At 45.3% G+C, this 144,179-nt stretch overlaps 2 protein-coding genes across 3 annotated transcripts; both read left to right on the top strand.

Moving 5' to 3' along the window:
- Positions 1–40,386: 40,386 nt before the first annotated feature.
- On the top strand, positions 40,387–49,669 carry mmp9 (matrix metallopeptidase 9). The gene is made up of 13 exons (XM_084333017.1): positions 40,387–40,708; positions 40,906–41,144; positions 43,080–43,228; positions 43,455–43,583; positions 43,755–43,928; positions 44,407–44,580; positions 44,688–44,861; positions 44,966–45,121; positions 45,274–45,511; positions 45,625–45,761; positions 45,869–46,019; positions 48,495–48,598; positions 48,905–49,669. The coding sequence occupies exons 1-13, from the start codon at positions 40,571–40,573 to the stop codon at positions 49,021–49,023; spliced, it is 2,082 nt and encodes a 693-aa protein (XP_084189143.1). The 5' UTR covers positions 40,387–40,570; the 3' UTR covers positions 49,024–49,669.
- A 492-nt stretch (positions 49,670–50,161) lies between these two features.
- Positions 50,162–131,321, top strand: LOC311244600 (zinc finger protein 335-like). 2 transcript variants are annotated; one of them, XM_084334197.1, is made up of 28 exons: positions 50,162–50,265; positions 53,167–53,363; positions 53,598–53,874; positions 55,027–55,104; positions 56,053–57,210; positions 61,426–61,623; positions 74,200–74,364; positions 74,901–75,162; positions 75,495–75,672; positions 75,833–75,945; positions 76,030–76,048; positions 76,212–76,328; positions 76,695–76,771; positions 76,998–77,158; positions 77,631–77,854; positions 81,490–81,589; positions 81,681–81,769; positions 82,593–82,843; positions 83,399–83,507; positions 85,383–85,574; positions 86,200–86,342; positions 86,896–87,035; positions 107,514–107,611; positions 108,147–108,224; positions 109,712–109,795; positions 109,898–109,957; positions 122,529–122,613; positions 130,687–131,321. In XM_084334197.1, exons 2-28 carry the CDS (start codon positions 53,169–53,171, stop codon positions 130,791–130,793), a joined length of 4,758 nt encoding a protein of 1,585 aa, XP_084190323.1. In that variant the 5' UTR covers positions 50,162–50,265; positions 53,167–53,168; the 3' UTR covers positions 130,794–131,321. The 2 variants fall into 2 exon arrangements, with proteins under 2 accessions (XP_084190323.1, XP_084190322.1); XM_084334196.1 differs by having other exon boundaries at positions 76,191–76,328.
- Positions 131,322–144,179: the final 12,858 nt, after the last annotated feature.

The following is a 144,179-nucleotide window of genomic DNA, read 5'->3' as shown; positions in this document are numbered from 1 at the left end:
ATCTTCCACACCACAAGCCAATTATCAATTACACATGTCCACACCCTACACAAGACTAATTTGGCCAATAGCGACCAAACCTATTGAGCTTCATTAATGTACAGAGAATCATGCTTCCCAACACTTTTACCAATCACGACACACCCCCAGCCCCTAAAACTGGGTATTCAATGGGCGGAGAACAAAAATCCATAACTAGCTCATGTTCCTTCACTTTGTTCCCAGTCCATTTTACAGACATATACTACCCCGTCCTGATGTGTCGAGATCACTCCCAGCTTGCCAGGTACCCTAAGAAAAAACACACAGAAAGAAAGAAAACAGAAAACAAAACACAAAGAAAACGCTGCCAAACCAATAAATGAAAAAATAAACCAAACTTGTGAGCTTTTTCTTTTTTCTTCTGAGCTCATTTTCAACTAAGAAACAAAAAGGGAAATCAAATGAATAAACAAAATGTACGCTCCCGGCCTAAGTCAGGAATTGCTCGTAACACACTAGAAAAGAGAAGTAAAAATAAAAGTAAATAAACACCTATCCTATTGCTCATAACTGTTAATACGCTTCTATCAATACTATAAAATACTAGCTTTTTAATTTATTAATCATGCAGTCCACCCTTTGATCAATCTGAATGTTGACCAAGCATGGATAATTTACTGATCACTAGCTGCCGCAGTGTCACATCATCACACTGTCTAATATTGATTAACTGTTTAACATAATTTGATCCTCTTGTTAGTCTGATTAGTCCATGCATTTGTCAGTCACCCATACATCCGTTTTTAGTAACTTTCATTCATAATCTAATCACCTAACACCTCTATCTATTTTTATTTTTTATTTCAATCTAATTAGGAGCATATTTTATCATTCAATATATCCCACCTCTACCCTAGTCAGTTGCATATATTTTATTCTGCCGGTGGCCTCTGCAGACATGACCTTTGAAAATGACCCTTCACTCCACAGCTCCAACAACACTGGCGGTCTCCCCCGGGTTGTGAGACCCGGTGGGTCAGTTGCCTGTGACCGGATGACCCTGGGGTCATCGGGCCCAGAACATGTCCTGGTGGTATGCCATCATCGCCATGGTTCCCTGGAGCCTGTTCGGAGGAGAAAGCCACGTACCTATTTGGTCCAGTCACAGTTCCTTGAGAGGGGCCCGTGGTTGGGAGGGGCCCGCCACCTGTTTCTGTACAAACACGCCCTGTTGTGGATAGATGGTCCCGCTCTACACAGTCCCGAGAAATGTGTCCGAGGGTCCCACACGTCCAACAGTGCACCTGCCGCACACGGTAGCCATTCGGATTCCTGCCTCTGCCTCCACCTTTTCCTCGTGGTTGCCACCTCGTGGGTGGTCTTATTGGGGTTGGTTGTTGTTCCGGCACGGGACCCCCTTGTGGCCCCAACTGGGCCCGTCTCTGGCCATCTGGTTCTCCAGAGGGAGAGGGAGAGAGGCGATTGGAACCTGTCTCCCCTCCGGGCTGTGTGGACTGGATTAGGCCTTGGAGATAGTCCACTACCCGTCTAGCCTCGGCTAGCTGTTGTTCAAGAGGGAGGCACGTCTGTAACTGGCAGTCATCTGCAACGGACACTTCAGCGTGGATTGACTCGGGTAATACAGCTGTCTCTGGGTCGCTTGCTGCAACGACTCCCTGTGGCGGAGTAAAAGACATTATTTCCAGTCCCTCCATCTCACTGGACACTAGAGGGGAGTCCATCACATTCCAGTCAATCAAGTCAACGTCCAATTTGGTCAATGTAATGTCTGCAGAGGTTATCGGCATTATCTTGATTTGGGCACGCTTTCTATACCGGCCTCCTTTAACTACAAGGTTCTGTAATGGCCTGAATATCTTTGGCCATCTTTTCGTCACTTCTATTGTGACATCTCCAGTCGTTGAAATAGACAGATTGTCTACCCTTTCTATGGTCAGTGCATCTAACCCTCCGGTTGCTCCTATCTGTGTATTTTCCATTCTCACCTTTCTCCAAATACTCGTAACGTCACCGTTTGGAAAGCAAGTTTCTCTGTATTCAAACTATTTTTACCAAACTTGAGTTAATTTCACTCACACTTCTATATTGGTGTAAACAGGAATTGATAATCTCGGTCTTGTGATACTATACCCCCTGACTGTCAACAGTCTCTTTGATTTCCCTGTTGGGGTTCGGAATTGTCAGCGCTGGCCATCCGTCCTGGAGCAGCTGTGAAGAGAGAAGCAAAAAATACACTTAATTATCAGTGACATTTGCCATTCACAATCCATCATTTGTCTTTAAGCATGGAATGTCGGGCATCTCCTAGACTATGATCACTTGAGAGCATTTGTGCAATTTTCGTTTTTGATTTATCAATGACACAGCCTTAATCTTTTTCCAGTTGTCTCCATTGGAAACTCAGACTCTCAATCCTGTTGTCCTGATCCTCCTTAACACAACTCCGGGGAACTTATTTCGCATCAGCTGTTTCCTTCTGTTGGTCAACCAGAAATTTGTTATTTACAGCCTATCATTTCTAAACATCTGTATCGGACATGGTAATTTAGGTGAATAATCTCACTTTTACTCTGATCGTTATTTGCAAATGACTATGTGTATGTGTAACTATATCTATTTCTGTCCGTGAAAGCCTAGTATGTATTTCGCTCATATTACATTATACATATCAGTAACATACATATTTTCCATTCATAATCTCTCACACAGTTACTATATTCCCCCCGTAACACCTAACCCTTTAGGTGTTAAAATAACGCGCTTCTCACGGGAACAGAAATCAACTTTCAGTGCCTTATGTCACCGAAGTCCCCGTGCATTTAGAACAGTGTCACACAACCCGTTCATAACCACAGGCGGCGACACCATCCCCACATTGAAAATCCTGCCGACCAATGACACTCCACTGGCCAACTCGTCCTGTGGCCCACGGCATCACCCCCAGTTTCGAACCTGGAACGCGAAACCCCGGGCCCCCTACTCAAGGATAATCAAAGATCATTCCACTCACAACCACTGCCACACACATACAGCACCCCTGATACCACTGTAACCAGTCACCCAAATACCCACACACAATATAATCCGACGCGCGTAGTGTGGCAGCGAGCCTCTGACGAGTGCACGCATAGCGCACCCCCGTTAATGCGCGGTGGCAGACAGCGAGCCCACCCTCGCCACGACGTTTAGCAGTCCCCGTACCCCTGGTAAAATGAAAAATGTGCGCAGTGTGACAACGAGCACCGACGAGTCGCACACAGCGCACAAAGCGTGGAGGCAGACAGTGAGCCACGACGAACTGTCTACCCACACCCCCATCGCAGGCGCAGCCGAGTAGAGTAATTATGCTCCGACTTACGGCCCACCAACATGAACCGACATGGAGCCCGTCCAAATGTAAGGAAAGAAGTACGAGCGCCTTGTCGAACAAAGCGTAGCGCCAACGCCAGCCAATACCACTGCCAGCACTAGAAATTCCCTAAAAATAACAATAAAACTGAATATGGAACAACAACATACGCATAATAAGTCCCAAACTCAACCTATCGCCTTTGAAACCCTACAGTAAACAGCAATAAACAGATGGCCAGCACTACACCGCGTTTGAAACCCATAATAAAAACCTCCATATACAGGCCCTAAACTAGGAGAGAAAGAGAAAGCGTTTCGGGGGGGCCGAGGGGGGGGGGGGGAAACATATGGAAGAGAGGCGGTGTTGGAATGAGGGGAGTGAGCGAGAAGGGGGGGGTAAGAGAGAGAGAGAGAGGGAGGGAGAGGGAAAGAGGGGGGGGAGGGTGAGAGAAGGAAAGAAAGAGAGGGGGGGGGTGAAAGGGAGAGGGAGGGTGGGAGAAGGAAAGAAAGAGAGGGGGGATGAAAGAGAAAGAGAGAGAGAGGAGGCTAGAGGGAAAGAGGCGGAAAAGGAGAGGGAGGGAGGAGAGGTGAGAGGGAAAGAAAGAGAGGGGGGGTGAAAGAGAAAGAGAAAGAGAGAGAGGGAGGGGAGGTGAGAGGGAGAGAGAGGGAGAGAGAGAGAAAGAGAGAGAGAAAGAGAGAGAGAGAGGGGGAGAGAGAGAGGGGGAGAAAGAGAAGAGAGGGGGAGAAAGAGAAGAGAGGGGGAGAGAGAGTGTACAATGAAAACGTTCTGTGAGCAGAATCCAAACATATTCATCCTGTCCTCTTCTGCCCCCTACAGTATTCCTAAATAAACTCCACCTTCCCCTTAACAATGGACGCTTGGTGCCCTCCCAAGATGGACGCCGGCGCCCCTCCCAAGATGGACGTCCCATCGCGAGACATCCCGAGAGCCCCGTCATGCCATGACGTCAGCTTAGCATATTAGCTTCGTTAGCTTCAACCCAGCGCGCGTAGGCCGTCAGACCGCGCACCCTTATGACGTCACTACCGGCGACCGCTTTAGCCGTTAGCGCGGCTAGGTAGCATTAGCTTAGCTTCTCCCATGATCCCATAAAAACGCTCCCCAACGACCCGTTCCGCCGCGCGGGCCGTCTCCTCGCAATGTTAATACAACCCCACATTCCCCACAACAGAATCCTATTTCCCTCAAAACGCCAGTGTAGTGATCTAAATAGAAATATAAAAACATAATAGCAAAACACTAGTTTGACCCCTCTGTCGTCATTTCCGGCGAGCTTAGAACGACTTCCGGGTCCCCGTCTAGATAACCCCAACCACCCTAAACATTACACATCTAATTTATCCGCCACGAATATGAAAACTTTTAAGTGCCTTACACATCCCCGTAATCCCAAGACACTATCGATCGACCTTATACATTTGAATTACGTCTACTTTTCCCTCCGTATCCTCCGGTGCCTCAGAGGCTAATACAACAGCTAACCGCTGCTGCATTCGACGGGCCTCGGAAAACCGGCGTTACCATTAAACTTCCCCACGGCCAACCGGTGACTTAAATTACATAATAACATAACTATACTCTCACACGTCCCACCAATCACTCCTAACCATAAACATTCGCCAACTATACATTCATACACGCTTCCTAACACAATTAAAAAGTACAAAATCAGCATTCACGCACATTACCGTCTCTCGAACGCCGCACAGCGGCGCGTAAGTACTATTTTTTGTTATAGCCTAACGCCGTCTAAATTCAACACGCCCGCCCGTGCCCAAGGCTAAACCAGACCTACTTGTGCTAAATCTCTACTTTAGAAAATACGACGCACGCCGTGCTTTAGCCTCTACTTCTAAGACATACAACGCACGGTGTTTACCTTGGTTTAACCCTGAGCACGAATCTATACATGTTCCTACTCCCTTACTTGTTCCGACTGGCAGCGGCGCTCCGTTCATTGTGCTAAACCTCTACTTTAGAAAATACAACGCACGGTGTTTACAGAGCCGCCCTCCCCAGCCAGAACATTAATTCAATTTACCCTTACATCATGCTTACATGAGGTTAAATTCTTAGCAACCCCCTCCGTGGTTCGAATAGAGCACCCATACATCATCACACTCACCTCTTTAGTAACTTCTCCTAGTTACTTGAAGACGATCGATCGATCAGTTGTTCTCCTCGTCGACCGGCGTGTAGAGAAAAAAAATTTCTTTTGTTGTGGTGATAACACGAGCGCTCTGATTCACTGAAGTCCGGCACCAAAATGAAGTGGATTTCCCAAGCTATTTCGGTTCTGCTCTGCCAGAACCGGGTTGCTGGTACTCTGCGTTGTGATTCAATACCTTTAAAGCTCTGGGAATCACTTCTGTTCAAACTGAGCGGTGCAGGCAGAAGGAATTTAGGAGGAAAGTAGTATAACAGTTGTTTAATCAAAGTTTAAGAGTGTATACAAATTACAATAAGAAAATGCTATAGTTGTGATCACAAACACTATGCCGTAAGTGATACAACCAGACTAATATTACAGTATAAAGAATGATAGTTGATAAGTTGTTGATGGTCTTTGTTTGTCTGGCTGACAAAACAAAGCAGTCTGTTTTCCCTCCAAAAAGTCCTTTGTTCTTCTGCTGCCTTGGTTGAGATGGGTGGAGAGGTCTTGTCCTTGTGGGTTGTTGTTTCAGAGTCCTTCTTTCCCCCCATCACCCCCATCTTATAGCCAAGGCCCAGTGTCTCGGAGTTGATGACATCATCACATTACTTCCTCCAATCACAGGACTGCTAAGCTGGTATTTGAAAAATAGGGGTTTGGCTTAATAGCCCAACCCCCTTCACATAATACTAACAGAGGCTGTCCTTACAGTCAACAATATACTGTCCTTAAACATTGCATCATTTTCATTTCCATTTATCTATATTTGAATTACAATTGCCCACATAAACACAGATATATTTCTTTATCACTAAGTCTACTGACTTTCAGAAAATATCTAACAAATCTAATCATTTAGCTTAATAGAATACAAATCAATACCATAACAATCAATTAATCAAATTGAACATAAATGAAAACAGAACAGGCACATTAACTAATTGTAGACATTTAAGTATGACCAAACCTAATTATATTTTAACTTACTTCAATGACTTAATTCAAGATTCAAATTACTATTTTAACAATATACCAGGAAATAGTTAGCTTGTTTGGAGATCAAATTAAGGTTTTCAATAGTGATCTTTTCTGTGTGTGTGTGTGTATGTGAAAATGTGTGTGTGTGAGTGTGTGTGTATGTGTGTGTGTGACTGTGTGTGTGTGAATGTGTATGTGTGTGTGTGTGACTATGTGTGTGTGTGTGTGTGTGTGTGTGTGTGTGAGTCTATGTGTGTGTGTGTGTAATCAGACCTTTGATGGTCACATGTAGCCATCAATATGTGACCTAATCATTGTCTTTTGGCAGACCAGTTGGGCCTTTGATGTCTCCTAAAAGGAGACACATGTTCCTGCCCTTTGTTCTTACCCACCCCCTAAAGGGAAGTAAGTATTACCCCAGCTGCCACTATATGCAAATGCCCTCCTGGAGAGACCACAAGGTCTTAGTGACACAATATGAACTATAATTAAGGGCCAAGTATTTCTACACATTAGTTAATCATGAGATCTATGTTGGGAATTTACCACACACATGCATTTATTATGCCAAATGGTGACTTACAGTCTAGTATCTCTGATGCAAAAGGCTGTTTTGATAAAGGATTAAATGGTGCAGAAATACCCACCCCTGTCTGTTGTCCTAGGGAGAGATGAGTCAATGCATCGTTCCCCAATAGTCCCACTGAAATGACTGTATTTCTTGGCTACTGTCTAAATTTGTAAATGGAATTATTTCTGGCTTAAATGGCTTTTCCTACTTTACTTGTGACTTACTAGACAGATGCTACTCATTGGCCGAGTGTGACTCACAGGACTGTCTTGGGGGGGGGGGAGTAATTGCGTCTTTGTTTTGAGTTGATTCTCTATCACGGTGGCCGGCAGGGTAGATCAAAGTGACAGATCATGCTCTAAGATCTGCCTTGTTAAATTAATGAATGGAAAAATTGCTCCCGATGAGCAGGTTGGCACCTTGCATGGTTTCCTCTGCCGTCGGTGTGTGAATGTGTGAATGAATGTGTGAGTGAATGGGTAAATGTGAGTAGCAAATTGTAAAGCGCTATGGATAAAAGCGCTATATAAAAAAGCAGCCATTTACATATGTGAGCACTGCTGCTTTGATTTCAGCCATACTTTGAGTCCTCTGTTGAAGATGTTGGCATTGGACTCCAGTTTTAAGCCCGTAGGCAGAGAGTTCCATACATTTGCCCCTTTAACAGAGAAGGCAGACTGTCCAAACGAACTCTTGCACATGGGAATGGTACAGTCACCATTATTGGAAGCTTGTGTGTTTGCTCTGCTAGAGCTCTAACGTCTAACCCTTAAGATCTACCCTGCCGGCCATCGTGATAGAGCATTGAAGGTCTGCGCAATCATCAACGAGCATAGCAATAGATCTTTAGCTCGAGTTCTTCCATGCCTTCAATGGCCAAGGTCCCATGTCTCCATATTCTCTCCGGATCTGCTCAGGACTAACAGAGATCATGGGGAGAAGAGCCTTGGGCTACCAAATTGAATCTGTGGATGGAAAAGTCAGTCTTCCTCTACCAAGTCTCTTGGAATGCGATCACTAACAACAGATCAGAGATTCCAACACCCAATGCCGCATCTAACCACCAACACCTGAAGTCTGTGACTCACCTCATTCTAGAGCTGGAATCAAATGCTCCCATCATGTTACTCTGAGGACGAGACATTATTAGTTCATAAAGTGCGCAAACAGGTGAATGGCCCTCATGATGCCCCCTACGCCAGTGGCGGACTGGGACACAAATTCAGCCCGGGACATTCAGACGCACCGGCCCACGCACCGGCCCCGAAACCGGCCCACACAACGGCCGTTATGAAACACTTGTCCAGTATTAAACAACCCAAGGCTGTGGCTAAGGAGTCAACATCAGGGAGACCAAATCTACACCCCGCCCCTAGATGTGCACTCGTGCACAGTGCACACACACACACACACACACATACATATACCGTTACTTTGGCTTTTTACTTTTTACTAACATCTTAGTGCCTCATTAGCCTAGGGATTAAGGATACATGAAGTATTAACTACACCATAATAATATTGAGGTTTTGATCCATAGAAAGGTCTGTGCTACACAATTTCAGTTAGATTGGATTTATTGTCCTTTAATTTGGCACTCATGACATTAGTTGCTTGCCGTTTAATCAACATCGAAAGACCCCCCACTTCCTCCCAGACACCCATTCCAAGAGTCTCAGTCTCTCTCTATCTGTCTCTCTCTCTCTCTCTCTCTCAGTCTCTCTGTCTCTCTCAGTCTCTCTCAGTCTCTCTCAGTCTCTCTCAGTCTCTCAGTCTCTCTCAGTCTCTCTCAGTCTCTCTCTCTCTCTCTCTCTCTCTCTCTCTCTCTCTCTCTCTCTCTCAATAGTGACTCAGTATTAGCAGAGTTGATAGGAAAAGGGAAGTTTTGTCTGGGCTCTGCTGAGAAGTCATGGGTCAAATAGAAGGTGTGGGGGTGACTAGAGAAGATGGGGAAGTTGGTGAGTGGTGACTACTCCCATTTTCAGAATTTGAGGGTTAATTGGAATCTGATTATTCAGAATTCAATGAGGCAGAGAATGCTCTGATTCAGACTGACATCACATCTATATTCTGTATGCTGTTCCAACTCTTTGTTGAGGCTTTATTGAATAAAATGTTTGAATACAATGTTTTTATCGCTGCACCATTTCATCCAATAGAGAAAAACATGTTATCTTCACTAGAATTGAAAATAAAGTTGAAATCTGTGCTAGTAGTGATGGACCCAGTAGTGGGGGCAGTAAGGAAGAAGATACAAATATACTAGGGATGTTCGATATTGGCTTTTTTACCGATATCCGATATAGTCCAACACTTAAATTTCCCATACCGATATCAACCGATACCAATATATGCAGGGTTTCCCCCCCAAAAAACGAATAATTTCAGGTAATTAACATTACATATCTCTTGTTGTGGAATTAACACAACATTATGCATACTTTTGACAATAAATAAAATCAGAATTTGTTCTTACTTGCTTGCCTGGGTAAATAAAGGTTAAATAAATATAAAAAATAAAAATATAAAAAATTTCTTTTTTTGAAAACCGATACCGATAATTTCCGATATCACATTTTAATGCCAATATCGGTAGGCCGATAATATCGGACATCACTAAAATATACACATTATAATACACAATTTGAAAAGTAATGTCATGATCTAGGTGTCTTTTATAAACGTTTTCATTCTACTGGATGAAGCTCAACTTCATCATGGCTGCTTGCCATCTCTCTCTCTCTCTCTCTCTCTCTCTCTCTCTCTCTCTCTCTCTCTCTCTCTCTCTCTCTCTCTCTCTCTCTCTCTCTCTCTCTCTCTCTCTCTCTCTCTCTCTCTCTCTCTCTCTCTCTCTCTCTCTCTCTGCATTCACACTCACACACGCTACTGGTGGTCATGAGCAGCATCAGCAAACACAGCTGCCCTGTGGCAGACTGACGGAATCATGTCTGCTATTCAGCGCCAACCACCATCAACAACCTTCATAAATACATTCAACATTAATGGAATAGGCTAACTACCAACTTAGCTGTAGCAGTTAGCTGTTATATGCAATCACATTTGTTTAACTACGGGGTAGTAGTTGACCGAGTTGTTAGCTTAAGCTAGTTAGCTGTGGTTATTTACAAACATGTAGATGAGACTAATCATATCGAGAACATGGCTAACAGTTGGGAATTCTAAGGTACATCTTATTTAAGCATGTAAAATGGCAACTAATCAATTCAATCAATTAGATTACCAATATTATATCAACATGAAAATTTGGAAGGGAACATAATAGTATTTTATTTTAGTATTTACTATTATAATATTAGTAGCCGATTAATTTGCAGCCCGTCCTAGGTTCTGATTGGCTCTCTAGGTTAGCACTTTAGCTTCTGATGCTGTGGTGGGCACTAGTCCTAACATTGCTAACTAAACTTTTAGTCAGAGAAAAAACTTCACGAGTCACGACTATTTATGTCCACGTGCTGTAAGGAATCAGGAATACGGAAAGCACATTGTCTTGTAATAGAATGACTGAAATCACTGCAAGAGCTAGTATAGGCTAGCTAGCCCTCATGAACCGGCAGACACCAACAGTAGAATATGCACTAGGCTACTGCACACACCTGTCATGTTACTGTTGGTTCCTTCCACTTGAACTTCATCATTATTAGCAGCAGCAGCTACTCTAACGAGAGCCCTTCCTCTACTAAACATGTCTGTAATTTTAGAACATTGTTCTGCGTCTTTTACTAGCAATTTTTGTTTTTTTATTCTAGCTTTTTCAGCTCCACTTTTTTTTTTTTTGCGTTCTCCATTTCTGCGTTTCTAGGCCTACTCGCGGTTGGGAGGAAACGTGAATCTCATTCACTGATGTCTCATGTCTCATTCAAGACAAAAACAAAAGCATGTCTTTCACTTAACACCAAGAAAACAGTGTCTATGATGTTCACAAAGTCACCAGTAGAGGTCACTCACTCTAATGTGTTTCTGGGAGAGGCGGAGCTGGACATTGTACATTAATTCGGGAGCATGTCTATGTTCCCCGGGTCCTATGTTCCCCGGGTCCTATGTTCCCCGGGTTCTATGTTCCCCGCTTTGATTGATTGAAATTTTTAGACCACCAGCCCTGATTCCAAACTCTAACCGTAACCAGTTCGAAAGAGGGCCTAAGCTTAACCAGTTCGAAACAAGGCGGACATTCATAATTAATAAAATAATAAAAATTTATAAAAATGTCAATCTATTAATCAATCAAGCGGGGAACATAGGACCCGGGGAACATAGGACCCGGGGAACATAAGGATGATCCCATTAATTCAAGTATCTTGGGGTCACATTGGACTCTACATTGACCTTCAAAAAGTCATGTGAAGAAAGTGACAAACAGTCAAGTTTAACATCGAAAACTTCAGGCAGATCAGGCCCTGCCTGCCAGTTAATGCTGCAAGGATGTTTCTGCATTCAATGATTTTATCACACATCGAGTACTGTTTTATCAACTGGTCTCTTTCATATGTCACTACTCTTACACCAATAGAATTACTCTACAAAAAAGCCATAAAAGTATTTGATAGGAAACCAATTTCATTTCATCACTGTAATGTTTTAGAAAAACATAACATGCAACAAGGTTCTGCATGGACTTGCCCCTCCCCCATTGAATGAGTTCATCCAACAGAAAGCAGACACTGGCATTACCACCAGGGCCATCAGTAGAGGGGACTGTAAGGTGCCTTTTCGGTATACTACCTTTGCAAAAACTGTGTTCTCTGTTAAAGGTGGTAACTACTGGAATAGCCTACCAGTTGTGATTAGAGAGTGCCCTACATACTCCATGTTCAAGACCCATCTTAAACTGCATCTTAAGGCAAACCAGAACTGTGATCATTTTTAATCTGATTTAGTTTATGCAACTTGTTTATTGTTTTATTGCCGGCCCACACAATGGCCCACATACTGGCCCACACACCGGCCCACACACCGGCCCACATACTGGCCCACACACCGGCCCACACACTGGCCCACATTAGTGGCCCACACACCGACTCACACACTGGCCCACACACCGGCCCACACACTGGCCCACATACTGGCCCACACACCGGCCCACACACCGGCCCACATACTGGCCCACACACTGGCCCACACACTGGCCCACACACTGGCCCACATTAGTGGCCCACACACCGACTCACACACCGGCCCACACACTGGCCCACATTAGTGGCCCACACACTGGCCCACACACTGGCCCACATACTGGCCCACACACCGGCCCACACACTGGCCCACACACTGGCCCACACACTGGCCCACACACTGGCCCACATTAGTGGCCCACACACCGACTCACACACCGGCCCACACACTGGCCCACATTAGTGGCCCACACACTGGCCCACACACTGGCCCACACACCGGCCCACATTAGTGGCCCACACACCGGCCCACATTAGTGGCCCACACACTGCCCCCCAAAAAAAAAAAAAAAAAAAATTATATATATATATATTTTTTTGGACCAGCCCACTTTGGTTCCGGCCCATCGGGATTCGTCCCGAACGTCCCGATGGCCAGTCCGCCACTGCCCTACGCCCAGAAACTCGACCTGGGAGGTGATCACAAGCCCACCACAGTGAATACATTCTATACCAGCACAACAGAATGAGAAAGCCCCTCCATCTTTTAGCCCCGGCCAAATGTCTTCCATGTGAAGGAGAGATACAGCCAATTCCAGAGTCCTAAACAGCCTAGGATGTTCTCTACAGATAAACCTACCTGCAAAGGAAACGTTGAACAATTAGGCTCCATAGTGTTTCAGCAGACAGAGGATGACAACAAAGTGGCTCCATCCATCGACGACATCCATCCTCATTCCTGCAAATAATGGAACGAGGCTTGAAGAAGGATGAAGGCAACAGTCGGGTAGCTCCAAGGACACCAAGGCGTTGTCTCTCTGACAACAAGGCCCAGGCCTCGAATTGACTCTCATCATTGAGACAATCTTGAGAAGAAGGCAGTAATGTCAAGCAGTTGTGAACCGTGACTTCTATGTGGATGATGGCCTGAAGTCTTTCCTTACAGTGAGACCACAGTGGATCTGCTCAAGAGGACCCAAGACATTGTCTCAGACTCTAAATTGCAACTACACAAAATCGCCTCAAACTAAAAAGAGATCATCGAGTCTCTAGATACGTCAAGCTTCATCAACACCCTCAGGCTTTTCATCACCATCAGGGGCCATATTGACGAAACGTCAGTTGAGAAGTTCCTGTTAGACCAGAGCTGCACAAGTTCAACCCTCCCCATGCCTCTTACATTCCTGAATTTCCCCAAGGGGATCAATAAAGGAATATCTTATCTTATGGGAGAGGATGATTGGTGTAGCAAGAAACATCTTGGACTCTATGTCCCTGCAGCTCGGGACTTTGAAGCTGATTCACGAGGCACTTAGCACGCTGATGGCCGAGATGGCTGCTATCATCAATGCCAGACCTCTCATCCCGGTGTCACCCAGATGATCCTCTAATTATTACACCGGCAACCCTCCTCACTCAGAACGTGAGTCTCCCTTCTGCTCCAGTGGGTGACTGGGTCAAAGACCTCCACAATTAACCAGTGGCGCCAAGTCCAGCATTTAGCTCAAACCTTCTGGGATAGATACCAAGCTAGTATATCTCTTGATTTCATTGATAGTTATTAGAAAATGTAATGCATATATTGTAAGGGGCTGAGGGGAATGGTGATTGAGGGCTTCTATGTTCCTGCCCGTTGGCTCCTCCCGATGGAGAGAAGAGGACTGACAGCTTCACACATGCAGACCCACACACACAGCTGTCTCTCAATCAGCAATCAGCGTGCCTCTCAGAGAGGACAGACAAAGAGCCTCAGAGTGTGTCTTGGAATGGAGAGTGAGAGAGCTGTACTTGGGAGACATCCAAAACCATGAGTTGACCACCGGTAAGCCGGACAGCGGCCCGGCATAGTTAGGGACTGGACTACAGTAAAGATAGTTAGGGGCTCCAATGGGAGCCAGTATGATTTTGTTGTTTCGTTAACTTTTTTGTTTTACTTAAATAAATGCCCCTGGCCATTGTCCAGCGGGGAGCTAAAGCTATATGACTGTGTGTTTGATTACTTGTACAACCATATTACACCTTCCACCTACCCATGTCTGCTACCTTTGTTACAATATAAACACACAATAATTAAAGAGGTAACTTAATTAGTGTTTCAGTGTATGTACTAGGCCAGGGGTGTCAAACTCATTTTCACAGAGGGCCACATCAGCATTATGGCTGCCCTCAAAGGGCCAAAGACAGTATAAATGTAAATGTATTGTAATGTAAAATAAATGTAACTACTCCTTTACATATTGTTAAATAACTGTTTCTGTATTTATTACTTCTATTCTATTACTTCAAGTTACAAATATTACATATTGTGATAGGAACATTTTTATTTTTGTATTTGCTCTTTAACCCTGCTCAGAAAATGTCTACAATGCACTTCTGTGGACATTGCCTACGTTTTTCTGTTCTATATTTCTTCGTAAAGATGCAAGGGGACACACAGGTGTCACTTTCAGTCCCCCACACATCCTGCTATACGTCAAACACGTATATCATGTATTGTGTACCTACTGCATTGTAACGATAAAACTGCCCGTTGCCAGGGCAACACAGGAAGATTGTTTCCTGTTATATTATCATACTGGCCAATCGTGTCTCGCTCTGCCATTATGAGATATCATCTCTCCAGCACCTACTGTGCCCGTAGAAAATTTTACATGCACCTCACTTGCACGTGACCACGCCTACTCCCGTGCGTGCTTCTATATGACACCGGAAGTGGTCACGTCCACGCCCTTCCTTATTCTTTTCCATCCGTGGAGCTGCTATATGCACTTCAACCAGGTGGAACGTTGTTATGAAGCAAAGGGAGAAATTACGCAATGTTGGACTTAAGTACGCCAGAAGTACGCCAGCCCCCGGACCCTTCTCGGCACGTCCGGACGGAACGTCGGTCCTATTCTGAACTTTCCTCGTCTCTTGGCAGTGGACCGATGGACTACGCGCGGCGTTTGGCAGTCGAGCCACGCCAAGCCGTGCTCAGGTAGGACCGACGCCGACAGGCGTTGGTACTAGAATATTCAATACTACTCGTTGTCTCGTGAGGCGACCGGGCGATGTGTTGGAGCGGGGGGGCTGGGTATTGGATGAATGTGGTCAACATGACTCGTTGTTGAATGTTTTCCAATTATCCTGGCGCGCGCAGCTAATGCTAATGTTTTGGGGCTCCGTTCCATGTGTCCCGCCGGGACTGTCTCCAGTTTTCCCTCCGCTTAACCATTTCATTACTGACGGTCAATCGGTGTATAATGTTGGGGGTTTGGCTGGGGCTTATTTACCCTTTATACGGGTGGATGGCCTGACGACAGGGCTCAGGACAGGCATTTATGAATCTCTGATCTGCATCCCCTTAACAATTGTGTGTATTGGGCCGTGGTAAGTGTGCCCATTCTGCAATCTGTTAATGGAGTTTTCGTTCATTCATTCATTTATCCCTTACACGGGTGCACAGGTGCAGTGCTTCACTAGTATTAGACTTTGGTCAGCAGCCGCCACTGGTGTTCCGTGCTTAGAGAAGCAGGTGGCATCGGTCCTTTGCCCTGACATAGTAGAACAGTATCCCGTCCGGCCGACGCCAAGAGGCGAGTTGGCCCGGCAGGTGGCTGAGTGGGCTGATGAAGCTTATACCGCCGCAGTACAGAATTAGCAGCAACTAATAACAGTGCTCAATTGGAGGGCGGCTACGTGGCGTAGTGGGCAAGGCGCTCGCCACAAATGCGGAGACGCTGGGCTCGCCTGTTCGAGCCCAGCGCTCCACATTGCTTTCAGTTTAGCTGGTCGTTCATACTAATACACATTGGCCGTATTAGGGGGTGGGAAACTGATGGGTGGGGATCGGGCGTTGTGGACAGCGACTCCTACAGGTCGGTTGGTGCGCCTGCGCAGTAGAATCAGGAAGTGTCGGGGGCAGCGTGAGCCTCCCACGTGTTACTCCTCGCCACTGAGAGATCGAGCTGCGCAGGTGAAAAGATGCGACTGCTGTTACCTCAAGTACCGGAGGGGACTTGTGCTATGTATGACTTAGTCCACATTGCAGCCGGCTTGTGGGAGGCAAGAAACAGCGTTCGTGACAGGGGAGGGTTGGATTGGATGATACGAAATTGGGATGGGAGAAAATATAGAAAATGGGAGAAAAAGTGGATAAAAAAAAAAAAAACAATGCTCAATTGGCTGCTTTTCTGTCAAAAATGGTGTCGGGTGGTGGGGCCTTAGGGCCAGCCGACGTCAAAACCATTGCGCAAGGTTTTGAGGTTATTCCGTTTTTGACCCAGCCGCAAGCTATAACCGCAGGGAGGGCTAGGATCAATGTTCCCCCTAAGGTGCGCCCGTGCGCGCGCACGCACATGGCAAAACGCTCCCGCGCACATCTGAAATCTGTCGCGCACAGAAGCGTTTGTGTAAAATATGCATGTAGTTAAATTGACTGGCGCGTTGCACCGAATACTACGGTAACCTGTTGCGTGTGATGTTACCAAGAGAAGCCTCGCTTTCAGTGCTTTGTGGGCGTCGCTACTGCGCGCTCACACAGACACACACAACAGAGCAGGAAGCGGACAGATCCGACCAGCATCGCTGGCTCCTCACAATGCCAACGCGAAAATGTACATTACAGATTAACTGCAGAGGAAATTCCCAATTTATCGTCCCGTCGAGACTAATTGGAAGCGGAGTGCAACGTGTGCAAAGCTTGACCATAATGTTTCTGTGTCTAATAAAAGTGGTGGCGATCTCAAAGCTCACATGGACACAGAAAAACATTACAAACAAAGCAATGCAAGGCAAGAGTTTGATGGCAAAGTTGACCGAATTGATTGAAGTATGCAGCTATACAGAGGGAGAAAGAAAATAATTGAAAACTATTTTGATGCCTCAAAATGATGTTTTGGTTTGATAATATAATAATAATAATAATAATAATAATAATAATAATAATAATAATAATAATAATAATAATAATAATAATAATAATAATAATAATTATTATTATTATTATTATTATTATTATTATAATAATAATAATAATAATAATAATAATAATAATAATAATAATAATAATAATAATAATAATAATAATAATAATAATAATAATAATAATAATAATAATAATAATAATAACTTTATTTGTATAGCACTTTTCATACAGAGGTTGCAGTTCAAAGTGCTTCACAACAGTAAAAAATACAGGCATAAGCGAGCATAAAAAGATAGACAGGTAGAATCACAGTGTTTCACATTAGGATCTAGCATCCCAATAGGCTCTCCGCTTACAGTTTTCAGTAACACAAATAGTAAAAATTGTTTAAAATGATTCAGTTTAAAAATAGTCAAAAAATTATAAAATAGAACGGACATAAAAAATACAGGCATGAGCGAGCATAGCAAGGTATGGCAAATCACAGTGTTTCACATTAGGATCTAGCATCCTAATAGGCTCTCTATTCAGTAATACAAATAATCACAGTGTTTCACATTTGGATCTAGCAAATAATAAAAATAGTTTAAAATTATTCAGTTTAAAAATAGTCATCAGTAAGAAGTAAACAGTGCAATAACCGACACATGAATTTGATAGGCAGTGTATAAGAGTAGGCAGGGTAAGAATAGTGCAGGTAAATACAAGTTGTGTCAGGATATCCCTGATGTTTCCTCTTGCCACTAGGTGGTAGCAGATATCTATCAGTGAAATGCCTGAGCAAAGAGATAGGTTTTAAGCTGTCTTTTAAAGATGTCTAGCGAGTTGGCTTCCCTGATGTTTTGGGGTAGTTTGTTCCATAGTTTTGGGGCATAGTTGATAAAGGCTGCATTACCGATCCTCTTTTGACTGCTTCTGGGAGCCTCTAGTCCAGCAGCTGATGATCGCAGTGTTCTTGCTGGTGTGTAATTTATTAGAGTGTTGGCGATGTAGCTAGGTCCCTGTCCATTTAGAGCTTTGTATGTAAGGAGAAGGACCTTAAAGTCAATTCTAAATGTTACAGGAAGCCAGTGTAAAGCAGCTAAGACTGGACTAATGTGCTCTCTCCTTTTGGTTCTAGTTAGCAGTCGGGCTGCAGAGTTTTGGATTAGCTGAAGCCTCTCTGTGGTTTTCTTAGGGAGACCTGTGAAAAGTGCATTACAGTAGTCTAACCGGCTAGATATTAATGCATGAATTAGCTTCTCAGCATCGTTCTGATTAATAAATGGTCGTACTTTTGCTATATTTCTGAGATGGAAGAACGATGTTTTCGTCACTTTGCTAATATGAGAATTGAAGTTCAGTTCTGAATCTATGATAACCCCAAGACTAGTGACCTCAGATTTGATCCAAGGGGTTAGTCCCCCCAGGTTCTTTATTAATGTTTCTTTTTTACTTTTGGAGCCGATAATTAGAATTTCAGTTTTGTTCTTGTTTAGTTTCAGGAAGTTCTTACTCATCCATTTATTTATTGCCAGTAAGCAGTCTGTAATGGAGCTAATCGCTGTATCATTTGGTTCAGCAGATATGTACAGTTGTGTATCATCCGCATAGCTATGGAAATCTACATTATGTTCTCTGATGATATCACCCAGCGGTAACATGTAAAGGGAGAAGAGTAAAGGACCTAAGCAACTCCCTTGTGCAACTCCATAGTTGTTGTCGTATATATCAGACATGTGATCTCCTAGTTTAACATAGAATTTCCTCCCTCTGATGTATGTTTTAAACCAGCCCAGCACATGTTCTGAGAAACCGACATGGTTTTCAAGACGATCGATTAGAATATCGTGATCGATTGTATCAAATGCTGCACTGAGATCTAACAGGATAAGGATGGAGATCTTATTCTCATCAGAGTTTAGTCTGAGGTCACTGATTATTTTGGTGAGGGCAGTTTCAGTGCTATGATATTTTCTGAATCCTGACTGAAATTCTTCTAAGATGTTGTTTTCTTCAAGAAAGGAATTTATGCTTGTTGTTATGATACAATCATTCTAAGGATTATGTGTGTAATAAATTAGTTTAGTACACTAATTGCAACAAATCTGAAACTGCATAGTGCACTTTTAAATTAGTGTCTTTGTGAGGTTACTGTTTTATAATTTACATTACATTGAAAAGATACAAAGATATATTTTTTAAGCTGGATTTTCTAATACAGAAGAGGTATTATTTAGAACATTACTTCATATTTTTCTTGTTGTTTATTTTGTCCAGTAAGACTTGAAAATATATATTATTTTGTCATAGGTTGATTTAGTTATTTTCTTGAGATTTGTCAGATAGATTACTTTAGGCATAATACAGCATGTTGAGTAACTTTAGTTATAGAGAGATATTATTTTGTTATATAAAATAATATAAACAATAATTTTATATCCATACAGAGAAGGCATACTTTAAATATATTATACTGATAAGGCATCTTTGAGTAAACTTTGAGTATCATTAAGTATATTGAGGCTGAAGGCAGTGTCCTCTTTAACACTTTGGTCGCCAGGCTTATATTCAGAATAAACCAGTACGCCAGCTCTATTTGTCTATGGAGAAGTTCCCCTTCTTTGCAGGGCTATAACTTTTTAAATTGTATTGCTAAATTGACATTACTATGGCCCATTCAACATCAAGTATCTATTGTTCAGGGTGTAGCAACGTTATACTTTTTCATTCACATATTCATACTAAAATACGGTCTAAAGTATAAGTATGTTTTTATCGTTTTCTGCAGCTTTCTCCAGAACGTGATTTATAGCCCTAAATGCATTATATTGATGATTGTATACAGTTTCAAATGGACGTGCTTCTAGAAGTTACTACTTATCATCTGATGTTGACCGGATGGGGGGGGGGGTCGTTTATAATTCCGTGGCCAACGTTAGATGATTCATCTAGTGTGGGTGATATGATCATCAGAGCAGTTTATATCGAACACGTTAAAAAATAACGCTGAATCTTACCGTAGCTTCCTCGTAGCGTTGGGCGATGAGCGTGGAGCAGAAATATTCCTATTATGGGATGTAGAAATATGCGATCCATTTCCAGGTTGTATAATAGTATATACGTCCAAATCATGTTGTTTATCGAGTTATTGGTAACGGATTGCTATCCATTGCGTCTAGCTCGAGTCCTGGGACTATTAGCGAGTGATCGGACCGAATTGGAATGAGCACCAGCTTCCATTTCCTGTTTCCGGTCTGGGCGATCCGCCGATCCGCCACCAGATGGCGTTCTTGAACCGTTGGAGAGTTGAGAGGGGATCAACAGTAGATCTCAAGTCTCCGGGGGAGAAATATGATTTCGATCACAGATTTTTGAAATATTGATATCAAAGACGTGGTACGGCGTCTTTGGCAGAATGAGCATGGCGGGGAATGACGTAGTAAGGCGTTTTTGGCGACCATAGTGTTAAAAGAAATCACAATATGGTCACCCTTGAAGTCGCATTATAATTCACTTAATAAAATAATGACGAGTCAGCCTCCTAAAAAGACAAAAGTTAGTGACGCGACTCACACCGCTGCCGCCAAAGTAAGGACTTTGCTCTGTATCGTCAATCAATGGTCAAATAAATATTTGATTAAGGAATATAATATGCCTTTTTGTATTATTTCTCAGTGTATTATGTTAGACATTGAGGGAAATTAAGATTCTCAGATTTTTTACAAACCGCCGCTTATCAACAAACTGGTTAATCGGCAGGTGACGTATGTTGCTCAGTAGTTGCTGATGTCTGCTCAGGAGGTTTGAGTGTTTGCTTAGACCGAAAAAAAATTAGAGGGAACATTGGCTAGGATGCTGTCAACGCTTGTTCACAGGCATCTTTGGTTGGATCAATCTTCCCTTGAGGAGGAGAGGAGGGTTCTCCTCCTTAGGGCTCCCCTCTCCGCGGACGGACTTTTGGTCTGTCCACGGAGGCGCGGGCGGTATTTGACCTGGGCTCCACGCCGCCCCACACCACGCAGCCAGAGGTGAGAGCACGGCCTCGCCAGCGGCTGCGGCGAGGACCCCGGCCATGTGTCCCCCGCCTGAGATGACCTGGACACAAAGACAACAGGTAGTCAAAGTGCAGACAGCCTCGGCGGCTATATTAGATGGGCACGCCCTGAAAAACCGTTGCCATCTAGCTGTGTCTAGCACGCTCTCCGGTTACTCCCCCCCGCTACACTACGGGAGTCAAGGCTCTGATTTGTCCCCTTTGGCTGCGGGCCACGTTCTTCCAGTGAAGCGCAAGCGGCCCCACATATCGCTTCTCATGGAGACAGGGGCTGACACCCAGTTGCTAGCTAGGCCTGGGTCTGTCTATGAGAATGCTGTGCTGTCAGGAGGCTCCCACGCCACACGTCCTATGTCTGTCTTTGGTGAGCCTGGTGTTGTATCTGTCGACGGAGCAGGGTTCCCTGTATCTAAAATTTTTTGTCAGAGGGGGAACCCTAGGCCCAGGAGGTCGCAGCGCGGGTAGATGCCGGGAAGATGCTTAGCGGGGGAGCCTCTGTCACCAGGGGTGATGGCCGCTCCCCCCGTATCAGACCGCCCCTTTCTGTCGGGGTCCCCCCCTTGGGTGCGATTGCTTCGTTGGTAGAGTCAGGGTGAGATATCCCGGCTCCGCGAGACACCCTGCTTGCGCGGTTGGCGAGTCCAGCGTTGACAACGCACAGCGGGAGGGACCGGGCCACCTGTCTACGATTCTTAGCGAACCGGTGCCAGTTCATTAATCATTAATCAATGATCAAGCTATTCAAGTAAATAACCAAGAAAAATATAATCAAATACAAGCTATGACATTAACTTTGTTCCAAACCTTTTTGTCACAGTCAAGAGGGGCAGAACTATGGTGCAACCAACCATTCTGAGCTGCTAAGAACACATGGGACAGCATTTTACAAAAACAAATGGCTGCACTCAACCTTGCAGAGGCCATACATCCAACTAATGGGAGATATTTTGATTACAGAAAACATTTGTCTGCATGAACACACAACTGTTACTGTACTAAAAAATAAGGGTTGTGTCGCGGGTGGGGGTATAGGGGTATCTGTATTGGGGGTGTATATACCTGCGGGAGCCAAAGAGGAGGACGTGTCCCGGGATGGTCTGGAAGAGGACCTAAAGGCATACCTGGCTGATGGAAAAGGCAAGTGAATATCAGCTGATAATGATATGTGAAGTACCGTCGCTGTACTGCACCATGCTGTCCCTGTTGTTTGTTTAGACGGAGTGGAGTCCAGGAGGTCCTGACGGGAGCGGAGAGAGCCATCTTGGGAGGATGGTGATTTTGTGCAGACGACAGCTACAGCAGGCGAGTGCAGGACCACCAGGGGGGGGTAGCGTATGTAAACATTATACAGGCTACACATGTGTGCCCTCTTCTTCTTACGCAGCTGGGGAGCGTCGTTGGAGGGAGCGCGAGGTGATTGGCTGGCTGGCGTGACGGGGGCGGTGCCCGGAAGTGCTGGCGCTACTGAAAGGAGAATCAATGACGGACAATGGCAGAACGAAAACGGGAGTCGAGAGGACGCTAGCAGAGGACGCAGGGCTGCGAGGACACATGGCTCTTTTTGTGTTTTTACCTTTCCTCCAGTAGAACCAGTTCATAGCGGCGACTGCTGTGTTTCCTCCAGTGGAAATGAGTGGAGCTTCAGACCGGAGGGACATTATCGCCACACCGGGCGCCGTGAGTAAAGAACGCAAGACAGTAGAATACGTGCCTAAACAAACAAACTATTTTCCCGAGTGGTAAATGAAGACATAGACGAACGGTGACTGCATTTGAATTAGGAATATTATTAGTGGCGTGAAGCTGAAGATTATCGGAACGGCATACAGTAAAGCCAGTAATACTGTCGAAGACTGGAACCTAGTATTGTGGATTCTCCATCCTCTGTGAACTACCTTTTCTCTCTTTTCTAAATCATATGGAGGATATCTAATCCATTGTGCATTGTGACGAACCCGTGAACGGGGGGAACCTTGCTCTTACTGACTGTGCCTTTCATTACAGGCGGAAGGACATTATTGCACGCCTGGTGCTTGGAGGGCCTAAAACACCCCAGTACAGACCGAACAGTTTTTAGCCCGAAGCCGAGAGGGGCTACGGGAGCGGAAGGAGGTGGCGTCCTTCCGGCCCTCAGCTTCGGGCCCCGGTTATCATTAACCTTTTTTTGTATTGTTTGTAACTCAGCGCTTCCACTGCCCCAGACCTAGGTTAGGATATGGGAGGAGTATTCTGGGCCTGGTCACAACCCCTAGCGGTGAACAACACCCACTATCCTATCCAAACCCCCTTAATTTACCGTGTGAACACTTAGTGTGTATTTATCTACCTATATTCTCCCTAAAGCATTTGCCGTGGCTCCCCGAGGGATAGTGTGATATCGATGCTTATTTCAGGATGTTTGCAGTGAACCTTAGTGAATTCTAAGTTGACGTTTGATAAGTCATAGACCCGTGTGCAGGGTAGACTCTTTTTCCTTCACGTGTGTAGTGTCTCAGGGGCGGGGATAGGTGACGTGGGTGGGAGTAACAGTCTGGGGGTGGGTTTATGGGGTATGGAGCACTTCCTCTTCTTAAACTACCCTAGGCTTAAGAGGCGTGGGTCTTTTAAATAGGCTAACCGACCAGTTATTTATATCAAAATATAACCTTGTATTAAACTATCTATTTTTATGCAATAAAAGCTTTCTTACTGTTTCTCGGCGCATTCTCCCGTGTCTGTTTGTGGTCCTGGGGAAATTCATGGTGGTAGGTCGGCTGGCCCTTTGGGAAGAGTATCCGTGCATGTGCACACCTTAGCCTTAGACCTGGATGCTTCCTGTGGGGGTCAGGTGACATATTTTGGCGTAGTCGGTAGGATTTCCCCATAGTCCACAGCAAACATGGTCGATGAGAATGTTAGAGAAGCGGGGATGCGAGCAGTTATGATGCCCTGGTACTTGGGGTCGCATTGGGTCCCTAAGTTTAGTGGAGAACCGGGGACCACTAGATATAGTCAATGGCTAACCCAGGTCGAGGCCTTTTTGCGAGCTAGCAGGGGGACCCGGACCTGCGACAAGTCCATCAGTGGCTGACCCAGGGGGCACCGCCACCTCCAGACCGCCGCCATCCCTTGTGTCCGGGCCTACGAGGTCTGCTGGCCGAGTGGGAGTGCCTGAACCTCCACAGAGGGCTTATTGTGAGGAGAGGGGTGGAGCCTGATACCCATCTGACCACTGACCAGCTGGTTGTACCTCTCAGTCGGGCCAAGGGTCTCTGGAAAGACTATCATCAGGCCGCTGGCCATTCTAGTGCCGAGAAGGTACTCTCCTTGCTGCGGCGATGGTTCTTCTGGACAGGCATGAGCAAGACAGTGCAGCTCTCGACCAAGGAGTGCCCCACGTGTGCAGTCAGCAAGGCCGGACCAGAACAACGGGCGCCTCTGAGCTCTATCCGGAGTAGCTACCCGTTTGAGGTGGTGGGTTTGGACTATTTATCCTTGGGCCGGCCGGCCGATGTCTATCCCTACATCCTGGTGATGACTGACCTGTTCTCTCGCTACGCCTTTGCCGTTCCCACCAAAGATCAGACGGCGTCCAGCACAGTCAAGGCGCTATGGACAACGCTGATCCAACCCTTTGGGTGTCCGGAACGGTTTTTGACGGATCAGGGTGCTGCGTTTGAGTCCCGGCTGATGCAGCAGTTGTGTGATATGTATGGGTGCGTGAAGAGCCGCACGACTCCATACCACCCTCAGGGCAATGGGGCCTGTGAGCGCTTTAACCAAACGCTGCTCTCTCTACTGGGCTCCCTCGACCCCGACATCCAACCAAACTGGCACCATCAGCTTCCATACCTCGTCCAAGCCTACAATAATGCCATACACGCAAGTACCGGTATGACTCCTCATTTTGTAGTGTTTGGTCGCCATGCCAGGTTGCCAGTGGACTTGATACACGATGTCTCACCCCCGCAACGGAGAGCCACCCTGGAGGGATGGGTTCAGGGCCATCACCAGACACTGATGGAGGCCTACGAGCGGGTACAGGCGAATGTGACCAAGAGGCAGCGGTGGGACCAGGCTCGTTATGACCGAGGGGCGCGAACAGTACCCTTGCTGCCGGGAGAACGGATCTTGATAAGGAACTTTCGTCGGCGGGCCCAGGGGAAGTTGGCACCCCGGTGGGTACCCAGACCCCATGTGATTATCGGACAGCCCCGACCCGACCAACCCGTGTATCTGGTTCGGCTGGAGGGTCAGGAAGGGCCTGGTCGCACCCTGCATCGGAACAATCTCCGGCCCTGTCCAGCGGGGGTGCCCTCATACCCTGATGAAGTGCTGGAGGGACCGGCAGAAGGTAGGGCCCCCCTTGAAACCCAGGGTCTCCACTTCCCCTTCCTGCCGCTCCCAGCGACCGGCCAGGGCGGTTACATCCTCCCGGTCCCAGAGCTTCACTTTGGCCCCGCTGTACCGAGACCTGCGGAGGAACCCCCGTTACCTGTACAGCTGGAGGAAGCCGAGGCTGCAGTAGTCCCCCTGGAGGTGATACCGCCTCCACGATCCCGGTGCCTGGAGTCAAGTGGGGGACCTGTCGGTCCTGAGGAAGGAGGTCCTGGAGAGGTGGAGGTACCTGTCAATCCTGAGGAAGGAGGGAGCAGCCGAGGGAATGGAAGGGCCGAAGCCAGGCCTGCAGTGGTCCCCCTGGAGGCCAGACCGCCTCGACGATCCCAGCGCAGCAACTTGGGCAAACCCCCCATCCGCTTCGTCCAGCTGTGATGGCCGGGACAGCCATCGAAATAGGGGGGGGGAAATGTCGCGGGTGGGGGTATAGGGGTATCTGTATGGGGGGTGTATATACCTGCGGGAGCCAAAAAGGAGGACGTGTCCCGGGATGGTCTGGAAGAGGACCTAAAGGCATACCTGGCTGATGGAAAAGGCAAGTGAATATCAGCTGATAATGATATGTGAATTACCGTCGCTGTACTGCACCATGCTGTCCCTGTTGTTTGTTTAGACGGAGTGGAGTCCAGGAGGTCCTGACGGGAGCGGAGAGAGCCATCTTGGGAGGATGGTGATTTTGTGCAGACGACAGCTACAGCAGGCGAGTGCAGGACCACCAGGGGGGGGTAGCGTATGTAAACATTATACAGGCTACACATGTGTGCCCTCTTCTTCTTACGCAGCTGGGGAGCGTCGTTGGAGGGAGCGCGAGGTGATTGGCTGGCTGGCGTGACGGGGGCGGTGCCCGGAAGTGCTGGCGCTACTGAAAGGAGAATCAATGACGGACAATGGCAGAACGAAAACGGGAGTCGAGAGGACGCTAGCAGAGGACGCAGGGCTGCGAGGACACACGGCTCTTTTTGTGTTTTTACCTTTCCTCCAGTGGAACCAGTTCATAGCGGCGACTGCGGTGTTTCCTCCAGAGTGGAAACGAGTGGAGCTTCAGACCGGAGGGACATTATCGCCACACCGGGCGCCGTGAGTAAAGAACGCAAGACAGTAGAATACGTGCCTAAACAAACGAACTATTTTCCCGAGTGGTAAATGAAGACATAGACGAACGGTGACTGCATTTGAATTAGGAATATTATTAGTGGCGTGAAGCTGAAGATTATCGGAACGGCATACAGTAAAGCCAGTAATACTGTCGAAGACTGGAACCTAGTATTGTGGATTCTCCATCCTCTGTGAACTACCTTTTCTCTCTTTTCTAAATCATATGGAGGATATCTAATCCATTGTGCATTGTGACGAACCCGTGAACGGGGGGAACCTTGCTCTTACTGACTGTGCCTTTCATTACAGGCGGAAGGACATTATTGCACGCCTGGTGCTTGGAGGGCCTAAAACACCCCAGTACAGACCGAACAGTTTTTAGCCCAAAGCCGAGAGGGGCTACGGGAGCGGAAGGAGGTGGCGTCCTTCCGGCCCTCAGCTTCGGGCCCCGGTTATCATTAACCTTTTTTTGTATTGTTTGTAACTCAGCGCTTCCACTGCCCCAGACCTAGGTTAGGATATGGGAGGAGTATTCTGGGCCTGGTCACAACCCCTAGCGGTGAACAACACCCACTATCCTATCCAAACCCCCTTAATTTACCGTGTGAACACTTAGTGTGTATTTATCTACCTATATTCTCCCTAAAGCATTTGCCGTGGCTCCCAGAGGGATAGTGTGATATCGATGCTTATTTCAGGATGTTTGCAGTGAACCGTGTGGTATAGTGTGATTCTAAGTTGACGTTTGATAAGTCATAGACCCGTGTGCAGGGTAGACTCTTTTTCCTTCACGTGTGTAGTGTCTCAGGGGCGGGGATAGGTGACGTGGGTGGGAGTAACAGTCTGGGGGTGGGTTTACGGGGCATGGAGCACTTCCTCTTCTTAAACTACCCTAGGCTTAAGAGGCGTGGGTCTTTTAAATAGGCTAACCGACCAGTTATTTATATCAAAATATAACCTTGTATTAAACTATCTATTTTTATGCAATAAAAGCTTTCTTACTGTTTCTCGGCGCATTCTCCCGTGTCTGTTTGTGGTCCTGGGGAAATTCATGGTGGTAGGTCGGCTGGCCCTTTGGGAAGAGTATCCGTGCATGTGCACACCTTAGCCTTAGACCTGGATGCTTCCCGTGGGGGTCAGGTGACAGTTGTCTCAGTTCACAACTATATTGGTCAAGTTTTGGGTGGGACTTGTTTGCGTCCCTGCAGCTTCTGATTCAATTTGGCGAGATGCTCGTTATGTCACACAACAGAGCAAAGTCACACAGCCATGTTTGGATATGACAGTTCAGACAATATTTCTTCAGCCACAATAAAGCTAGCTCTCACTGCTGCATGGTTTTTGGCTGTAGCTCATGTGAACATTCTGCTGCAATAGGGAGGTGTAGTGGTTACGTCATTGCCGTTTTTCATGTTCCACCCTGTGTCCAACGCAATGTATTTCCCCATTGCCCATTTCTAAATCGTCTCGTTTAAAACAAATAAAGCATTAACACTTGCATGGTGTACCTTGCTGTGCTTATTCATCCACAATCTATAGCTCAACATGAAAGTATTCGCAATTAATCAAAAAGAAAATATCGTCAAATTTTATTTCAACCAAAAATGCTTAAACAATAATGTTAGTGATAGAAGGGAACTCATTTTGTGCACAAATGGAACGCTTTTCAATTTCCATGCGGCAGAATTGTTACAATAGCCGATAATCCATTTTCCCAATGATACATCCCTATACGGGTGGAACAACTAGTGACGTCAGACTACACCTCCCTATTACAGTCTGCCTTTTAATTCTTACAATTTGTTGTTTTTCTTGGAGGCTAAATCTGGCATGTGTGTTTGGTGTCAAAATGCAGACGTAGATTGTACTCTTTGACGACAGACGCCGCATCATAACACAAAATACATACCGTTTCTTATCCTTGAAGCACAAAACATGTATTCACTTTCACATCTTTCTTGAAACTGACTTCCATCTGCATCAACTTTTCTCTTACTGGACATGTTGGCATCACTAATGAAGATTTTCAATTCTCAATTTGACTTGATGGTGAAATCGCCATAGTTAAACACTGATGTAGGCTACATTGCCATCTACATGGGATGCCGTCACTTTGCCGGTCACATAATTGACATGCATTGTGGGAAACGTAGTTTATGGTCAATGCACGCTTTAAAGCAGAATATACTTATTATAAGACAATCATCACAGCGGCTAAAAAGCTGATAGCATCACGATGGTTTCAACCGGAAAAAATTTGTCGGAAGGTTTGGGTTCTTACATATCTCGATGTGATTTATCTAGAAATATCTACAGCAAGAATTTTAGGTGTCAGTGAAACCAAAATTGCAATGTGGTTAGAAGTGGTGGAGAGAATAAAAGCTAGCATATGAATTGTAGTGCCTGGTTAGGAGCGAATGATAATGGCTGGATTATCCAAGTGGGGGTCCGGGGGGGGGGGGGGGGGGGGGGGAGCGAGCGAGCGAGAGCATATGTATGTAGGGTATTAGATAGCAAGTATTAGGTGTATATCTCGTATACTACATTTATTTAAATGGTGATTTAATTGGATGTGTACTGTTAATTAATGCTTGTATATCTAATTTTATGTTATGTTTAAAAAATATTAAAAAAATAAAACACAAAAAAAAGACAATCATACACACTTTAAGCTCTCTTGGGCCTTGAGTTTAAGCATAGTTTGATTATGCCTTTTTGTGTTTTCAGTTTCACCCTTTTTTTTATCAATAAACCTGTGGACAAACGGATAACTGTCTCCAGAGTTGTGATGAATGATAGGTGTTTAACTTACTGCCAAGTTATATTCAGTACATATATCGAGGGCGGCACACATATGTTGGCTGGTCCTGGTCCATAGATCTATCTGAGTTCGCCTCACCCTCAAGCCTGCTCCCTCTTTAAAGATTTAGAATAATAATCAGAAAACAATACAAAAGAAACCACTGCTCTATACATCGCTGTTTCCTAAAATGATTGGTCTAATTGGTACAGCGGTAATAATAGGAACGATGAAAATACAATTAATCCGAAAAGAGGAAACCAGAGCTTTTTGGCAAGCTTGGAGAAAATGATGCAAGAGGTTAGTTTTCTAGGGTATAAAAACAAAGGTTTTCCCAGAACAAAATGTAAAACACGGCACGCTCAGCAAGTCCTGGTAAAGTACCTGGAATACAACATATACCTTCCACATCAAACACTTTGAGAGCGCTGTGTTGCACAGTCTTTATGACCCACCACTAAGTCAACAAACCAGCCACCACAGTACAACTCAGCTGAAGGCTGACGGGAACATGGCCAAGGAACCACATCATGGACTCAACTCTTTGACAGACAGGAAGTTATGTTGCCATTTATAACCAGCCACTGAAAAACACAAAAACATTATTCTTTAACAAGGCAGCTTGAAGCCAAACAGGGACTTTCACAATTTAGGGGCAAGGCTCAAGACTTGTAGTAAAGCGAAGGCGTTGAATTGTAAACATTAGAGAAGCCAGGCCAGTGAAACGCAATCAGACCACAAGGCATGGTGGGTTTGGGTTGACAGACAGTCAGAGAAGCTGAACACACTGTGAGAATACTTTGACCTCCTTAAACTTAAAATGTGAAGACGCAGGTCTAGATTGATTGGACCTTTGTTGCTTTCCCTTGCTCTCTCTCTCTCTCTCTCTCTGTCTTGGCAGTCCCAGTAAACATGGAGGACAGTCACAGATAATGACATGTGATGTCTGACAACGTATCCTCCCAGTCATCTTCTGTCGCTCTCTCTGCATTGGCAGTCTCAGTAAACATGGAGGACAGTCACAGATGATGGTATGTGACGTCTACGACAACGTATCCTCCCGTCTGGCTGCAACCTATTCATATACATCCAGCTCATGTTGTGTTGTGAGCGTCTTATTTCTCCACCATGATATTATCCAGGGATGTGATGACGCACTCGCCCACCTCATATTATGGTCCGTGGCAACAGGCAGTGTGGTGATTGAGGCCCAATCAATGTATATTTTTTCAAGGTTTCTTGCCAGACGTCCTTTTTTTTCAGAGGCATGGAGTGTCAAAAGAAAACGAAATGTGGCATTTGTTAACATCCATGGAGCCGCTGTTCATTAAGCCTTCGACGCCATGCAAAACCAGTGGCAGATGTTTTCAAAGGACGCCCGGGGATCCTCTGAGGAGCCACACATAAACAGAAATAACCATATGATTGTGTCTGAATGAGCATAAAAGCTGCATCAAATGAGAGAGGCTTTTTTTTTGTGCTGAGCATTCTGTTTGAAGCCGCCTGGGCCAAGCTGCGTCACTCTGGGTGAAACCTGAACTTTCTGACCAAAAGATATGTAGCATTATACAACGGCATGCAAATTTCTCGATTCTGATTGGCTGAAACAGTCCATTTACACGTATGTATTGCGATCAGTCCACGCTTGCTGGCCCAGGACCCGCCCACAACCGAATCACATCACATCAATCCGCCGGATCACAAGAAGGTGGACAATAATCTTTACAAATGGATATGTTGATAGCGACTAAACGACTAAATATCAAGCGATTCTGTCACAGCGAATGTCTTAGTCGTTTAAACAATGTTGGATGATGTAATTGATGGGTCTTGAATAATTGTGTAACAAAAGAAAAATCGCGGATTGATTGATGGATTAATTTGCAATTTCTTTTTCAATTTCTTTTTCTGCAGCCCTCACTCTCACACTGTCCGACGCTGGCTCAGTCTCCACCCACCCCAAGCACACACACACACACACACACACACACACACACACACACGCACACACACACACACACACACGCACACACACACACACACGCACACACACACACACACTCCTGTCCTGTCTGCAACGTTACGCGGGGGATAGTCAGACTTAGAGAGCTGGGTGCTGCGCTGTTCTAAGTGAGCATGGCCTATTGAGTTGATTGATTGATTGATTGATTGCTAATTTTATTACTTTACGCTTGGTTTCCAACTGGTTAAGTTTAGGCCCTCTACAGTAGGTTTAAGAAAATAAATAAAAAAATAGGGCGAAGAAAACTTTTTTTTCCTATAGGGCAAAGAAAACTTTTTAATTTGTTTTACCTACTTTCTATAGAAGCATCTAAGAATGAAGTTCTATAGAAAGTAGGTCTGCATCCCCTTAACAATTGTGTGTATTGAGCCGTACTGTATTGTACCCATTCTGCATCTGGTAATAAAATTTTCAATCAATCATTCCAATAATACACAGTTGGATGTGTTAGTTGGTTGGATGCACTTCAAGCTGCTTCCACATGGAGGCAACTTGTCTTTTTTGTAGTTGTGGGAACTATATTTCTGGCGGATGGTTTTTTCAATAAATCTTCGATTAATGTGTGTTTATTGTATAGCAATAAGGTTGGATGAATATGGCAGTTGTATAAAAGCATTACACCACTTGCAGTCGTGATTTGTGAACAATAAACCATGCCTAGGGGGGTCTAACGACCACCCCTAGGCATGGTTTATTGTTCACAAACCACTCCTGCGCGTGATGTAATGCTTAAGTAGCACATACTGTAACTATCTGTTTTCATTTATTTTGTCAATTAAACAATATCACAGCTAGGTTGCCCGTTAACACAAGGCCTGTTAGGTCTGACTTCAAACACAGAGTGTGAAGAGGATATTGTTGTTAGCTTTATGTGCGGTTATCATTTATCTGTATCTCATATGTATTATGAATACCTCGAAACATTTTAAATGCATATACCCAATGGGAACATCTCTCCAGTGTTTAGCTAGTAGACCGCATGGGCAAGCCAATAAAACACACTTGGTTTTAAGAGGTATTCTAAGGTTTTAATTTCCTTCTTTTTATGATGTTTTGTTGCCCTTTGCTGACCTTGTTTTATATACACATTCTTTGCAGGTCAGGATGGTTCATAGCGACAACCCTAGAGGAGAGTATCTCAGGTCAACGCATATTCCTGGTTTAATATGTGAGGGACTCTGTTTTATAGGGGCAAAAGAAACCTCACAATAAAACATTGCTGGTTTTAGGAGGGAATAGTGTTATGCCTTTCAGTGTTACTGTAAAAAAGTAACTAGCTGAAATATGCCTGTGATATACACTTAGTGTACAGAACATTAGGAATATTCCTAGCACTGGGTTACACCCCCCTTTCCATGTAAAAATCTATCTTTAACGTCTCTCAACCCCCTCACTATCTGCAGCTACCCTTCACAACTGCAGTGGGTTTTATACATTAGCAAAGGGATGGTCGTTTTCACCTTGTCAGCCTTTAATGAAAACTACAAATGTTTATAGGCTACCACTCTAGAGCTATGTGGCAGGGGCTCAAAACGATGACAGACTACAAAGGCGCCTCCCTCAAACTGAACAGTGACATCTCCTTAGCAAATGACCTCAATACCTTCTATGCGAGGTTTGATGCTGGTAATAACAACACCAGCTCACAAGCCTCGGCAATGGGGGGGGGGGGGGGTCGGCTGCTGATGGAGGCGCAGTGTTCAGGGTAACAGAGCATGAGGTGAGGCGGACCTTTAAAAAAGTGAATATCAGGAAGGCAGCAGGTCCGGACGGCATCCCCGGCCGCGTCCTAAAAGTCTGTGCCGACCAACTGGCCCCAGTATTCACTGACATATTTAACCTGTCCTTAGAACAGGCTGTCATCCCCACCTGCCTGAAGAAGTCCACTATTATCCCTGTACCCAAAAAATCCAAGCCTGCTTGCCTCAACGACTACCGCCCTGTAGCTCTCACCTCCATAGCCATGAAGTGCTTTGAGAAGCTAGTAAAGGGCTACATCTGCTCCTCCCTCCCCATCAACATGGACCCCCTGCAATTTGCATACCGCCCCAACAGGTCCACGGAGGACGCCATAGCCCATGTGCTGCACACAGCAGCATCACACCTGGACAAGAGGCAGGGGAACTATGTGAGAATGCTATTCATCGACTACAGCTCGGCATTCAATACCATAGTCCCCTCCATACTCATAGCCAAGCTCAGGGACCTGGGCTTGGGCTATGACCTCTGCCAGTAGGTCTTGGACTTCCTGACTGGCAGACCCCAGGTGGTGAGAGCAGGCAACTGCACCTCCTCATCCATCACCCTCAACATAGGGGCCCCCCAGGGCTGTGTTCTGAGTCCCCTCCTCTACTCCCTGTACACACACGACTGTGTGGCTCAGCGGAGTAGCAATACAATCATCAAATTTGCTGACGACACAGTGGTGGTGGGCCTGATCTCTGCCAACGACGAGAGGGCCTACCTGGAAGAGGTCAAGGTCCTGGCGGGATGGTGCCAGGAAAACAGCCTCTCCCTGAACGTCAGCAAAACAAAGGAGATGATTGTGGACTTCAGGAGGTCGGGGGTCAAGGACTACAGCCCCCTCAGCATCGACGGGGCACCGGTTGAGAGAGTCAACAGCTTTAAGTACCTCGGAGCCTACATATCCGAGGACTTGACATGGACCACACACATTGACAGTGTTGTGAAGAAGGCACGACAACGCCTCTACTTCCTCAGGCGCCTAAGGAAGTTCCAAGTCAGCCAGAAGATCCTTAAGAACTTCTACTCATGTACAATAGAGAGCATCTTGACCGGCAACATCACCTCCTGGTTTGGGAATAGCACTGCACAAGACCGAAGCAGACTACAAAGAGTGACACGTTCAGCCGAACGCACAATTGGAGGGGGGCTCCCCACCCTCCAGAACATTTACTACAAGCATTGCAGGGGCAAGGCTAAGAGAATCATTAAAGACTCCAGTCACCCGAACAACTGCCTCTTTGAACTGCTGCGGTCAGGCAAGCGATACCGGAGTCTCAAGGCGAGCACAGAAAGACTCAGAAGAAGCTTCTATCCCCAGGCCATCAGGCTGCTAAACGAACAATGAATGAACACTACACAACAACAACCACCAAACGCACATAGCACACACATCCACACGCACACACTCACTTTAAACAAACTGTAGCACCCACTCCACACACTTTATAGCACACACCCACTTTAAACAAACACACTGTAGCACCCACTCCCCACACTTTATATTTATGGATGAAGGATTGCACTACAACTCGTACACCTTACTGTAAATTGTACCTAAAATTGTACCTCATCCCATTTCTGCTTTGCACTAGATAGTACTGTACATTAGTACACTGCATAGTATTGTGTATTGTATATTATATGGTAACTCAGAACATTGTACATATGTCTATACCGAACACTGTGACCTCATTTTTCTTCTTCTAAATTCATGCTATATTATGTTATTATGTTATTTGATACTATCTTGTCTAGCACAGTCTCTGGAGCGTAACAGTAAGAAGCATTTTGTATGAAAGTATTCTGTACTTCTGTATGACAACTATTAAAGAACTTGAACACTTAAAACCCAGTTTCAAAGAAATCCTTTACATCCTGGTTTCACAAGCCATGGCTTGAGACCCGAAACAGGCTGAGGGCCTTCCGCCAGTTGGTCCCTACATGACAACAGCAGTAATATGTTTGTGAAATGCTTCAATCAGTCTGGGCCTCAAGACAGGATAAATAAAATAAATGTGTATTCCTCATAAACCATTTGTTACATTGTACGGAAGGACAGGGGCATTACAAATTCCCCTACAGTCAGACACCTTTGCTTTTGTCACAAAAAGAGTGAGTGTTGGGCGCCCTAGGTGGCGCATACCATTCGATCCCAGCTCCCGTCGTTATTTGTCGCATGTCCTAACCACCTCTCCTCCCGTTCGCCCTCTCCTCTGTCGGTCCTGCATGACCAATAAAGCTGTAAAAATACAAAAAAAAATTAAATAAAAAAAAAAAAAAAAGGTGAGTGTTGCTAATATTTTGTACCCTCAGCAAGTGTATTTCAGGCGAAGAGGATATGGAAACGTGTCTTCAAGTTCAAGTTCTTTAATAGTTGTCATACAGAAGTACAGAATACTTTCATACAAAATGCTTCTTACTGTTACGCTCCAGAGACTGTGCTAGACAAGATAGTATCAAATAACATAATATAGCATGTAATTTAGAAGAAGAAAAATGAGGTCACAGTGTTCGGTATAGACATATGTACAATGTTCTGAGTTACCATATAATATACAATACTATGCAGTGTACTAATGTACAGTACTATCTAGTGCAAAGCAGAAATGGGATGAGGTACAATTTTAGGTACAATTTACAGTAAGGTGTACGAGTTGTAGTGCAATCCTTCATCAATAAATATAAAGTGTGGGGAGTGGGTGCTACAGTGTGTTTGTTTAAAGTGGGTGTGTGCTATAAAGTGTGTGGAGTGGGTGCTACAGTGTGTTTGTTTAAAGTGAGTGTGTGCGTGTGGATGTGTGTGCTATGTGCGTTTGGTGGTTGTTGTTGTGTAGTGTTCATTCATTGTTCGTTTAGCAGCCTGATGGCCTGGGGATAGAAGCTTCTTCTGAGTCTTTCTGTGCTCGCCTTGAGACTCCGGTATCGCTTGCCTGACCGCAGCAGTTCAAAGAGGCAGTTGTTCGGGTGACTGGAGTCTTTAATGATTCTCTTAGCCTTGCCCCTGCAACGCTTGTAGTAAATGTTCTGGAGGGTGGGGAGCCCCCCTCCAATTGTGCGTTCGGCTGAACGTGTCACTCTTTGTAGTCTGCTTCGGTCTTGTGCAGTGCTATTCCCAAACCAGGAGGTGATGTTGCCGGTCAAGATGCTCTCTATTGTACATGAGTAGAAGTTCTTAAGGATCTTCTGACTGACTTGGAACTTCCTTAGGCGCCTGAGGAAGTAGAGGCGTTGTCGTGCCTTCTTCACAACACTGTCAATGTGTGTGGTCCATGTCAAGTCCTCGGATATGTAGGCTCCGAGGTACTTAAAGCTGTTGACTCTCTCAACTCTCTCTCTCTCTTCGTCACATCCTATTATCAATTGAGTGCGGTGGAGTATGTGTTGGGTGTGTTAGCCATCAATTTGCAACAGCCAAACCCACCGTCCTTCCTTTCAATTTCACATGTCCTCTTGCATGAGAATGTTCACTGGTATATTTCAATATATGGCCGGCACGTTATATATGGCAGTAAGGCACATGCAAGAATCCATACAAAGCTCCATTCATTTCTTTGCTATTTTGGATTCATATCAGAAAAGTCCCCATTCATGTATTCATAAACCAATGTGTTTAGCCATCAGCATTTCCCAGAACTTGTTCAGTGTCTGTATGTTATGTGATGGTGTTGGCCCAGATGGGAGTTCGGTCTGACTCTGTTCTGACTTGCCATATAGACTTTACAATGCATCACTGTGCCTCACTGCATCACTGAGCACAGAGTGACAGTTACCATCTTCCTGGACTTTTACTTTTAAAACAACATTGTCAATATTACATTTACAGTACACTTAATGTAGATCTCTGTATTTTTCTTTTTTTACTGTATATTTATATTAGAATGTATATACATTACATAAGAAATGTGAATCCTGGACCGTATTTTATTTTATTATTAGGCTTGTTTTATTCTTTATTCTTAGGCCATTTTTTGTTATTCTTATTCGTGATTTGTTTTGTCTACTTAAATGTTTACTGTGAGCGATTTGTAGTGCCAAATATCCCTCGGGATGATTAAAGTATTTCTATTCTATTTCTATTCTATTCTATATCAGTTGAAGATCGCTCTGTATGCAACTATGTAAACAAGTGTGTGGCGCGTCAGCAGTGACTTCATTGAGGGAAGAAAAATCCCCTCATGTGCAGGTTTGGCCATTCATGTGAGAGCTAAGTGAGTCAGAGCAGGCTTAGAGAACCACTTCAGCACAAGCAGCATCCTACACCGCACTCGCTGCCGCGTGGAAACTCATGCATAATTATGCATACACATGGAATTCATCACATCATTCGCACATGCGACCAACCACACACACACACATGCACACATACATATGCTACGAGATACAGCCTAAACCTTAGCCTCTTTCGTGACTGTGATGCACGCCAACAAGGTTTGGCCGAGTGAATCCACAGTCCCTTGCTCCCCCATAGGAAACCACCCTATTTTAACTCTGAAGAACTGGTCCGACGCGAAACGTTCGTTATACATTTACATTTAGTCATTTAGCTGACGCTTTTATCCAAAGCAACTTGCAAGTTCTGTACGACAAGTCATCAGGAAGGTTATACAAGTATCGCAGAGAACCTCAAAGGTACTCACAGTTGCACAAGGGTCTTGGACAGAGAAACGCAATGGTTTGAAAGCTCTGCGTTGCTAATAAACATTTTAAATAATTTTTATAAACGTGTAAACATCACCGAGACGGCAGTTCGGCTCTGCAGATATACCCTGCTCCTCATTGAGGCGTTCGGGGGAGAGCAGCCATACGTTCTTTGCTGTTTACACGTTTATAAAAAGTATTTAAAATGTTTATTAGCAATGCCGAGCTTTCAAACCATTGCGTTTCTCTGTCCAAGACTTTGAAATTTCTCTGCGATACTTGTATAACGAATGTTTCGCGTCGGACCAGTTCTTCAGAGTTAAAATAGGGTCGTTCCCTATGGGGGAGCAAGGGACTGTGGATTCACTCTGCCAAACCTTGGCGTGCATCACAGTCACGGAAGGGGCTACCTCTGCTCTCTCTCTCCTTCTGTCGTGTGGCAGTGAAAGGGTTAACCGGCTGTCGTGTGGCAGTGAAAGGGTTAACCTTCTGTGTGTTGTCGCAGTGAAAGGGTTAACCATTTTGGTAGTGCGGCAGTGAAAGGGTTAACAGACAAAAGCGGTTTACTTACCGTGGTACTGTTTTAGATCATTTACCAACTTAACCACACATGTAACAGTACTATATATATACCTGTATGTCATGTATGTCTCTATGCCATAAATGTCATGATGTCATGTATGTTGTGTAGCCTATGTCATAAATGTCACTATGAATTGAAAATGGGGGACCCTGATGTAAACAAGACAAACGTCTTTCCTGGTCTGCATCCCCTTAACAATTGTGTGTATTGAGCCGTACTGTATTGTACCCATTCATTCATTCATTCATTCATTCATTCATTCATTCATTCATTCATTCATTCATTCATTCATTCATTCATTCATTCATTCAACCATGGCTACTCCAAACACATTGAGCCCATCAGCTTATTTGTACGCCAGTGAGGCAAGGGGTGTGGACTCGAGTCACATGACTTGGACTCCAGTCAGACTCGAGTCACAAATTTGATGACTTCAGACTTGTAGGATATATCAATAGTAGGAAATTAGTCAAATTACTTCTGTGGGTCCGGTTAATAACAAGGTTTATTAGCCAGATAGATCAAATATATACAAGGTAGTTAGAGAAAATGGCTGAGGCTTCCGCCCAGGTAATCAGCTGAAAATGACCCAGGTAGAGAAGAGTGAATCTTGTGAGGAGGGGGTCTTTATAGTGTGAAGGGGTAGGGCCCGGGGGATGTCCCCCCAGGAGAGGGGACAAAGGAGAAGGGAGGGGGATGTCTTTACATGAAAGTTAGGGGCTCCTCACAATATATTATACCACAGACTCGACTTGACAAAATCCAAAAAGACTTGCAACTCGACTTTGACTTTAACCTATGACTTGTGACTTGAGCCGTATGAATCTTGATAAGACCTCCCCAAGCCCAAAAGACATGAAAGTGTACAGTGAATCGTCCTGCGTGTTGTTATGTAATATAGCATGCATGGTGTTACTGGACAGGTGTACTTTTGTACATTAGGATTAGGTCATTAATGCCACACAGCAATAACATTTAGGTTTATGAGATTTATGGTGTGGCAAGAATAAAGGAAGAATACTCAAATGAAATAATTTGCTACCAGACTAAATCATTACGAAGGAGATTGTGTCATTCTGTTGATCAAATCCGTGGGAACATTACAGCCAGGATGCAATCAATGGTTCCCTGAAATATGACTGAAACATTGCAATGTTTATATTGTGCAATTGATCAAAGTGAATTGACATGCATGGTATTACACACAGCATTACACACATTAATTGAGTCATTCTGTTGATCAAGTTGGTGGACAAAGAGGAAACAATTTTCTACAGTATGTCTTAAAACAGAAAAGTGGAACCAAGACATTGTATTTGACTGTTTTGGTCATGGGAAGAGCAGATTTTCTAGCTGAGTCCTCTGCTGAGTGTGTACCTTGACCTTTACCATCATAGCTATGTAGGTAAGGTTACCATACTCACTGACAGTGGAATGAGTCAAGAGTATATATCCAGTAGTGTTTTTTTTCCCCATACGCTGAAATGCTGAGTGGACTTAAAATGACTCCTGGGAGTAGGCCTACTTGGTGGGAAGAATGATGTGATGATCACATCACTGACCACCCAAAGATCCAGGTTTTATAGGAGATCGGATTAAACTGAGAGATCCTGTTATCACATAGATCTGAGTATAAAATGCATTATGAACTCGAACCAGTTTCCAATTAGTCCAATTCCTATTTTAGCTATGAAACTTTATACTGTATGGTGACACCAGCATTTACTTTACATTTGGTCCCAAAGCCAACCACCCACCCCCCACACCTCCTTCCTGCTTGACATTTTTACCAGAACATAGTAATTAGCCACTCATTAGCAGTTGCGTAGGTAAGGCTAAATGTGGAGGGGAAATTCCACCCTCTCCTCCAATTCAAATATATGTGGGGGAGGGTTGAGGTTAGTGACGTTATAAAATAAGAAATCACGTATAAATACAGAACTCCTGGGACAGAAAGAAGAACGACAACAAGCGCCACCAGACAAAACAAAAAAGGGGAGGGCCAACACTGCAAGGGAACACTTGGCTGATACGACCGAGAAGCAACTTTTGTTTTGCCTGACTGAACAGTTTCTTCATTGACTGGCTTACACGCAGTATAACTTCTCACTGCTGTTTTATCTTTAGTTTCTCTACTTGGATCTTGATCTCACGGTCACCATGGGATCCTGTGCTCTGGTTCTGCCAGTGTTGGGGATGTTGTGCATCCTCGGCACGTGGAGCCTTCCCCTCAGATCTGTCTTTGTCACCTTCCCCGGAGATGTCATCAAAAACATGACGGATACGGAGCTGGCAGATGTGAGTAGCAGATGGTTCACTTTGTACGAGACAGATTAGCATCCCCAAGACATTGTGCGTGAGTGTGCGGTGAAGCAAAGGTCCCTCTGTAATTACCCAAACAGAGCTTTCCATCACAACTAAACCACTTACTTACTGTAAGTTCCAATGCTGGCTGTATGTAAATAATGTTCTGACATGTTTTGTTACCTTACCAGAGTTACCTGAAGAAGTTCGGCTACATGAACACACTGCACCGCAGCGGCTTCCAGTCCATGGTGTCGACCACCAAGGCTCTGAGGAGGATGCAGAGGCAGTTCGGGTTGGAGGAGACTGGACAGCTGGACAAGACCACCCTGGCCGCCATGAAACAGCCTCGCTGTGGGGTGCCTGACGTTCGCAGCTACAAGACATTTGAAGGGGACCTCAAATGGGATCATAATGACATTACTTACAGGTGAGTGGAGACTAGAGAAAGGATTTGTTACTCGAGATTGTACAGGATGTTGGGCTACGACTGTGAATCCGTCTTCGTCGTTAATCTGATTAGCACTACACTCAGTAGTACTCATTTTAATATTTTGTACCCAGTTTAATCACCTGTACATTCAGGGGCGTGCACAGGACTTTAGAGGGGCACCTGTGCTCAAAGGCTGAAAAGGGCACTACACTTGTGTGTATATGTTAACCGAGCGCGCTTAGCGGGGGGTTTTGGTGATCAAATATTGAATATTGAACTATAATAATCAGTGCAGGAGCTCACTTATCCTTGAAAGACACTTTTATCACTGACTTAAAAGGCCCATACATCTCCATAAATGTTCAGGGGGGAAGGAATAAGTGCTTACCCTACAGACCCCAAGAAGTGCTGTATATTCTGTATTGTTTAATATAAATGCATTTTTTATTCCAATCCCGATTTGTATTTGAGATGCCCAAATCCCATCGGACTTGACTTCTTCGTGTCCCTCAATGAGTGTAATACCAGCATGAATGAATGAATGAATGAATGAATGAATGAATGAATGAATGAATGAATGAGAACTTTATTTAACAGATTGCAGAATGGGTACAATACAGTACGGCTCAATACATACAATTGTTAAGGGGATGCAGACCTGAGAAAGACGTTTGTCTTGTTTCCATCAGGGTCCCCCATTTTCAATTCATATAGACATTTATGACATACACAACATACATGACATTTATGGCATAGGGACATATAGGTATTTAGTACTGATACATTTGTGACATAAGCGGTATTCAAATATACAGTACTGTTACCCCTAGATCCTGACAGAGTATATACATATGATGGGGAGGGGACTGTACATTAGGAGGGGGTGGGTGGGTGGGAGGGAAATATACATACGGCGGGGAGGGAATATATACATGCGGTGGGGAGGAGACTGTCTATTAGGAGGTGGTGGGGGTATGCGCCACAGCGGTTTCTATCATCATCATCATCACCACCCACGCTATGCATAAAATATATAGGTCCGCGGAGAGGCACGCTGAGGAGGCCGTGCAAACTGCAATGGAATATGGGGCATCTCTCTCTTTACCTAATATTTTGATTCTATCCTGACATTTTTTAGTTGGAAGGGTAGTATATATGCGTAACGGTAAAAAAAGAAAAAAAGAAAAAAATCAAAAGGGCACTTTTTTGATGAGGCTCAAAAAGGCAGGTGCTCAAGCACCCCTTGGCCTCTATGTGTGCACGTGCCTGTGTACATTGTATATTGCTGTTGCATTTTACTGCTACATTTGCACTCTGGTTGGATGTCAAACTTATTTTCATTGTGCTGTATTTGTGCTGTACTGTACAATGACAATACATTTTAATCTAATCTAATCTGGGTTTCCCCTCTTTATACAAATCCAAATTATGCCTGTTGTGATGAACAGGCATACACCCCCCCCCCCCCCACCACCTACAATGTACAGTCCCACCCCCCCCCACCTACCCAACCTCCTCCAATGTACAGTTTCTTCGTCAAATGTATATACTCTCTTTTTTAGACTATTTTTGTATCACAAACCGTACTGTATTTGTAAATCTGGTATGTCATAAATGTATAGATGTAGCTAGCAGTACTGTCTAACTGCATGTCATGTATGTCATGTTATGATGAATTGAAAATAGGGGACCCTGATGTAAACAAGACGAAAGTCTTTCTCTGGTCTGCATCCCCTTAACAATTGTGTGTATTGAGCTGTACTGTATTGTACCCATTCTGAAATCTGTTAATAAACTTTTCAATCAATCAATCAATGACTGTTGTGAACTTGTGATACTGTTGTGTTTATGATACTTGATGTCCTGAACATATCAGCAATTAGCTGTAGTAAATCTAAACATACTGCATTGTTTCTTGTTATTTCTCTATAGGATCATAAACTACACCCCAGACATGGAAGAATCTCTGATAGACGATGCCTTCGCCAGAGCCTTCAAGGTGTGGAGTGATGTTACCCCGTTGACCTTCAATCGCCTCTATGATGGGACCGCTGACATCATGGTGTCCTTTGGAAAAGCTGGTAGGTGGTTCTTTAATCCGTAATGTAATTCTACCATAATCTGATTACTTTCAGTAATGTAATTCTGTTACATGTTTTCTGTTCATGTTTTCTTTTTATGAAATGATATATTTAAAATGAAATGCATGCATCAGCCTTTATTGTCAAATGAAACGGTAGCTAGCCTAGACCAAATAAATCTTGATTATTGTGTAATATGATTTGGGTGTTGCTCTTGTCACTCCAGACCATGGAGACCCATATCCATTTGATGGTAAGGATGGCCTCCTAGCCCATGCCTACCCCCCTGGCGAGGGATTACAGGGAGATGCCCACTTTGACGATGATGAGTACTGGACCCTGGGGACAGGACCAGGTAAAGCACCCTCATCAATAATTCATGAGGGAATATCTCCCCCTAGTGTTAAATTGTATAAATGACAATGAGGCTGATTGATTGATTGATTGAAAAAGTTTATTAACAGATTGCAGAATGGGTACAGTACAGTACAGCTCAAGCTGACGAGTAACATTACTGTCATTCCAGTGGTGAAGACTCGCTATGGGAACGCAGAGGGCGCCCTGTGCCACTTCCCCTTCATGTTCGAGGGCAAAGACTACAGCACCTGTACCACCGAAGGCCGTTCTGACAACTTGCCGTGGTGTGCCACCACTGCTGATTATGAAAAGGACAAGAAATACGGTTTCTGCCCCAGTGAACGTAAGACTGACTTTTTATTGCACTCTCTCACACACAAACACACTACAGTTCACTTTAAACACAAAGGAAAATGTAACTTTGAAGGGTAAAAAACATAACTATGTTTTTGTATAGTATAGCTAGTATAGCATAGTTATATATAGTATGTATATTGTATAGTAGTGTATATAGGACTCATTACCTTTTCATTCGTAAGCTTAGCATTGTATTGTATTTTATCTTAGTACTATTATCATGTCTATTTTATTATCTTTTATTCTATTATTTGTATTTTTGCACAATCAAAGCGGGCATGGCCACCTTCATTTCACTATATGTCTTGTGTATGTATGTGATTAATAAATCTCTTGAATCTTATTGTTTTATTCTGTCAGTCAGTTTTATTCTCTGGGCATGGGTCATAGTCATTTGGATGAGGGCGGCTATTGTGACATGCTCTGTCCTCTCTCTAACAACCCCTATATCTCTACCCTGACAGTTCTATACACATTTGGAGGAAACAGCAACGGGGCCGGGTGTGTCTTCCCCTTTGTGTTCCTGGGGAAGACATATGACAGCTGCACCACAGAGGGCCGTAGTGATGGCTACCGTTGGTGCGCCACCACAGACAACTTTGACACAGATACCAAATATGGCTTCTGTCCCAGCAGAGGTGAGCGGCGTTCGGTGTCATGCATGGTCATCAGTCACCACTATACAATGCTTCCGCCCCCCACCAAAGTGGCTTGTGTCCTTATTGTGCCTCTTGTGTTTGGACAGATACCGCCGTGACTGGTGGAAATTCCGAGGGAGAGCCCTGCCACTTTCCTTTCGTGTTCCTGGGGAAGACATACGACTCCTGCACCAGCGAGGGACGGGGAGATGGCAAGCTGTGGTGCGGAACCACGGACAACTACGATGAGGACAAGAAATGGGGCTTCTGTCCTGACAAGGGTGAGTGGCAGTTGATGAAGTTGTGCAAAGTAGGAGAAGACTTGCACTGACGTTCAACACGTGGTGGTGGTGGTGATGATGATGATGATTCTTGTGCCTCTCAGGTTACAGTCTGTTCCTGGTGGCGGCTCACGAGTTTGGACACGCCCTGGGTCTGGACCACTCCAACATCAGAGAGGCCCTCATGTTCCCCATGTACAGCTATGTAGAGAAGTTCTCCCTGAACGAGGATGACGTCGAGGGCATTCAGTATCTCTATGGTATGACATCATCACGACACAGCGTTTACATGCAGCAATATAATACATTTATGTTATTTACAAACTATAATTCAAACCGTTAAAAAGTCATAACAATCACACTCAACAATAGCACCAATGTTTCTTCATAACCAACTATTACATTTCCTCAGGACCGAAAACTGGCCCCGATCCCACCCCTCCTCAGCCAACCACTACCACTACTACCGCCACTACTACAGCCACCGGCACCGCCACCACAGATCACAGTGATGAGCCTGACACCCCAGTTACCACAGAGGCCACCTCCACTGCCACCACACCTGTGGATCCCACCAAAGATGCTTGTCAGGTGACCAAATTCGATACCATCACCGAGCTTGAGGGAGTACTGTATTTCTTCAAGGATGGGTAAGCAACATCACTGTCACATCACAAGGTTTCTTTTACAAAATGTACAATTTTGTACAAAACAGGCATGGACATAGTAGTGCCTTCTATTAAACCATGTGTTGACCCAACAGACATTATTGGAAGATGGCCAAGAACAACAGAGATCTCATGGGACCGTTCTCTACATCTGCGAGGTGGCCGTCTCTGCCAACCGTCATTGACACGGCATTCGAAGACGTTTTGACCAAGAAACTATACTTCTTCTCAGGTAATACAAACTTATACGATCATTCATCGTGGGAACAGGAATGTCAACAATTAAATAGATAGCACGTTCTTAGCCTCACACAATTAAATGTGTTGTGTTTTCCATAGGGACTCGGTTCTGGGTATACACAGGACGCAACGCGCTCGGACCCCGCAGCATAGAGAAGCTGGGTCTACCCAACAGCATCCAGAAAGTGGAGGGAGCGCTGCAGAGAGCGAAGGGAAAAGTCCTGCTCTTCAGTGGCGAGAACTATTGGAGGTGAGTCCAGTCCACCTCTACCTTACAACACATATGTATACATAGGTACTTTAGGACTCCTCAAGTTCTCTCCGGATTTGCTGGTGGGTCCTCACCACTATGTTGGAGAGGATGTGGAATGATCGGAGATCATACACATATTTTCTGGGACTGTCCAAAAGTGCAGACATTTTGGGTGAATATCAAAAATGAGATTAAAACCATTCTAGATCTTGACTTACCTCTGAATCCATCGTACTATATCTTGGAATGTATACCGAAAGGCACATACTATGGAGATACGTTATACATCTTGAGAGTGATACTGTTAATAGCAAGGAAAATTATAACTATGGCATGGTTACAAAATCAACCACCGACAATCAAACAATGGACCAAGAGATTGAGACAGATGTATACAATGGAAGAAATGACTGCACAATTGCAACTGAAAAAATATATATTTATGCAGAGATGGTCACTTGTAACCTTGTACCTGGATACACACTAACATGAGTCTGACCCTCCCCCCTCCCTTTTTTTTTATTTATTTATCTATACATTTTTTCGTTTCTTATCCTATGTCCTTAAAAAATGTAATAATTTGCGTCTAGGTGGTGCAGTGGGCAAGGCGCTCACCACCAATGCAGGAGACGCTGGGTTCGAGCCCAGCTCTCCGCATTGCTATCAGCTTGGCTGGTCGTTCATACTAATACAATTGGCAGTATTAGGGGGTGGGAAGCTGATGGGTGGGGATCGGACGTTGTGGACAGCGACTCCTACAGGTCGGTTGGTGCGCCTGCGCAGCAGAATCAGGAAGCGACGGGGGCGGCGTGCCCTCCAAACGCAGACCCCCGACGCTGAGAGATCGCGCTGTGCAGGTGAAAAGATGCGACTGCTGCTTCCTCGAGTACCGGGAGGGGACACGTGATGTAAGGCTTAGTCCACATTGCAGCCGGCTTGTGGGAGGCATGGCCTAACAACGTTCGAGACAGGGGAGGGTAGAATTGGACGATACGAAATTGGGATGGGAGAAAAAATAGAAAATGGGAGAAAAAGTAGATCAAAATATTTTTTTTAATAATTTTTCCTCCCCTGGGTTGTTTATGAGGCATACTCGGATTATACTGCTTATTTTGAGTATGCTGAATACTTTTAAAATAAATTGAATAAGATGGAAGAGCCTGAGGCCATGTTTAGACGGAAACGCTCGCGGGTGAATCCGGAAAAATATTTTTTCGGATGTGCCTTTTTGTTCATACGGCAACAGCGTTTTTGCGGGATGAATCCGCAAAAAAGTGAAACCACCTTCCTGGGTGGAAATCCTAGAAACGATACACCTTCGCGCTATCATCTGAACAGTCAAACCGCATAAAACTATGACGAAAGGCCCAGGGTTCTCAAGGCTCTCGTCACGTACTGCTTACATCACAGGCATGCGCCAGTAGCCTAGAAGCGTAAACAAAGCGAACAAGCATGTCTGATTCTATCCACGGACATCACCACATTGGCAGTACTTTTAAATACACAAGAATCAGTCCAGAGGCTATCACATATATGACTGGAGCCAGTGTCTGTGAGTGACTCTGCTTTGGTCCAATCACATTCCCCCACCCACAGTCTGCGAATCAGAGACAGAGTAGGGCGGGTCTTCACAGCCTGCTTGGTTGTCAAGTATCTGAGGCAGTGTAGCGCATAGATATATATATATCTATGGTGTAGCGGGGCTGCGCGATTTTTTCCGTAGCCGCAGTTTGCGGAGACGCTCTCTGATTGGCCACTGACGTTTCTGGTCATGTGACATGTGCGCCCAATCACGTGACGCCTGTGTCTTTGCCCATTTCCGCCTCGAACAGCATGCAAACTAGCTAACGCCTAGTTTATCACTGGTTAAGCTTAGGCGACTCTTTCGAAGTTGGTTAAGGTTAGAGTTTGGAATTAGGGCTGGTGTTTTATCGCCCTGCTCTAAGACAAACTCTAACCTTAACCAACTTCGAAAGAGTGCCTAAGCTTAACCGGTGAAAGAAACAGGCGTCACACGATTGGCCGCACATGTCACACGACCAGAAACGTCAGTGGCCAATCAGAGAGCGTCTCCGCAAACTGCGGCTACGAAAAAGAATCACGCAGCGGGGCTCCGTCGTCTCGAGTCGACTACACTTTTACAGCACGAATAATTCCCTCCCAAAACACTAGTCTAAACGCAAAATTAAAAGTGAGACCGCAAGACGACTTCTGCGGTTTCTGTTGAGACTCTCTCCGTCTAAACATGGCCTGAGTAACAAATGTCATTGACTATGTGAATCAAGTATATACTGTATGATCAATGCAACGTGATATTCACTGACACAAAATAAAAGAAAGTTAAAAAAACAACAACATATGTATACGTATGTGTTATTCAAATGTATTATCAGCTACTGAGGGAAATGTCTGTCTTCGATTTTCCATAATATTTCCACTTGTCTGACATCTGAATGTGTCTGATCCAAACAGGCTTGATGTGAAGGCCCAGAAGATTGACAGAGGGTACCCTCGATACACAGATTTAGTCTTTGGTGGTGTCCCCAATGATGCTCATGATGTATTCCAGTACAAAGGTAAATATCCATGTCGCATTCAAATATTAATTCATTATACCATCGGGTAGGACTGGGTATCATTGGGAATTTTGCTATACATCAACACTTCAAAATTCCCATTACCAAGTACAAAATCGGAAATCCCTATTGTAATATACAACATTTTGAAGTGTTCTGGTATCTGCTGATGCCTCAAAATCAATACCAAATACCTTTGGTATCACGTTTTGTTACCCAGCCCTACAATGAAGAAACAAAATGATGCAGTCTATGATGAGCCCTACATAATTTGACCGTTTAATCATTTTAATGTTTCAACTTTAGGTCACATTTACTTCTGCCGGGATCGCTTCTACTGGCGTATGAATTCCCGCAGACAGGTGGACCGTGTGGGTTATGTGAAGTACGACATCCTCAAGTGTTCAGATCCCTCCCGCTATTAATGGAAAGATTACCATCATGGCTTGAACGATCTATGCAACCAGGGCACTAGACTTGTCTTGTATGTAGATATACATGGATCCATACAAGGCAAGCGTGAAGTGGGAACAATGTGGCCTGCTACATCATTTGTTGTATCAGTTGTGTGCGCTTTCTGAGATGGTGAATTATTGGCCATCATTAATAAAGGTAGACTGTATTACATACAGATTACAACCATAGGCCTACAAATTTGCCTCAGCGCAATGGCTGAGCAACATGGCATTGACCTGCCCTCAATCCAATAATGTGTGAACAAAAAGGTTTTTGTGGTCTAAAACTGCAGACATGTGATGACAATAGCCCAATATGTTCAGAAACAGCTTTTGGATCAGATTTCTGATCTAAGGAAAGATGAACCTATGTCTGACTGGCTCAGACTGTAACATTGTTGAATTTGTATTTATGGTGATATCTGATGTTATTTTTGTGTTCAAAACAGCTCTCTGGTGGTTCTGTTATATCAATGTGTTTATTATTAATGAAAATGGCTTAAGGGCCAATAACTTGCACTGGGTGGGATTGCATGTCTCCTTCACTGAAATTATTTATGAAAAGCAATGAGATTTTTTTTTGTAATAAACTGTCAATCTAATAAAAGACTATGTACTGAAATGTCATCTCAAAATGTTTTGACTCACACACATTACATTAGTAACATTACCCAAACAGTCTTAACAGTCTCTGACCCAACCAGTCGATATCTAGATCTACACCCCAAGATAAACAAAGCGTTAGTTATTTAACGTTAGCTATTAAATACACAAATGTATCTGTCGACAGATTAAATTGTATCCACTGTTTGAGATTACTACTATACAGTGTCCACATAATTTTAACCGCAAAACGTTTCAACGTTGTGCTGGATATTACTCCGCTGCAAATTCCGTAATACGCCCTCTAAAAATAATAGTGCACCAAATTTCCATAAAACATATATCTACCAAAGACGTGATTCAAGTCATACCATTAAATTATATTGTAAAGAATAAAAATTATCACAATTGGCTATAATAAGCGTCTTGTCGGATAGCGATGCGGGCTTTTGTAGCTAAAAATGATAAATAAGATCCGGTTGGACGAACAGGAAGCAAGGAGATACTCATGGCGCCCGACTAGAATGGAGTAACGATATATCACGTACAAATTCCTATTCTGTTTGGCGTGTCTACCGCGAGATAGACAATTCAACTCGAAAATACACGGTAAGAAAAAACAGCGACGGATATTGTGTCAGAGACGGAAAATATTTTCATTTTCTTCAGGGACAGCATCTGGGCGGTCTGTTGAAGCTGAGGCCCTCGAGGTCCCTCAGTAGAGCTTTCAGAATGCCTGAGTGGAAAAGGGGCTTGTGGAAATGGCGGTGTGGAGCAGGCAGGAGGAAGGACAGCTAGGCCTTTATAAAGTGGCTAACAAGCTAGTGAAGGCTCAAGGCTGTATGTTGTTCTTTAGGGCGAGGGCGACAGACTTGTCCAGAATGTTGCGGGTTTTACGAGTTTGATTCCGTGGTGATATTAAGTATTGTCTGCCAATTTAAGCCATGGAATCGCTCATGTTGACAACAATAACGCGGAGCATTTGCCTGTCTTTTTGCAAATTTATGTCATGTCACGACGAAGCTTACAACTCAGCTTGTATAGCTAACGTTAGCTAGCTCTGACTGCCTGGCTCACTATTGTGTTGCAAGGTCAATGTTGACATAATCTGGAGAAATAAACATTAGCTACATTGTATTCTACCCTCGTTAGGATTAACTAGCATTAGCTATCACTCAGTAACAAGCCTATTATCATTCTTGAAGAACACAGAAAGACATCAGCTTGGTCAATAGTACAGTTGCCTGCAGCCTAGACTCCCAGTGACATTCTTGTGGATTTCTGAAATAAATAAGAAACGTTATGTTGGGTCATTTTCTTTTAATTGTTGTGGTTTGTGTTGCCAACATGTCTGGCAGTGGATAATACGTTTGAATAATTCACATGTAATCCTGTCTCTGTATGTCATGTTATGATGAATTGAAAATGGGGGACCCTGATGTAAACAAGACTAAAGTCTTTCTCTGGTCTGCATCCCCTTAATTGTGTGTATTGAGCTGTACTGTATTGTACCCATTCTGCAATCTGTTAATACCATTTTCAATCAATCCTTATGGGTAGTTCTATTCATATTGTGAACAACTTTCTCCTAAAGTTAGGTTGGGCTCATTGTAATGTTTTATTTGTATTAAATACAAAGAGCTTTATATTATTGCGGTGCCAACTATACTGACCCACAATGTTTTATGATCCCAGAAAAACACCCTGGTATGGTATGGTTTATTTCTTAATCCCTGAGGGGAAACATGGTTTGCCACCAGAGCGAATACATGATATATACAAACATGAAAGAAACAGTTACATGATACAATACACTACAGGATACACAACACAATAGGAGAGCCTCTTAACACTGCTATCGGTGTTCGTTAAATGTTTTTACCGCAGCAGGAACAAAGGACCTTCTCAATCGCTCAGTAGAGCATTGAGGCATCAACAATCTATTAAACAGTGGGTGGCCTACAAAAGATAAATGGTGTTTAGTTTGGTTACTGCCACATACTTCCTTTTTCATATTTTACAATAAATTCCTTATGTTGCTGTACAGTACACCTGCCATAGGCAACATTACAGATTAAGACAGCTATTTTATCTGCCTATGGGAGACTGTTGTAAAGGTTTCACCAATACAGACAGCTATCCTAAGGCGTAACACACTATGAATTGAAAATGGGGCACCCTGATGTAAACCAGATGAAAGTATTTATCTGGTCTGCATCTCCTTAACAATTGTGTGTATTGAGCTGCACTGTACTGTACCCATGCAATCTGCAATCTGTTAATTAAAGCTTTCAATCAATCAGTAATAAATGGTTTCACCAGTGCTGACAGAGCTATCCAAAGGCGTAGTAATAAATGGTTTCACCAGTATTAACAGAGCTATCCAAACTAAGGCGTAGTAATAAATGGTTTCACCAGTATTAACAGAGCTATCCAAACTAAGGCATAGTAATAAATGGTTTCACCAGTACAGACAGAGCTGTCTAAAGGCGTAGTAATAAATGGTTTCACCAGTACAGACAGAACTGTCCTAGGGCGTTGTAATAATGTTTAAAAGCTGAAACCCAGTGGTATTCCCCTGCTATGTGATCAGCAGGTGCTTCATGAGTTTGCTGTCTGTTATATGGATTAGAGTGCTAAACAATTAATGTATTACATACATTATATAGTATTAGTTGGAGTAGAGTAGTACTATTTAGAGTAATTAGTCTGTAGGAATGCACTGATACCACGATAAACACCATATTTTAAATTATAGAGTTGAGTCCTAAATTTAGTTGTATTGGCCGATAGTGAGTACAGATGATCCATTACTTTCACTGAACAACACCAGGCTATAGACTCTTAGTTTAGTGTCACTACAAAAAAACAATGGGATATAATAAAATGTTCTCCATTAGAGAAATCTAACCTGCTGCTATGTGCAAAAATGGCATAAAATCAAGTGGCTTTGCTTTGATTTCTGACATGCCAGGCTCTCTGGATTGGATTTTAGTATTGGGGAAATTATTTGATTACCGATAGACTGTGTTGGTATTGGGATGTTCCAATCAAGTTTTTTTGCCCCTGATCCTGATCCAAGTAATTTAATATTGAGTATCTACCGATACAGAGTCCCGATCCGATTATTTGTATTTTCCTAGATAACAGCTGCACAGTCTGCACTTCGACTACATTAATTTAAAGATCCAAGCGGGACATCCCTATCTTAGTATGATACCATTATCGATATTGGGGGGGAGCGCACCGCTATGAACGAAGGGTGCGCTGCATTTACAACGCACGACAAAATGAAATGGCATGCGGCACAGTAATCGTTTTATCTCGATTATCTTGTTTTCATGATCGCGGGAAGCCAAAATCTAAATTGAAACTCGATTAATCGCCCCCAGCCTTACAATCCTGTCAACGTGTAATTTTTTTTATATCTTCTCTGCACCAATTTCACCAAGAAAACCTCTTGTACATCCACTGCGCTTGTCAACCAAAGTATTTCTGATTGGTCGACAGTGATGGACTCGGAGGAAAACGAGGTGGAGAGCAGCAGCGATGCGGGGCCCTCAGGGATGGAGGAGCCCTCAGAGAGCGGCATGGGCATGGGGTCGTCTGAGGCCATGTCCGCAGACAGCAGCGACGCTGCCCCCGCCTCACACACGCAGGCCCCGGAGTCCGACTGCCATGTGGGACAGAGCTCAGAGGGCCTTGTGGTAAAGGCTATTTTTAGCGTATAGCTGTATTACTAACTAGATGGATGTAGTAATGTATTAAAAAAAAAATAGAAAAAAAAAAATGCAATTAAAGTGTAACAGTTATTTCACAGCAGTAGTTGATAGTGACTTCTCCATGTTGTATACATGGATGTACAGTATATAACATTGCTGATATGCGTTTAGTTTGGAACCATCTTCTCTATGCCTCTCATGTCCCTTCCCTCCACCCAGGTGTTTATCCCAGAGACCAGCTCCAGCACAGATGTCCACGTGTCGTCGGTCCACCTCCCAGACTCCTCCTCAGTGGCCCAGTCCACCAGCGTTTCCAGTGTCTCTACGGTGACGCAGTCAGTCATGGTGTCCGAGTCGGCCCATATGCTGGTCCACTCCAGCGCCACGTCGGACGGAGGCATGATGGTGTCCGACTCCACCGCCTCCACCTCATCGGACCTGGGCTCAGCCATAGACAAGATCATAGAGTCCACCATTGGCCCGGACATCATGAATGGTATGCCATGAGGCTGGGGAGTTGAGAAATGTATTGGTGTTATACCATAGAGGCCTTGCACGGAATGCTTGTGTAGTTCTCCATCTTCCAACATGGCTGCCTGTAACATAGCAACCATTGTTATGTACATGGTAATGGAAACGGTTGCTGTGTGCAAAACAACTGTTGCTATGTGTTGATTATGAGAAATATATCAAGAGAAATATAATAATTATTACTTATTACTGGATCTTGTAAACAAGTCACAGTAGAGAATAGTAATATCATGCTTTTTCAGTGTTTTACCTACTCTACCACTGCATAGAAATTAGGCACTTTCTTTTTGAAAGTGGTTACCAATGGTTAATAATAATAATAATAATAATAATAATAATAATAATAATAATAATAATAATAATAACTTCGTTTTATATAGCGCCTTTCATGAAACCCAAGGTAGCTTTACATAGGGCAATAACAGTCAAGAGACAAACATGGTAGACAGACATACAACATTAAATATAGGAAGCTAGGGGTCAAAGGTCATGTTAAAGAGGTATGTTTTGAGGAGTTTTTTGGAGCAGTCCAGAGTTGGGGCGTTTCGGAGTTCTGCAGGTTACAGGCCATGCTGGAAGAAAGAGAACTACACAAATGTTCTGTACAAGGCCTAGTCTATTCAATCGTGACATACAGTAGCCCTGTAGGCCAGTGGTTCTCAACCTTTTTGATCTGTGTGACCCCTAAAACCAGAGGAATGCCTTTTGATGACTCCCAACATGATCAAGCGGAGACAGAATGATGACCAAAAAATTATTACTAGTTCCTCTTTTCAGGCTATTTCACCTAATTGTAGAAGGGCTTTGGACTTCAAATATTCCTATTTATTTCACTTCTCTTGATTTCTTTCTTGACTTGGATAGTCTCATACAAAATAGATCCCAAAAACCATTGCAATATGTGAGAACGGTGACGATTACCAATAGATTAATATTTTACAATTGTATTCGCAGATGCTTTGAATTCAGTTTGAGTGATCAGCTCTATTAGTTCCAGTCCTTTCTGCAGGTTATTCCAAGCTGAGGGACCAGAGAGATGTTAAAAGCTTTCTATAAACCATAGAAGTATTGATGTCAGTGTCTAAACATCTGATCACTGCTGCTGTCTGTCCTTTAGGCTGCATCACGGTTACGAGTGCAGAAGATGGGGGCGCAGAAACGACCCAATATCTGATATTACAAGGACCAGATGATGGTGAGCCTTTTCATTGTTCAATCTCATTGATTTCTCCTTTGATCTATTTCTATAATCAGGGCTACCATTGGCTTTAAAAATCTTCAAAGGGTTGTGATCTTTTGGTTTTGAGGTGGATGGAAATCCATGAAAGTGTTTGAATTTACAGCGGAACAAAGGGTAAAGAATTTATTTGTCATATTCACATTCTGATAGGGTTACTGTTAAAATGCATTAATATCCAGTAGGGGTGGGAATCGACCTCACGATACGATACTATTGCGATACTTGCGTCACGATACGATAGTATCGCGATACAAAATATATCTGAGTATTGCAAATTCTTTATATATATTTTTTTATCAAATTTAATTTATTACCTTTTTTCAACTGCAAAGTCAAACTTTGTCAACATGTTTTATCTAATAAAATAAAGTTCAGTCTGTTCATCTCACTTCAATAATTTTTATTGCAGAACATGGTATTTTCTCAAGCAGACAGATGTAAACACTGTAATCTGTGTTGCATGTACCTGACAAACTGAACTGTTTGTATTACAGTCATATTCCAACTTAACTGAATGCATGTGTGTGTGTGGACTACTGTACTATTACAGGTATTGAAATGAACAATGCAACTTCCTTATACAATTTTTCTTTAATTGAATTTTTTATGAATAATTAAATATCGATACTTGGCGTCCCTGTATCGATACAGTATTGCCACGCAAAGTATCGCGATACTACTACGTATCGATTTTTTCCCCCACCCCTAATATCCAGCTGTAATCTCTTTGGTAAAGGGACTAACATGTACTCACAGCACAAAATGTGGTCTTACCCTCAGATTCTTTGAATTTAACCGAACAATATATTGAAAGTAACAGAAAAGTCACTGAATTTGATGGCCGATAATAAGTGATCTCTGTTGTTTTCATTGTATTGAACCAGTCTCAACCATCTCCCGCAGGTGCTCCCATGGTAGCCCACCTGTCCTCCTCGGCCCTGTCTAGCCGCATAGCCATCGAGGCCCTGGGGGAAGGCCCCACCTCCACGTGTCTCGATCAGGGAGACCTACAGGGTCACCTGGACCCCGATGACCGGCCGGGACCCTCCGGCTACCCGGAGGCCAGCAGTGGCCAGCCCGACCAGCCCCAGCACTCCCACCCCTCCCAGTACCTGGACTGTAGTGGCGACGGCCCTGATCAGACCGGGGAGTCCTCCTCCTACATGGAGTGTTCCAGAGAGGAGCCTGACCAGACCCGCTCTCAGTCCGGCTTCCCGGACTACAGCGGGGACAACAGCGACCAGGACTTGCCCGGCTACGTGGAGTGCAGCGGGGCCGACTCCAACCCGACCAGCCGAGGCCACTACGTGGTGGAGTGCAGCACGCAGTATCTGGAATGCGGTGTGGATGATGGCCAGCGGCCGCACCATTCGGGCAGCTACATCGACAGCAGCGCAGACCACCACTCTCAGACGAGCCGGCAGTACGGGGTGGGCTACGGCGGGGAGTGCGTGGCAGCTGCCGACTCCGAGCAGCCTGGGTGTTCTCAGTACCAGGCCCGGGACGATGAGGACGATGATGATGATGATGATGATGATGATGATGATGATGATGATGACGAGGACCAGGACCCAGACCAGCCACAGCACTCCCAGCAGCAGCCCCAGCACTCCTGCTACATGGAGAGCAGCAATGGCCCCGATGGCTCTCTCTACGCCGACGATGGCTCCTCGTCAGACCACCCGCTGGCGGACACTGTGGGCTCAGCCGGGCTCCCGGAGGCTTTGGAGTGCAGCGAGAGTCAGCCGGGGGCCTACATTAGCAGCAGTGGGACCTACGTCTCCAATCCGGAACCTGAGATGGCCCCGCAGTGCTCCCCAAGTCAGGAGGAGCCCCAGGGCTCCGAGGGCCCTCAGGACGAGGCTGGGCTGGTGGGGGAGTCTGGGGAGTCGGCGGTGGCTGCAGGCAGCGGCAGAGACAGGCCGCCCAACCTGGCTGAGTTGGAGGAGATGATGGAGGTGGTGATCGTACAGCAGTTCAAGTGCAAGATGTGTCCGTACAAGAGCACCTCCAAAGACACCCTCATCAACCACATGAGAGACAGGCACTTCAGACCCGCAGGTAGGGGACTGTGGTCTGTGGTTCCCCCTACATTACATTATATTCAAATGTATTCTCATTATACAGCACAAGTACAGTACAACGAAAAGAGGTTTGGCATCTAACCAGAGTACAAATGTGACAGTAAAGTGCAATAGAAATATACAATGTACAGGTGATTAAACTATATATAAAGTAAGAGTGTATATATAAATGAGTACTACTGAGTAATAATGCTGTATGTACAGATGTATGTACAGTGTTGTAGTATTATTATGTACAGTGATACAGGTATAAAGACCCTAAGGTAGTAAGTCATACTGGCCAGCGGTATAACTTAGTAAGAGTAGGTAAGGAATATGTACACGTATAGATATAGTATCTACAGGTATTTAAAAAGGAGTATATACAAACGGATGTGGATAATTTATATATGTACATGCTATCATACAGAGTTATATGGGTTATATGCAGGTATATAACAAGGATTATATGACCTATAGTCCATTCATACTGAGTGAATCAGTTCCCCCAGCCACATTTGTGTATTCACAATTTTTGGGGGAGAATTAACTGATCGAAAATGTATCGAATCAAATTTGGTCAAATTAAGAGATTTCATGATGCATTGAATTGTTGCCTGAAGAATCGTAATCGAATCGAATCGTTGTGGGGTCAAATATTTACACCCTAGATTATATACATAGATTTAGTTGTGGTGGCCCAGCACACATTGATTTCCCAAAACGGATCCAATAATTCATACTTACTTTTACTTAGGCCTTTTTATTCCTTTCGGAACATAGGCCATTGATGAAAAGTTTCCACCCCCGTCCCCGTCTGTCTTGCGGTATCCTCTCCAGCTGTTTCCACGTCAGTCCCCTTGTCTTGAGTTCCTGCTCAGTGTCTCTTCTCCAGGTGTTTTTGGGTCTTCCTCTGCCTCGCTTGCCTTGTGGGTTCCAGGTTAATGCCTGTTTGGTTATTGCGGTTTTGTGTCTTCGAAGTGTGTGCCCAATCCAGCTCTATTTTCTCCTGGTCAGCTGGACCTCCACTGATTCTTGCTTGGTGCATTCCCACAGCTTGATGTTGGTGATTGTGTGTGGCCAGAAGATCCTGAGGATACGTCTCAGACAATGGTTGATGAAGGTCTGCAGTTTATTGTTGATGTTAGTGGTGGTTTTCCAGGTTTCAGAGCCATATAGCAGAATGGATTTGACATTGGAGTTGAAGATTTTGAGCTTGGTGTTGAGTTTGATGTTTCGGGTTTTCCATATCTTGTTTAACATGTTGAATGTTGCTCTTGCTTTTCCTATCTTGCCCTTACGTCTTCCTCAGTCCCGCCATCAACAGCTATAACACTACCCAAGTATGTGAATTTGTCAACCTCTTCCAGTGTCTGGCCCCCGATGGTTATGGGGTTTGTGCTTTTATTATTGACTCTGATTACTTGAGTTTTTTGTCCATTTATTTTGAGCCCAAGTCCAGCTGCAGTTGTTTCTAGCAGCTGGGTTTTGTCTTGCATCTGTTGATGGTTGTGTGAGAGTAGTGCGATGTCATCCGCAAAGTCCAGGTGCTCCGTTAGACTCCACTGGATGCCAGTCTTTTTATTGGTTGTGGTTTGCCTCATGATCCAGTCGATGCATAGGAGGAAGAGGAAGGGGGAAAGTAGGCAGCCCTGTTTCACGCCGGTGAGCACTTTGAAGTGTTCTTGTGCACATCCGTTATGTAACACTTGGCATTTCATGTCCTGATACATGTTCTTGATTATGCTGATGTATTTTTTAGGGATTCCATAGTGTGCCATGAGTTTCCAAAGCAGCTCGCGGTCTACACTATCGAATGCCTTTTCAAAATCTATGAAATTGACATAGACAGGTGCGTGCCATTCTATGGATTTCTCGATGATGATCCTGAGGGTGGCAATTTGGTCAGTGCACGATCTACCGTTCCTGAAACCGGCTTGGTTTTCTCTCAGTTCATCCTCGACCCCTTTTCGCAGTCTGTCCAAGATAATGCGGTTGAAAACTTTGCCTGGTGTTGAGAGCAACATAATCCCACGATAGTTGTTGCAGTTCTTAAGGTCTCCTTTCTTGGGTATAATAGCAATGAGCCCGTCCTTCCAGTCTGTTGGTACATTTCCTTCTTTCTCCCAGATCCTTTTGATCAGCTGGTGTAGCATGGTGGCTGAGGTTTCAACGTCTGCCTTTAAAGCTTCTGCTGGAATGTCATCTGGCCCTGCTGCCTTGTCACGTCGCAATGCATTGATAGCCTTTTTCACCTCATATCTTGTTGGGGGGGCACAGTTGATCTCCAGCATGTGTGCAGCTGGCGGAATCTCCACCTCTTGGACAGGGGGCTCTCTGTTGAGGAGCTCCCTAAAGTGCTCAGTCCACCTTTGGTGTTGTTCTTCCTTGGTGGTGAGCAGTCGTCCTTTGGATTTGTGTGTTTGTCTGTCTAAACCTCCCGGTTAGTTTCTTGGTGGTCAGGTAGAGTTCCTTGAGGTTATTCTTTCCCGCTGCTTCCTCTGCTTCTTGCGCCAAGTCTTCTATGTATTTCTGTTTGTCGCGTTTGATGCTTTTCTTCACCTCCTTGTTTGCTACTTCGTAGTCTCTGTGAGCTGCTCCCTTTTTTGCTCGAGTTTTGCATTTGTTTATTGTGTCTTTTTTTGCCCTCCTCTCCTCTATTCTTTTCAGTGTTTCAGTGGATATCCAGGGTTTGTTGCTTGTTTTCTTTCTCCCTACCACTTCTAGGCATGTCTCCTTCCATACGGTTTTCAGGTTGTTCCAGTGCTCTTCCACTGGTTTTTGAGCTTGTTCTTGCAGGGCTTGGAACCTGTTCTGTAGGGTGATTTGGTATAGTTCCGTTGTTCCTATGTCCTGGAAAAGCTGGATGTTGTACTTTGCTCTGTTGTCAGTGGGGCTGTTACAGCGCTTCAGCTTGAGTTGGAGTTTTGCAGCCAGTAGGTGATGATCTGACCCCGCATCTGCCCCCCTCTTCACTCGTACATCCAGGAGGGAACGTCTGAACTTCCTGTTTATACATATATGATCTATTTGGTTTTCTGTGGTGTGGTCAGGTGATATCCATGTGGCTTTGTGAACAGGTTTGTGGGGGTAAACTGTCCCTCCTATGACCAGGTTGTAGTCCGCACAGGCGTTTGCTAATCTTTCACCATTTTCATTCATGCTGCCGATTCCATGCTTTCCCATAATCAGCTCGTATCCATTGTTGTTGTTCCCAACCTTTGCATTCATGTCGCCCATGAGGAGAAAGATGTCTTTTTCTCTCCTGGCCTGGAGTAGATGTTGTAGCTGGTTGTAGAAGTTGTCTTTTATTTCCTCATCTGTGGTGTTGGTGGGTGCATAACATTGGATGACATGTAGGTTAATTCTTTTATGGGTGGTTTTAAATCTTGCTGTGATGATTCTGGAATTGATGGGCTCCCAACTGATGAGGGCCCTCTGCGCTTCTTTGGAGAGCATGAGTGCCACTCCCTCCGTGTGTGGTGCTTTCTCATCCGGGTGTCCAGAGAAGATTATGGATTCACCACTGGTCAGTTTGACTTCTCCTGTCTGGAGCCATCTGGTTTCACACAAGCCGAGGATAGAGAGCTTGTATCTTTTCATCTCTTCTGCGATGACTGACGTTTTCCCCGCTGTGTACATGGTCCTGATATTCCAGGTTGCGATGTTGGTAGACCGCCTAGGGGATAGAAGGTTCTGACGCACCCTCTCCATGTGGTTTTCAGCATGCGTCTTCATAGTCTCTTCAGCTCGTATGCTTGAAGAGCTTCCATCTCCTAGGGTGCAGGGTTTCTTACTTTTCTTCAATGTTTCTGTAATCCAATTATCAACTTCACGGGGGATTGGCCCATGAGTTTTACCATTGCCCTATTGGTCAGCTTAACCTGCTTCCCCCTCCCACGACGAGGACGTTAGGGTTGGATTTTGGGAGGGATCCAATAATTCATAACCAAAGTTTATTGTGTTGCATGGACACATGGAACTGCCTGCCATCATTACATAACCTGTAGGAAACACAGATGGTAAAATATGGCAGTGGTTCCTACAGTAAAGTGCTGTCCATCCTAAAGGTTCCCCGTCAATACGAGGAATAATATCTCCACTGTGTAATGGAAATTCAACACCAGACTGTAAGAATGATGCAGCAAATTTGATCAAAGTCACAATATCTGCTAAATTGATAACCATCTGATATTTTGTCCGTGTCATTCAGCCCAGCCAGGAGACCCTCCTAAGAAGCGCGGTCGTGGCCGGCCCCCTAAGAGTGAGACCTTGGCCCGCCGGCAGGCCGAGCTGAAGGCGGCGGAGGAGAAGGCGGCGGCTGCGGTGACCGTAAAGGCTGAGGGTCCCCAGCCAGCAGAGGAGGAGGAGGATGACATTGTGGATTCTGGGGCTATTGATGACCCTGAAGGTCAGTGGAGGAGGCAGCTGAGATGAGTAGATTACATGGGAGACATACACACTCTTTGGTCAGTCAGTCCCACACTCATTTACTTATTCATCAGTCAGTCACTCAGACAGTCACTCACTCAGGCACGTGCACACATAGAGCCCAAGGGGTGCCATTTTGAGCCTCATAAAAAAGTGCCATAAAAAAGAAAAATGCGCATATAGACCACCCTTCCAACTGAAAAATGTCAGGATATAATCAAAATATTAGGTAAAGAGAGAGAGATGCCCCGTATTCCATTGCAGTTTGCACGGCCTCCTCAGCGTGCCTCTCCGTGGACCTATATATTTTATGCATAGCGTGGGTGGTGATGATAAGATAAGATAAGATAAGATATTCCTTTATTGATCCCCTTGGGGAAATTCAGTTTTGTTAGAAACCGCTGTGGCGCATACAGTTGAATGCTGATATTACACTCACTGAGGGACACGTAGAAGTCAAGTCCGATGGGATTTGGGAATCTCAAATACAAATCGCAATTGGAATAAAAAGTGCATTTATATTAAACAATACAGAATATACAGCACTTCTTGGGGTCTGTAGGGTAAGCACTTATTCCCTCCCTCCTGAATATTTATGGAGATGTATGGGCCTTTTAAGTCAGTGATAAAAGTGTCTTTCAAGGATAAGTGAGCTCCTGCACTGATTATTATAGTTCAATATTTGATCACCAAAACCCCCCAAAAAGCATAAAAAGGGTGCCCCCAAAATGCGGGCTTGTGCGCTTCACGCGCTCGGTTATAACACACACAGGTATAGTGCCCTTTTCAGCCTTTGATCACCTGCCCCTCTAAAGTCCTGTGCAGTGTGCACGTCCCTCACTCATACATATCATGCATTATATTGACTCATTCTCTCTCTCTCTCCACCTCCCTTCCCCCCGCCCCCACACACACTGTCTCTCTCTCTCTCTCCTAGATAACAAACTATCACTTCATCTGGGTAAACAGGAGTCCATTTTATTTGCATCTAATTCATAGTGACATGTATGACATGCACAACATATATGACATCATCATGACATTATGGCATAGGGACATACATGACATAATAGTACTGTTACATTTGTGACATATACAATATGCAAATATATGATATTATTATAACAAGATATGCTGCACGCACCTCTCTCAATAAGCACAGATTTGATTCTATCGCTGCTCGTGTCTTCCCATAAAGCTGGATCCGTAACATTGTCCAACCAATCCTGGTTTTCATGTTCAAGCACCGCCGGCGGCGGGCTGTCATCATCGAGGTCTGCCTCAGAGTCAGAGTCATTCGTGTTGGTGTTGGGGCTGGGCTGTGGAGATGCGGCGGGCGTATATGAACAGGTGGCAGCCACTGGTGGTGGTGGGCCGGCTGAACTAGAGGCTGCCGCTGCCTCTTCTCTGTCGCTAGCATCAATAATAATAACATTAGCATTCTCGTCCTCTCTGCCCGCGGCGCCTGGCTCAGCCTCTTTAACGTTGCTGCTACTACTAGTGCTAGCCAGGGGGCTATCCTCCTCCTTACCTGACTCGGTGAAAAAAGTAGAGATAGTTGGTATGCGTTGCCGAAGTAACGCGCTCTTTCTGTCCCTATCCTGTTTAGATTTTAACTTAACAGCTCCGCTTTCCCACCGTTTAACTTTGTTATCCATGTTTTTTTAGTCTCATATATGATACAGTACTACTCGAGTCTTAGCCTACTTGATCAACTTGCAAGTGCAATTCCCGCGGTCAGTGGTCACCTGACCTGACCTGACAGTGAGACCTGGACGTCAGTGTCACGTAGACTCAACGTCTCTCACCCCTCATTATCAAACAATCAATCATATTTTTATTTGCAATACAACATTTTTTATAAAAATAGATAGAGAAGAGATGAGATGATACTAGTAGTCACTATAGATGCTGTGAAAGTAAACGCTGGATGAGGATCTGATTATATATATATTTTTTTTCGTATTTCTTATTTTTTTTTACTAGTGTGTAGTGGAGGCCCCTAGTCACTAGGGGGAGCTCGATGATATCCGCTATCAGCACTCTCTGCTGTCTGTCATGAATAATGATCCCAATCTGCCTCATTCGTGTCGGGGCTGCGTCTATTCTTTTACCAACGGATTTCCAGTTCCGCGTTCGCGTTCTGCGATCTGATTGGCCACTGACGTTTCTGGTGCGATCTGATTGGCCACTGACGTTTCTTAGGCGACTCTTTCGAAGTTTGTTAAGGTTAGAGTATGGAATCAGGGCTGGTGTTCTATCGCCCTGCTCTAAGACAAACTTTAACCTTAACCAACTTCGAAAGAGAAAAAATACTTAAGATTAGCCACTTGCAGACGGCAGGGTGTGACGTACTGTATATTTTAGTTGAACAAATATTTGGGGCCTCTAGTGAAGAGGGGCCTCCAAAAAAATAAAAGTTAAAAAAAAATTATAATAATTTGGAGCCTCTAGTGACGAGGGGCCTCCAAAAGGTCTCTAGTGACGAGGGGCCTCCAAAAAAAGTTACAAAAAGAATTATAATAATTTGGGGCCTCTAGTGACGAGGGGCCTCCAAAAAAAATAAAATAAAAGTTAAAAAAAATAATAATAATGTTGGGCCTCTAGTGACGAGGGGCCCCAAAAAAAAAAAAAATTTTGGAGGCCCCTCGTCACTAGAGGCTAGGCTTGGGCGGTATCATTTTTTTCACACCGTCATACCTTGATTACCTAATACCCCGGTATACGGTATATGACGGTATGACTTTCATTTTCATCAGCGGGGGGGTTACCAAGTGAACAAATCACGGAGATGGCCAGTTCGCCCGCAGCATCCTAGTGCTAACGTTAGCTCTCAGAATGGTAGCAGTTTGCCCGCAGCATCCTAGTGCTAACGTTACGCTCTCAGAATGGTAGCAGTTCGCCCGCAGCATCCTAGTGCTAACGTTAAGCTCTCAGAATGGTAGCAGTTCGCCCGCAGCATCCTAGTGCTAACGTTAAGCTCTCAGAATGGTAGCAGTTCGCCCGCAGCATCCTAGTGCTAACGTTAAGCTCTCAGAATGGTAGCAGTTTGCCCGCAGCATCCTAGTGCTAACGTTAAGCTCTCAGAATGGTAGCAGTTCGCCGGCAGCATCCTAGTGCTAACGTTAAGCTCTCAGAATGGTAGCAGTTTGCCCGCAGCATCCTAGTGCTAACGTTAAGCTCTCAGAATGGTAGCAGTTCGCCCGCAGCATCCTAGTGCTAACGTTAAGCTCTCAGAATGGTAGCAGTTCGCCCGCAGCATCCTAGTGCTAACGTTAGCTCTCAGAATGGTAGCAGTTCGCCCGCAGCATCCTAGTGCTAACGTTAAGCTCTCAGAATGGTAGCAGTTTGCCCGCAGCATCCTAGTGCTAACGTTAAGCTCTCATAATGGTAGCAGTTCGCCCGCAGCATCCTAGTGCTAACGTTAAGCTCTCAGAATGGTAGCAGTTTGCCCGCAGCATCCTAGTGCTAACGTTAAGCTCTCAGAATGGTAGCAGTTCGCCCGCAGCATCCTAGTGCTAACGTTAAGCTCTCAGAATGGTAGCAGTTCGCCCGCAGCATCCTAGTGCTAACGTTAAGCTTTCAGAATGGTAGCAGTTCGCCCGCAGCATCCTAGTGCTAACGTTAGCTCTCAGAATGGTAGCAGTTCACCCGCAGCATCCTAGTGCTAACGTTAAGCTCTCAGAATGGTAGCAGTTCACCCGCAGCATCCTAGTGCTAACGTTAAGCTCTCAGAATGGTAGCAGTTCGCCCGCAGCATCCTAGTGCTAACGTTAAGCTCTCAGAATGGTAGCAGTTCGCCCGCAGCATCCTAGTGCTAACGTTAAGCTCTCAGAATGGTAGCAGTTCGCCCGCAGCATCCTAGTGCTAACGTTAATCCTAGTGCTAACGTTAAGCTCTCAGAATGGTAGCAGTTCGCCCGCAGCATCCTAGTGCTAACGTTAAGCTCTCAGAATGGTAGCAGTTTGCCCGCAGCATCCTAGTGCTAACGTTAAGCTCTCAGAATGGTAGCAGTTCGCCCGCAGCATCCTAGTGCTAACGTTAAGCTCTCAGAATGGTAGCAGTTCGCCCGCAGCATCCTAGTGCTAACGTTAAGCTCTCAGAATGGTAGCAGTTCGCCCGCAGCATCCTAGTGCTAACGTTAAGCTCTCAGAATGGTAGCAGTTAGCCCGCAGCATCCTACACACAACAACAACACACACTCTTGTTACCACAACGCTTTACGGTATTTTCACAGCACTGTCGCAACATTACCGTAAAGCGTGAACACCGTTGTGATCATAAGCGTCTATACTTTCCGTAGCCGCATTTCTGCAGGAGGCTCTCTGATTGGCCGACGTCAGTTTCTACACTGGTTAGGCTTAGGCACTCTTTCGAAGTAGGTTAAGGTTAGAGTTTGTCTTAGAGCGTGACGGCAAGTTCTTTCGACGGTTAAGCTTAGGCACTCTTTCGAAGTTGGTTAAGGTTAGAGTTTGTCTTAGAGCAGTGTTTCTCAACTGGTGGGTCGCAACCCAAAAGTGGGTCGCAGGGCCATTTTTAGTGGGTCGAGGATGTGTGTGTAAAAAAATTAAAAATAAATATATATTTTTTTATAATCTTTTTTTTTTGCACTACCTATCTTTGTGAAAGTGGCTTCTCAGCTCTGGTCCAGCTGAAGACAAAGCAGAGGAACAGATTGGACATTGAGCATGACCTCAGAGTTGCTTTGTCTACCATCACCCCAGACTTTGAGACTCTTGTCAGGAGCAAACAACATCTGCAGTTATCCCATTAGTTCCCTGGGATGTTAAGCTAAGAAGTCTGCTAAGAAGCATATATTATTTATTATTATTATTATTTTATTTCGTTGTGTTTTTAGCCCTAGTTGCACTTTTGTTGCAACCCCAGTTATCCCATTAGTTCCCCCAAACTTAGGTCTGTTATGTTAAGCTAAGAAATCGCTAAGAAGCATATTATTTATTATAATTTTATTTCATTGGGTTTTTAGCCCTAGTTGCACTTTTGTTGCAACCCCAGTTATCCCATTAGTTCCCCCAAACTTAGGTATGTTATGTTAAGCTAAGAAGTCTGCTAAGAAGCATTATTATTATTATTATTATTATTATTATTATTATTATTATTATTATTATTATTATTATTATTATTATTATTATTATTATTATTATTATTATTTATTATTATTATTATTATTTTATTTCATTGTGTTTTTAGCCCTAGTTGCACTTTTGTTGCAACCCCAGTTATCCCATTAGTTCCCCCAAACTTAGGTCTGTTATGTTAAGCTAAGAAATCTGCTAAGAAGCATTTATTATTATTTTATTTCATTGGGTTTTTAGCCATAGTTTTTGTGTTTATTTCATGTTTTTAACAGTGCATGAAAGATTGCGTATTACTGCAAAAAAGAAAATTTAAATAAATCATAGTGGTTAAAAAATTTGGGTTGCGACTTAATGACTAAGGAAAATGTTGGGTCCCGAGGCTAGACCAGTTGAAAACCACTGTCTTAGAGCATGGCGATAGAACGCCAGGTAGTTTGCAGGCTGTTCGACGCGGAAATGGGCAAAGACACAGCTCGTCCTGTGTGTAGACAACCAGCTCTGCATGGCTCGCTCCACTAGTGAGGACTGGTCTCGCCCTCTGCTGGCGCGTGTGTGCACTACAACAAAACTCTGTTTTGACGGTATTGATTTTCAATACCGTCGGGATTTCTAAATACCCTGGTATACCGTAATACCGTCATACCGCCCAAGCCTACTAGAGGCCCACGGGCCACGGCCCAAATGGCCCGGTCGTTAATCCGGCCCTGGCCCCGACAGAGCGCTGTTGACGGGGAGCTCTGATGCGTTAGCTTGCTGGTGTTAGCATTAGCTGAAGAGCTAACCGGAAAGCTAGTTTTAGCTTTAACGTTACCTTGGCTAAAGTTGGAGCTATTCATAATCCAGCAATAATGGCTGCAGACCTGCAAGCAAAGTACAGCAAGTTGGCACAGAGTATTCCAAGGTAAATCACTTTTTCACCAGTAGCGTTATATTGTCTTGTTTCCATCTAGCTCACGTTAACTAGCTAACCTAGCTCACGCTAACCTAGCTCACGCTAACGTCGTCACTGATCGACCTCTCGCACACAATTAATGACATGTTGCGGACAGCCATATCGGTGACAATGTTTAGCTTTTAGTGCCAAGCCAACCAGAAGGACAAACCAATAAAAAATTGCGCGACTCGGGCTTCATCAGAAAGATCTCTGCGCCAAGAGGCATTCTATAAAGCTGGGAATGAGGTTAGTCTTTCTCAGCCAACCTCAGCGCGCGATTGGCTGAGGTTGAGTAAAATGCCATGGTAAGCCAATCAAAGGTAGAGGTGGGCGGGTTCATCCAGTGTCTGCACACAGCGCGACAACACAAGCCAGTCAACGTGAGACCGCGGTCCGTGTACGTTTTGATAGTTGTTTTGGTGGCCAAAACGAATCCAACGAACAACACACGCAAGCATTCAATGACAGACCGCGGGTCCATGAGCGTTTTTGTTCACTCTAGTCTTGTGTTAGTTGTGTGTTGCACTGCAATAGTGGAGGCTCTACTCTGCTGACATAGTGCTGCACTTCCTGGTTTAATAGCACAGTCTTCAGGTGCTCAGAGTCAGATATATATATATCTGTATGTCATGCATGTCTTAAATGTCATGATTAGATTTGTACATAATCCAACATATGTGTAAAGAAACAACATATTCCAGTTAACGGTATATTTTTTTAATGATTCGTTACGGTATAAATTAGGTTAACTGGAGCTTAGTATTGCTGGCTGGCTGAGGGGCTTGTCGCCGCTCATGCGCGGGCGTAAGCGATAACTGGCGGCGATAAGGGGGGCGTAATAGCGTAGGGTCACGTGGGCTTAGTGGCCAATCAGAGGAACCCGGAAACCCAACTGCATTGTAGAAAGCATAGACGCGAACCGGAGCCTTCTGGATAGGAGGAAGTGCACAACAATGTATAACGTCCGTGCGGAATCAATGTCCCAACAACCATTCCGTGGGTGAACTCATTGAGATAGTTGTCAATTAATGATACTAATACTAATCTATACAATCACCTGTTGTTGAATAAATACCATTACTTTATAGTTATTACTAAAAAACAGTATATATAAAACGGTAGCGAAAAAAAAGGAAAAGTTTTATAATAATTTTATTTTTTTTATGCACTGGTATCGGATCAGTATCGGCCGATACCCAAAGCTTAGGTATCGGAATCGGATCGGGAAGGAAAAAATGGTATCGGAACATCTCTAGTTTTAAGACAAGATAAGATAAGATATTACTTTATTGATCCCCTTGGGGAAATTCGGGCAGCATGGGGGAGGGGAGGTACAGGAAGTAAAAACAAGCAGTGTAAACAATATAACAAATCAATATAATTAACTAACTAACTAATTTAAATATACAGTATTCACATAAGTTGCAGTATGCATATGGTAGTGTTATTGTCCTTTTTAGGTTCCTAGTAGTTGTAGTTGGATGTCTGGCAGCAGTCCCTGCCCACTGTTGTGGAGCCTGATGGCCGCTGGTATGAAGGACTGGACTGGGGGGGGGTATGAGTCTGTGACTGAACGTGCTTCTCATCTTGACTAGCTCGTCGTACAGGGATTCTCCAGGATAGCAGCCAGCTTCCTTCTCATTCCCCTCTCTGCCATCACCTCTAGTCTGACCAGCTCGACTCCCACCACGGAGCTAGCTCTCCTCACCAGCTTGTTCAGTTTGTTGGTGTCCCTCGAGTTGATGTAGCCCCCCCAGCATGCCACAGCATAGAAGAGGACGCTGGCCACTACAGACTGGTAGAATGACTGCAGCAGTCTATAGGGAGGTGTAGTCTGACGTCACTTTGGACCGCCAGCGAGGTACACCCGTATAGGGTTTTATCATTGGGAAAATAGATTATTGGCTATTGTAACAATTCTGCCTCATGAACATTGAAAAGCTTTCCATTTTTGCACAAAATGAGTTCCCATCTATCACTAACATTATTGTTTAAGCATTTTTGGTTTAAATAATTTTTCTTTATGATTAATTGTGAATATTTTCATGTTGAGCTATAGATTGTGGATGAATACGCACAGAAAGGTACACCATGCAAATGTTAATGCTTTATTTGTTTTGGGCAATGGGTAAATACATTGCGTTTTCAAGATGGTGGACCGGCCGGAAACAGCAATAACGTAACCACTACACCTCCTTATTGCAAACATTGAAGGACCTGAGTCTCCTCAGGAAGAACAGCCTGCTCTGTCCCTTCCTGTAGAAGGCCTCTGTGTTGTCCGACCGGTCCAGTTTATTGTTCAGGTGTACCCCAAGGAACTTATATGACTCCACCACCTCCACCTCATCCCCTCGGATGGTGTTGAGAATCGGGGGGGGGGGCCTCTTCTTGCCCCTCCGGAAGTCCACCACCAGCTCCTTGGTCTTACTTGTGTTGAGTTGGAGGTGGTTGCTGTCGCTCCACCCCACAAAGCTCTCCACCAGGGTTCTATACTCCTCCTTATCGTCGTCGGTGATGTAGCTTACGATGGAGGAGTCGTCAAAATTATGGTTGGAGATGTAACTGTTTCCTCGAAGGAGGAGATTACACACCTTGGTTGCATACTTGACAACAAATTTTCTGGAGAGAGCATGGCCCTAAAGGTATTTTCTAAAGTTAAGTAAGGGATAATGTATAGCTACGAGGTCATTGTCGCAAAATAATTGACCGACACGGAGTTTAAAATACCGAGCCGCCTCGGCGAGGTGTTTTAAACGTCAGTGAAGGTCAATTATTTTGCGACAATGATCGAGTATAGCTATACATTATCCCGCTTATTACATGGCTAACTTACTAACAATATACCTAATTCATTTTACATCGACTCGCAACACTGGTTCTGGCTCCGCTCGTTGCTCCGCCCTGTCATCGCTGGCAGCTTCCCCAGCAGCCGGCAGTGTCTGATTGCACTGATGTCAGTGGGCTTGATTGCGAACAGCTGCGCACAGCGGTCATTATTGTTCCACAGAGGTCCGTTATCAAGCAATATCGGACCTCTGACGCGCGCTATTGACCAATCACAAGCAAGCATTTCGGCGAATGTGAAAACGCCATGTAATAATAAAAAATAACAAGTTGTAGCTAGACTTTCCTCCTTCATAGACAAAATGGCATTGGTAGCTTTTTTGATTATGCCTGCTCCTCCTGGTTCACAGCCATCTCCATGAAAGAGGTTACAGACTTCCCAAAACAAATTAGTAAGGGTGATCCTGAGCCTACATGCCAGAACCTCCCCTCTCACTTTCTCAGCCCCAGAGTGGAGGAGAGGGTCTCTCAAATGAAACTGTGTATGGTCCACAGGATTTTTAAATGGGAGGCTCCACGCTACCTCATTGACTATTTTTGTAAAGTCAGTGACGTACACGGCTACTCCATCAGAGGAAGCTCCACCAACATCATACCCTTCAAATTTAAATATATATATATATTTTTTTTTACTTAAATTTTTATTAACATTTATAGACAAACAACACTTAGACCATACTTACAATGACATCCATAACACAACAATGCACTAACATGGGCCCCTTGAATATGGCTGTGTTCAGCCTCCCAGACCCCCATAAGGGGGACCCCCCCCTCCCGCCATTCACCCCCAGAAATAGGGCTCCCCCACATCCCAGGTCCGTCCCACACGGGGCCGAGCACTCAGCGACACGGCGACACTCCCTTGAATATAATTGGGCCAGGCCAGGCTCTCCCCCCCCCCCCCCCCCCCCTCCGAGCCAAGCCCGCTACCTCCCATGTCACCAAGCACCCCACCCCACGCACAACGACCCCACAACATACAAGACCCCACTCTCCCGGGCCAAACCGCGGAAACGATGCCCCCCCCCCCCCTGAGTTATGCCCGTAGAACTCCCCCATATCCCAGGTCGATGCGCGCGGAGCCGGGCCCCCAGCGACACGGGTCCCTTGTATTAATTGGGCCAGGCCCAGTAGAGGGGAGGGACCTAGACTCCCCCCCCCCCCCCCCCCCCACGAGCCAAGCCCGCTACCTCCCATGTCACGAGAGCCCCACCGACCCCGCCGCAACACACAAGACCCCACCGGGCAAAGCTCAGCCGCTCTGACCCCCATAAGAGAAACCCCTCCCTCCCGCCCTCCTCCCCGAGAAACAGAACACCCCCATATTCTGGTCCACCCTGCGCGGAGCCGAGAACCCAGAGTCCCCACCCGCCCCCGCCTGACCCCCTGGCCCGCAGAAGGCCAAAGCACCACGCCTCATTGGCCCCGCGACCCCCAGCCCGGTGTCCCCCCGGCCCGGTGACCAGACCGCCCAGGCCACGGCGGCCGAGGGCCCCAGGAAACCCCACCCATACCGATCCCACAACACGCAAGACCCCCCTCTCCCAGGTCGAACTGCCGGAACGATGGCCCCTCCCCCCGATACCCCCCCCCCCACTGAACTCGGCCTGCCAACCTCTGTACCTCCCATGTCACCGATATCACTATATACATTTATGCTAACATGACTTAAAAAATAAAACTGACAACACAATAAGAAAAATGAAATGAAAATAAAATAAGCTATATAGTTAGCACTTTTTGCCCCCGTTGGTGGTTTGAAGGGGAACCAGCTCTCCTATTCGAGAAGCCCCCCCACTAGTGACGGAGATACCCCCAATGGAGATTCTCCAAGCCTCTCTTCATGTCCAACATTTTTTAATTCTTGTCCTTCACATATGTCCATGTGCACATTTAAAGCAACTGCTATTCTACCATAACTCAAATTCTAACATAACTCAAAGAAAAAAGACAACATTTGGCGCTCCCATGGTGTTAAGAGGATCTTAGTCGTATCCCTCTGTTCCCCGTTGGAAGGGTGAGGAGTAATGGCTCTCCTAGTGAGAGGGCTCCCCCTAGTGGCGAAGTGCGCACTATATAAGTCCAACATTCGTTCTGTGGACGGCCTCAGAGCTCCCGGTCAATGTTCTGAATTTGTCTTTCTTATGCACTTATGCTTATTCTTATGTTCATTTGTATTGTGTGTCACGTGTAATCCTGTAGTTCCTTCATACCAGTCCATCGTGTATTATTCCCCAATATGTTTCTTAATCAGCGTGTCCCTTTTTTTTAAATAAATTTCAAATCATTTGTCTATAACGTGTGTATTGTAAATCATAGTGTTAATTATTCTAAATTCTGGTGTTATGGTTTTATACTACTTGGGGTAACTGTTCAATTATCTTTCTGTTGTATCTATTCTCATCCCCAGGTCCCCCATGTGTATGTTTGTATTGGGTACTCTTCCACGTTAATTTTGTCTTGTATCTTTCCTTGGATCACCGTGTCCCTTCATGCCCCTTTCTCGTGTCCCTTTGTCGTTCTTCATAGTTGATCTGCTTTGAATCGGTTCAGGTCCCCTCTTTTCCTCCTCCCGTCCTCCTCTCCTCGTCCTCGTCTCTCGGTTCTGGTCCACCTGCGCGCCCTCTCCATCCTCTGCGTCAGCGTAGGCCTAGGCCGTAGGCCTCTCTCCTTCCCCTCCCGGCACCTTCCATCCTCTCCGCGCCGTGTCCCTCGCCGCCTCCTGCACGTTATCGGGACCTGGTTCCTTTCTTTTTCTGAATTGCCTTTATTTCTACATAGCTCTGACGCTTCATTGCCACCTCCGTTGGATTTTTCAGTGTTACATTGTATGCTCCGCATTGCTCCTAATCCAATCTGCGTGGTGGCCTGGTTAGCCTCTATGTTAGCTTGTAAGCTAGTTTGTATGTTAGCCTGTAGCTTCTCTGCATTGACATTCAGCGTCCCGCTAGCTTGTTCTACCTGTTGCATCATTGCCTCGTGTTGAGTCTTTTCCATCAGTGTATTTACTTCATCTGGGGTTGCTTTTCTTTCATTTGTCCTCATGTTTATTCTTCCTTCTTTCTTTTGTCCTCGAATCTTCACTTTTTATTTAGTTTTGAATTGTTTTACTTCCTTTTTTTTATATTCATTGACCGGGAGCTCTTTCATGTGGCTGCTCACCAGAACGTTGCAAACCGGAAGTCCCCCAAATTTAAATCTTTAATGGGCAAATGTACCTTTTTATATTCTGCAGCAATTTTAGGGAACAGACTACCCGAAAGTATAAAGCTACTTGCTTCCAGGTTTACCTTCAAGACCTCCTTAAAAAAATGGCTGCAAAACGGTTCTTAGTCCTCTGTTAGATTTTTATCTGTCCCATGTATTGGTTTTAAATATTGGAACCTCTGTAGTGTAATTGGTATTTGGTGAGGTCTCTATTGATGTGAAGTATTGTTTTTGTTTTATATATTGTATCTTGATTTATGTTCCCCGCACACACGCGCGCTCACATATGCACACTTACATTCACTTCACTTCACAAGGACCACAATGGAAACAAGCTCTAGGGCTTTATTGTGTTTTTATCCTTTTGATCAATATTATTTGTATTGTATTGCACAATCCTTGTTTTATTGCTTCAATAAAGACATCAATCAATAAAAAATCTCGCTCTCTCTCTCTCTCTCTCTCCCAGAGGACAGTGACTATAACCCAGCGGATGAGGACAGCAGGGCCAGACCACCAGCCCTCTTGAGGAGGCCCCTTCCTCCCATTTCCTCCTCTTCTCAGGGGCGTCCTCGCCGCAAGGTCGGCCGTCCCAGGAAGTACAGCCTGGCGGAGGAGGGCTACAGCAACAAAGGTGCATTTTGCAAGAACAAACTGATCGATAACCTCCTACTGCACAAGTGAAAATGCTAGGATTTGCATCTTGATGAGGCCTAGAATTTAAAGAAAAGCACTGACGTAATGTACAGTTAATTTAGTAGAACCTCAGGCAAACATGTATGTGTCAGTACTATGGACTGAAAATAGGAACGATGCCACGGATATTTATGGTTTCCAAAATCTGGATTTCAGGGCTCATGGCCAGAATGAAAATGGGAAATCCTGGGACTCAGTCAATCCCATCAATCTTGGGGCAATACTTTGGAAAACTGAAATAAGGTGGGGGGTGGCTCTCTGTTGGTCCTCAGCCTCGAGTCCCCCTTAAAGGGGCACGCCAACATTATGGGAAATGCGCTTACCATCTTCTCCAGAGTCAGACAAGAATATATACAAATGTGTTGCAGTGTTGACACTTCTACATTCGTCTAATTTCATTCACGTTGGTGTGTAGCGTTGTTGCCTTTCCCACTTGTGTTCACGCCAGCTCCACGTCCGTGTTTTCTGCTGCAGAAGCGGAGAGTGCTCCGAAGAAGCCCAGGGTGAGCGTGGACCCCGGTGCGCCAGAGGAGGAGGCCAGCTCCTCTGGGCTGGGCAACGGCCCCGCTTCCTTGGCCAGCGACGACACAGCCGAGGCAGCGATAAGCCAATCGGACTCCGAGAACAAAGACCCGTCGTCAAACACGGCACCGGAGGAGGAGTTCTTCCCCAGGAAACGAGGACGACCCTCCAAGAGGTTCCTTCGTAAGAAATATAAGAAGTATATGAATCACAAGTAAGGATCCCCACTTATTTAACATTTACATTATAGGCACTTCCTGGTTCTTCTTTGTCATTAGTGCGTAATCACTTTTAGGTTACTTTTATTTTGAGTTGTTTCATCTTTTGGGGTTCTGGGCACTGTCAGTATTCCCTTGTTACTTCTCATTGTTGGCTACTTGCTACCGGTATGTTGCCAATACAAGAATTTGAGCTTATTCAAAACTTGCTTTTCCTAAGTCATTTTTGCTAAGAGTGTCTGCTAAATGTCTTAGAATGTAAATATACATCCACCAGTTTTCAGAACAAGCTCATTCCACCCCCCCACCCCCCCCATTTGTCTTCCAGTCGATATTACAAATCCCTCAAACCTCTCCTGAGGCCTCACAACTGCTGGATCTGCGGCTCGCGCTTCCTCTCCCAGGAAGACCTGCGCTTCCACGTGGACTCCCATGAGGGCAACGACCCGGAGCTCTTCAAGTGCCTGCAGTGCAACTACCGCTGCAAGCGCTGGTCCTCGCTCAAGGTCAGATTCAGAGAAACCTGGGGGGGGGTTCTTGAAGATCACGCCTTTTTTTACGGTTTCCCGTGTAGCGAACGTCACGTAGCTTTCGAGGTATATTGTTGTTATTGTAATGTGATATGTAGAAGGTTTTTTTCTAAGACTCTTGCGTATTGTATTGCAGGAGCACATGTTCAACCATGAGGGCACCAAGCCGTTCAAGTGTGAAGAGTGTGACTATAGCAGCGTCTACAGGAAAGACGTCATCCGCCACTCCATGGTCCACAGCAAAGACAAGTAAACACACACCAGCTATTAAATAATCCTACAATATTGGATTTTCTGATTCTGTTACTGATACTTTATTTTTTTATCTTCCAGGAGAAGAAAGACAGAGATGGTAAGAATGACATCCTTTCTATACATTTCCAATTCATAATGGTATAATCAATCAAATGAATCAAATAGTCCAGATAAGCCCTCCCCGCCCCACACAACACACGTGGAAAGTAGTCCGGTTTCTCCTTTTAATGCTGTAGCAGATTTCCCCTGGTTTCCCTCAGGTAGCCAAGGTGTCCCAGTTTCCCTGCCCGGTGTGCCACAGGGTCTACCCCATGCAGAAGAGACTCACCCAGCACATGAAGACGCACAGCGCAGAGAAACCACACATGTGCGACAAGGTCAGAACATGCGGATCAAGTACACATTTTGTTATGAAACATTTTGTTATTATAAATATATAATAAATAAATAACTATCTTACTACTAAAAATAAGTCTTACTATCATGTACTTTGCTACTAAATAACCTTCCTTGCCTATATTACTACCTACTATGCTAATATGTCTACTACTATGCACTCAATACTGTAGCACCCAAGTTCAACACTTACCTAGCTGCCAGAGTTGTACCCTTCCTGCTGACCTGTTGTACAGAACTTTGGATAAAAGCGTCAGCTAAATGTAAATGTAAAGTATTGAGTTGATGCACACGTATGATCGGCGGTCCTTCCTCCATCTTAATCACTGCCTTTCTTGTGTTTACAGTGTGGGAAGTCTTTCAAGAAACGCTACACGTTCAAAATGCACCTACTGACCCACATCCAAACTCTCGGGGGCAGCATGTCAGTATTTAGAACTTTTAAAACCTTTTTTCCCCTCCACCTTTTTAGTTGAAACGTTGCCTTTACCATCATTGATCCAACCAGCCTCAACGTCTTTATTCCAAAAACGTGAATGTCAACAAAAACATATTTTATTAGATCAAAGTTGCAATGAAAACGTACAAATTTATTGCAACAATCACAGACAATATGAATGAATGAATAACTCCTGTGTGTGTGCGCGCAGGTTTAAGTGTGAGTGCTGCGACTACTCGTGTGACAACAAGAAGCTGCTGCTCAACCACCAGCTGTCCCACACCAACGACAGGCCCTTCAAGTGTGACTACTGTAAATACTCCACCTGTAAGCAGGAGTTCCTGGTGTCCCACCTCGCCATCAAACACACTGGTCAGTCTCTTCAAATAAAATATAATCCCACCATATTTTTCCTAGTTTTGACGGTATAATATTTTAGTTTTCCCAGTACCCATTTTTATGTGATATATGACATATATTTTTATGTCGTTGTCTTAATTGTCATGGTGCTATCTAATTCAAAATGGTCTACTTTTCTACTTTTTCTTTTATCATGGACGACGGTATAGTAAAAATCCACACCTTTTCACCAACTTCATCTTATGATAGTTGATAGTGTTATGTGATGGGGTGGGTTCCTATAAAAGTATGTTTCCTGAAAAGGCTGTCGTCTTCACAAGCTTCAGAGTCTTGCTCGACGAAGCTTTAACAGGCGATAGAAACACTGCCGGGATCAAACCTGTTTCTCTCCAGTTGTGGGATGGTTTCCTTTCACTAACTAAAAAAACACCCTGTCGCCCCACTAACTGCTAACACTACCTCACGTCTCTGTGCTCCTCTGTAGGAGAGAAGCCGTTCTCCTGCGACATGTGTCACTTCATGACGAAGCACAGGAAGAACCTGCGTCTGCACGTGCAGTGTCGCCACCCGGAGGCCTTCGAGGAGTGGTGCGTGGTCCACCCCGAGGAGCCGGTCCGGAGGCGCCGCAGACCCTTCTTCACCCTGCAGCAGATAGAGGAGCTCAAACAGCAACACGAGGACACTCATGTGGGGCTGCAGAACACCATTGTGAGTCTGTCAGACCTGGGGCTCTCGAACCTTTTCACGTCAAGGACCCCCAGATTGATGTGTATCAGGCTGTGTATCAGGCTGTGGACGCCCCACTTGACTTTGTCCCAGGGACCCAATGTTTAAGTTAATTTCAAAACTTTAGTCACCCTCAGATTAATAAAACAACTTCACAATGGTAAAACTGTAAAAATAGTATAATCAATAAAAATTATAAAATATAGGCAAAACATACTGTAAATAATAAAAAATAAATAAAAAAAACATAGATAAAATCTATTAAAACAATTACAAGGTGTACCAGGGAGTACAATCATGGTCCTAAACTGATTATAGGTCAGCAGAGAATCGATTTTCATCTTATGCTGAAGATCAATTCCAGGAAGTTGTTGCTCTAAAACAAAATGCTCAGACTATGCACGAGAGACCTTAAGCATAAGCACGTCATTTGAGCGGGTTAGATGGGGTCCAGAATTCCAATCTAGCATCGTTGCAATATAAGGTGGTTTCTTTACGATAATAGCCTAATGCAGTGCTTCTCAAACTTTTTCTGTCAGGCCCCCCTTTGGCGGACCAAAATATTTTGGCCCCCCCCCCCCCCCCCTCGCCCCAACAAAATAGTCATGAAATGGGCCATGTTTAAATTTATTGAAATAACACCAATATCGTGGCCTTTCAACTTGGCCCTATATTTTGTTTTCAGAGCTGTCATGGATGAAAAGCCAGCCTCACACAGATACTGTATGTGGTGCTGAATGGTATCAACACCTTAACTGCTGAATCATGAGATACTTGGTGGGCCATGAGATGAGATACTTGGTACTCGGCACCACACTCTGAAACTAGCTCTCTAGGTGGTATCAGATGAGATTTCAAAGAGTTCTTCCAAGAGTTTGGATGGAGATGTGTCAGGAAGCTTTGTCTCAATGTTGTCTGTACATTTTTTTTTTATCCAGAGTAACTTGGTGATCCTTTTCTGTGTTTTATTAAATAATGATTTTCAGATGTTGAGAAATGGTATTTTCATGGAGAACAGTGCAGCTGCAACAGATAGCACTTTAGTGATAATTTTCTGGAATAAAAAAAAAAAAAATGTTTTATTTTTTATTATTAAATAAATCTCAAGTCTCCCCCTGTCATGCCTCTGCGCCCCCCCTGGGGGGCGCGCCCCACACTTTGAGAAACACTGGCCTAATGGATAAACCAATACCAATGGTTATTACGCCTCTCTCTGGAGCGAGAGGACCAACCCACCTTATCATAGAGGCCACAGTGGTGAGTATCACCGGTAATACATCTGAGGGCAGAATGATGGACTTTGTCCAGAGGTTTAAGAGTGGAAGGGGCAGTATTTCTATAAATTATTCCATAAAATACTGATAAGAAAACGGCTTCAACAATCCTTTTACTACTAAACAAAGGGAAGTTGGCTCTATTTCTATAGAAGAAGCCAATTTTTTTTATGCAGTTTGCTCACAAGATTATCTATTATTATTATCTATGGTATTTATGTAAACTTCTCATCAAGCCAGATACCAAGGTACTTATATTCAACAACTCTCTCAATGCTCGATCCATTTGTAGTGGATATTTAAGTGTATACTATCATTTCTAGCGCTAGTAAACAGCATTAACTTTGTTTTATCATCATTAAGTACTAGTTTGATATTAATAAGCACTTCCTGAAGAGCTGAAGGGCTAGCTGTCCAGAGTCTGCAATACAATACACTATAGTATCATCAGCATAAAGATGAACTTGACAACCACACAATGAAGATACAATATCATTAATATAAATAGTAAAACTTTTTGGACTTAGAATTTAACCTTGTGGAACACCTTTTGGTACAGACAAAAAATCGGACTGCACACTTTCGGATTTCACACTGATATCGCTCAAATAAGTAACTCTGAAACCAATCACAGGTCATTCCATCAAACCAATATTACATAACTTTGGTAAAAGCAAAGGATGATCAGCTGTATCAAATGCTTTGGACAGATCCACAAAAAGAGTGGCACAGTGTTTGTTACTGTCCAAAGCAATTGATACAGCTGATCATCCTTTGCTTTTACAAAAGTTGAGCATGTGACGCAATATGAGAAGTTCTTTAATAATAATAATACACTTTATTTATATAGCACCTTTCATACAAGGATTGCAGTTCAAAGTGCTTTACATAATAAAGACATAATAAAACAAGCAGCAAGAGCAATGTATAGCACAAATATACATAGCAGCATGATACAAATAATCAACATCATATCGGAACCTAACGTTCCAACAGCTTTCTTGAATTATTGTAATCTCGTTACAAAATCATGAACAATAAAAAAAACATAAAATAAAAAACAATGTAGGGGCCTGTGCTATTCTGAAATTCTTGTTCCCTAGATCATAGAACAGCAATAAGGACCTTTCTGCGCCCTCTCTTTCTAAAACTTTGTCTCTAAAATCTTTCACCCCCCCACTCACGGTCCCAGCCTCAGCTAGTGGGGCGCAGGGATAAAATAAAAACGAAATGAATAATAAACACATAATATACGCACTGCAGTATAAAATAGTGCAAGGTAAAACTTGTAATTTAAGTGCAGTGATGAAGGCATAAGATTAATCAAATGCTTTGATAAAAAGATAGGTTTTAAGCTGCCTTTAAAGTCAATATCGTGTTGGCTTCTCTGATATTTATGGGTAATGTGTTCCACAATTTGGGGGCGTAATTGACAATCGCTGCATCACCGATCTTCTTATGACTGTTTCTAGTGACCTCTAATACACCTGCATCTAATGATCTCAGTGTTCTAGCTGGTGTGTCGTTCATGAGAGAGTTAACAATGTAGCTAGGTCCTTTTAGAGCTTTGTATGTGAGGAGGAGGACATTGAAGTACATTCTGAAAGTTACAGTAGCTACTAGCTAGGACAGGACTAATGTGTTCTCTTTTGGTTTTGGTTAACATTATAGCTGCAGAGTTTTGAATCAGCTGGAGTCTTTCAGTGGTTTTCCTGGGGAGACCAGTGAAGAGTGCATTGCAGTAGTCTAGCCGGCTACATATAAAGGCATGAATTAGCTTCTCAGCATCATTTTGATTTATAAATGGTTGCACCTTCGCTATGTTTCTGAGGTGAAAGCAAGCTGTTTTCGTCACTTTGTTTATATGGGAGTTGAAGTTCAATTCTGAGTCCAGGATGACACCAAGACTTGTCACTTCAGGTTTAATCCAAGGAGTTAAACCTCCTAGTTTTTTTGTTAGCATCTCTTTTTGATTTGGGGCCAACTAGTAGGACTTCCGTTTTTTTCTATTTATTTTATTTATAAATAGTACATTTTTACTATTTATATGAATGATATTGTATCTTCATTGAGTGGTTGTCAAGTTCATCTTTATGCTGACGACACTATAGTGTATTGTATTCAAACCTTTATTTATTCTCAAAGACAATTGAGGTCACCCTCATTTTCAATGTCGTATTGCATACTCTAGCAGTCTAGCCATTCAGCTCTTCAGGAAGTGCTTATTAAAGGGTCGGGAGAAAGTGAAACCTATGATCCGAATAGTCATCAAAGAATTAAGACCAACTAAGTTAGATGGGTGTTGGCTAAGGTGATGTGAAGCTCTGTCTGTAACTGCATCAGGTGGCCGTAGATCCTGCGACACTACAAGCCATGCAGGGGATGGAGAACGCTTCAGTCACCCAGGACGCACTGGGGAACACCACCATCATCTACGAACAAGGTCAGCCAGGTTTCCGCAAGCGCCCCTTCTAGTATTCCCTGTGACCTTTCATCCGAGGGATTAACTGAATTTCTCTCTTTCCACCCCTCAGCCGAATCCACCGACCTGTCGGCCCAGAATGCACTGGATCTCCTGTTAAACATGAGCAATGCCCGGGAGCTGGTGGGAAGCTCACTACAGGTAGGGGATTGAGGCTGAATATGGATTGATCACAACCTGGTATCTAACGTATACCATCTAACTGGTATAATAACGTATGACGTATATCATGCCAGTTAGGGTACCTTGTGTAATACTGCACCAGTGTATACTGTTTACTTTACTTTACTCATAGTATATATTCAGATCCTAATTCTTTATTGCCCATATTTATTGTAACATATAATATAACTGATGGGGCATACAGACCCTCATCTGCACCTTTGATTACACTGTTTACTTTTTAATATTCTTATATTTAGAGTTATTTGAATTCAGTTATTAATTCAGTTCTATTGTTTACACTGTTTATTTATTTATTTATTCATATTTTCTATATTCAGATAAAATTGTATTGCCTATATTCATGTATTTCTACTATTACCATGCTCATACCTGTACCCCCCCCCCCCCCATGCTGCTATGACGCCCATATTTTCCCAAGGGGAACAATAAAGGAATATCTTATCTTATTAACCCAGAGTGATTCCAGACTAGGGGTCATTACCACTATCCCTGGGAACAACTAAGACTTTTTCAGTCGTTTTAGTTGTTTGTTTGTATTTATTTGTTATTATTTAAAAAAAATAAAAATTACGGTGTGTGTGTGATTGCTTCATAAACACTTGACATAAAGAAGACATTTGCATGATTGCATTCAATCATACAAGGATAGAAAAATTAAACGCGCTATTTGATTGGTCAACAAAATCAACTTTAGTTAACTTAATCATTTCCTCAGTCATGGGACATTCCTAAATCTGTATACCCCATGGTAAATGTACAGTGTGTGTGTGCTCGCCAGGTGGCGGTGCTCAAGTCCGGCGGTAAGGCCCTGGAGGGGGGCACCTGGAGCGGGGTGACGTCGGTGCCAGGCCAGGTCCAGAAGGTGGTCACCTTCCATGTGTCGGAGAACGGCCACACGGTTGTGCAGGAGGCTTACGAGGCGGCCACCTCCGAGGGCGGAGAGCTGCCCCAGATCGCCATGGAGGCCTACGAGGGAGGCATGGAGGAGCAGACCGCCGAGGAGATCCACAGCCCCGGCCCCGAGTACAGGTGCTGCTCCCTGGTCCATGTGTCTCTCGGATCGTTCTTCCATGCAAGAGAGATCGTTGACGCTATAGATAACGTTCAGCCACTAGATGACACACTAGAGCACCAGCATGTCATTTATGCAATCGGGTGCATTCCACGTGGGGAAATGGGAGGTAGGGAGGGGATGTCTGCATCATGTAAACAGCAACATTCATTTTGAACCGGACAACATTTTTTAAATGATAAATTCATCAATCGTTTTTGGGGGGGAATAGCAATATTTTTATTCTGCACCTGTCTAAAAGCTCTGGATGATTTATTTTTTGTATTACTCTACATACAAGTCTTATCTATAGCACCTTTAAATAAAGGTACAAATTTAAATAGAATACTGTATCGTTGTAGTGTAGATTATAGTATGAGTCATCTGTGCACTGAGTGAACAAAACATGGCTGGTTCAAGATATATAAAATGTCCTGTGTTGCAACGAGATTAGGTGTGGAATTGTTCCCCATAATCAAGTTTATCTCCTCTATGGCGTTCTGACAGTGTGGTTAATGTGGTATCTTTTGCAGCAACGACGAAGGCAGCCCTTCCGAGCAGATTGAGGTCTCTGCCTCAGAGAAGGGTGAGAAGTACTACCTGGCCTCAGCCCTGGCAGATGGGGTCTTACAGCAGGTGGAGGTGAGACTAATGGGAAGATCACATTTCACCAAAGGATTTCACGTTTTGTTGCCAAATTGCTAACACAAGATTATTTAGTTAATAATAATTACACCCTCCTTATTTTATACACTTGTTCAAATTGTCATCTACTCCCTGTAACACCAGAGCTGTTCACCATATCTCGCTAGATGTTCCCTGTGTTAACACTTCCTTCGGTCAATCCTCCTTCCAATTAGCTGCTCCCAGCAGTTGGAACGAGATGCAAAAGACTTGAACGAAAATGAACAAATTGACTCCCCTCACTACTTTTAAAGACTCTTATCGCAGAGTTGTTTACACATAGCTGCAACTGTCACCCAGCATTTTAACTGTAATTTGACTGTTCTGCTTCATGTATTATAGGGAGGTGTAGTCTGACGTCACTTTAGTTTCCCACGCAGTCCACCCATATAGGGATTTATCATTGGGAAAATGTATTATCGGCTATTGTAATAATTCTGCCTCATGAACATTGGCAAGCTTTCCATTTTTGCACAAAATGAGTGCCCTTCTATCACTAACATTATTGTTTAAGCATTTTTGGTTGAAGTAAAATTATACGTAATTATTTTAAGATTAATTGCGAATTGTTTCATGTTTAGCTATAGATTGTGGATGAATACACACAGAAAGGTACACCATGCCAATGTTCATGCTTTACTTGTTTTAAACGAGACAATTTATAAATGTGTCCATTGGAAATACATTGCCATTTCAAGCGAGGTGGAAAGGTCGGAAACAACAATGACGTAACCACTACACCTCCCTATATACCATGTCATTTTATTTGGTTGTTTGATGTGTGTTTTAATTATTTCCCTTACCTCTGTGTTTCAAGTTTGTTTTCATTTGTCACGTATAAGGTACATACATGTACATTAAAGTGAAATACTTGGTTCTGTATGAGCCCCTGAGTATGTGCTTCATACTGTAAAAAAAGTAAGTAAAAGAGGAATTACAATATACAAACTAAAGTACAATGAAGTAAAAATGCAGACAATGAGGTACAAAACTTTTTTAAGGCAAGGTGCAAATGCAAATGAGGTATGAATGTAATGAAAATCTCTTTAATAAATAGATAAATATAATGTAGTGTCTAAAGTGAGGGTTTGTTTAAAGTGGTTTAAAGTGCACTAACACGCCAAGTATTCCTTTTATTAATCCCTTCGGGGAAATTCAGATACCATAGCAGCATGGGAGAGGGGAGGTACAGGCAGAAGAGGTAATAATAATAGAACATAGTGACAGAACATGGTAATATTAGTCATAATAGTAGTGAATGGCAGGATTCAATCAGACCGTAATAGTGATGATACTGTACATGGTCCATAACGTAACGTGTTTATTATTATACTCGTTATTGCTCGTCAACGCTATCGAGGCTCGCTCTGTGGGGGAGGAGCTCTTCCAAAGCAATCGCTAGCAGATCTGATCGCCTCGAAACCTATAGTGTCCCATAAACATGTGTAATTACATATAAACGGGTAATCGCGATCGCAGATGGGATCATTGGAATTATTCTTTTTGGATTACCTTCTGGCTAAGGTAAGGACCCCCTATGTCTATTTTACCGAACGTGAAACATGTTTATGTAACGATCATAGTGGCTTACTTTACCGGCCATAAACAAGGCTTTTTCTAACGATCGGATTTTCGGGGTAAGACTACTTTTTTTTTTTTTTTTATGGATTTAAATGATCTACACACATTTTAAATGTAAGAAATAAAATAATTAGTTTATTGCAAAATATCAATTAGTCAAATATTTTACTGTTTAACAATGAATTGCATTTATGCACCTACACCATTATTGAAAGGTTTCCCCTGTGACTGTGTCGTCTGTTCTGCCACCAGCTGAGCAGCGAGGCTCCAGCCTCTCCCTCTGTAGTGAGCTCGCCATGTGCCAGAAGGTTCTCCTGCCGCATCTGCATGGCATCTTTCACTGCCCGCTCCGACATGGAGAACCACAAGAGGGCGCACGTAGACCCCAACACCTTCAAGTGTCCTGATTGTGACTTCACAGCACCCTCCTGGCCCGAGGTCAAGGTAATTCACTCTAAAACACACACACACACGGTTGGTATCATGAATTGTATAGAATAGAATAGAATAGAATAGAAATACATCCAGAGGAAAATTTGGTACTACAAATCACTCACAGTAAACATTTAGGCAGACAAAACAAAAGTCACAAATAAGAATAAGCCTAAGAATAAAATACGGTCCGGGATATAGATGTCCTATGTTACATTCTAATATAAAATGTACAGTAAAAATATATACAGAAATATAAAGTGTAAATTTGTACTATGTCGGTTTAAAACTAAAGTAAAAGTCCAGGAAGATAAGATAAGATATTCCTTTATTATCATAGCAGCATGGGGGAGGGGGAGGGGATGTGCAGGTAGTAAAAACAAGCAGTGTAAACAATATAACAAGTCAATATAAATTAACTATCTAACTAACTGAAATATACAGTATTCACAGTATCACAGTATCACATAAGGTGCAGTATGTATAAGTTAGTGTTATTGTCCTGTATAGTACTGTCACCCTGTGCTCAGTGATGCAGTGAGGCACAGTGATGCATTATAAAATTGTATAATGCAATTGTACTTGGGGAAGCCAACCGGCCTAGAGCATCATGTATTGATTTCCCATTTCTTCTCAGACTCATATGTCACTACATTCCTACCTACGTCCTCACAAGTGCCCCAGCTGTAGCTTCGCTTCAAAGAACAAGAAAGACCTCCGTCGACACATGATGACCCACACCAACGAGAAGCCCTTCTCCTGTGAACTGTGCGGACAAAGGTAGTATGGAAAGCCACCCAAATTAACTTTTTGTTAAATGTCCCTTATTGTCACAAATTGAACTGCGCTAATATCTTTCTCTGCAAATTACCACAAGATATGAAAATAACATTGACCTCCAGATACTCTGGGTAGTATTACAAGTTGCCTAGAAACACCTGTTAACCATTTCCCCCACTTAATATGACTTCATCTTCAACTAGTGTAGCTTCGGATCAAACGTTGGCTCGCTGTTCCTTTTGTGTCAGGTATATCTATTCCCAACATTTTGTAGGAAGTAGAGCTTTGATCGAGCCCCAAAAGATCAGGCTCAACCCTACATGAACCCAAGTTCTGTCCAAACCCAAACGATGACAACAGTTTTTGGCCCAATTCAAAACCCAGAATTTCAAAAAAAAAAAAAAAAAAAAACACATTTTAATGTGTTACAGCTCAAACTAGTGACTTGCTCCAAGTTCGCTGAAACTGTGCTTCAATGCACTTCTTCTGCTTTGAAAAGCACATCAAATAAATAAAAACATGTTTTCACTAAATAACAACCACCGTTTTGCAGGTTCAACCGTAATGGCCACCTGAAGTTCCATATGGAGCGGCTCCACAGCCTTGACCAGGCCAACCGCAGTAACCGCATCGCTGGCTCCCAGCAGACCATCATAGTCAACAGCGACGAGGAGGCACTGGCCACACTACAGTGTGAGTAGGCCAGTCACAAGACAACATGCACAGTACATACCAAACACGGTACATACCAAACACAGTACGATACAACACAGTACATACCAAACACAGTACATACCAAACACAGTACGATACAACACTACATACCAAACACAGTACATACCAAACACAGTATGATACAACACAGTACATACCAAACACAGTACGATACAACACAGTACATACCAAACACAGTACGATACAACACAGTACATACCAAACACAGTACATACCAAACACAGTACATACCAAACACAGTATGATACAACACAGTACATACCAAACCCAGTACATACCAAACACAGTACATACCAAACACAGTACGATACAACACAATACATACCAAACACAGTACATACCAATCACAGTACGATACAACACAGTACATACCAAACACAGTACATACCAAAAACAGTACGATACAACACAGTACATACCAAACACAGTACATACCAAACACAGTATGATACAACACAGTACATACCAAACACAGTACATACCAAACACAGTACGATACAACACAGTACATACCAAACCCAGTACATACCAAACACAGTACATACCAAACACAGTATGATACAACACAGTACATACCAAACACAGTACATACCAATCACAGTATGATACAACACAGTACATACCAAACACAGTACATACCAAACACAGTACGATACAACAAATCATAACTACAACATGTTTTATATCCTCACGTTCAAGATTACAAGTACAATATACCAGAAATATCTACAGCTTGTTTGGAGCTTAAATTAAGGATCTAAACATACATTTAGTTACAGCAATAGTGAAACTTAAACTCCTCCTCAGACTTCTGTCTCTAAGTGTGTGTTACATTAGACTTCAGCGAGATAACAGTTACGTGATGTGCCCAGCTCTATTGTTCTAACTGTTGCCAACACTTGTATGTAAATTTACTCACTAATTTACCCCTAACCCACACACTCTATTCTGAGAACAGAGTCTTTAATCACATCATGTTTCTAGTATTCTTACTGTGTCAATTATTAATCATTCACTTTTATAGACTAAAAGTGTATTGCATTCATTTTGCACAGTTGTATTTCCTTAACAAACTGACTATGAGTAATTACACAGTTCCTCTTATCTGCATCAAAGATCTGTTTTCCTGTAACAGTAGCTGCCTCTAGCTTGGCACTTTGACCCCTTTGGTTGACTGAATAGGACAGCTGTTTTCTGACCAAATCCTATTTAAAACCTTCTTTAGGGACATTTTCCAGTACATTTTATGAGCTATAATTAGCATAATATACGACACATTCTTCTCCACCGTCTCTTATGCTATTAGTCCAGTGGTTCTGGGCCTCGTCGTCGGCCAAAACCTTCCCTGTTAGCCGAAGCTAGCGATGGTGTGGCATATTCCCTTCCCCCACCCAGCGAGGGTGAGGAGGGATCTCAAAGTCTCTGGTCAACGCGTCTGCTCGCCTGTGCGTCGTGTCTCAATCTAACTTACCCCGGAAAACTCATGGCTCATAACGTGTTTTCCCTAGCAACAGGGCCCCGCCCCCTCTTCTCGTTACTAAGGGACACGCTACCATGGCAACAGCAGTCTAGTCTTTGACACACTAAATGTCCGTTCTCCCCGTAGCTCTGACCAAACCTGCCTCCACCAGTGCTCAGTGTTTATGTTAACAAGCTGCCGACGACCTCGGAGCCATGGGCTCTCAGGGCTCTACGCTAACCTTTTTCCCAAGGAGCACATGTGCTCCTAAATGAGGAAATTTAGGAGCACACAAAGAAATTTAGGAGCACAGTGAAAATATTTCAAGTAACAGAGTTTTTTTTTTTTTCAAAAATAAATGTATATTTGTACTGTGCATGCATGCATGTGAAAACGGGAACGGGACACACATCTGTGCAATAGCACATACCACCAAAGTCACTGGCCCACTGTGTGCGTGTGTGTGTATCTGCGTGTGCAAACGGGAATGGGACACAGACATTTGAACTATTAATTAAGTGATTAATGCCTACTGTGGCAAAGTTGTAGCCAACAACTAGGCCTAATAAGAAAGGCAGTGACATTGAACAAAAAGGAGACACTGGCATTACCACCAGGGCCATCAGTAGAGGGGGGAGCTAGTGTTGCTCTTCTAGAAAAATAATCCTTTCAGGGTTGCCTATTGAAATACTGTACACCTCCAGTACAGAAACATTGTTTATGAGTTTGCGTGTCAGGTAGACCATTGATTGACAAGCGATTCTGCCAATTACGTCACACCGCTTGCACTCTGGCCGTCCGGCGCTGCAGCTGGACCCTATTGCCCACCGCTGCTGTTGATAACGCTAGCCAAGTTAGCTGTACACACATACACAGTGGGCCAGTTACTTTGGTGTAGGGGTGTAACAATGCATCGCAATGCATCGATCCTAAGGGGAAAATTCAACTGCATCGATTTGAAAATGTTAGAATCAATTATCGCAATTGTAATGTGTACACGTTATGTTATTGTCATGTCCGTTACAGCCAACACGACATACACTACTGCATCAACGTTATGATTAACAAAGCAAGGCATTCGTTTAGTTGCATTAACGTTATATTACTATTGCTAGCGATACATCTAGGTGTTCGCAAATCTATTGCTATTGGTAAGACTAGAATATTACATTAACTTAAGTTAATGTTACTTGTGGCGCAGAAAATGCTCGCATATCACAATGGCGGACTCTCGGGAAGTAAAAGAGAAAATGAAAGCTTCCGATTGGTCATTTCCTTTTTTTCTTTTGTGAAACCAGTCACGTCACTCTACTGTGATTGGACCGTTGGCTTGAGTGCAATGTGGGACTTGTAGTTTTTGAACGATTATAGCAGAGAAAAAAGCACGATTGAGGCTGTAATCTTGAGTCGCACACCGTGCGAGTAATTGATTTTTCCGTTTCGCACACACATATTTCTAGGGGCATATGCAAGCAATATGGTCGCACTGTAGAGCCCTGGCTCTGCTATTAGTCTGCTGCTAACACACACTCTCTCTCTGTTGTCCTCCTCCTCTGAGATGGCTATGAGTAGATGCTGTCATCCACCAGATATTTACATTATAATGCAGATATTTACATTATATACACATTGAGAAACAAGGATTCCTTCAATACCAAACACAGTACATACCAAACACAGTATGATACAACACAGTACATACCAAACACAGTATGATACAACACAGTACATACCAAAGACAGTACGATACAACACAGTACATACCAAACACAGTATGATACAACACAGTACATACCAATGTAAAACTAACCTTGCAGCTCTGTTCTGGGCAGTTTGCAATTTCTTTAGTTGACCTTTGGATGCAGAGGACCATACTGGTGCACAATAATCTAGGTGACATAAAATTAAAGATTTCGCCACCTGTCCCACAATATATGTAGGGACATAAGAAAGACATTTCCTCACCATGGAGATACCACTCCCCATCTTCTTCACTATGGTATCAATGTGTTCTGCCCATGACAGCTGGCTATCAATTATTATGCCCAGTAATTTTACTTTATTTACCTGTTCTATGGGTTCGTCAGACATGTTCAAACTCATTTTTGGTATTGATGACAATTTATGACTCGAACCCAAGATAATTGATTTGGTTTTTGAGATGTTTTTTTTTTTTATACTTAAATTTGTATTTCCAGTTTTTTGCTTTACAAACAAAACATCCACATACAATAATACAATTGGCGGTCAAAATTATAAACGACAGTACAATTGTAACTGAGGGGTACAATTCCCTGACTGTATTGATAAGTATGGTATCATTAAACCACTACCGCTTTATGTACTTTAATTACTGGCCATACAGTACACGATATCTAAGTATGATGAACACTTTCCCACATATGAAATCAGGTCCACACAAAGGTAATAGTCAAATATTTAATATATAGCAAAAGGTACATATAATAATTACTTATTACATTTATGATTTGAATTGAATGCTCTTGTAAGGCAAATGAGTACTCGTATGCAAATCAACACTGAATGTCCAATCTCTGGTTACACAGGAAGCAAGTATACAACCTGGCTCTTAGGGGATTATAGCGATGGTCACTTAATGATTATAGCTGGATAATATACTGAAGGGGTCCCGCCGGTTGTAAGCCAGTAGGGGGGGTAGGAGAGCCGTCGGCTGTATCCCGTCTGGTCAACGATTTCCAGGGAGAATTCAAGTACAGAAAACAGTGCCCGTGGAACCTTGATCCACAGATGAATACACTTGGGCTCTCTTGTAGACGATAGCTGTAGCTGTCGCTGTCGGTCCACAACGAAGAAGAAGCGAGGCGACCTCAGTCTGGTCTGAGCGCCGTCTCACCTTGGCTCCTCTCGGGGTAAATCCAACACTCACCGGTGTTGGCGATTATCCGCTCCACAAATCAAAGCACCAAAGCAAATAGATATTCCATGCCGTATAGGGCCCAGCAGTCGTCGGGGTAGGTAATCCAATGTGCAGGTCCACTCGTCCTCGCCCAGAACTCCTCGGATGAAAGCACCACGCGTGGTCTGCCCAGCCTGGTTAAGACTCTAGATAACGCGAGGAAACGATGGGGGTGCTGCTCACTTTAGAACTCTAACCGAACGATGCACCATACATAATAGACTATTATTACTTAATAGAAATACGGTGCCAAACTCTGGCAATTCAGCTATTAATTCGCACGAGGTCTCACTGCTATTCTAAGGCCAAACAGGCCGTACTACACCGCACGCGGTATCGTGGGGTGAGGCTTCACGTCTTGTTACTTAGTTGGGTAGAAGGGTAAAGGACTAAGAGGAATTCTACATTTCTTGCGCCATATATATATATGCACAGTGGACAAGTAGTGCCGCTCTGCTTTCGGTAGCCGTATTCCTGCGCGGAGCTGAGGCTAGTAAAGGCATGTCTCGTCGGTACCTTTGAACTTGAACGCCAGGGGCTTGTCCCTGGCGCCTGGTCCTTTTGTCCAATAAGAGAATGAACTATTATGGGCTGTAGTAGAATAAAGGGATATTCAGTGTATATGTACAAGGAATATACAAGGGATATCAAACGATATACAAATACTATTAAATATATATCCATAAATAAATATATATATTCGGTTTAATCTGATCCTTCACAACAGCCGCCCCCTAATTAGTCCCACCTAATTAGCTGAGCAGAGACAGATTAACCGCACTGTCCACTACTCAATGTCCGCTGTAAGGGTCAGTCAACTCACAAAGTCATAGGGTCATGGTCGTCATCAATAGTATCAGGGAGCCTTGGCAGTTCTATTAGCCTCGCCACGGGTCGGGTGTAAGTCCGTCCTTGGACGAGCACTTCAGCTGCTCGGACCTTTCCATCGGCACCGGTGATCACTTTGCTTACGCGGCCAGCCGGCCACATAGCTCTGGGTAGTGACTGGTCGATGATCATGACGACTGTTCCTTCTGTCAAATTGTCTCTCTCTTTTACCCACTTCTGGCGGGTCTGTAGAGACGGTAGGTAGTGGAGTAGGAAGCTGTTCCAAAACGTATCAGCCAGTACTTGACTGTACCTCCACATTATTTGGCCGTTCGCTTCTTCAGGCCTGTACATTGTCTGTGGTAGCGCGGGGTCCAGCCGCCCCATCAAGAGGGTGTTGGGGGTGACTGGGTCGACATCTGCTACATCACTTGAGACGTAACCGAGGGGCTTTGAGTTCAATACTCCCTCGATCTCCGTGAGGACTGTCATTAGGACTTCTTCCGCCACAGTCTGGGCCCCAAGCACGGCGTACAGGGCTGTCTTTATGGAACGTACTTCTCGTTCCCAGGTTCCACCGAAGTGAGGTGCGTTCGGGGGATTAAACTGGAAGTCAATCTGGGATGGAGCGAGGTGGGTCTTAAGTTCTGGGCCCATAGCTTGGAAGCTCTCTCTCAGCTCTCTTTCTCCGCCTTTGAAGTTTGTCCCGTGATCGGACAACAATGTAGACGGTTTTCCTTTCCGTGATGTGAATCTTCGGAAGGCCATAAGGAATGAGTCTGTGCTCATGGTTGGAAGGAGTTCGATATGTATCGCTCTGGTGGTCATGCATTTGAATACAATACCCCACCGCTTCTCGGTTCCTCTTCCTCTCTTTATATACAGCGGGCCAAAACAGTCCATACCGGTGGAGTGGAAGGGCTTGTCGCCGAGTCGGAGGCGACAGGGAGGTAGGTCAGCCATCCGGGGTATACTGGGCTGCGCGCGCCACTTACGGCAGTCTAGACAGGTTCGCTGGAAGCGCCGCACTGCTTCTCTCCCTTGCAGTATCCAATAACGATGTCTGATCTCCGCGAAGACTCTCTCTGCCCCTGCGTGGTGCACATCCTCGTCGTATTTCTTTATGATCAGCTCTGTGACCTTGTGTCGGCTGTTCAAGACTATCGGGTACTTAACGTCATCCGGTAGGTCTGGGGCTCTCCGCAGACGACCACCCACTCTGATGAGATTATGGGCGTCGCTCTCGGGGGCCAGGTGAAGCAGTCTGCTGTCTGATGGGACGGGCTTTGCTCCCTGTAGACAGGCTAGCTCATCGGGGAACGAGTCTCTCTGGGCTCGTTGTAGTAGAAGGAGTTCTGCTTCTTCGTAGTCAGCTGCTGAAATGTCAGTTGTGGGCTGAACCTCTGGGTGGTGCCACAGAAATGTCTTTAGCTGCGCACTCTCTAGGGTGAGGCAATCATCTAGAACCGGGTCTGTGGGGACGAGTGTGTGTGTCAACCCACAGAACATAGGTTTCTTGTTCTCTGCCTCCTCTTTGCTCGCCTCCCGTGGGGTGGGTGTAGGCCACTCTTCTTCGGGGAGCTTGAGGAACTCTGGCCCGTCACTGTAGAGGTTGGGACGGGTGAGGTCATCCAGGGACATTCCCCGGGTGATGACGTCAGCTGGGTTGTGTTTGGTGTCCACATACCGCCAGCTGGTTACTTCTGTTAACTCTTGAATCTCGGTGACTCTGACTCCCACGAAGACCTTGTATCTGCACGAATCAGACCGGATCCATGTGAGTACGGTCGTGGAGTCTGACCACAAGATTGTTCTTTGCACCGGAATGGTGAGTTCACGTTGGATTAACGTGGCGAGCTGCGCTCCTGCTAGGGCTGCGCAGAGCTCTAGGCGCGGGATAGATTGTTGCTTGCGTGGGGCTATTCTTGAGCGAGCCAGGATGAAAGCAGTATGTATTTCTCCTCCCTCCTCTTGGGCACGCAAGTAAGCCACCGAACCGTAGGCTACTTCGGAGGCGTCGCTGAATACGTGCAGGTCGATCTTGCATGTCTCTGGCCTCACTGTGGGTGGGAAGTAGCTGCGGCGTATATTAACACCGGGGAGTGAGCGGAGTTCCGTCTCCCACTCTCTCCATGTGGATGCAAGGTGTTCGGGTATGGGATCGTCCCAGCCCTGGTCTTTGTCCCATAGCGCTCTTACAATCATCTTTGCCCGGGTGGTGTAAGGTAGAATACATCCCAACGGGTCATATTGTCTGGCGAGTGTTCTGTATACACTCCGTCTGGTGGTCGGTATTGCCGTCGACCTTCCCTGCTCCTTGATCAGGGGTTTGTGTCTATAATGGAGCGAGTCTGTTTTGAAGCGCCAGACTAGTCCTAGTGTCATTTCTTGGGCTTCTCCTGGGATGGTCGCCATCCAAGTATCGCTGCTCGCGGCCTTGTCCTCGGGGGAGAGGCGGCGCAGTACTTGCGGGTCGCTGCTGGCCCACTGCCTGAGATCAAAGCCGCCTTTGATCAGGGAGGCGCGGAGCTTGAGTAGGAGAGCCTCGGCTTCTTCTGGCGTCGAGACGCTTTGTAAACAGTTGTCCACGTAGAAACTATTTGTCACACTTTGTTGGACCTCTTCATCTGCTGCTGGGTCCTCTGCGACGTGCTTTTGCAGTGCAAACGTAGCACAGCATGGGCTGCATGTGGTTCCGAAAGGGAGGACTTCCCATTGATAGATGGTTGGGTGCTCATCTCCGATCCTCTCTCTCCATAGGAACCGCAGCAGGGGCTTGTCCTCCTCCACTAGCCTCACCTGCAGGAACATCCCTTTGATGTCGCCGCTGATAGCCACCTTGTCCTGGCGGAAGCGTAGTAGCACGCCTAGTAGGGAGGGGCCGAGTGTTGGGCCGGCCAAGAGTTCTTTATTCAGATTTTGTGATCCGATCTGGTAGCTGCAGTTAAACACAATGCGATCCTTGCCGTTGTGGTGGACCTTGTGGTGCGGCACGTACCATGATTCGGTCGTCTGATCGGCCTCTTTAATGTCAATTTTCTTTATGTGTCCCGCTGTGATTAATTTGTTAATCTCAGCGCGGTACACAGCTTCTTGAGCGGGGTCTTTGGCTAGGCGCCGCTCTGTGTTCAATAGATACCGCTCCGTCGCCTCTTTTGTAGCACGAAAGGTGGGCATTCCCTCTCGCCTCAGGAGTGGAGTTGCGTATCTCATCACTCCGCTGACGTTGACTCTCTTTGTCCCGTGCTCGAGGAGGGCTATAGCGTAGATATCTTCCTTAGAACGAATGTCTTTCTTTTCGTTCTTAAAGGGCATTGTCTCTAGTGTCCATAGCCTCTCTACATGCTGCAGGAGTGTGGTGTCTCCTTCTGTCGCTCTGGAGTGGAGGCAGCCAGTGGCTGCTGTTCGGTTAAGAGACTTGGCGAGGGGGCCTTGTAACGTCCATCCTAGGCGGGTCTCGACTGCTGCAGGACAACCTCTGGGTCCTGTATGGACCCGGTCTATCGGGACTATGAGGTCTGCATGGTCGGAGCCTATCAGCAGGGTCGGGGTGGCGCCGTCTATGAGCGGGATAGGAAGTTGACGCAGGTGCACATATTTCTCCATCAGCTTGGCGATGGGGTAGGTGTACTGCGATAGTCCTATTTCTTGGCTGGTGAAAGCATTAGTAATCCTGTACCGTCTCTCTGGCTGCCCGCTTGCTGCGATAGTGAAGGAGACATTCTCGCCCTTTATCGTCTTTAGATCTCGTCTTATTGTCCGAATAGTCATCTGGTTCTCGCTCCCCCGTAGCCCCAGCTGGGCCGCAGCGGACGCGAGGAGAAGGGTCTTCTCTGACCCGTCATCAAGGACGGCGTAAGTGTCCATGATCTTGTCTTGGTAACTCAGGGTTACACGGACCACCTTTAAGAGCACCTGGGCGCCGCTGCTGCTAGCGGGGTCAATGTACATAACACTTGCCTTTGTGCTGTTGGATGGTGCAGGCTTTCTTTTGTTACTGTCGTGTAGGACATCCAGATGGGCTCCGTCACACCGACTACACTTCTTCTTTAGGCGGCACTCAGCTGCCATGTGACTGCGCGCACATCGGTAACAGCGCCTGTTGGACTTTATCCAGTGACTTACTTCTTCAGCGGTCATCTTCTTGAACTGGTCACATTGTGACAACCAGTGTTCCTTCTCGCAGTACGGGCACACCATCTTCCACTTCTCTTTCGTCAAGGGGGTACTGTGGTTCTTGCTGCTCGGTACTGATTCTGATTGGTGCATGACAGTCACCGATCTTCGGCCATCGTTTACTCTCCTAGGTCCCTCTCTGGAGCTTGGCGTGCTCCGCACGAACGTATCCAGCCGTAGGCTGCTGACTTCTCTCGCCAGGAAGTCGGCTAAATCTAGGAGGGATGGCTCGGGACCGTTAGGATCACGGTGGTCTCTTTGCCGCCTGAAGCGCTCCTGTCGGGCGGGCGGCAGCTTCTCTAAAATCCTCTCGACGTTCGAGTTTGCGTATAGTTCGTGCATACCCTTTTCTCGTTGCGCCCCCAGCATCCCTACCAGGGATTGTACTTTTATAGACAGGTCGTCTAGTGAGCGATTGTCTGTTGCTGGGGGTAGGCGATCAATATGCCTTATCTCCTGTATTACGTAATCCCATATACGTCCATATCTCTGGTCCAGCGCTGCTAGAGCCGCGGTGTATGGGGTCGTAGAGGTGGCATAGGCCAGCGCTATGTTGTGCGCTCGGGGCACTTTCAGGTGCTTCAATAATATTGCATACTTGTGGCGTTCATCGGCGACATCCACCATCATTGTCTCTAAGCACATCCGGAGCTCCGTGTACTGTGCTCGATTCTCATGGGTGAAGTCTGGAAACGTCGGTGTGCCAATGTATGACGCCATGGATGGCTGGCACATCGGTGAGCGTTGGAAGAGAGGCCTCCTGGGCGAGTCTCTTCTTACGCCTCTCGGTGGGCTGGTACTGGCAGGGTACCATGGCCCGCTGGTCCAGGTGCTATTCCTCGGGACTGGTCGTGCGTCATGCTCACCCGTGAGTCGAGTCGGGGGTCTGTAGCGCAGAGCCGCGGGGGTATAGCCTGGGCTGTACTGGACCTCCTGGTCCTGTGGAGTAATGTGCTGCTGTCGGGCTTGACTCTCCTCTTCTCCCTCTTCTTCTTCTGCCAGGTCATCTAGATCCTGTAGTCGTTTATTTAGCCTCTCCGCCGTGTCCGCCGTTCCTTCCTTGTAGCTGGGTCTCACTTGGACCGGTCGGGGAAGGAGTTCGGAGGGGGGTGTAGACTCTCTCTGGTGGTCGAGTTCAAGGTCGCCTAATCGGTTAGGGGAGGGTGCCCTTGACGTGTGTCTTGACGAGGCTCTGGAACCCCTTGTGGAGAGAGGGGGTGTTGCCCTGGTGATCAGCTGCTCCATTAGCTGCGCTTGTAGTCTGTCGCGCTCGGCTTGTAGTCTGTCGCGCTCGCCCTGTAGTCTGTCGCGCTCGGCTTCGCGCTGGATGAGAGCGATGTCGCGCTCTGCTTCTCTTTGGGCACCGTCAGCGGCACGCTGGGTGTCGGACCGGTCTCTTGCCATATTCTCTTCCGTCTGAAGGCGTCTCATCTCCAGGCGTATGTGCTCTTCTTCGCTCCGTTGCTGTGTTTGGAGTCGATCGCGTTCACCCTGAAGTCGATCGCGTTCACCCTGGAGTCGATCGCGTTCACCCTGGAGTCGATCGCGTTCGGTAGAGGCTGTCAGGCTGACGAGGAACGCCTGTGACAGCATCCTCTCCGCCTCGCTGGGGGAAGACGCTTGTAGAGGTGAGCCGCTCCTGGCTGTACTCGTTGGGGAGTCCTGGAGCTCTATCTCCTCGGCGCTCTCCTCATCTTGTTCCGTGCAGAGTTCCACCTCTGGAGGGTTGTCTTCCTCCCGGAGCTCTGGGGGGACTACTTCTTCGGTATTGGCGGGGGGTAAAGTCGTGTCAGTTCCCTCCTGGTCCCCACCGTGAGCTTGGTCAGTTACATTAGAACCCACTAGGGCCTCTGTGGTCGGGGTATCCTGGTTGATAGGGTTGGACATAATTTTACTTTCTACTTTTACTGCGTTTACCGTTTGTAGAAGGCTAGGTAGTTTACTGACGGCGTAATCCTCTAAGTACTGAGGTGGCTGTCGTCTACGTTGCGGGCGTTCTACTTTAGGAGGACCGTTTCGTGGAGTGTTCATCATAGGCCATTTCAATATTAATACCACTATATTAATATTACACTGATTACCCTCCGGCTCGAAGGACCAATTGTAACTGAGGGGTACAATTCCCTGACTGTATTGATAAGTATGGTATCATTAAACCACTACCGCTTTATGTACTTTAATTACTGGCCATACAGTACACGATATCTAAGTATGATGAACACTTTCCCACATATGAAATCAGGTCCACACAAAGGTAATAGTCAAATATTTAATATATAGCAAAAGGTACATATAATAATTACTTATTACATTTATGATTTGAATTGAATGCTCTTGTAAGGCAAATGAGTACTCGTATGCAAATCAACACTGAATGTCCAATCTCTGGTTACACAGGAAGCAAGTATACAACCTGGCTCTTAGGGGATTATAGCGATGGTCACTTAATGATTATAGCTGGATAATATACTGAAGGGGTCCCGCCGGTTGTAAGCCAGTAGGGGGGGTAGGAGAGCCGTCGGCTGTATCCCGTCTGGTCAACGATTTCCAGGGAGAATTCAGGTACAGAAAACAGTGCCCGTGGAACCTTGATCCACAGATGAATACACTTGGGCTCTCTTGTAGACGATGGCTGTAGCTGTCGCTGTCGGTCCACAACGAAGAAGAAGCGAGGCGACCTCAGTCTGGTCTGAGCGCCGTCTCACCTTGGCTCCTCTCGGGGTAAATCCAACACTCACCGGTGTTGGCGATTATCCGCTCCACAAATCAAAGCACCAAAGCAAATAGATATTCCATGCCGTATAGGGCTCAGCAGTCGTCGGGGTAGGTAATCCAATGTGCAGGTCCACTCGTCCTCGCCCAGAACTCCTCGGATGAAAGCACCACGCGTGGTCTGCCCAGCCTGGTTAAGACTCTAGATAACGCGAGGAAACGATGGGGGTGCTGCTCACTTTAGAACTCTAACCGAACGATGCACCATACATAATAGACTATTATTACTTAATAGAAATACGGTGCCAAACTCTGGCAATTCAGCTATTAATTCGCACGAGGTCTCACTGCTATTCTAAGGCCAAACAGGCCGTACTACACCGCACGCGGTATCGTGGGGTGAGGCTTCACGTCTTGTTACTTAGTTGGGTAGAAGGGTAAAGGACTAAGAGGAATTCTACATTTCTTGCGCCATATTTATATGCACAGTGGACAAGTAGTGCCGCTCTGCTTTCGGTAGCCGTATTCCTGCGCGGAGCTGAGGCTAGTAAAGGCATGTCTCGTCGGTACCTTTGAACTTGAACGCCAGGGGCTTGTCCCTGGCGCCTGGTCCTTTTGTCCAATAAGAGAATGAACTATTATGGGCTGTAGTAGAATAAAGGGATATTCAGTGTATATGTACAAGGAATATACAAAGGATATCAAACGATATACAAATACTATTAAATATATATCCATAAATAAATATATATATTCGGTTTAATCTGATCCTTCACAACAACAATAGAATTCGATAGATAAGAACTAAAAGATATAGCTGATATTAGAAAAATTAATATCGAAATCGAATGACAAGTTGACCTAAAATAAATTCACTAAAGGGGAAAAAGAAAAAACACAGCTAAACAAAAACAAAGAAAAGAGAGAAACAATAAATAAATACAAAAAAATACAAAAAAAAATACAAAAAAAGTGACATGGGTTCTTTGGTACCTTCATAGTTTATTTTCGTTTCGTTTTTTCTTCTTGTCTCCTTTTTACTCTCCTGTGATGTCGTTTCTTTTTTTCCTATACTCTTCCCACTTCTCCCATTTTGATTCAAACTTCTCGTCTTGTAGCCTCAGCCTATATGTGATTCTCTCCATTTCCTGTATCCCACCCACTATCTCTGTCCATTGTTCCCTCGTCGGTGCTTCTACTCTATACCACATTTTCGTCAGTGCTTTCTTGGCTGCTACTAGTAATATCTTAATCAAGTATATATCTTTCCCCTGCATTCCTTCCTGTGTTAAGTTCCCTAAATACAATACTTGTCCAGTCTGGGGTATTTCATATCCTACTATTTCATTTATTATCCCTCCTATCTCTTCCCAATAGTTCTTTATTATCTGACATCCCCAGAATATGTGTGTGTGGTTTGCTATTTCCTGTCCACATTTTCTCCAGCATGGTTTCTGTGTTGGTGTATAGTTGCCCTGTATTTCTGGTGTTATAAAAAATCGAATTATGTTTTTCCACCCAAACTCCCTCCATATCCTTGACCCTGTGGTTGTGTGTTGTATCTTACATATGTTATACCATTCTTCTTCTGTTATCTCCGTTTCTAATTCCTTCTCCCACTTTTCCTTTATATATTTGGTTGTGATGTCCTTGCTGTCCATTATTGCCCGATATAGTGCTGATATCCCCCCCCCCCTTCCTTCCTTCGTATGCTTTTACCATTATCTTAATTATCCCATTCTGATCTTTGTCTTTGTCTAGTTTTATTTCCTTGTTGTAGTAGTCCCTAATCTGTAAATATCTAAAGTGGTCGCTATTCTCTAGTCCGAATCTTTCTTTCAATTTTTGTAGAGTCTGGATCTCCCCTCCTTCTGTTATTGTACATATTGCTGTTATGCCCCCCCTCTCCCATCTTTTGAACCCATGATCTTCTTTCCCTGGTTTAAATTTGTTGTCGTGCGTTATCCATCTCAGTATCTTGGTTTCTTTTTCTAGCTTGTATTTCTTTACTATCTTGTTCCATATATTTATAGTGAATTTGGTAATTGTGTCTATTAGTTGTTCCTTTCTTCTGTATAGCTCCCTGTCTCCTATTAGTGCCTGCACTTTGAGTCCCTCATTTTTTGTTTCTATGTCTTTCCATTTGGCTTCATAGTTCTCGTTGCACCAACATGTTACTATTATCAGCTGTGCTGCGTAGTAGTAATCTTCTAAACTAGGTATTGCCATTCCTCCTTTCTCCTTTTGTAATTGTAGAGTCACATATCTTATCCTTGGCCTTTTCCCCCCCCATATGAATCTTGATATCTGTTTATTCCATTCCCTGAACTGGCTTTGTGGTATTAATATAGGTAGAGCCTGAAATAGGTATAGTAACCTTGGTAATATATTCATCTTTATAATTTCGATCCTTGAGCTAAAGTCTAGAGGCATTACTGTCCATCTTTCTAGGTCTTGTTTGATTTTCTGATTAATCTGTGTATAGTTTGCATCGTATAGTCCCTCCACCTCTCTTGTAATATTCACTCCTAGGTATCTGATCCTGTCCATATCCCATTTAATCTTGTATTTGTCTTTGATCTCTGTCGTTGGGGTGTAGTTCAATGTTAAGGTCTGTGTCTTTGTTACGTTAAGTCTATATCCTGAGTAATATCCATATTCTGTCAGTAAGTCCATCAGTGTCGGGAAGCTTGTGTCTGGTTGTCTCATATATACTATCACATCATCTGCGAACAGTCCTAATTTATGTTCTGTTCCCCTTATCTCCACCCCTTTGATGTCCTCGGTCTGTCTAATTAGTTGAGCCAGTGGTTCGATGAATATATCGAAGAGCGTCGGCGAAAGACAACAGCCCTGTCTTGTAGCCCTCTCTAGTTTGATCCGGTCCGTCAGGTTGCCATTTACTTTAATCCTTGCCGTTGGTTCTTGATATAATGCCCTAATTGTTTTCATCACGTTTTTGTCTAGTCCAAATTTCTCTAATACTTTATATAGGAATATCCAGCTTACACTGTCGAATGCTTTTTCTGCATCCAGGCTAACTAGTACTGCACTTCCTCCTTCTTTTTGTATCTCCTCTACTATCTGCACTGTCTTTCTAATGTTGTCCTGTGTTTTTCTTCCTTTAATGAATCCGGTCTGGTCTTCGTCTATAATATCTGGCATAAATGTCTCAAATCTTTTGGCTATTATCGATGTATACATCTTGTAATCTACATTAAGTATGGACACTGGTCTGAAGCTACTACATAGTTCCTTATCCTTCCCTTCCTTTGGAATCGTAGTAATTATGGCTTCTTTCCATGAGGGTGGCATTGTTCCTTTTTTCATTGTGTGTCTAAATGCTGCCTCTAATATGGGCCTCAGTTCCTGTCTAAATGTTTTGTAAAATTCCGAAGGGAATCCGTCGCTACCTGGTGACTTATTGTTCTTTGCTTTACTGATCGCATTTCCCACCTCCTGTTCTGTTATCTCTGCATTTAATATTTTGTTCTGTTCCTTTCCTATCGATGGTAAATCTAATTTTTCTAAGAATGTCTCTATCTCTTCTTCTCCTGCCGCTTTCGGTTGTGTGTATAGTGTCTTATAGTATTCTACAAAAGTCTTCTCTATTTCAGCTGGTTCTCTTAGTAACCTGTTTGTGTTTGTGTCTCTTATTGTGTGTATTGTATTTTGTTTCTGTTGTATTCTGATTAGTCTAGCTAAGAGTCTGGTCGCTCTCGTTCCTCCTTCATAGTATGTCTGTTTCACATATCTAGCCTTTTTCTCAACTTCTGTCAGTAATTCTTTGTTTATCTTTTCTCTAACGTCTTTTACTTCCCTAAGTGTCTCTTGGTTCTTTGAGTTTTGGTGTTTTTTCTCTAATTCTTTCAGTTTCTTTACTAAGTTCTGGTATGTCTCTATTCTGGCCCTCTTGAGTAGTGCTGCCTTTGCTATCAATTTTCCTCGTATTACTACCTTCATTGCATCCCATAGAATGTTTGGATCTACCTCTCCGTTATCATTTTCCTCTCTGTATCTTATTATGTCTTCTTTTACTTCGTCTACTAAGCCTTTGTTATTCAATAGCCCTACGTTCAGTCTCCAGACTGTGTTTCTCCGTCTACTTTTCAGATTTACTGTCAGATATGTTGCGCTGTGATCTGATATGTCTGTTACCCCTATTCTACAATCTTCTACTCTGTATCTGTCCCCTGTTGTCATGAGGAAGTAATCTATCCTTGAATATGTTGTGTGTGGATGTGAATAATGTGTGTATTCCCTGTCTAGTGTGTGTGTTTCTCTCCATATATCCGTGATTCCTAATTCTGTCATTTGTATTTTCATATATTTGCTAATGTGTGTTCTCCATCTCTTTGTGCTTGTTGTGTCCATGTCGTAATTCAATACTACGTTGAAGTCTCCTGTACAGATTAAAACGCCTTCCCCTTCCATTGCTATAATATCAAAGATTGTTTCAAATAGGTATTTCTCACTGTCTGGGGGTGCATATATATTCATTAATGTTACCATTTGGCCTTCCATTTTCCCCTTGGCCATTACATATCTCCCCTCTTTATCTCTCACTTCTTTAATCAATTCAAACTTCACTGCATTCTTAATCAATATAGCTACTCCTCTCCTAAGGTTCTGTTTAAAAGAACTATAAAACATATTCTCGTATCCGAATCTCTTCAGTTTTTCATGTTCTTGTTGTATTAGATGTGTTTCTTGTAGAAAAATAACCTGTGCCTCCTCTTTTCTAAGCTTCGTCATCACCTTACTCCTTTTGATTGGATTATTCATTCCATTAACATTCAGCGACATCATCTTAATACTTTTAATTTGTGTCATCTTTCCATTCGAAATGATCTCCCGTTCTACCCATGTCACATAAAATAATATTTGTAGTTGTAGCCACTGCTAACTCTACTCGACTTACATTCAAATAACTATAATAAACATTTACAACATTCACAAAGTTTGACAATTCCATGGTGTCAGAGGTATTTATTTTCTTTCCTCTATCCCCTGCTGGGGGGTGGGGAGAAAAGGCTCTCCTATTGAGAGGGCTCCCCCTAGTGGCTAAAAAAGAAAGCTCACCATGTAAGTCCAGCATTGTCTGTGTGCTGCCCTGTCCTTGAGCTCCCGGTAATATGATTTTTTTTTTTTTTTTTTTATATATATATATATATATACATACATACACACATATATATATATATATATATATACATACATATACATACACATATACACACACACAATCTGTCCAACGTGTGTTTTTCTCTCTGTCAGTCATTTTCAGAGACATAGAATCATTTTTATGTCCACATTAATTTGTACTGTGTATCACATGCCTTTTCTCTGTTTAAGTTTTATCTTTTATTTTTTTTTTATGTTTACAATTACTCTTATTCTATGTTGTGTGTATTTCTATGCATCTTTCACATTTAGTCATGGTCTTAGTCAAATGTTTTTGTTTTGTTTTGTACTTATCTTTCCTTTTGAAGTATCGTGGTCCCTCGCGCTCTCCCTGTGCTTCTCTCCGATGTCCCTCTGTCACTCTCCTCAGCTGCTCTGTCTCGAATCATCTCCAATCCCCATCTTTCATCCGTCCTCCTCTTCTCGACTCTGTTCCACCTGCGCATCTTCTCCAGTCTCTCCATCGGGGTGGGTGTATATGTGGGTTTTCCCCCCTCTCTTCGTCCCGGCGTCCTCTCTCCATCCCGATGTATGTCCCTCGCTGCCTCTTGTACGTTGCTGTAGGTTTTGGTGCCTTCCTGCCAGTACACTTTCAGAGCGGTCATCGGTGATTGGAACCGAATCCCTTTTTCTTTTAGAATCTTTTTTATTTCCACGTAACTTCGGCGTTTTGCAGCCACCTCCGCTGCATAGTCGTGGTCAAAGGATATTCTCTGTCCTTCCACATCGATCTTCGTCTGCCAGGCTCTCTTAAGAATGTTCTCCTTGACTTCAAACCTCAGGAAGTTAATTATGACTGCTCTCGGTGGTCCATTTGTCTGAGGTCTCGGTGCTTGTATCCTATGTGCCCTCTGTATTCCCATATCGGTGTGTTCTGACAGTGACATATCCAGTTTCTCTCGTATTAGGCTTTCCATATATTTGGACATCGAGGCTCCTTCTAGCCCTTCTTTCAGACCCCACACTCTTATATTGTTTCTTCTTGATCTCCCCTCCAAGTCAGTTAACTTCTCTCTCATCTTCCCTTGTTCCTCGAGAGTCTCCATTAGAATCTTTTGTACTTCTGTACTCCATTCTTCAGTCTCGGCCGTTCTCTCTTCCAACGCCACCGTGTCTTTCTCCTGTTTCAGCAACTTTTCGTCAATTGACTCAAGTCTCTTATTTATTTCTTCTTTGAGTTCGTCTTGTCCTTTCTTTACTTCTTCTCTGAGTCTGTCTATACTTGTCTGTATGCTTTGCGTGTTCGCTTCGTTTACCTTCACGCTAGTTTGCATGCTTGCCTGTATGTCCCGAATACTGGCTCCGAGTTCCACAGCCCAGCTGGGGATCTCCGTGTTGACTTGTTGTAGCTGCGCCATTTCTTCACGTCGTCTCGTTATTTCTTCGCGTCGCCTCGTTATTTCCTTTTCTTCTTTTAGGGTCTTTTTTGTTTTCTCATATGTCCACTTGTTCTTCCTTGCTTTTGTCATTGAATGCTTATTTTTTTCGTTTTCAGATCATGTTATTCCACGTTTGTTTTGTATTGCGACCGGGAGCTTTTTTCAAAGGCTGCTCACTCAGACATTTCAAACCGGAAGTCGCAAATACACACTTCCACATCGGTTTTTGAGATGTTTAGTACCAACTTATTCCGTTTTATCCAATCAAACACCATATTTAACTCAGCTGATAAAACGATACAACACAGTACATACCAAACACAGTACATACCAAACACAGTACATACCAAACACAGTACATACCAAAGACGGTACGATACAACACAGTACATACCAAACACAGTACATACCAAACACAGTACATACCAAACACAGTACGATACAATACATCATGATCAGAACATTACAACCAGAGGATTAGATTCAAATGTATTGTCATTATACAGGTACAAGTACAGTACAATGAAAAGGGGTTTGGCATCCAACCGGAGTGCAAATCTAACAGTAAAGTGTAATGGTAATATACAATGTACAGGTGATTAAACTGGATATAAAATTAGTACTACTGAGTAATAGTGCTAATCAGATGTATGTACAGAGTTGTAGTATTATTATGTACAGTGATATAGGTATAAATACACTAATAGTAAGTCATACTACTAGATCAGAGATATGTACAGATATAGTATCTACAGATATGTAAAAAGTATTATATGCAGATATGTACAGACATATGTGGATAGATACATATTGGTCAGCTGCTCAGCGCAGTTCCTGACCACATGGCTGGGGATGCCATAAGGGCCAGCTGCCTTACGTGCATTAGTCCTGCTCAGTGCAGTACACACGTCAGTGGGGGAGAGAGTGAGGGGTTGGAGGTTAGCAGGGAGAGCAGCCTTGATGGGTTCCTTCTGGTTGTCCCTGTAAAAGCGGGCATAAAAGTTATTGAGCTAATTTGGGAGGGAGGGCTCAGTGGTTAGAAGAGACTTGTTGGTGGGTAGTCTTGATGGCCTGGATGCCCTACCACATGTGTTGGGGGTCGGGAGTTGTTGTGGCTTGTGGCCCGCTTAATTCCCCTATTCAGTAGGCCTGCGTGTCACCAGATCTAAAAACGGTGTCACGTGCCTTTAGTAGTATACAGACCTCTCTGTTCATCCACGGCTTCTGATTGGGGAATGCATTCATCTTTTTAAGGGAGGTGACACTGTCAATGTTGGAGTTGATGTAGTTCACAACGGAGGAGGTGTAGGAGTCGATGTCTGTGTGCGAGTCCAGGGTGGCCTGGGTGGCAAACATACTCCAGTCTGTGTTGAATCCACGGCTGCAGCTCAGAGTCTGCCCTCTCAGACCATATTTTGACTGTTCTAACTGAGGGCTTCACACGTTTGATGCGTGGGGTGGGGTGTACTTGGGTAGAAGGAACAAATAAAGGTGGTCAGATTGTCCCCGGTGGGGGAGGGGAACAGCCTTGTAACGCCCATTATGTTGGAGTGGTCTAGTGTTGATGAGTCACACATTTTTGTAAAATGTTCACCTTTTTATCCAATTGTATAAAAAAGTCACCTTTTTATCCAATCAGAATAATTTGAGCATTAATTTCTTTTTTAAGAATACCGGTACTACAGTACTTATGATCAGTGACTTTTGTATTTTTGACCTGTGTGTGTTTATGTTTGTGTGCTTTTTTATGTACATCACAGCCCTGCAGGCAGGCCAGACGGTTATCAGTCCAGAACAGCTTCAGGCTTTGGGTCACGATCACATCATCGTCGCCCAGGAACAGGCCCTGTCAGACCAGGTATCAATATCACGCTGGGATTGGATAAATGATAACAGCAGTACATTTTACATATATCAAGCTTCACCCTCCTTTCTTGATCCTCCAATCACAAATGCTGCTTCCCTAAAACAGTTTAAAAGACAAATATTAAAAGTTAGGAATATAACAGGAGATAGTGATGTCTGATGCTGGCAGTCCAGCCTAAGGTAAAATCACACTGTTATCATTTTAACAACTTCCTCATCCCAGATTATTTCGAAAACAGAAATGTATTGGGTGTTTCTATGTAAATGGTATATATATAGCGCACCGATGGCAGAGGCAACCACGCAAGGTGCTGCCAACCTGCACATCGGGAGCAATTAGGGGTTAAGTGTCTTGCTCAAGGACACTTCGACACGCTGCCCGGGAGGAGCGGGAATCGAACCGGGAACCTCCGGATTCCCAGACAACTGCTCTACCTCCTGAGCCACTGTCGCCCCTGTGTAGCTGTTGTTGTTTCACGTTGTTATTTCACATTGTTTCATTGTTTGCATATGTGTTTTGTGATCAGGAGGAGGGAACGTACATCCAGCAGATCACCACAGTGGATGGACAGACAGTTCAACACCTGATGACGGGAGATAACCAGGTAACTGAGGTACCCAGGCTGTCCTGTAGGGTTTCCACTTGTTCCCTCATAATCTTCACGTATAAAATTGTGTATAAAACTAGGGCTGTCAAAATCATTTATATTTTTAATTGCATGATAGTTTCGCATGATTGTGTGTTAATTGCATGATAGTTAGTGCAAATAAAATAATACAGAGCTAAATGCACCTGTAGGGACTGTTAACTGTTTCGGGGCCAACCACGGATAAATCCGTGTTTCGAATCCAACGGTTGAGGACAAGCCACGGACATGTCCGTGGCAAGGTTGTTTTGGCTTTTATTCCATTGTAATAATCTACTCGATGTCACCGAGCTGCACTGCAGATCTACCCTCCTCTTCGAATTCTGAAAAGTGCATTACCGGCCACATCCTCTTAGGGGTGCTGTCTCGATAATGCAGTGTGCCCTGTGGCAGAACGGTGCACTATTTTTTTGACTTTCAATGGAGTTTCCAGTTAGCTGGATTCTGGATGTGCAGCCTGTAGCTTGGAATACCTTTTGCGACGCCGAATTCACTATGCAGTAAAGGAATATATCATCAGCCAATGGACATAAGGGTCTACCAGATGGCGATCGATAACTGGGAAATGCTTTGGGGGATCCAACCGGTCCACGGTAAGATCTTTTTCACGTAAATTACATGCTGATCAGGGCTTGTTATGATAGCCATCCACCCGATCAGCGAATGAGGCTAATGAGGCTAACGCGGTTATTGGTAATCAATAATCAGAAACGACGTCCCCCGCCCCCCCTTTCATGCATTCGTGGTGGACCATCATACCGATCATATGCAGTTTGAGTTTTAACTGTAGCTTCTGTATATCCGAAATGCCATTGGATTTAACGTTAGTAGCTATTAGCCCTGTATCTCGCGTTCCAGGAAATATCCCAGCCGAAATCCCTTATAACGCTTATATTCAAGACGCTATAAAATGAGAACGTATTGATGAAAAAAAAATATCTTTATGCCATTTTGAAGGGACGGTTTATGGTCTCAATTGACAATGAGAATGGACAGATAGCAATACTATAAAGTATAGATTTAGCTCTACAAACAGCCCCACGGACTATGCAAGTCTGTTTAGAAATGCTGGCCGTCTACAGTGATTTTAGATGGATCCAAATGGCCATGAATGTGTTAATGAACAAAATACATGACAAACTGGTAAGGGGTGAGTAATCCTAAGTACTTATCTGTCACACGAGTCTTCAATAATGTTTAATGGGGAACCGTTTTGGGAATACATTTGTGCCGATGTAGCTCATGTTAGCTTTGTTGACGGATGGATCCTTTGGAATGGGATACCCCCTTACACTAACCAAGCTCCTGACCTGATGGACTAGACTCTTCCGTGTGTTATGTTGTGCTGTGTATTATTATTATTATTATTATTATTATTATTATTATTATTATTATTATTATTACTTCATCTAATCGTCTGATGTCATCTCTGGTATGTGATCCAGGTCCAGTACATAATCTCACAGGACGGGGTGCAGCACCTAATACCTCAGGAATATGTGGTGGTCGCCGACGGCAACCACATACAGGTGAGTGTAGTTGCTGCACAGAAACCCTTTGACCAATGAATGGATTTGAAAGTTAAAAGTGCTTTTTATTTTTTTAACTGTGCGTTAACTTTAACCCTCTAGATGCCAGATGGACAAATCATCCAGTATGAGCACGACGGGGCCTTTCTGCAGGAACAACAGGTGAGGACGCTTATCCGAAGTACTCGATAGTTAACATAATGCGATGGAAGAGAAAACACAAGGCAGTCGGTGGTCTGTAACATTCCTTGTCCCCGACAACAACAAAGACCTTTTGTTTTATTATAAAAAATAATTTAAAGTCTACCTAATATAGCCAAAGTCATCAAGGTCAAGGTCAAGTTTATTAGTATGTCCCAAACTGGGCAATTCATGTTACAGCAGATAAATAGGAGCTCCAAAAAAACACAGCAAACATACATAACAAGAAGAACACAGACAGACATGTACAGTACATGGTTGCAGGATCAGATCATGACAACAGTCAAACAAGCAACCACAACCATCCCCCCACCCACCCACCCACCTTAAAGCTGCCCTCTCCTGCCTCCTCCATTGATTGATTGATTGAAAACTTTATTAACAGATTGCAGAATGGGTACAATACAGTACGGCTCAATACACACAATTGTTAAGGGGATGCAGGTCTTGTAGACCAGGCCCATTGCAAGTTGCTGTACTCTGTTGTCTACTCTAAGCCATCCTAGGTTGTTAAAATGGGCAGGGGTGAGGTGGGTTTTAGGAGTAAGGTCAAGCAGTAGTCTGACCAGTTTGTTTTGAGATGTTTGTAATCTTGTTTTTAGTGCCTTTGAGGTGCTTTGGTACCATGAGGTGCAAGCATAGTCGTAGTACCCTTGAATGAGTGCTCCTGTTAGTCTTCAGGGTATTCTTGTTTACCAGAGAGGAGATCCGGTACAAGAATCTTGTTCGTTGGTTGACTTTTTTTATTACATTGGTTGATGGCACGAATGGAGGTAGGTATAAATGAGAATTTGTATCTATTGTTTTTAGCTGCAGGGGTCTCCAAACATTGGCCGGAAGGCAATAATTGATACTCCGGATTTAGGGGGTGAGAGCTGTCCGCTCTAATCGATGACGCCTTCCTGAGCACCTGCTCGTCATATATATGACCCAGACAGCTGAATTGTACCCCTACAATCTTGCTAGCCCCCCTCACAATCCTGTTAACACTTTGATCGCCATGGTTAAATTCATAATTTACCATCCCTAGCCAGCTCTATTTGTCTGTGGAGAAGTTCCCCTTCTTTGCAGGGCTATAACTTTTTAAATTCTATTGCTAAATTGACATTATTATGGCCCATTCAATGTCCTATATCCATTGTTCAGGGTGTAACAACGATATACTTTTTCATTCACATATTCATACTAAAATATGGTCTAAAGTATAAGTATGTTTTTATCGTTTTCTGCAGCTTTCTCCAGAACTTGATTTATAGCCCCAAATGCATTATATTGATGATCAAATACAGTTTGGTAGCGATCGGTGCCAGATGAAAAATTTCAACTGGAGGTACAATCTTCCTTGTTCATCTGATATTGACCGGATGGGCGAGGGGGCGTTTATAATTCCGTGGGCAACGTTATACCATTCATCTAGTGTGGGTCATATGATCATCAGATCAGTTAGTATAGAAGACGTTAGAAAATAACGTTGAAACTCACCGTATCTTCCTCGCGCCGTTGGACGATCAGCTTGGAGTAGACAGTTTTCGATTATGGGATATTGATCCTGATGAACCATTTCCAGGTTGTATAATACTATATACGTCCAAATAACGTTGTTTATTGAGTTAGGGCGAGCGATTGATTATCCAGTGTGTTGAGATAGAGTCCTGCTAATGATCGCGAGTGCCCGGACGAAATATGGATGAGCACTTCCTGTTTGACGAGTCACTTCCTGTTGGCGATCTGCCGATCTGCCACCAGATGGCGCTCTTGAACCGCTAGAGAGTTGAGTGGAGCTCAGCTGTACATCTCAGGTCCCCGGAGGAGAAATATGATTTCGATCACAGATTTTTGAATTATTGATATCAAAGACGAGTTACGGCGTCTTCGGCAGAATGAGCATGGCTAGGAAAGACGTCCAAAGGCGTTTTCGGCGACCATAGTGTTAACCCTTTCACTGCTGCACTACCAAAACGGTTAACCCTTTCACTGCGACAATACACAGAAGGTTAATTGTAACTGAGGGGTACAATTCCCTGACTGTATTGATAAGTATGGTATCATTAAACCACTACCGCTTTATGTACTTTAATTACTGGCCATACAGTACACGATATATGAATATGATGAACACTTCCCACAATGAAATCGGTTCCAGTCAAAGGTATTAATCAAGTATTTAATGGAGCAAAAGGTACATAGGATACTTTACATTATTATTTGAATGCACTTGTAAGGCAAAGGAGTATGCGTAGGCAAATCAATAACGAATGTCCATTCTCTGGTTACGCAGGAGGTAATTATACAACCTGAATCTTAGGGAATTATATCTATGGTGCACTAGTGATAGCGGGAGATACTGGAAGGGGTTCCCACTGGTTGTAAGCCAGCAGGGGGGGTAGAAGATCTGTCGGTAGTAGGACGTCTGGTCAACGATGACTAGGGAGACTTCAGGTACAGAAGCCGGTGCAGTAGCCTCTTGATCCACAGACGAATACAGCTTGGTTCTCTTGTAGACTGTAGCTCCACAGGGAAGAAAGCTAGGCGGCCTCAGGCTCTCTGAGCGCCGACTCGACTTGACTCCTCTCGGGGTAAATCCAACACGTGCAGGCGTCGGCGATTATCCGCTCCATAAATCACAGTACCAAAGCAAATATATTCCAGCTGCAAAGGGCTATGTAGTCGTCGGGTAGATTAATCCAGTGTACATGTCCATACGGCTCTCGCCTAGGTCTCCTCGGGTGAAAGCGCCATGCGGTCGGCCCAGCCTGGATAAGAACTCTAGCTAATACGAGAAAGCGTTGGAGATGCTGGTCACTGTAGAATTATAACCGCACGATACACTATACACAAATAGACTATTAAAGACTCAATAGAAATATGTCGCACTCGACGGTATAGCGCCAAACTCTGACAATTCAGTTACTAATTCGCACGCGGTCTCGATGCTCTATTCTGAGGCCAAACAGGCCATACTTCACCGCACGTTGTATCGTGGGTGAGGCTTCAACTTATCGGTAACATACTAAGGAAGGTAAGGGGGTAAGGGGCTTCTACATTCACCTGCGCCGTATTTATACGCACGGTGAACAAAACTAGTTCCACTCTCATTTCTGTCGCGTATCCCTGGGCAAGGGCGGGCATGTCCAGACACATCTTGACGGTGACTTTGAACCTGGCTCCGGAGGCCGGTCCCTGGCGCCGGTGGACCGCTGTCCAATAGGAGAATGAACTATTATGGTCTGGGCTAAAGGGATATTCCGTGTATATGTACAAGGAATATACAGGGGATATCAAACGATATACAAATACTATGCAATATATATCAATAAATTAATATATTTATTCGGTTTAATCTGATCCTTTGTAACAGCCGCCCCCTAATTAGTCCCACCTAATTAGCTAAGCAGAGACAGATTAACCGCACTGTCCACTACTCAATGTCTGCTGTGAGGGGTCTGTCAGTTCACAAAGTCATGGGGTCATGGTCGTCATCGATGGTATCGGGGAGCCTTGGCAGTTCTATTAGCCTCGCCACGGGTCGGGTGTAGGTCCGCCCTTGGACGAGCACTTCGGCTGCTCGGACCTTTCCGTCGGCACCGGTGATCACTTTGCTTACGCGGCCGGCCGGCCACATAGCTCGGGGTAGTGACTGGTCGATAATCATGACGACTGTTCCTTCTGTCAAATTGTCTCTCTCTTTCACCCATTTCTGGTGGGTCTGTAGAGACGGTAGGTAGTGGAGTAGGAAGCTGTTCCAAAACTTGTCAGCCAGTACTTGACTGTACCTCCACATTCTTCGGCCGTTCGCTTCTTCAGGCCTGTACATTGTCTGTGGTAGCGCGGGGTCCAGCCGCCCCATCAAGAGTGTGTTGGGGGTGACTGGGTCGACATCTGCTACATCACTTGAGACGTAACCGAGGGGCTTTGAGTTCAATACTCCCTCGATCTCCGTGAGGACTGTCATTAAGACTTCTTCCGCCACGGTCTGGGCCCCAAGCACGGCGTACAGGGCGCCTGTACGTTAATGCCAAGCAAGCAGTGCAAAAATGCTTCCGCATTCGTCACCGCACGCTAGTGCGGTAAAGCGCCCTTAAATGCTACCGTGCGTGCACCGGCGGCGGCGTGCTCGCTCAGGTGCGTGCGTGCGCCGGCGTGCTCGCGCGAGGTGCCCGCGCATGCGCATGAGATCCCGCCTTGGTCGACACGAGCGGAGCTCAATATATATAAGTCACCGCCCCTTATTCAGTATCTAGCAATAGCTCAATTGGCAAGGACACATGGCTGTGGATCCTATCGCTTGTTTGCTGGCGAGTTCGAATCCCATCGAAAATATTTTTTAACGTGATTTTTTTTTAACGTGTATTCTTTCGCCGGTTAAGGTTAGGCATGGTTAAGGTTAAGGTTAGGCATTGTTTCGGAGTTGGTTAAGGTTAGAACGGTTAAGTTTAGGCGCTGTTAAGGAGCTGGTTAAGGTTAGAGTTTGTCAAAGAGAATGGCAATATAATTTCTATGGTTAAGGTTAGGCATGGTTAAGGTTAAGGTTAGGCATTGTTTCGGAGTTGGTTAAGGTTAGAACGGTTACGTTTAGGCGTTGTTAAGGAGCTGGTTAAGGTTAGAGTTTGTCAAAGAGAATGGCAATAGACAGCCTATTTCCGCGAGACCTGGGCGCTGGGCGGCGGAAAATGAAAGGCGCATTACTGCATGCCACTACGGTAAATTTTTGCACTGCTTGCTTGGCATAAAGCTACACGCGTACAGGGCTGTCTTTATTGAACGTACTTCTCGTTCCCAAGTTCCACCGAAGTGAGGTGCGTTCGGGGGATTAAACTGGAAGTCAATCTGGTATGGAGCGAGGTGGGTCTTAAGTTCTGGGCCCATAGCTTGGAAGCTCTCTCTCAGCTCTCTTTCTCCGCCTTTGAAGTTTGTCCCGTGATCAGACAACAATATAGACGGTTTGCCTTTCCGCGATGTGAATCTTCGGAAGGCCATAAGGAATGAGTCTGTGCTCATGGTTGGAAGGAGTTCTATATGCATCGCTCGGGTGGTCATGCATTTGAATACAATACCCCACCGCTTCTCGGTGCCTCTTCCTTTCTTTATATACAGCGGGCCGAAACAGTCCATACCGGTGGAGTGAAAGGGCTTGTCGCCGAGTCGGAGGCGACAGGGAGGTAGGTCAGCCATCCGGGGTATACTGGGCTGCGCTCGCCACTTACGACAGTCTAGACAGGTTCGCTGGAAGCGCCGCACTGCTTCTCTCCCTTGCAGTATCCAATAACGACGTCTGATCTCCGCGAAGACTCTCTCTGCCCCGGCGTGATGCACATCCTCGTCGTATTTCTTTATGATCAGCTCTGTGACCTTGTGTCGGCTGTTTAAGACTATCGGGTACTTGACGTCATCCGGTAAGTCTGGAGCTCTCCGCAGACGACCACCCACTCTGATGAGACCATGGGCGTCGCTCTCGGGGGCTAGGTGGAGCAGTCTGCTGTCTGATGGGACGGGCTTTGCTCCCTGTAGACAGTCTAGCTCATCGGGGAACGAGTCTCTCTGGGCTCGTTGTAGTAGAAGAAGTTCCGCTTCTTCGTAGTCAGCTGCAGTAATGTCAGTAGTGAGCTGAACCTCTGGGTGGTGCCACAGGAATGTCTTTAGCTGCGCACTCTCTAGGGTGAGGCAATCGTCTATGTCGGGGTCTGTGGAGACGAGTGTGTTCAATCCACAGAACATAGATTTCTTGTTTTCTGCCTCCTCTTTACTCTCTTCCCGTGGGGTGGGTGTAGGCCACTCTTTTTCCGGGAGCTTGAGGAACTCTGGCCCGTCACTGTATAGGTTGTGACGGGTGAGGTCATCCAGGGACATTCCCCGGGTGATGACGTCAGCTGGGTTGTGTTTTGTGTCCACATACCTCCAGCTTGCTACTTCTGTTAAATCTTGAATCTCTGTGACTCTGACTCCCACGAAGACCTTGTATCTGCACGAATCAGACCGGATCCATGTGAGTACTGTCGTGGAGTCTGACCACAAGATTGTTCTTTGCACCGGAATGGTGAGTTCACGTTGGATTAACGTGGCGAGTTACGCTCCTGCTAGGGCTGCGCAGAGCTCTAGACGCGGGATAGATTGTTGCTTTTGTGGGGCTATTCTTGAACGGGCCAGGATGAAGGCAGTATGTATTTCTCCTCCCTCCTCTCGGGCACGCAAGTAGGCCACCGAGCCGTAGGCTACTTCGGAGGCGTCGCTGAAGACGTGCAGGTCCATCTGGCACGTCTCCGGCCTCACTGTGGGTGGGAAGTAGCTGCGGCGTATGTTTACACCTGGGAGTGAGCTGAGTTCCGTCTCCCACTCTCTCCATGTGGATGCAAGGTGTTCGGGTATGGGGTCGTCCCAGCCCTGGTCCTTGTCCCATAACGCTCTTACAATCATCTTTGCCCTGGTGGTGTAAGGTAGAATACATCCCAACGGGTCATATTGTCTGGCGAGTGTTCTGTATACACTCCGTCTGGTGGTCGGTAGTGCAGTCGACCTTCCCTGCTCCTTGGTCAGGGGTGTGTGTTTATAATGGAGCGAGTCTGTTTTGAAGCGCCAGACTAGTCCTAATGTCATTTCTTGGGCTTCTCCTGGGATGGTCGCCATCCAGGTCTCGCTGCTTGCTGCCTTGTCCTCGGGGGAGAGGCTGCGCAATACTTGCGGGTCGCTGCTGGCCCACTGCCTGAGATCAAAGCCACCTTTGATCAGGGAGGCGCGGAGCTTGAGTAGAAGGGCCTCGGCTTCTTCTGGCGTCGAGACGCTTTGCAGACAGTTGTCCACGTAGAAACTATTTCCTACACTTTGTCGGACCTCTTCATCAGCTGCTGGGTCCTCTGCGACGTGTTTTTGCAGTGCAAACGTAGCACAGCATGGGCTGCATGTGGTTCCGAAAGGGAGGACTTCCCATTGATAGATGGCTGGTTGCTCATCCCCGATCCTCTCTCTCCATAGGAACCGCAGCAGGGGCTTGTCCTCTGGGGAGAGGCTGCGCAATACTGGGGGGTCGCTGCTGGCCCGCTGCCGGAGATCAAAGCCGCCTTTGATCAGGGAGGCGCGGAGCAGCGCACGACGTCGCCAGTCAGTTTTCTTTATGTGTCCCGCTGTGATTAGCTTGTTAATCTCAGCGCGGTACACCGTCTCTTGAGCGGGGTCTCTGGCTAGGCGCCGCTCTGTGTTCAATAGATACCGCTCCGTCGCTTCTTTTGGGGCGTGGAAGGTAGGCATACCCTCTCGCCTCAGGAGTGGAGTTGCGTATCTCATCACTCCGTTGACTTTGACTCTCTTTGTCCCTTGCTCGAGGAGGGCTATAGCGTAAATGTCTTCCTTGGAACGAATGTCTTTCTTTTCGTTCTTAAAGGGCATTGTCTCTAGTGTCCATAGCCTCTCGACATGCTGTAGGAGGGTGGTGTCTTCTTCTGTCACTCTGGAGTGGAGGCAGCTAGTGGCTGCTGTTCGGTTAAGAGACTTAGCGAGGGGGCCTTGTAATGTCCATCCTAGGCGGGTCTCGACTGCTGCAGGACAGCCTCTGGGCCCTGTGTGGACCCGGTCTATCGGGACTATGAGGTCTGCATGGTCGGAGCCTATCAGCAGGGTCGGGGTGGCGCCGTCTATGAGCGGGATAGGTAGTTGACGCAGGTGCACATATTTATCCATCAGCTTGGCGATGGGGTAGGTGTACTGCGACAGGCCTATTTCTTGGCTGGTGAAAGCATTAGTAATCCTATACCGTCTCTCTGGCTGCCCGCTTGCTGCGATAGTGAAGGAGACATTCTCGCCCTTTATCGTCTTTAGATCTCTTCTTATTGTCCGAATCGTCATCTGGTTTTCGCTCCCCCGCAGCCCCAGCTGGGCCGCAGCGGATGCGAGGAGAAGGGTCTTCTCTGACCCGTCGTCAAGGACGGCGTAAGTGTCCATGACCTTGTCTTGGTAACTCAGTGTTACGCGGACCACCTTTAAGAGCACTCGGGCGCCCCCGCTGCTGGCGGGGTCAATGTACATGACACTTGCCTTTGTGCTGCTTGAGGGTGCGGGCTTTCTTCTGTTACTGTCGTGTAGGACATCTAGGTGGGCTCCGTCACACCGACTACACCTCTTCTTTAAGCGGCACTCGGCTGCCATGTGACTGCGCGCACATCGGTAACAGCGTCGGTTGGACTTTATCCATTGACCCACTTCATCGGCGGTCATCTTCTTGAATGTGTCACATTGTGACAACCAGTGTTCTTTCTCGCAGTACGGGCACACCATCTTCCACTTCTCTTTCATCGAGGGGGTACTGTGGTTCTTGCTGCTCGGTACTGGTTCTGATTGGTGCATGACGGTCACCAATCTTCGGCCATCGTTTGCTCTCCTAGGTCCCTCTCTGGAGCTTGGGGTGCTCCGCATGAACGTATCCAACCGTAGGCTGTTGACTTCTCTCGCTAGGAAGTCGGCTAGGTCTAGGAGGGATGGCTCGGGACCGTTAGGATCACGGTGGTCTCTTTGCCGCCTGAAGCGCTCTTGTCGGGCGGGCGGAAGCTTCTCTAAAATCCTCTCGACATTAGAGTTTGCGTACAGTTCGTGCATACCCTTTTCTCTTTGCGCCCCCAGCATCCCTACCAGGGATTGTACCTTGATAGACAGGTCATCTAGTGAGCGATTGTCTGTGGCTGGGGGTAGGCGATCAATATGCCTTATCTCTTGTATTACGTAATCCCATATACGTCCATATCTTTGGTCGAGTGCTGCTAGAGCCGCTGTGTATGGGGTAGTAGAGGTGGCATAGGCCAGCGCTATATTGTGCGCTCGGGGCACCTTGAGGTGCTTCAGTAGGATAGCATACTTGTACGGTTCGTCAGTTACATCGGACATCATTGTCTCTAGGCACATTCGTAGCTCGGTGTACTGTGCTCTGTTCTCGTGGGTGAAGTCCGGAAACGTCGGTGTGCCAATGTATGATGCCATGGATGGCTGGCACATCGGTGAGCGTTGGAAGAGAGGCCTCCTAGGCGAGTCTCCTCTTACGCCTCTTGGTGGGCTGGTACCTGCTGGGTACCATGGCCCGCGTATCCAGGTGCTATTCCTCGGGGCTGGTCGTGCGTCAAGCTCACCCGTGAATTGAGTCGGGGGTCTGTAGCGCAGAGCCGCGGGGGTAGAGCCTGGGCTGTACTGGACCTCCTGGTCCTGTGGAGTTCTGTGCTGCTGTCGGGCTTGACTCTCCTCCTCTCCCTCTTCTTCTTGCTCTGGCAGGTCCTCTAGATCCTGTAGTCGTCTATTTAGCCTCTCCGCGGTGTAGACCGTTTCTTCCTTGTAGCTGGTCCTCGCGTGGACCGGTCGGGGAAGGAGTTCGGAGGGGGGTATAGGCTCTCTCTGGTGGTCGGGCTCAGGGTCGTTTGATCGGGTAGGGGAGGGTGCCCTTGACCCGTGTCTTGACGAGGCCCTGGAACCCCGTGCGGAGGGAGGGGGTGTCGCCCTGGCGATCAGCTGCTCCATTATCTGCGCTTGTAATCGGTCGCGCTCTGCTTCTCTTTGGGCACCGGCAGCGGCGCGCTGGGCTTCGGCGGCGGCGCGCTCTGCTTCGGCCCGGTCTCTTACCATATTCTCTTCCGTCTGAAGGCGTCTAATCTCTAGACGTATACGATCTTCGTCGCTCCGTTGCTGCGCTTGAATGCGTTCTCTTTCCATGGAAGAATGTTCGCGCTCGCTAAGCATCTGTGCTTGGAGTCGATCGCGCTCTGTAGAGGCTGCTAGGCTGGCGAGGAATGCCTGTGCCAGCATCTTGTCCGCCCCGCTGGGGGAAGACGCTGGTTGAGGTGATCCGCTCCTGGCAGTACTCGTTGGAGATCTGTTCTCCTGTGGCGAGTCCTGGAGATCCATCTCCTGGGTGCTCTCCTCTTCTTGTAACGGGTAGAGTTCCATCCCTGGAGAGCCGTCTTTATCCTGGAGCTCTCCGGGGACTACTTCTTCGGTCTTGGCGGGGGGTAAAGTCGTGTCGGGTCCCTCCTGGTCCCTACCGTGAGCTTGGTCAGTTACATTAGAACCCACTAGGGCCTCTATTGGCGGGGTAACCTGGGCGATAGGGTCGGACATAATTTTACTATCTACTTTTTCCGCGTTTACCGTCTGTAGAAGGCTAGGTAGTATACTGGCAACGTAATCCTCTAAGTACTGAGGTGTCTGCCGTCTACGCTGCGGGCGATCTACTTTAGGAGAACCGTTTTGTGGAGTGTTCATCATAGGCCATGTCAATATTAATACCACTATATTAATATTACACTAGTTACCCTCCGGCTCGAAGGACCAATTGTAACTGAGGGGTACAATTCCCTGACTGTATTGATAAGTATGGTATCATTAAACCACTACCGCTTTATGTACTTTAATTACTGGCCATACAGTACACGATATATGAATATGATGAACACTTCCCACAATGAAATCGGTTCCAGTCAAAGGTATTAATCAAGTATTTAATGGAGCAAAAGGTACATAGGATACTTTACATTATTCTTTGAATGCACTTGTAAGGCAAAGGAGTATGCGTAGGCAAATCAATAACGAATGTCCATTCTCTGGTTACGCAGGAGGTAATTATACAACCTGAATCTTAGGGAATTATATCTATGGTGCACTAGTGATAGCGGGAGATACTGGAAGGGGTTCCCACTGGTTGTAAGCCAGCAGGGGGGGTAGAAGATCTGTCGGTAGTAGGACGTCTGGTCAACGATGACTAGGGAGACTTCAGGTACAGAAGCCGGTGCAGTAGCCTCTTGATCCACAGACGAATACAGCTTGGTTCTCTTGTAGACTGTAGCTCCACAGGGAAGAAAGCTAGGCGGCCTCAGGCTCTCTGAGCGCCGACTCGACTTGACTCCTCTCGGGGTAAATCCAACGCGTGCAGGCGTCGGCGATTATCCGCTCCATAAATCACAGTACCAAAGCAAATATATTCCAGCCGCAAAGGGCTATGTAGTCGTCGGGTAGATTAATCCAGTGTACATGTCCATACGGCTCTCGCCTAGGTCTCCTCGGGTGAAAGCGCCATGCGGTCGGCCCAGCCTGGATAAGAACTCTAGCTAATACGAGAAAGCGTTGGAGATGCTGGTCACTGTAGAATTATAACCGCACGATACACTATACACAAATAGACTATTAAAGACTCAATAGAAATATGTCGCACTCGACGGTATAGCGCCAAACTCTGACAATTCAGTTACTAATTCGCACGCGGTCTCGATGCTCTATTCTGAGGCCAAACAGGCCATACTTCACCGCACGTTGTATCGTGGGTGAGGCTTCAACTTATCGGTAACATACTAAGGAAGGTAAGGGGGTAAGGGGCTTCTACATTCACCTGCGCCGTATTTATACGCACGGTGAACAAAACTAGTTCCACTCTCATTTCTGTTGCGTATCCCTGGGCAAGGGCGGGCATGTCCAGACACATCTTGACGGTGACTTTGAACCTGGCTCCGGAGGCCGGTCCCTGGCGCCGGTGGACCGCTGTCCAATAGGAGAATGAACTATTATGGTCTGGGCTAAAGGGATATTCCGTGTATATGTACAAGGAATATACAGGGGATATCAAACGATATACAAATACTATGCAATATATATCAATAAATAAATATATATATTCGGTTTAATCTGATCCTTTGTAACATTAATCCTTTCACTGCCACACGACGACCATCAGTTGTGTGATAGTAAAGGGTTAACCTTCTGTCGTGTGGCAGTGAAAGGGTTAAGGGCATTACTTTGTTTAATGCCAAGGTTTCCATACCAACAAATGGCAGCAAAGGAAACAACAGACTCTATGAAGGCCCTATATATATATATTAGGGGTGTAAAGGTACACGTATCCGTACCGAACAAGTTTCAGTGTGTACCGTATACCATACCGAACGGCTGTGTAGTGTACCGAACAAATACAAGGGTATGTTAACCACTAACGACCGCCCACCAGGGGCTGTTTTTTTCACAATCGAATACAATTATTATTTTTCATTTTTATTTTTTTTACAAGTCTATTATTAATTTCAATATAGAATATTCGTTGGCAGCCTTACAAGTACAATTAGTTACTTCACACTACATCACCCCTGAGTGGAACATGGAAAGCCAAACTTTCCCCCACTGTGTGTGTAACTGTGCGAGTGTGAAACAGGGGCATTTCGGGAAAAGCCCATAGTGTACTATGGGCTTTTCCCGAAATGCGGCTTTTCCCGGGGAGCGGCTCAGTACAACCCCAGTCTGACACTTTTGGCCACTAAGCAGCTCCATTGGAGCAGTCGTGTGTTCCTGGCCTGGCATTACTGATGCCTACTGATACTGATCCATGTACGCAGCTTGACAGTCGATATCATGCATTCATCTTTGCCCCACAGTTCCACTGAGCGTTCAGGTTTTTTATTCACGTCTTTAAACGGATGCAAAGTTAATATCAGTGGGCAGCCACATGGAAAAATACACTTTTTTATTAACGGTTCATCAGGTTATCTGTTTTCATAACTGTTTTTTATTTTATTTATTTTTTCAGATCACGGTGAGCCACGACGGTCAGATCCAGTACTTACCTATCAGCTCAGAAGACTTGGAGGCCGTTGCCCACTCCGCTGTCACAGGTCAGTTCTGAACGGAACTCATTAAACCTCACGGCAGGGTTCCCACACTCGTGGAGATGCCTGGAGAGTTAGGGGGAAACTAAGTTACCCCGGAACATCATGAAAAGGTCATGTAGACTTTCACTGCCACACTACAGAAGGTTAACCTTTTACCACCCCACTACATGACTTTTCCATGACGTTCCCATTCCAGGGTTAACCCATTGTAGTGTGGTAGTGAAAGCTTAACCTTCTGTAGTGTGGTAGTGAAAGGTTAACCATCTGTAGTGAAAGGTTAACCATCTTTAGTAGTGTGGTAGTGAAAGGTTAACGAAAGGTTATGACTGTAACCTAGTTATATGAGTACTGGCTGAGCGTCTCGCTCTTCGCCATATTGAGATATATCTTTATCTCCAGTACCTACTGTACTTCATTAATGAAAACAATGCACCCAGGCCCCGCCCCAGTGCCCCCCTATAAGACACCGGACATGGTCATACTCGCCCTTCCTCGGGAAAAAGTTTCCATCATAGAAAACCCAACCAAGGGACCTCAGGGTGCGCTAAGAGCGAGATGCTCAGCCAGTACTCATATAACTAGGTTATAGTCATAACCTTTCGTTATATAGCCTACTGGCCTCGCGTCTCGCTCTTCACCATATTGAGATATGGGGCAGAGCAGACGCGTGGCCCGACAAATGTACCCCCTGAGGACCCGCAAGCCCTACCACCAGGGGGGAGGGGAGTCCCGTCCACCCGCCCTTCCTAGTGAAGAGGGTGCGGCAGTCAACTCCACCAAAGTGCGAAAAAAGAGGGAACTAGAGACTCCTAAGACGCACAGCACAGGCGGGTACAGCACACGAGTGGAGTGCACCCTGACACCCCCAGGGGGGGCCAGCCCAACCAACTTGTAGCAAAGGGCAATGCCCTCGCACAACCAATGTGACAGGCGCTGCTTGGACAGTGCCTTACCAGCGCGAGAGCCACCGTAACAAACAAAGAGCTGATCGGTACCCCTGAGGTCCTGAGTCCGACTGAGGTAAACCCCCAAGGCCCGGACGCGTGAATATTAAAGGCAACCAACTTGTGTTCAGCTTTTCGTTCAGCGTTTCTCTGATTGGCCACATGGCCACGTGACCGCCCGCCCCCTTTTGCCGCGAGCGCGGCAGAGGTCCCAAATGAAATGAATGAAGCGCGGAGCATAATGTATAATGTTATTTCGCGGAGCATAATGTATAATGTTATTTCGCGGAGCATAATGTATAATGTTATTTCGCGTTTGTAACGTCATAACATCAGTGGAGGCTGCTGACTGATTAATAATAAGCTCTCTTTTTACACCCATGGGCCATGTGGAACACCTTTCTAAAAAGTTGAAAGTAAAAATATGTATAGAAACAAATCATGCTTTTCTGCTGCCAGTAAGAAGACCATTGTACAATAATCCACAATTATGTCTGTATTTGATTATGGTGAAATTATGTACATGCATGCCTCTCCCTCCACCTGAAAGCCCATCCACGCTGTGTATCATAGAGCACTGGGTTTTATCACTGGAGATACATTTCTCACTCACCATTGTATTTTATATTACGTTACGAGTTAATCAGTCAGCAGCCTCCACTGATGTTATGGCGTTACAAACGCGAAATAACATTATACATTATGCTCCGCGAAATAAAGAGAGCTTATTATTAATCAGTCAGCAGCCTCCACTGATGTTATGACGTTACAAACGCGAAATAACATTATACATTATGCTCCGCGAAATAAAGAGAGTTTATTATTAATCAGTCAGCAGCCTCCACTGATGTTATGCCGTTACAAACGCGAAATAACATTATACATTATGCTCCGCGAAATAACATTATACATTATGCTCCGCGCTTCATTCATTTCATTTGGGACCTCTGTCGCTTGCAGGGACCTCTGCCGCGCTCGCGGAAAAAGGGGGCGGGGCGTCGTGGCCAATCAGAGAAAAGCTGAACACAAGTTGGTTGCCTTTAATATTCACGCGGCCCGGACGGGACACGACAGGTGAAGGCTCGCCTCTAACTCACCAGCATGAGGAGGCGGATGAAACGCCTGAATCACAATATCCCTGGAGCGAAAAGAGCTCCGGATATTTTTTTGGCACGAAGACTGGATCAGGCCTCAGAGTCGCACCGCTATTGACACGAATAGACAAGCACTCAGGCCGCACCGAGAGAGCACACAGCTCACCCACGCACTTAGCGGAGGTGATGGCGAGCAGGAATGCAGTCTTAAAGACAGCTGTTCCAAAGACGCCTGCTCAAGAGGCTCAAACGGGGCCTCAGACAACCGGCCGAGGACCAGTTGGAGGTCCCAACTCAGAGACAGAACGTTCCACCGGCTTAAGACGCCGAGCGCCAAGCAGGAAACGCTTCACAAGAGGGTGGCTGAACAACGTAACGCCCTCAACCCCACATGACAAGAGGATATAGCCGCAGCATATACCCTCACCGTCGAAGCCGACAGTCTACCCGAAAATAGACTGAAGGAAGGAAAGGACAGCGTCCAGGGGGCAAGACACCGGGTCCAAGCCCCCCACTCTACACCACTCTTGGAAAATACGCCACCTACCTGCGTAAGCCGTGGTAGAGGACGGAGCGTGCACGCGTGCCGGATAGCGTTAAGCACAGAATAGCCAAGACGCATCCCCACCAGATTCACACTGACAGCAGCCAGGCCTAGAGGCTGCCCCAGAACAGGAAGGCAGAACAGAGTTCCGCGTGCCTGAGAGAGGGCCCATGGTGACCACGGAACAGGCCACGGCGGGGCCACACAGAGCTGAATCAGGGCCGGGGACCAAACCGCTGAGCCCCGGCACGACCAGGACCAAGTCCCGCGCTCCCGACGTACCCACCCCAACAGCTGAGCTATCAGGTGTAAGGGGGGGGGAAGCGTACAGAATCCCGGACGGCCACTTAATCGGTCCCAGACCTGCCCGACTATGTCTGGACGTAATCCCCACTAGTCAGGGTGAGGACCGCCCCGCGACATCACACCTGCACCCACATTCACCCTGCCCACCCTGCCCTCAGGCTGCGCAGATGGAGAACGCCCATAGCCAGCCGACCGCCGCCCGGTGCAGACGGGGGGAGCGTACTCCTGTCTGTCTGTCGATATACGACACTGACGTCGTGTTGTCCGTCCTGATCAAAACACCGTTTGAGGACCAGAAGGACTGCCTTCAATTCCAACACATTGAATGTAGCGCAGACCGGGCAGCACGGTTTGCCAGCTGCCCCCTACTGCGTTGGCCCGACGCGTCTCCAGCGAGGGAGGCGTCGGTGAAAAACGTGACGTGTGACAGCCTACTGCCCATGGGGACCCCCCTGGTGAGGACCCCCCCCCCAGGGGCGAGGTCCCCCAGTACTGACACGGGAACCTTAGCCGCTTCCACTTGCCTCTCACCGGGTCTATTTCCATACTGGAAAAACCCACCTCCGTAACCCCCTCCTGGGGTGAAGAGGAGGCCAAGAGGGACCACGGAATGAGCAGATGCCATCATACCGAGCAGGCGTATCACGGACAGCGCCATAACCGTCCTAGGACGGAACCTCCCGAGCGTGTCGACAACACGCTCTGAGAGGGATGCCCATAGCACTCCAACCGTTGACTGGGAAGAGGAGTACTCTACTTCCAGTCTACAGCAAACCCCAGGCTGGTAGGAACCTGCCTGGTACGAGACCTGACGATCCACCTTGACCGCCAAGGACCAGAACGTCGTCAGGGCAGAATACACTTCGTAACCCCTGACGACGCAGAGGCTCCAGTGCGGCCTCCACGCACTTGGTGAAGATGCGGGGAGCCAGAGAAAACCGAATGGCAGCCTCTGGTACTCATACGCTAACCCTGCAAAGGAAGCGTAGGTAAGCCCTAGGATGGAAGATCGGAGATCCGAATACGCATCCTACAGGTCTATGGAGGAGAACCAGACCCCCACCTGACAGTGTTCAACAGGTAGGAGACGATCCAAAAAATGCTGAACCTTCCCATGGGACAGGTCCAGCATGGGTCTGACACCCCCCCTCCCGATTTCTCAGGCACCAGAGAACACCGGGAGGAAAAACGCCACGACGATGGCTTGCTTCGTCCACAGAGATTGGATCTCGTTGACCAGAGCTGTCACTGCTGGTGACCCTGACAATAGGGTCTGTACCAAACCCGAAAACAGGTGGGGTTGTGTAAATACAAGTCCCCGCCTCAGCGTTCTCTCCATCCACCTCAACATATGGTACTGCTGTAGCCATATGTGATGACACTCCCAACGCACCCGCCGCCATGTGGCGCAGGTCCGCCAGGAACTGTAGATAGGCGGCCCGGTCCCACCCGCTGTGCGTAGCCAACCCTGGACCCGTGCGAGCAGAGCGTTCCGTGGAGTCGGGTCAGAACCTGACACTACCCACGAGGCAATCGCACCCAAGGGGGGACCCCGACAGAAAGGGCCGGTTTGATACGGGGGAAGCTGACATCAATCTAGGTGACAAAAGCCCCCCCACTGAACACCCCTCCAGAACATGCTGAGGAGTTGTTCTGCAGCCGGACATGCAAGGCGTGAAGACCCCATGGGTTCCTACACACCGTAGCCCTGCAGTGATATTACTACCACCTAAATCACGCGCACCTCTTCTTTTCAGACCACTGCCGATCTCGCGGGAGTGGGAGGCACCAACATGATACCTGGCCTGGCGAAGGCGAGGTCGGGGAAGCCCGCACTGTGTGCCTCAAAAAGGTTTCGAGCCCCCCTGCTGACAACACTTATAGTTGACAGACATAACACCAGGCTCAACCAACACAGCTTATGGTGTGGGAGCCGCTTGACAGCACAACATTCTCACGGACAGACCCAGGCTCAGCCATCAACTGGGTGTCAGCCCCTGTCCCCATGAGAAGCGAAAAGTGGGGCCGCACACGCTTCAACGAAGGCACGCGGCCCGCAGCCAAAGGAAGCCAAAGGAAACAATCGGAGCCCCTTTTTCCGCTGGTGTTGGGGGAGGGAGTGATCGGAGAACGGGCTGTATATTCCAAGCCGAGCTCATCCAACATGGCCGATCCCTCGGCCGCCAAGGCTGTCGGCCTTGTGGACACCTGTCGATTCAACGCCCAGGATACCTCTGGCGGGGGAAAACATGGCCGCCTGTCGAGGGCCTTGTCATTGCCGCTGACGAGGCCATGCTCTCTCTTCTTCTGGCTGCGCGGTGTGAGGCGGTGTGGGGCCTAGGACAATACCGCCCGCGCTCCAGCGGAAGACCAAGATCCTCTGCGGAGAGGGGAGCCCTGAGCGGTTATAGCTTGCGGCTAGGTCAAAGCTAATAACGTCAACAGCCTCGCGCGATGTGTCGACGTCGGCTGGCCCTCAAGGCCCCGCCACCAGACACCATTTTTTGATAGAAAAAAACAGCAATTCGAAACACAGTTACTAATCGCTGCCAATTCCATACCGTGGCGGTACAGGCTTTAGCAGCCCACCAGCCACTCGCCGGGCCGACCCACCTCATGGCGTCGGCCGGGCGGGGCACTGTTTCAACATGTCAAAAGCAAAGGACTGATGCTAACACGGAGCACCAGTGGTGGTTGCAACCAGCAACCTCCACTGTGGTGTGCACCATGAAGGGGTTAATGAATAAATGAACTACGAAAATACTGTAGAATGGGCAAGCCCATGCACACAACGTTAAGGGGTTGCGTACCAGAGAGAACCAGTCCCGCATTCATTCATAATATTCACAACAGCACACCAGCCCTAGACCTCAGCCCATTTACCCATGAAGGTAAACAAAGCCCCCCCGCAATACTCCCCCAGTAGACACCGATTGACCGTCAGCATGAATGGTTGAGAGGAGGGAAGACCGTAGTATAGACAGACCTTCCCGTAGCAGAGAGACAGAACAGAAAACAGTAGCCCAATATAGCATAGCGTTAACTGCACGCTCCAGGATAACAGGGAAAGCAACAACGTTTACCCAGATATCCCGCCGCTTGCGCCAATACACACTCGGTTGTCTCTCGGGACAACTCGAGCACATCACAAACGCCAGCATTTGTCATGCCTAGTGACATCCCACAGCGGGGAACAGTAGAACATTGACCCAGCATTTATAGCATTTAGTATTAGCAGCGCGCTCCAGGACAGCCTGGGAAACGTCCACCTCTTAGAGGGACGTTTACCCAAACATCCTGCCCCTGGCACAATATACAACTCACAACAAGCAGCATTTACTAACACCAGTGATAATGCCTAGTGGCGTAAGTCCTACCTTGTGCGAGGTAGCTCGATAGCTACACCTCACACGCTGTCCCTCTGTCTGCTGTCAACAAGACAAGGAGACTAGAGAACTCGACGCTGAGATGCATCGAAAATGCATCCCGCTGCAGAGTCGCAGAACCGCCAGAACATGCCGCGAAGATTTCAGGGGTAGGCAAATCTTCGGTAAGCACTCAAACCTAATTACTCTAAACTTTTCATATCAACTAGTTGCATAGGGTGTCTTGCATCCGCTATGATGGAAACGAATATAGAGGAAGAGTGAGGTGACCACGCGTAGTACTTTATAGTACGCCACTAGGGGCGGGGCCTGGCAGGTGATGGGTGTATTTTTGTTTATTCGTTGATGGAGTACACTAGGTACATGAGATGAGGTATATCTCGGTATGGCTTAAGAGCGGGACGCGATGCCAATACGAAATATAACCTTCTGTAGCGCAGCATTTTGAAGCAGTAATCCATGCATTTGTGACGACTAGGCTGGATTACTGCAATGCACTTTATATAGGGGTGAGTGGATCCTCAGTGGCCGCCTTCAAATGGTGCAGAACGCCGCTGCACGTCTTTTAACTGGCACTCGTAAATATGACCACATCTCACCGATTTTATCCTCACTCCACTGGCTCCCCGTGCACTTTAGGATTCATTTTAAAATTATTTTATTTGCTTTTAAAGCTCTTCATGACCTTTCCCCACCCTACCTCTCTGAGCTGTTGCAGGTCTATACACCTTCTCGCTCTCTCAGGTCAGCTGACCAGCTGCTCCTAGTAGTGCCTACAACTAGGCGTAAGCTCAGGGGGGACCGTGCCTTCTCCGTTGTCGCCCCCAAAATGTGGAACGAGCTGCCACTGCAGATTAGGCAGGCCTCATCACTGCCCCGTTTCAAAGGCCTCCTTAAGACCCACCTTTTATCTCTTGCTTTCGACACCATGTATGTAGCTTGTTGATTTTATGATCTTATTGTCTTACTGTGTTATTGTTGTATCGTTTTGTTACTGTGTCCTTTGCTTTTAAATATTTTTTTTAAGTACTCTGATCTATTTTAATTTGTATTGCTGCCTATGTTTACCTTTTTTTCTTCTCTTTTTTGGTACTCTTGTTTTTTTTTATCTATTTTTTGTGCTGCTTATAGTTTTTAATATGCTCCCTCTGTACAGCACTTTGTGCCCCTGTGGCTGTTAAAGCGCTTTATAAATAAAGTTGGATTGGATTGGATTGGATTGGATAGTGTGGTAGTGAAAGGGTTAACATTCTGTAGTGTGGTAGTGAAAGTGTTAACATTCTTTATTACATGGCGTTTTAACATTCGCCGAAATGCTTGATTGTGATTGGTCAATAGCGCTCGGTTGCCCCTAGCAGCGGTCCGTTATTACTTGATAACGGACCGCTGCCGAGCAATAATGACCGCTGTTCGCAGCTGGAGCAATCAAGCCCACTGACACACACTGCATCAGTGCAATCAGACACACCTGCCGGCTGCCGGCGATAATAATAACTTTATTTGGGCTGACAGAGCCACAGAACAACTGCGTCTGCATTTGATCTCATCTTGTCGATGGTGTAAAATGAATTAGGTATATTGTTAGTAAGTTAGCCATGTAATAAGCGGGATAATAATAGCCTATACTCGGTCATTGTCGCAAAATAATTGACCTTGACTACGTTTATAACACCTCGGCGAGGCGCCTCGGTATTCTAAACTCTGTGTCTGTCAATTATTTTGCGACAATGACCTCGTAGCTATACATTATCCCTTACGTAGTGTGGTAGTGAAAGTGTTAACTGACTTCAACCCCCCTGCAGCCATAGCAGAGTCCCAGACCGTCTACACCGAGGCTACACCCGAGCAGCTGGAGCAGCTACAGCAGCAGGGCATCCAGTATGACGTCATCACCTTCACCGACGAATAGAGGCTCCATTGGACCCGTGCGCTGTCGCGCTGCCCTGGTTGACAGGTCTGCCGACCAATCAGAACACAGGAGCCACTAGAACCCCGGCGAATTAATCTGAGACCTCAAGTTGTGCTTTTTCAGCTATGTGGGGTTGTGAGATGTAGAACAATACTGTATATTGGATGTTATTATCCGTTTTTCGGATCAACAGCTTTTTTTGTAATTGAGAAGATTGCACCTGTCGCTTCTAATTTAATCATAGGGGCTGTGCATTAAGGAGATAAGTTCATCATGGTTGGTCTTTGTAGTTATTCAAGCAGATCAGTCTCCATGTGCCTCGACCGCTTTGACTTGCAAGACAATGTTGTCGAAAAACAAGATGAAATGGCTGTTTTTATAAATATATTGAGCTTTCAGAGGGACATTAAAACTTTTGGAGAAAAAAAAGAAGAAGAAAATGCAAAGGAAGTGTTTATTTTTTATCTGTAAAAATAAATCTGCTTTGTTGTGGGAATGCTACTGGTCCGATGTGATATAGAGTGTTAATTGAGCATGAAGCGAATCATTTGTACATATCTTTTGCAATTGCTATATAAATAAAGTTTATTATTATTATTAATTGTCTTCTCTTCCATGATGGAGGGTATATGTTTGATTTGGTTGGTGAATGAGAAGTGTCCAATAAGCTAAAATCTGACACCAAATAAACCATTATCACTTTGTTTACATTCTTTTTTGGATTTTGTTATTTTTTCATCATTTGGGATACATATTACCCGGGCATCCAGTATGTCAGAGCCACACATTTTATAATCATCGTCATCAGTTAATTTTCAGTACAATGATTTTTTTTTTTTTTTTAACTAATGTTTTTTATTTACCCTTTTTTAACATAAAACTAGACACACAATACATTAACAGTAGAAATCCACAATAAATCACAGGACTATGACCGACATAATAATAACAATAATGACAGTCCAGTACTTAAATCAAAATAAATGTAGATTAAAAGATATACACATAATAAATATGTGTATATATAATAAATACAATACAAATACAATACATATGCTCTTGCTTGCTCTCCCCCCCCCCCTCAGGACCCCCTTTTGGACAATCCATCCATTATTCTGTTTAACACCAGGAATTACAAATTCATATGCTATCCTTTATCCTCTCCACCACATCTAACCAGGTTGCTATGCTGGCTTCATTAACACCTAAAATTTGTGCGGTAGATATCTCTAGATAAATCACATCGAGATAGGTAAGAACCCATACCTTCCGGCACATTTGAGTACAATGATTGTTGTACTGTTGTACAATGAAGTGAGGAATCCTGCAATGGGGTATTGTAATTCTACTAATTTCAATGCAGATTAACCTGTTTTGAGAAACGTGATAATATCTTGAACTGAAATGGTGTGGAAAATATGTCTCCAGACTGACTATAGGAGTAACAATATATCTGGTGCATACAGTACACTCCTGTACACTGTCAAAATAACTGACATGTCTCTTTCCATGGCCCTCCAGCTCAATAGCAGACAAGTTCCCCTTTCCTCTTGAGTTAGGAGGGACCATATTAGCAAAGAGTGCAAATCTGTAATGACAAAAAAGTGCAGAGGCATAGTGAGAATTTGATTGATGATGAAGTTTGCTTGTGTCTTGCTGCTTCTATTAGGTAAGGTGGGATATATACGTTGTCACAAATATTTGCCATGTTTTTCCATTTTAGGTGCCATATTTAGATATGTTCATATGAATGACTTGTTTTCCAGAAGCTCATCACTCAGCCGGACAAGAGGAAATTGAAATGTCTGGACAGGTTTTGCTGAGGTTTCTGTTCCCGTCACTCTACAATGGAAATGACAAGTCCTGTTGTAAACTCTACCCAAGGGGATGTTACAAGGTCATAGACAGTAGGGGCTACGCCTGCGACTTTCTCAAGGGCAGAGTGACGAAAATAGAAAACGACGGCTGGATTGAATTCAAAATATCTGATGCACAATTAGTGGACGCTGGCTATTACAGGTGTATTGTTCAAGGAACCGATAAGCCCATCTACAAAGACTATTTTGTGGAGATATCTGGTAAGTCACCTCATTACACTGATCTGTGTTGTTATAATAGCTTGTTACACAACCAATAGTGCTACGTGTGTGATGACCTTGGGTAGTATTTTACTATCTCGCGGTTTACATTATTCATTTCAGTGATGTGGAGTGTTTGTTTCTCATGCTTTAAGAGAGCGGTTCTAATGGCACTCGAACACTCTAGAATCAACAGGTCGCCACAGCCTACCTCTGCCCTTCAGGACTACCAGAGCCCCTCTGATTACCGAAGCCCCTCAGACTACCCTAAAAGCCCCTCTAGAAACCACTGGGCCTATTCTGTCCAAGGACCGCAGTGATCCTCCCAGGTATGCAGTCTCCATATTACAAACAAAATCATATGGAATGTAATAATATTGTAAAACAATAGTATTTCAGATTATTTAATTGTCACAGCTTTTGTAATGTTCAGAAAAACGTGAAATGCTTGTTTTTCCCGGCTCCTCAACCATAGATTTGTAAATATAATATATATATAACAATATAATATAACATATATTGAATATATTATATTCTGTCTATACAAACTATAACTATAAACTATAGCTATAACTATAAACTAAACATAATACACAATGTATATTATATCTATACAAACTATACAATACAAGGTATATGTTTAAAAAAAAAAAAAAAAAAAAACATTTACAAGGTAAGAAAAACAGCAGATACATTTAAAATAAAAAGATAAATGATTCTACAGTGAAAGTGCAGCAGTGTGTGCGTGTAATAAGTGTGCTTCTGTGGTGTGTAAGTCACTTAAGGTGCTTTTGGATGGAGGAATGGAATGTAAACCTATTGGTTCTGGGTGTCGGAGATCATAGTGCTCCCTGATAAAGAGATATACTAGTGGTGATTGTAGTACTCATAGGGATAAAAACACAATACATCTCTATGGTTGTACTAGTGTTATATCTCTTTGCCAGTGTTCCTTGGAGCCTTGGCTTGCCGCTGGCTGTAGCTGTGTCCATTGTGGTGCTGATTATCATTATTCCCGTGATCATTCTTGTTTGTCACAGACTCCAGGCAAAAAGTAAGCAGTCAATAATTTATTATCATCATCATCATTTTTCGTTTGTTATATAAAATGATAAATATTATATAGTTACTTCAAAGTTAACAATTAGATAATGATCCAATAGATATTCTGAGCGACGCACTGTAAGACGTTTGGTAGTGCTTGAGTTTAGACTTGAGTATTCTGCTCAACGATTAATAATGAACCACTGCATATGTTATTTTTTGTCCACAGACAAACAAGGAGAACTTCTATGTGACTCATCAACACATCAGGACTCTGTACGTGTTAATCCTGGACACAAAGCCTCTGTGACTCAGTGTCAAATGTTCTTTTTTTAAAGGCAACTGAAAGAGAGAGATATTATTTTTCTTCAATAACCTTCCTTTATAAGGATGTGACTTGACACAGTATGAGGGGTGGAAGGGTTCACCGCTCAATATTCCAAAACCACCCTTATTACATAGTCTAAAATGTTACTATTTTGTCACTGAACATATTCAGTTAGTCAGAAGCACCAATATTATTCTGATAAAATGTTACTATTTTGTCACTGAACATATTCAGTTAGTCAGAAGCACCAATATTATTCAGATATTATATCAAAAGAATAGGTGTCACACAAAAACAGTGTTAATGTCTTAGAAACGGAATCTCTTCTTCCCGCCTAGGAAGCGAACAGTATTGTCTACACAACAGTGGACTTCAAACCCCAACAGGAGCCCACAGAGCTATACGTCAACCTCTGCATGCACAGCCCCAGAGCCCACAGGGACACCAGCCAGGACAGAGAGCATGCTGGGACAGTGGAGTACTCCACGCTGGCAATCAGCCGGTGAACACGAAGAACATTCTAGAATCTAGAAGATCAATGCAAATTACAAATCAATAATGATGATGAATACAATAAACACTTGTTTAATTTCCTCTGTCAAAGTACTTTAACTGTGTGCAACATTAATATATTTCTCTTGTCGGTTTTTATGTGCAAAAGTAATTCAATGTGATTCTGGTAATGTGTCTTTGGCGAGACAAGTGGACAGACACTGTTCTGAATATACTGTTGCCATCATGAAATTATAGTATTTGTGTGTCCCTGCCAGTAGGCTATAGGTCTTTTTTTTTTGTTATCAATCTTTTTTTTTTTTTTCTTCTTTTTTTTTTTACATGAAACAACAAGACAACACAAAGACAGTAATAACAACAATAAACAGGACTTCACAGGACATAGTAACAACAATAATGACAATGGAAATAACCAAAACAATAAAACAGAACATACTAATAAAATGGTGTTACCACAGACCAAAACAAATAAATATATTATATATATATATATATATATATATATATATATATATATATATATATATATATATATATATATATATAAAGAAAGTTAAATAAAAAATAGAGTGTATCGAGAATCAGCCAGGTGTGAGATATGTCCTATGAATATAATTAAAATGTATTTGCTGGGTTGCGGGAAGCCAATGTGACATTAGTCCAAATATCATCCCAGTCAAACTCAGGGTCTAATTCCGGGATGTCCTCTCGCCAGACCACATCCAATGTTAAGTTTTTAATATGTGGACTTGATCAATAGTGTGTAAAAATCTGAGACAAACCAGATTCAGTTCAGCGGTTGTCCTGTTTCTAATAACAAGGGTGTGGATGAAATGCTTGGGCCCATGGAACCCCATGCACCTTAAAACACAAGCAAATGCCTATGTGTAGTGAAGGTCAGGAGACCAACTGTAAGTCTAGATCCTTGCTATTTTAACTTTTGCTTGTTAAGTTGTTTGAAATCTATCATGGGGTAAGATAGTACTGAGAGGTCTGGTCACTAGGTGTTCCGTCCCTGCCTCCTATTCATGGGGTAAGATAGTGCTGAGAGGTCTGGTCACCAGGTGCTCCGTCCCTGCCGCGTCTAGTTTTTTACCAACGGATTTCCAGTTCCGCGTTCTGCGATCTGATTGGCCACTGACGTTTCTGGTGCGATCTGATTGGCCACTGACGTTTCTGGTCATGTGACATGTGCGCCCAATCGCGTGACGCGCCCATTTCCGCCTCGAACAGCCTGCAAACTACCTAACGCCTAGTTTATCACTGGTTAAGCTTAGGCGACTCTTTCAAAGTTGGTTATGGTTAGAGTTTGGAATCATGGCTGGTGTTCTATCGCCCTGCTCTAAGACAAACTCTAACCTTAACCAACTTCGAAAGAGTGCCTAAGCTTAACCGGTGATAGAAACAGGCGTCACAAGATTGGCGCGACCAGAAACGTCAGTGGCCAATCAGATCGCAGAACGCGAACGCGGAACTGGAAATCCGTTGGTAAAAGTAATCAGGCGTCCCTGCCTCCTTATCAGCTTGCTGTAGATCACAAGCTCAGCGAGGCTACCATGTACTGGACCTCCACTCTTCTGAGCTGCACTCGATATTCTATTCTTTGTCCGTTCTTCTTTTACACAGTAAAGGGTAGTGGCCCTCCTCTGGGTATCCTCCATAAAGGATATTGTAAATAAAGAGAGAAGATGGAATGGTCCATTCTTATTCCTGTGACATTTCAGGACAATCTTTGATAACTAAAGATATCCCCATGGCCTTTGCTGTATGGAAGAAACTGCTATTGTGGTTGGTTGTGGTAATCTATTTAATCCAGAGGCAGCTACAACATGTTCTCTTCTTCAGACAGTTCCCCATTTTACACCAATACGTTACAGCCACAGATTAAAACACAGGCCCATATACGTAAAAACTAGGGATGTCCGATATTATCGGCCTACCGATATTATCGGCCGATATTGGCATTAAAATGTGATATCGGAAAATATCGGTATCGGTTTTAATTTAATTTTTTTTTCATTTTTATAACCTTTATTTACCCAGGCAAGCAAGTAAGAACAAATTCTGATTTTATTTATTGTCAAAAGTATGCATAATGTTGTGTTAATTCAAGAGATATGTAAGGGATAATGTATAGCTACGAGGTCATTGTCGCAAAATAATTGACCGACACGGAGTTTAAAATACCGAGCCGCCTCGGCGAGGTGTTTTAAACGTCAGTGAAAGTAAATTATTTTGCGATGATGACCGAGTATAGCTATACATTATCCCGCTTATTACATGGCTAACTTACTAACAATATACCTAATTCATTTTACAAAATCGACAAGACAAGATCAAATGCAGACGCAGTTGTTCTGTGGCTCTGTCAGCCCAAATAAAGTGATTATTATTATCGCCGGCAGCCCGACAGGTGTGTCTAATTGCACTGAAACAGTGTGTGTCAGTGGGGCTTGATTGCGAACAGCTGCGCACAGCGGTCATTATTGTTCCACAGAGGTCCGTTATCGAGTAATATCGGACCTCTGACGAGCGCTATTGACCAATCACAAGCAAGCATTTCGGCGAATGTGAAAACGCCATGTAATAAGTAATGTTAATTACCTGAAATTATTCCGTTCGGTTGATATCGATTGATATCGGTATCGGAAATTAAGAGTTGGACAATATCGGTATCGGTAAAAAAGCCAATATCGAGCATCCCTAGTAAAAACCTAATAATAATGACATGCTTTGTGTGTAATTACACAGACTTGGTCAAACCGGTGTTTTTTGCCCCCAACATAAAAGATAGTGTTTGATTGATTGATTGATTGATTGAAAACTTTATTAACAGATTGCAGAATGGGTACTGTAACTGAGGGGTACAATTCCCTGACTGTATTAAAGAGTATGATATATTAAACCACTACTAGTTATGTACTTTAATTACTGGCCATACAGTACATGAATATATATGGTGAACACCCACACAAGAATACGGCATTGACACATAAAGTACTATTTAGAGGGTATTTATTATTATTAAGCAACGTTAGGTTACAGATTGAGAATTAGGCTCGCGCTTGTATGGCGAAGAACACACGTAAAGTAAGTCAAGAGCGTAAGTCAATGAGAATAGGATGAATACTAGGATGGGTCTAAACTGACGCCACCTGTGGTATAGCAATTACATAGGGCACACTAGTACCAGCTGGAGACACTGGGGGGTTCCCTCCGGGTGTAAGGCCGGCCGGGGTAGAGGAATGTTCGGGTACAAAGTCTGGGTCAACGAGGAATAACGAGGTTCCAGATACAGGAGCCAGTGCATGTACTCCCTTGATCAGTAGACAAAGCAACAGCTATAATCCAGTATGCTCGACAGCATGGAAGACAGCTAGCCAGCCTCTTCCTAGAGGCGGGCTCGAGTGATGATCCTCACGGGGGGTAGATCCCAAACGACAGTGGGGTCGACGGTTCTCTGCTCCAGCAGTCACGGTCCCAAAGCAATATAATCCAACCAGAAATGGTTCTGCAGTCGCCGGTGTAGGTTCTCCGGTGTACATATCCAACGGTTCTCGTCTAGGACTCCTCGGGTGGGGGCACGAGTTTAGGCCGCCCAGCCTGGATAAGTGCACTAGCTATATACACGACGAACCGGTGGTAATGCTGGTCACTGAAGAACTGTAGCCGCACGATACACTATAAATGATAGACTATTACTTCACATTAGAATAAGTCGAACTCAACGTTACTGCGTTAAACTCTGACACTTTAGCAATCTATTCGCACGCGGTTCTCAAGGCTCTATTTAGAGGCAAAGTTGCTCACTTCACTGCACGTTGTCTCGTGGTGAAGGTATTACTAGTAATGAACGAATTGCTGCTGTTTACACCTGCGCCGTATTTATACGTAAGGTGAATTATCTAGTGCCAACCTCAGTTCTGTCTCGTATTACTGCGCAGACTCTGGACATGTTGAGACATGCCCGGAGTTGCCTTTGAACTTGCTGTTGGGGGCTTGGACGTTGGCGCCTAGGGGTCGCTGTCCAATAGGAGAGCGAATATTACTCTGGTTTGTACCCAGGTAAAGGGATATTCCGTGTATATATACAAATAATATACAAGGGATATCAAACGATATACAAATATTATACAAGGGATCTCAAGCAATAAATATATATATTCGGTTTAATCTGACCCTTTGTAACAGTCGCCTCCTAATTAGTCCGCACCTAATTAGATAAAGCAAAGACAGATTAATCGTCTTGTCAACTACTCAATGTCTGTTGTGGTGAGTAGGGCAATCTACACAGTCAGTGGGTCATGATCGTCATCAAGGGAGTCAGGGAGCCTTGGCAACTCTATCAGCCTCGCCACGGGTCGGGTGTATGTCCGTCCCTGGGCAATAACTTCTGCCGCTCTGACCTTTCCGTCGGCACCAGTGATCACTTTGCTTACGCGGCCGGCCGGCCACATAGCTCGGGGTAGTGACTGGTCCACGATCATAACGACTGTGTCCTCCATCAAGTTGTCTCTATCTTTTACCCATTTCTGGCGGGTTTGTAGAGACGGTAGGTAGTGGAGGAGGAAACTGTTCCAAAACTTGTCAGCCAATACTTGACTGTACCTCCACATTCTTCGGCCGTTCGCTTCTTCGGGTCTGTACACCGTCTGTGGGAGCGCGGGGTCCAGCCGCACCATCAAGAGAGTGTTGGGGGTGACTGGGTCGACATCTGCTACATCACTTGAGACGTAACCGAGGGGCTTTGAGTTCAATACTCCCTCGATCTCTGTGAGGACTGTCGTGAGGACTTCTTCAGCCACGGTCTGGGCCCCAAGCACGGCGTACAGGGCTGTCTTTATTGAACGTACTTCTCGTTCCCAGGTTCCCCCGAAGTGAGGGGCGTTCGGGGGGTTAAACTGGAAGTCAATCTGAGAGGGAGCGAGGTGGGTCTTAAGTTCTGGGCCCATGGCTTGGAAGCTCTCTCTCAGCTCTCTTTCTCCGCCTTTGAAGTTTGTCCCGTGATCAGACAATAATATAGATGGTTTTCCCTTTCGCGCTGTGAATCTCCGGAAGGCCATGAGGAATGAGTCCGTACTCATGGTCGGAAGGAGTTCTATGTGTATTGCTCGGGTGGTCATGCATTTGAATACAATGCCCCACCTCTTCTCCGTCCCTCTTCCTTTCTTCACGGAAAGCGGGCCGAAGCAGTCCATGCCGGTGGAGTGAAAGGGCTTGTCGCCAAGTCGGAGGCGACAGGGAGGCAGGTCAGCCATCCTGGGTATACTGGGCTGTGCTCGCCACTTGCGACAGTCTAGACAGGTCCGCTGGAAGCGTCGTACTGCTTCTCTTCCTTGCAGTATCCAATAGCGACGTCGGATCTCAGCGAAGACTCTCTCTGCCCCAGCGTGGTGCACATCCTCGTCGTATTTCTTTATGATGAGCTCGGTGACCTTGTGTCGGCTGTTGAGGACTATAGGGAACTTGACGTCATCCGTTAAGTCCGGGACTCTGATGAGGTCATGGGCGTCGCGCTCAGGGGCCAAGTGGAGCAGTCTGCTGTCTGACGGGACTGGCTTTGATCCCTGCAGACAGTCTAGCTTGTCGGGGAACGAGTCTCTTTGGGCTCGCTGTAGCAGAAGGAGTTCTGCTTCTTCGTAGTTAGCTGTATTAATGTCAGTAGTGGAGGGAACCTCAGGGTGGTGCCACAGGAATGTCTTTAACTGCGCACTCTCAAGGGTGGGGCAGTCGTCTATGTTAGGGTCGGTGGGGACCGGTGTGTGCGTCAACCCACAGAACATAGATTTCTTGATCTCTGCCTGCTCTTGACTAGCCTCCCGTGGGGTGGGGTTAGGCCACTCTTCTTCCGGGAGCTTGAGGAACTCAGGACCGTCACTGTAGATATTGTGACGTGTGAGGTCATCTAGGGACATCCCCCGTGTGATGACATCTGCTGGGTTCTGTTTCGTGTCCACGTACCTCCAGCATGCTGATTCTGTTAAGTCTTGGATCTCTGTGATTCTGACTCCCACGAAGACCTTGTATCTACACGAATCGGACTGGATCAATGTGAGTACGGTCATGGAGTCTGACCACAGGATTGTTCTTTGCACCGGGATGGTGAGTTCACGTTGGATTAACGTGGCGAGTTGCGCGCCTACCAGGGCTGCGCAGAGCTCTAGACGCGGGATCGATTGTTGCTTGCGGGGGGCTATCCTTGAGCGAGCCAGGATGAAGGCTGTGTGTATTTCTCCTCCCTCCTCTCAGGCCTGCAAGTAAGCCACCGAGCCGTAGGCTACTTCTGAAGATGTGCAGGTCCATCTGGCACGTCTCCAGCCGCACTGTGAGTGGGAAGTAGCTGCGGCGTATGTTCACATTTTGGAGTGAGTTGAGTTCTTTCTCCCACTCTCTCCAGGTGGAAGCGAGGTGGTCGGGTATGGGGTCATCCCAGCCCTGTTCCTTGTCCCACAGCTCTCGTACAATCATTTTCGCCCTGGTGGCGTAAGGTAGGATACACCCCAGCGGGTCATATTGCCTTGCGAGTGTTCTGTATACACTCCGTCTGGTGGTCGGTAGAGAGGTCGACCTTCCCTGCTCCGTGGTCAGGGGTGTGTATCTGTAATGGAGCGAGTCTGTTTTGAAGCGCCAGACTAGTCCTAATGTCATTTCTTGGGCTTCACCTGGGATGGTCGCCATCCAGGTCTCGCTGCTTGCTGCCTTTGTCTCTGGGGAGAGGCTGCGAAGTACTTGAGGGTCGCTGCTGGCCCACTGCCGGAGATCAAAGCCGCCTTTGATCAGTGAGGCGCGGAGCTTGAGTAGGAGGGCTTCGGCTTCTTCTGGCGACGAGACGCTTTGCAGACAGTTGTCCACGTAGAAACTCCTCTCTACACTTTGTCTGACCTCCTCGTCAGCTGCTGGGTCCTCTGCGACATGTTTTTGCAGTGCGAACGTAGCACAGCATGGGCTGCATGTGGTTCCGAAAGGGAGGACCTCCCATTGGTAGATGGATGGTTGCTCATCCCCGATCCTCTCTCTCCATAAGAACCGCAGCAAGGGCTTGTCCTCTTCCACTAGTCGCACCTGCAGGAACATCCCTTTGATGTCGCCGCTGATGGCCACCTTGTTTTGGCGGAAACGTAGCAACACGCCTAGTAGAGAGGGGCCGAGTGTTGGGCCGGGCAAGAGTTCTTTATTCAGATTCTGTAGTCCGATCTGGTAGCTGCAGTTGAACACAATACGATCCTTGCCGTTGTGGTGGACCTTGTGGTGGGGCACGTACCATGATTCGGTCGTCTGGTCGGCCTCTTGAATGTCAATTTTCTTTATGTGTCCCGCTGTGATTAGCTTGTCAATCTCAGCGCGGTACACAGTGGCTTGAGTGGGGTCTTTGGCTAGACGCCGCTCGGTGTTCAGTAGATATCGCTCCGTCGCTTCTTTTGAGGCGTGGAGGGTGGGCATACCCTCTCGCCTCAAGAGTGGAGTTGCGTATCTCATCACTCCATTGACCTCGACTCTCTTTGTCCTCTGCTCGAGGAGGGTTATGGCATAAGTGTCTTCCTTTGATCGAACGAGTTTCTTTTCATTCTTAAAGGGCATCGCGTCTAATGTCCATAGCCTCTCGACGTGCTGTAAGAGGGTGGTGTCTTCTTCTTTTATTCTTGAGTGGAGGCAGCGAGTGGCTGCTGGTCGGTTGGAAGACCCGGAGAGGGGGCCTTGTAGTGTCCAACCTAGGCGGGTCTCGACTGCTGCTGGACAGCCTCTGGGCCCGATGTGGACCCGGTCCGTTGAGACGATGAGGTGTGCGTGGTCGGATCCTATGAGCAGGGTCGGGGTGGCGCCATCGATGAGCGGTATAGGTAGTTGACGTAGGTGCACGTATTTTTCCATCAGCTTGGGGATGGGGTAGATGTACTGTGACAGGCCTATGTCTTGGCTGGTGAAGGCGTTAGTAATCCTATACTGCTTCTCGGGCTGCCCGACTGCTGCTATCGTGAAGGAGACATTTTCACCCTTTATGGTCTTCAGGTCTCTTCTTATAGTACGGATTGTCATTGTTTCTTCGCTCCCCCGCAGACCCAGCCGGGCTGCGGCGGATGCGAGGAGGAGAGTCTTTTCTGACCCATCGTCCAGGACGGCGTAAGTGTCCATGACCTTGTCCTCGTAGCTTAATATCACTCGGACCACTTTCAAGAGCACTCGGGAGCTCACGCTGCTGGCGGGGTCGATATACATGACGTTCACTCTCGAGCTGCTTGGGGGTACGAGTTTCTTCTTGTTGCTGTCATGTAAGACATCCAAGTGGGCGCCGTCGCACTGCATTTCTTCTTTAAACGGCACTCGGCTGCCATATGGCTGCGCGCGCAGCGGAAGCAGCGGCGGTTGGCTTTGATCCACTGACTCACCTCGTCAGCGGTCATCTTCTTGAAGGTGTCACATTGAGACAGCCAATGTTCCTTTTCACAGTACTGGCATACAATCTTCCACTTCTCTTTCGTCGAGGGGGTGTTGTGGTTCTTGTGCTGCGGTACTGACTCGGCTTGGTGCATAACGGTCACCGACCGGCGGTTATCATTAGATCTCCGAGGTCCATCTCTTGGGCTTGGTCCACTCCACACGAACGTATCCAGTCGTAGGCTGCTGACTTCCCTCGCGAGGAAGGCGGCCAGGTCTAGGAGGGATGGCTCGGGACCGTCGGGATCACGGTGGTCTCTCTGCCGCCGAAAGCGCTCTTGGCGGGCTGGAGGGAGCTTCTCTAGTATTCGTTCCACATTAGAGTTAGCATATAGTTCATGTCTCCCTTTCTCCTTTTGGGACCCCAGCATCCCTACCAGGGATTGTACCTTGATAGAGAGGTCATCCAATGCTCTATTGTCTTTGGCTGGGGGGAGACGGTCGATATTTCTTATTTCTTGTATCACGTAGTCCCATATGCGTCCATAACGCTGGTCGAGGGCCACTAGAGCCGCGGAGTATGGGGTGCTTGAGTTGGAATATGCCAGCGCTATATTATGCGCTCTGGGCACCTTGAGATGCTTGAGGAGGATGGCATATTTGTACGACTCATCAGGGACGTCGGACATCATAGTCTCTAAGCACATCCGTAATTCCGTGTACTGTGCTCTGTCCTCGTGCGTAAAGTCTGGGAACGTCGGTGTGCCAAGGTACGATGCCATGGATGGCTGGCACATTGGTGAGCGTAGGGGAAGAGGCCTCCTGGGCGAGTCTCCCCGTACGTGTTGTCGTGGGCTGGTACTTGGTGGGTACCAGAGGCCGGGTACCCAGGTGCTGTTCCTCGGTGCTGACTGTGCGTCAAACTCACCCGTGAGTTGAGTCGGGGGTTTGTAGCGCAGTGACTCGGGGGTGAAGTCTGGGCTGTACTGGGCCTCCTGGTCCTGAGTACGTTGCTGCTGGTGGGCTTGACTTTCCTCCTCTTCCTCTTCT

Source organism: Notolepis coatsorum (assembly GCF_963971535.1).
Source record: "Notolepis coatsorum genome assembly, chromosome: 17".
In the NCBI taxonomy this organism is placed as follows: domain Eukaryota; kingdom Metazoa; phylum Chordata; class Actinopteri; order Aulopiformes; family Paralepididae; genus Notolepis; species Notolepis coatsorum.
The sequence above is the reverse complement of the archived record's forward strand: the minus strand, read 5'-3'. Positions and strand labels throughout refer to the sequence as shown.

Excerpts from the sequence above, each read along its gene's own strand:
- LOC311244600 (XM_084334196.1), top strand. The coding sequence starts at position 53,169 with ATGGACTCGGAGGAAAACGAGGTGGAGAGCAGCAGCGATGCGGGGCCC. Across the intron at positions 75,163-75,494 it reads AAGAAGTATATGAATCACAA|TCGATATTACAAATCCCTCA; the intron begins GTAAGGATCCCC and ends TTTGTCTTCCAG. Across the intron at positions 77,159-77,630 it reads CCTCGCCATCAAACACACTG|GAGAGAAGCCGTTCTCCTGC; the intron begins GTCAGTCTCTTC and ends GCTCCTCTGTAG.
- mmp9 (XM_084333017.1), top strand. The coding sequence starts at position 40,571 with ATGGGATCCTGTGCTCTGGTTCTGCCAGTGTTGGGGATGTTGTGCATC. Across the intron at positions 43,584-43,754 it reads GACCCTGGGGACAGGACCAG|TGGTGAAGACTCGCTATGGG; the intron begins GTAAAGCACCCT and ends CTGTCATTCCAG. Across the intron at positions 43,929-44,406 it reads CGGTTTCTGCCCCAGTGAAC|TTCTATACACATTTGGAGGA; the intron begins GTAAGACTGACT and ends CTACCCTGACAG.